This window comes from Sander vitreus, chromosome 20 (genome assembly GCF_031162955.1).
Source record: "Sander vitreus isolate 19-12246 chromosome 20, sanVit1, whole genome shotgun sequence".
Lineage (NCBI taxonomy): Eukaryota > Metazoa > Chordata > Actinopteri > Perciformes > Percidae > Sander > Sander vitreus.
The window spans coordinates 12,829,406-12,950,014 of NC_135874.1; the positions used below are offsets into that span (position 1 = coordinate 12,829,406).

Consider the following 120,609-nt stretch of genomic DNA (forward strand, 5'->3'; position numbering starts at 1 on the left):
ATTACTCAGTGAAACAACCTGGGGTAAATAACAGATTACACATTTGAAATTGAATACAACTGAACAAACGCAACCTGTGTATATACATTTTGACAGTTGCTTTTTCAGTTCTTCCTGCCTCGCAGCATTTTTCCTCCTACCCTTAACGCCTCCCTAAAGCTAAATCTCTCCCTCCATCTTTCTTGGCAGTGTTTCCTGCAGTTCTCTGTCCTTCCAGCCTCATCAAGTCTCTATCCGGATGTTACTTCTGATCCTCCGTACCAGAGCCAGGATGATGAAATTCCAACCTGTCATTTACATAACCGGTCACCTCGCTAACAGCCAGGATAATACTGCCACGGCCTATTCTGCTCATCCAACTGAGTAACCCATACACACACACACACACAAATTCACCATTACCATTAGGCCTGTCTGTGTGTACTAATGTATACAACAAGCACTTTTTGTTTTACTGACAGTGAAATGTTAAAACATATGGTATAGTAAATGTATTCATTCACTAATGCCCTCATCCATTTTATGTTTCTTCATGCTCACAGACACAACACAATTATGATTTAATGTAATGTACACACTGGAATATAATAGTAATCCATAAAATGCAGAGTAAAGCCTGCACTTATCTCTGGAATGTAATGGCCCAGGATGGAATAGTGTAGCTTGGGTCTATAATTAGCATTTTTTCTATAGGCAGGGTAAATGCAGGAAGTCAGATTTTAAATTGAATACCTTTTAAGAAAGACCTCATCACCACTATAACCGCTAACATCAGAGACACACTTTAACTTACTTAATTAACTTTATTTACTATACATTGGTTGTAAGAAGGCACATTTTGGACCACTGCATCAGTGCAACATAATTTAGATCGACTGGTTGGGAACACACCACAAGAGAATGAATGAAGTGACTAACCCAATACAAGAGTTATTACAGTGAGTAATATCAGCAATACACAAAAGCTAGAAACATCTTGGTCCCCTTAACACATTTTTTGTTCTTAGGCTACTATATATCGATTTGTTATGTTATGATCTTTTTATAGTATATATGTATGTGATAGTATAGTATGCCATTAAAAAAATCATAATATAGTATGTCATGAAAAGTGGCATAGAAAGTCATACTTTGGCATGCCATAAAACATTTGATAATATTGTATGCCATAAAAATGTCCTAATTAGGTCATAGTATAGGATGCCATGAACATTTCATAAAAAAATGTCATAGTATATAATGAAAATGCCATAAAGAATGTTGGGTGTGACATTCTGTTATGGTATTCCATGCTCTAGATTCTTTATGAATTTCTTATGACATACTGTGATATTCTTTATGATTTTTCGTTACATTTTTATGACAATAAACTAACTTTTTATGACATTTTATGGCATACTGTACTGTGACATTTTTGTATGGCCATACTATGGCTTTTTTTGACAAACTAAACTGTGACTTTTTATGGCATACTATACTATACATTTTAAGGCATTCTATGCTATGACTTTTTGTGGCATATACTATGACTTTTAATGCCATTTTTAGACATACTATACTATGACTTATTTTATGACTTTTTAATGAATATTTTATGACATTCCTTACCATGACTTTTTACGTGACTTTTTTTTATATCATAGTATATATAATATGGCATTGTTATGAGTAAGTAAGTAAGAAAACATGTTATGGAAGAGATCCATTATTTTACAGAGGGTTCTGTTTGGGTACAATTAACAGTATTTGCCAAATGATCTTGTTATCCACCAAACGATAAACATAGTGCTAAAAAAAATTTCAGAATTGAGCTGATGTCCTTTGTCCTAAATCATTAATTTGCAAGTCAGACTTTGATGAGTCAGACTGTTCTGCTCTCATGTAAACATCCCTTTTTTGGGGCATGTACAAGTTTAACATGTTCATGTGCATGTTTTATGCAATTATTATTCAGAAATAACTACATGTCAGAGTTCGACAAAATTTCCGTTTGATGCTCATACCATTTCGAATGGCTACCGATCGCTGTTTTTGTTGGAGCCTCATATGGGAAACATACTGCCAATAACTGTCAAGAGTAGAATATTGTTCAATAAAAAGGTTGAATTCTTCGTTCATATCCTCCCGTGTTGTGGTTTTTTGCTGTAGTTGTGTTCAATTGTTGCCAGTTTATGACTCATGCCCCTATTTCCATTCCTCAAATGCAGGTACAAATACAGTTCTCTCTGATACAGTGCAGCGACAGATCAATCCTTTCTCCTAGGATATATAGACCAAAGTTCCACATACCCCTTCTACAGAGTTCCTTGGAAAACATCTAGTTTCAACAATGTCTAACTTTGAGAATACACAGAATGAAAAGCATAACAGTGTGGGCTTTGACGCACGTGCATCTAAATAAAACCTGTCACACAATTCTTCTCCAGTCTACTGTGCTTTTAGTTTTAATTTATTACATTTTATTCATCTTTCCTTAATCAGGGTGGTGTCTAAGGTTGTTTCAAGTGTACTTACAGTTCACGTGTCACATGACTTACAGCTAACCATAAATACTACAAGTAAACAGTACCATCTTTTTGAAATAATTTCTAAAATATTTCCTCTACAGTAAATTTTTACTCTATAATAATTGTTGGATTTTGTGAAAAGTAATGGTAATGTTGATTTGCATACTACATATGACTAAATGTTTAAAAGGAAACCTGAAACAACCTTAGACACGGTCCTGTTTAAGGCAAGATAGCAAGATGTTTGGTGAATAAAGCACAGTGGACTGGAGAAGAATTGTGGAATGTATTTTCTTCAGATAGATTCACATGCAGCTCCATCTCAAATTAGAGAGAGGATCTGATCTTAATCCTCAAATGCAGGTACAAATCCAAAGCTTGATAAAAGGCCAGAGGATGCAACTGGGACTCCGCGATCTGAATGTTGCAGATGTTGTCGATGTCTGTGTCACATGGCTCTATTTAAAAAAATCATAAGCTATTTCCGCTGGGGAAATGCAGTCATTAGTTGTGTAGAATTATGTATCTGACTATATATAAAAGTCATAGTAGTATCTCATCAAAAATGTCATAAAAAGTCATAGTATAGTATGTAATAAAAAAAGTCATTCAAAGTCAATAGTATGGTTGGTCACAAAAATGTCATAATATAGTATATTGTAAAAATGTCATAAAAAACGTCATAGTAAAAAGTAATGGTAAAAAGTATAATATAGTATGTATAAAAAGGTAAAAATAAGTCATTAAGTGTCATGAAAAATTTCATGGTACAGTATGTCATAAAAAGTCATAAAAATGCCAAAGTATTATAGTATCTCATAAAAATGTCATAAAATGTAACAGCATAGAATATAAAAAAGTAATAGTCATGAAAATGTCATAAAAAAAACATACTATTGTGTGTCAGTGCATTTCCTGCAGAAAATGCTTGTGAATGCTGAAAAGCTAAATTGCTAAAGCTAACCTGGAATGCTGGCATATTTGCGTAAGAAGAAGGTGAAGTAGTGAGAATATTTGGAAAAGTGGGAATGGATTTAATTAGTAAGAAGTTCACTAAGTTGAATAATACCAAAAATGTATTGAACAAAAGTGGAATATTTTAATTTTTTTTTTTTTTTTTTAAAGTCATAGTTTGGCATGTCGAGTAGGTATGTCAAAAAAGAAGAAAAAAATCATCACTTCATCATCACACAAGTCATACTATAGTTTACCAAAAAAAGTCATGGTATAGCATGTCGAAAAAAGTGATGAAAAAGTAATAATATATATAGTTATAGTATAGAATGTCGAAAAACGTCTTAGTATAGCATGTCAAAAAAAGTAATAGTATAATATGTCGAAAAAAGTGCTAAAAAAAGTAATAGTATAGTATGTTGAAAAAAGTCATAGTATAGAGTAGGTATAAAAAAAGTTATAAAAAAGTCTTTGTATAGCATGTCCAAAAAAGTCATAGTATGAGGTATGTCGAAAAAAGAAACAGTATAGTATGTCAAAACAAATTATTAAAAAAGTCACATTATAGCATGTCCAAAAAAGTTACAGTATACTATGTCAAAAAAAGTCATAGTACAGTGTGTCAAAAAAAGTCAAAAAAGTCATAGTATAGTATGTTGAAAAAAGTCATAGTATAGAGTAGGTATAAAAAAAAGTGATAAAAAGTCTTTGTATAGCATGTCCAAAAAAGTCATAGTATGAGGTATGTCGAAAAAAAGTACTAAAAACGTCATAGTATAGTATATCAAAAAAGTGATACAAAAGACATAGTATAGTATGTTTAAAGAAGTCATAGTATAGTATGTTGAAAAAAGTCATAAAAAGTCATAGTATAGTATGTTGAAAAAAAGTATGTAAATGTCATAGTAATTGTACATTGTAATTGAAACATTTTTAAAAATCACTAGCTTGCTATGCTAACGCTAACACTAACGCTAAAGTTAACATTAATGTTAGCTACATTGCTTATTTGCACAACAGTCCCGCATTTCTCTGCCTTGAATGGTATCCATGCATGTCTACAGTGTTAACTAAACTCCATTAGCTGCTTTGGAGACATCGATATGTGCTTTACACTGTCCTGTATCACACAGGGACACCGGAGGAAACCCAGCAGCTGATCCACTTTCTGAAAACGAGCAGAAGTTTCTGCGTTCATGTTGTAGCCATTCATTATTGTATTTATACTGTATTATTGTAATCATGTGTAATTCATTCCTGTTCATGCACCTGTACATTGTTGTTGGTTATGATACAGGACACTAATGAAAGAAATGGGGTATGAGGGAAAGGTTACTGGCCAACAGGCATCAGAATGGGGTCTGGAATTTCAGAATAGCTGTAGTTTTTTGTTTGTTTGTGGTCTTGTGTGTCTTTTTTTAGTTTTATACATTTGAGTGCCTTTTTTATATGTGTGTGACATGTAATAAAGACAGCTTTTTGTTAACAAAGAAAGTGTTTCTGAACATCAATGACATTCAAAACAGTGATAACTGAAACAGATATACAACACACCATGCAGTGTGTATACAAATATTTATTGCAAACAGACCTAAGTATGTATAATGATGTAACCAAGTGGCGTCCCATTTCATAGGGGTATGTTTTCACCCCTACCCCTTACCCTTCGTTTTTCGAGGGCCAAGGGCTAAGGGGTAGGGGTAATATGTCGACAAAAGTGATTAAAAAGTCATAGTGTAGCATGTCCAAAAAAGTCACAGTGCAGTATGTCGAAAGAAGCGATAAAAAAGTCATAGTATAGTATGTTGAAAGAAGCGATAAAGGGGTATAGGGTAGTTGTCGAAAAAAGTGATAAAAAAGTCATGGTATAGCATGATTAAAAAAGTTACAGTATAGTCTGTCGAAAAAAGTCATAGTATAGTATGTCAACAAAAGTGACAAAAAAGTCATAGTATAGTACCAGTATGTTGAAAAAAGCAATAGTATAGTATATCGAAAAAAGTCATAGGATGATAGTATGTCGAAAAAAGTGATAAAAAAGTGATATTCTAGGATGTCGAAAAAAAGTGATAAAAAAGTCATAGAATAGCATGTATAAAAAAATTATATTATAGCATGTCCAAAAAATGGTTACAAAAAGTCATAGTATAGTATGTCGAAAAAAGTATTAAAAAAGTCATAGGATAATATGTCGAAAAAAGTCATAGTATAGTATGTCCAAAAAAGTTACAGTATAGTATGTCCAAAAAAGTGATTTAAAAGTCATAGTCATATGTCGAAAAAAATCACAGTATACAATGCCGAAAAAAAGTGATAAGAAGTCATAGTATGGTATGTCGAAAAAAGTGATAAAAAAGTCATGGTATAGCATGTACAAAAAAGTTACAGTATAGTATGTCGAAAAAAGTTATTTAAAAGTCATAGTGTAGTATGTCAACAAAAGTGATAAAAAAAGTCATAGTACAGTACCGGTATGTTGAAAAAAGCAATAGTATAGTATGTTGAAAAAAGAGAAAAAAAAGTAATTTTATAGTATGTCAAAAAAAGTAATAGGATAGTATGTCGAAAAAAGTGATTAAAAAAAAGTCATATTCTAGTATGTCGAAAGAAGTCATAGTATAGCATGTCGAAAAAAGTCATAGTCATAGTATAGTATGACTGAAAAAAAGTGATAAAATAGTCATAGTATAGTATGTCGAAAGAAGAGATGAAAAAGTCATGGTATAGCATGTCCAAAAAAGTCACAATGCAGTATGTCGAAAAAAGTCATAGTAAAGACATTGTATAGTATGTCAAAAAAGTGATAAAAAAAAGTGATAGTATAGTATGTCAAAAAAAGTGATAATATAGTATGTCGAAAAAAGTGATAAATAGTCAAAGTATAGAATGTGGAAAAAAGTCATAGTATAGTATTTCGAAAAAAGTGATAAAAAAGTCATGGTATAGCATGATCAAAAAAGTTACAGTATAGTCTGTCGAAAAAAGTGATAGTATAGTATGTCGAAAAAAGTGATAAAAAAGTCATAGGGTAGTATGTCGAAAAAAAGTCACTGTATACTATGTCGAAAAAAGTCATAAATAGTCAAAGTATAGAATGTGGAAAAAACTCATAGTACAGTATTTCGAAAAAAGTGATAAAAAAGTCACAGTATAGCATGTCCAAAAAAGTTACAGTATAGTATGTCAAAAAAAGTCATTTAAAAGTCATAGTATAACATATCGAAAAAAGTCACAGTATACAATGTTGAAAAAAAGTGATAAAAAGTCATAGTATAGTATGTCGAAAAAGTAAAAAAAAAAGTCATAGTATAGTACCGGTATGTTGAAAAAAGCAATAGTATAGTATATCGAAAAAAGTGATAAAAAAGTGATATTCTAGTATGTCGAAAAAAAGTGATAAAAAAGTCATGGTATAGCATGTACAAAAAAGTTACAGTATAGTCTGTCGAACAAAGTGATTTAAAAAGTCATAGTGTAGTAAGTCAACAAAAGTGTTAAAAAAAGTCATCGTATAGTACCGGTATGTTGAAAAAAGCATTAGTATAGTATGTCGAAAAAAGAGACAAAAAGTCATGTGATAGTAGGTCGAAAAAAAGTTATAAAAAAGTAATTTTATAGTATGTCGAAAAAAGTAATAGGATAGTATGTCGAAAAAAGTGATTAAAAAAAGTCATATTCTAGTATGTCAAAAGAAGTCATAGTATAGCATGTCGAAAAAAGTCATAGTCATAGTATGTTGAAAAAAAAGTGATAAAATAGTCATAGTATAGTATGTCGAAAGAAGAGATGAAAAAGTCATGGTATAGTATGTCCAAAAAAGTCAAAGTATAGTATGTCGAAAAAAGTGATAAAAAGTCATAGGGTAGTATGTCGAAAAAATGTGATGAAAAAGTCATAGTATAGTATTTCGAAAAAAGTCACAGTATACCATGCCAAAAAATGTGATAAAAAGTCATAGTGTAGTATGTCGAAAAAAGTCACTGTATACTATGTGGAAAAAAGTGATAAATAGTCAAAGTATAGAATGTGGAAAAAAGTCATAGTATAATATTTCGAAAAAAGTGATAAAAAAGTCACAGTATAGCATGTCCAACAAAGTTACAGTATAGTATGTCATCAAAAATGATTTAAAAGTCATAGTATAACATATCAAAAAAAGTCACAGTATATAATGTCAAAAAAAAGTGATAGAAAGTCATAGTATAGTATGTCGAAAAAGTAAAAAAAAAAAGTCATAGTATAGTATGTCGAAAAAGTCATAGTATAGTATGTCGAAAAAAGTGATTTAAAAGTCATAGTATAACATATCAAAAAAAGTCACAGTATATAATGTAAAAAAAAAGTGATAGAAAGTCATAGTATAGTATGTCGAAAAAGTTAAAAAAAAAGTCATAGTATAGTATGTCGAAAAAGTCATAGTATAGTATGTCAACAAAAGTGACAAAAAAGTCATAGTATAGTACCGGTATGTTGAAAAAAGCAATAGTATAGTATATCGAAAAAAGTCATAGGATGATAGTATGTCGAAAAAAGTGATAAAAAAGTGATATTCTAGTATGTCGAAAAAAGTGATAAAAAAGTCATTGGATAGCATGTATAAAAAAGTTATATTATAGCATGTCAAAAAAAGTATTAAAAAAGTCATAGGATAATATGTCGAAAAAAGTCATAGTATAGTGTCAAAAAAAGTTACAGTATAGTATGTCCAAAAAAGTGATTTAAAAGTCATAGTCATATGTCGAAAAAAGTCACAGTATACAATGCCGAAAAAAAGTGATAAGAAGTTATAGTATAGTATGTCGAAAAAAGTGATAAAAAAGTCATAGTATAGCATGTCTAAAAAATTGTTAAAAAGGTCATAGTATAGTATGTCAGAAAAAAAGGTACAAAGTCATAGTATAGTATGTCGATAAAAATGTAAAAATAAAGTTACAGTATAGTATGTCCAAAAAAGTGATTTAAAAGTCATAGTCATATGTCGAAAAAAGTCACAGTATACAATGCCGAAAAAAAGTGATAAGAAGTTATAGTATAGTATGTCGAAAAAAGTGATAAAAAAGTCATAGTGTAGTATGTCAACAAAAGTGTTAAAAAAAGTCATAGTATAGTACCGGTATGTTGAAAAAAGCATTAGTATAGTATGTCGAAAAAAGTGGTAAAAAAGTCATAGTATAGTATGTCGACAAAACTGATAAAAAGTCATAGTATAGCATGTCTAAAAAATTGTTAAAAAAGTCATAGTATAGTATGTCGGAAAAAAAGGTACAAAGTCATAGTATAGTATGTCGAAAAAAATGTAAAAAGTAATAGTATAGTATGTCAAAAAAAAGTCATAGTGATGTAAAAGTCACAGTATAGTATGTCGACAAAAGTGAAAAAAAGTCATAGTATAGCATGTCCAAAAACGTCACAGTGCAGTATGTCGAAAAAAATCATAGTAAAGTCATTGTATAGTATGTCTAAAAAGTGATAAAAAAAGTGATAGTATAGTATGTTGAAAAAAGTGATTTAAAAGTCATAATATAACATATTGAAAAAAGTCACAGTATACAATGTCGAAAAAAAAAGATAAAAAGTCATAGTATAGTATGTCGAAAAAGTTTTAAAAAAAAGTCATAGTATAGTATGTCGAAAAAGTAAAAAAAAAAAGTCATAGTATAGTATGTCGAAAAAAGTGATTTAAAAGTCATAGTATAGTATGTCAACAAAAGTGACAAAACAGTCATAGTATAGTACCGGTATGTTGAAAAAAGTCATAGGATGATAGTATGTCGAAAAAAGTGATAAAAAAGTGATATTCTAGTATGTCGAAAAAAAGTGATAAAAAAGTCACAGGATAGCATGTGTAAAAAAGTTATATTATAGCATGTTCAAAAAATGGTTAAAAAAAGTTATAGTATAGTATGTCGAAAAAAGTCATAGTATAGTGTCGAAAAAACTATTAAAAAAGTCATAGTATAGTATGTCGAAAAAAGTCATACTATAGTATGTCGAAAAAAGTATTTAGTCATAGGATAATAAGTCATAGGATAATATGTTGAAAAAAGTCATAGTATAGTATGTCCAAAAAAGTTACAGTATAGTATGTCCAAAAAAGTGATTTAAAAGTCATAGTCATATGTCGAAAAAAGTCACTGTATACAATGCCGAAAAAAAGTGATAAGAAGTCATAGTATAGTATGTCGAAAAAAGTGATAAAAAAGTCATAGGATAGTATGTAAAAAAAAGTCATAGTATAGTATGTCGAAAAAAGTGATAAAAAAGTCATAGGATAGTATGTAAAAAAAAAGTCATAGTATAGTATGTCGAAAAAAAAGTGATAAAAAAGTCACATTATAGTATGTCAAAAAAAGTCATAGTATAGTGTGTCGAAAAATGTGATAAAAAAGTCATAGGATAGTATGTCGAAAAATGTGATAAAAAAAGTCATAGGATATTATGTCGAAAAAAAGTGATAAAGAAGCTTTGTTTTTCGTCTTTTTGAATTCTTCACTTTTGTCAATTAGGTCTTGAAACTAATAGCACCTTATAAGATTCAAACACACAACCTTCTGTCTTCCAATCATTTTCTTATCACTCTACACTATCTGACCTGGCCTTGCTTTTGTTTCCTATTTGTCTCTTTCACTTAGTATATTGGACCTAAAACTTACTAATACATATATGATTTCAACATGTAACCTTGTGTCTTGCAATGATTCTCTTATGACCCTATGCTATCTGACTTGGCAAAAATGTTTAGGGTTGTGGCATATTTGTCGCTTTTACTTAGTATTTTGGACCTCAAAACTTACTGAAACATATAAGATTTGAACACTCAAACTTCTGCACTGCAATCATCCTCTTACCACCCTAAGCTATCTGACCTGACATATACTTTGAGGTTTTTTTGCATATTTGTCTCTTTAACTTCTCTCTCTTCTCTTTAACTGGACCTCAAAATTTGCTGAAATAAATAAGATTCTAACACTGAATCTTCTGTGTTCCAGTCAGACTCTTATCATCCTAAGTTATCTGACCAGACACAAAGTTGTTTTCGTAAAAAAGTAGTAGTACCATATATCAAAAAAAGTCATAGTACAGCATGTTGAAAAAGTGATAAAAAAGTCATAGGATAGTATGTCGAAAAAAGTCATTGTATAATATGTCAAAAAAGTGATATAAAAGACATATGTATGTCGAAAAATGTCATAGTATAGTATGTCGACAAAGTGATAGGATAGGATCTTCATTCCTGTAAAGTAGGTCTTGAAATTAATAGCACCTTATAAGTTTCAAACACTCAACCTTCTGTCTTCCAATCATTCTCTTACCACCCTATGTTATCTGACGTCACTAAAAGTTTTAGGGTTGTGAAATATTTGTCGGTTTCACTTAGTATGTTGGCCCTCAAAACTTACTGAAACATATAAGATTTGAACCTTCTGTCCTCTAATCATTCTTTAATCAGCCTAAGCTATCTGACCCAACAGAAAGCCTTAGGTTTTTTGCATATTTGTCTCTTTAACTTGGTATATTGGTTCTCAAAAATGACAGGAACATACAGGATTTGAACACTGAACCTTCTGTCTTTCAATGATTCTCTTATTACTCTAAGCTATCAGACCTTAAACAAAAGATTATGTTTTTGGAATATATGTCTGCTTCGCTTAGAATAGTGGGTCTCAAAACTTGCTAACACATGAATGATTTAAATACATTTACACACTTAAACTTCTGTATTGCAATAATTCTCTCATCACCCTAAGCTATCTGACCTGACACAAACGTTTAGGGTTTTGGCACATCTGTCACTTTCACTTAGTATAGTATGTCGAAAAAGTTTTTAAAAAGTCATATTACAGTATGTCGAAAAAAGTCATAAAAAAGTCATAGTATAGTATGTCGAAAAAAGTGACAAAAAAGTCATAGGATAGTATGTCGAAAAAAGTGATAAAAAAGTCATAGGATAGTATACTGAAAAAAGTCATAGTATAGTATGTCGAAAAAAGTGATAAAAAAAAGTCATAGTATAGTATGCCTAAAAAAGTTAAACGTCATATTATAGTATGTCGAAAAAGTTTAAAAAAAGTCATAGTATAGCATGTCGAAAAAAGTGATAAAAAAGTCATGGTATAGTATGTCGACAAAAGTTTTCAAAGTCATAGTATAGTATGTCGAAAAAAGTTATAAAAAAAGTCATATTATAGTATGTCAAAAAAGTCATAAAAAAGTCATAGGATAGTATGTCGAAAAAAGTCATGAAAAAGTCATAGGATAGTATATCGAAAAACGTTATTGTATATTATGTCAAAAAAGTGAAAAAAAAGTCATAGGATAGTATGTAAAAAAAAAAGTGATAAAAAAATTCATAGTATAGTATGTTGAAAAAAGTGATAAAAAAGTCATATTATAGTATGTCAAAAAAGTGATTTAAGTCATATTATAGTATGTCGAAAAAAGTGATAAAAAATTAATATAGTATGTCGAAAAAAGTCATAGTATATATGTCGAAAAAGTGATAAAAAAGTCATAGGATAGTATGTTGAAAAAAGTAATTGTATAATATGTCAAAAAAGTGACAAAAAAGTCATAGTGTAGTATATTGAAAAAAGTCATAGTATAGTATGTAAAAAAAAAGTGATAAAAAAAGTCATATTATAGTATGTCAAAAAAGTCATAAAAAAGTCATAGGATAGTATGTCGAAAAAAGTCATAGTATAGTATGTCGAAAAAAGTGATAAAAAAAGTCATAGTATAGTATGCCTAAAAAAGTTTAATTATAGTATGTCGAAAAAGTTTAAAAAAAGTCATAGTATAGTATGTCGAAAAAAGTGATAAAAAAGTCATATTATAGTATGTCAAAAAAGTCATAAAAAAGTCATAGGATAGTATGTCGAAAAAAGTCATAAAAAAGTCATAGGATAGTATATCGAAAAAAGTCATAGTATAGTATGCCTAAAAAAGTTTAATTATAGTATGTCGAAAAAGTTTTAAAAAAGTAATAGTAATCAAGTAAAAATGATTAAAACACATTGAGGATTTGAACACTCAACCTTCTGTATTGCAATTATTGACTTAACACCATAAGCTATCTGACCTTACAAAAATGTTTAGGCTTTTAGCACATTTGTCGCTTTCACAAAAACGTCATAGCATAGTATGTCAAAAAAAGTGATAAGAAAGTCATACTATTGTATGTAGAAAAAAAGCTATAAAAAAGGCATAGTATAGTTATTAAAAATGCCATAAAAAGTCATACCAAATGTCATATAAAAAGTCCTAGTATATTATGTCATAAAAACGTCATAATATGTCATAAAAATGTCGCAGTATGTCATAAAAACGTCATTGTATGTCATAAATTTTCATTGAAAAAGTCATTGTATGGCCATACAATGTCCTAAAATAGTATGTCATAAAAAAATTCATAAAGTCACAGTATAGTAATACATAAAAAGTAATAAAATAACTTTTAGTATAGTATGTCACAAAAAAAGTAATAATTTAATAGCTATGTCTAGCTATGTCATTAAAGTCATAGTATAGTATGTTATAAAAAAAATTGATAAAAGGTCATAACATAGTATGTCATAAAATAAGGCATAACATAGTATGTTTGGAAATGTCAAAAACGTCACAGTATATGTTAGATAAATCAGTCATAAAAACCCTAGTATGTCATAACAAAGTAATAATATAAGTCATGGCATACTATGTCACAAAAAAGTCATAAAAATGTCAGTATAGTATTTCACAAAAAAGTCATGAAAATGTCATAAAAACATCATAGCATAGATAAGTATGTCAAGTTTGAAAGCATCATGGTCTGTAATCTCTGAAAATAAAATATAATGGAGGATGTTCTAACTTTCTATTACCCTAGATATTCAGATCTGCCTGTCTAAAACCCATCTGCATGGGTAATGCCTTTCGTTATGTGAGCAAAAATAGCTTAGTGTAACCTAACAAATCCTGGCTTGAAATAATGAGCACTTGGAAGTGGCATATAATTCCAGTAATTCTACCCTTTTCCATCTGAACACAGGCTTATGTATATTGTCCATTCAATCAGCTGAGAAGCGGCTCTGATGGACAAGCAAATGACTTAAATGTATGTGCTTATGATAAAGCTTTTTCAATTTTCTTCATAGCATCTTGTTACGTCAATAAGCAGTTTTCTGCTGATCAGGCTGTAGGCTGCTCCAAGGGGACCCTAATACTTCTAGGAACATATTTACAGATCTGACTTGAAACACTTCATGTTAGCCAGCAGAATCCCAAAGAGAGACTGTAGCATATTTAGAATATTCTCTCCAGTCAGACAAGAAACAACATTTTAGTAATTTTGTCCATTTATTCTAATAATTATGCCTATTTACAAAACCTGATAGTCAAAAGGAAATCTATCATTTGATAATTACTAGTCTTGTACATTGTACCTCTGTGCTCAAGTAAATTGCAGTTTCAATACGTTTTAATAAGTGGCAGCAAATGTAATCATTAATTCTTTAACTGTGCAGCAGAAAGCAAAATCCTTTTTTAGAAGCAATGCTAATACTTGAGAAAGGATTTGGGACAACTAACTTCCAATCCAGCTGATTTTCAATTAAATTTGGATTTTCTTGTCTTCTCTTCTGTCAGATATTATTTGAATTTAGGCATTGTAATTATGCAAATAGCTGTTGCAAAGCAAATTGACTCCAAACCTGCTGTTACTGTTATGCATATAACATTTGCACACAAGTAAAATCATTCATAAAGTAGAATATACAGCTCTCAATCAACAAAAAAGTGTGAATAAAGGTAACATACACCTGATTAAAGTAAAACAAAAAGTGCTGTACTTATTCCACTACAACATTAATACATACCATATCCCACATTACATAAACACACCAAAATATTAAAACATTCAAAGGATAATAAACATCAGTAAAAGTTTTATTGGACCTGTGCTTGGCCAGGATTTGAGTTAGTAAAGGGCTGTGAGAGCTGTAATTGCAATTGGAAGTAGTTTCCAGTTCTCCAAAAGGTTATTTGTTTGGGTTTAAGGGTTAAAATCTCTTGTATGAAACGTTGTGTTACCTTAAATGTAATTCTAGGGGCCCGAAAATAAATACAAGAAGATTAATTGCCAACCACAGGTTCAAACAAGATAGATGTGATTATAATGTATATTCAGTGTTAGGGTCAACATTTCAGTTACAATTACATTCATTCTGCAAGTGGGCCCAGAGATCTTTGGGAAACATAGTTTTCTTTTTTATTCATAGACAAACTCAAAGGTGCAGTTGCACAACAGTGCACAAGTTGTTGATTTCTTCTGTCCAGATAATAATGCTGAGGTCCATGATGGTCATGAGGTCGGCTTTTTACAATCGTCTTCATCATAATCATAATAATAATAATAATCATTATCACCGCCAATGCACAAACATTGCATAAGGCATATGAAAAGAACTATATAGGCCGGCTGTATTTTTAATTATAACTATAGCAATATACATAGGACCATGAATACATGTTTAAGGCCTACTAGACCCTGATGTTCTGCACAAGCGTTCTGCTAGCAACTGGCATGGCTGAATATTGTTTGGTATAGATGTGCACAGAGACGGCAAGCAGTACTTCCCTTGGCCATGTGGAATGTTTAGTTAATCAACATTCAATAATAAGATCATCATGGCTATCAGACGCTAACGTCAACAGTGACATTAAATCTGTAACATTTTCTTTGCTTAAAGAGGCACTCCAGCCATTTTGTACTGTCCTTCTACACAGTTTGGTGACTCCCAAGGGATTAAATGTAGGATCCAGAAATGCTGGGTACTTAACATAATACTAATGGATACCATCTTTCATTAGTCCTGCGTGCCTCCTTAATGATCCACTTCTTTCAAACCCCCTGTTTTTTTTAATCAAGCCAAGATGCCCAAGCTAAGATAACTCTGATGACATCATGATGACATCATCAGGGTTATTTTGTTCAGACATCCCCTCCTGAGGACCCCACAGAAAATATTTTACAACAGGCCAGGTGGTACTCTCCATGACGAGTGAACTGTCCTTCATGTGTAAAATTTGGGGGAATGCCCCTTTAACTCTGCTCCCAATATACATAGACAAACTTATCATTTAAGCCCTTATAGTCAACATTAGAAAAAAACCAAAGCTAATCAGTGTCTTCATTCCTAAATTACTAAACTCACGCATTTAGTCTTCACATTTAATTTCACATTCATCACCTTTTTTCTTCTCACTTTGCCTGCTCTCATCATCAATGCATTTTCCTGCCACCCTCAAATTGACAGAGACAAAGAGACATTTCTAATGCATCTTAAATGATGAAGTAACATGTCCTAATCATGCACATCTTTGCACCTAGATCAATTAGAATTGTAATATCTAAGTGCACATGATGACTTTTTGGAAACCAAAGCAATTATGCAGTCAAACCATGTGCCATGTGTTCTTCAGTGAGGCCATTTATGATAGGAGAGCAAACAAAGCACCATCAGGGATTATGCACTTTTTCTAAAAAGTATCACATATTGATGGATACTAACATGCACTTACATCCCTGTACCTGCTTTTTCTCAACAAGTGCTGCACTGAGATTAAATGCCTCTCTGCCATAATCTTTGAATGCAAAAAATAGATATCCCTGGTGTATTGGCTGTGCTTTCCACACGCACGCACGCACGCACGCACGCATGCAGCAAACACACACACACACACACACACACACACACACACACACACACAGCTGAAGCAGGGGATGAGAAGAATTAGGCCAAAAAAAGGGGTGTGATCTATATGTAGAAATCAGGTCATTCTCTGCATATGGGACAAATATACTGCTGTGCATGTAAAGGATCACAACATAATTACTGATTCATCTATCAAATTAACAAAACAAACCATTTGGCTTTGACTTGACATTCAAACCCTGAACTATGACATATTGTCTAACTTCCCTATATGCACAAAAAAGCTGATTATGATACCAGTAAAGCTATTATTGTGCACACCAAACACTATACTTGTGTCATTCAAAGGACAAAACTGCAACTCTAAATAGCTTGCCATTGTCATACACAACACCAAAACACAATCAGCTAACAGTGATGGCCTATCTTAGCATTTCTTGCCAATGCATGCATGGTTTAACTTTAACTGCAACCCCTAATCATAGAATAAATTAGCAGGTTGCTAATTGCTAACTGCTTTAATTAATAATATGTTTGACTATATAGCCAGTTCTAATTTACTTTAAATAAATGCAGCATAAATACTAGTTTCAAAATCCTTCTGGAGACCTCTACAGCTATCTAGTATTGTTGTAGTTACAGTGCTCTGCTGGATACATTCTGTAGGTTTGTGGAAGCGGATTTAGGATTGAGAGATGAGTGGTTGCTAGGTGACTGAATAAAAAGAGGCCACAGGTGGAATTGTCCCAGCTTGAACTGCTCTCCTGCTCTCTTGCTTTTTCTTTGATTATGCTGCCAAAAGCAAGGGTTGTGGTAGTGGAAGAGTGGTCACAGAGAAGCCATGGCACATTTTCTGTCTCGGCCATCTGAATTCCACACTTTGTGCATTTTCTCTTTTCTATTTTCTGCTTCTTTACTGCATCCTTGGTTTATGTAACAGTGCAGCAATCCCTTTCATAGCTTCACCTCTGATTCTCTTTCACCGCACTTCACTTCTCTCAAGACATGCTGGAGAGGAAGATTGTTCCATGCTTTCTCCTGTCTCTTCGTCTCTTTTTCTGTCACTTGTACCCCTTTCTCCTCTTTGAAAAGGTTAACATGACATAATCCTTATGGGCTTTTCATTGATTGCTGCATAAGTCAATATACATACAACAAAGCTCTTGTTACCTCGCAGGCTTGTCTGAACCACTCCTCTACTACATCACCTGAAAAATGACTCATCCGCTTACATATCAATACACAATCTCTCCTACGCAACACCACACCAAACTGCAAGCAGCAAAGCATCTTTGAAAACAATGAAGACATAATGACATCCTGTTCACATTGCACTGGTACTGATTTGATTGTTTTGCTAGCCAAAGAATTTTCCCAGAAATGCACTGAACAGCAAGCTCCTTACTAGCATTTGTGATTAATTTAGGCACTCTAAAGATCTGGAGGACCAGCCTCAGGATACAAGAGTAGAGAAACTGGAGAGCAGCCGTGTCAATGAGTGATAGCTAAAGAATGAAGCTCTATCCAACTGTTTATGTAAAGCACATTTCCTAAGCGATGTTGGAAATGCAAGTCTCTGATGACCTATTTGAACTTCACAGGCCAGGGGAGGCACGTGCGGAGTCCCAGCATGGAGGAGAAGACGATGGTGGGTCGATGTTTCTTAAACCTTAGGCCTTTCTTCAGCCGTTGGCTGTTCTCTACCACGTACAGCTCCCCCTGTTGGGCTGCACTAGATATCCGCGACACCACTTCCCCGTGAACCACCACCTCCTGCTCTGAGCGCACAAACACCTCCCTGAGCTCCTCCAGCCGTCGCTCCATCTCTCTGATGACGCGTTGACGCTCCTCCACCTCCAGGAGGCGCCGTCGAGCTGCTTCAAACTCCATGCTGGAGCTGGGGGTGACGAGCTTGGAGGAGGGTGCCGTGGCAGAGGTGGACGGGGGTTCAGAACCGGTTAGCAGAGCCCCTGTCACCCTCCGGAAGTCTCCCATTGAAATGGAGCGCCTGGTGCCTGGAGAGGCCAGTGCCAAAAGTGCAGAGGCAGATGTAGAAGGTGGCATGGCTAATGGAGGAAGAGGGTGAGAAGATGATGATGGAGAAGGTGAATCCGGTGGGTGGATATCAGGATGTGGGTCCTTGTTTTTAATAGCTGCAGCCATGTACTCTTCATGGGTGTCTGCATTTCTTTGTCGTCTCTTCATGGCCACTGCTCTTCCTGTGTTGCTGCTGTCCTTGTTGTCGCTGTTGATGTTGTTCTCGCCTTCCTGTGTCAAAGCAGAGAGCAGCAGAGCAAAGAGTGCGGAGATGTGCAGTGATGGAGCCTGGGAACTGCTCCATTCATTAATAAGAGATCTGAATCGGGCTAGTGCCGTCTCTGCATCTAAGTGGTTGTGCTGGGGAGGAGCCTCCTGGCAGCCCATTGGCTGCTGAACTCATGAGCATGTCAGCTGATGATTGGGCAGCCGGTCTGTTTGCTGCTGATGCTGGCAGGCTGTCGTGTCCTCTGCTTGAGTGTTTTGCTTCATCGTCGTCATCTGGAGCTCTGCTTCGATCAGCTCTGCTCAGTCAAGCGAGGCAGAGTGAGGCAAGACATGCAGGTCTCTCTCCTCTTTGCTGATGCTGTTTAGCTCTGCTGCCATTCCTCCTACCAGCTGGTCTCATTTCCCTCTTTCTCCCTTTCTTCTGCTCGGATGGTTGCCCCTAGCAACACTGTACGACATCAGATGGCAAAAGCAGGAGGGAGGGGTGATGCTCCAATTTCTCTCTTCCCTTTATCACCTTGCTGCTCAGCGTTATCGCCCTTTCCCGGTACTCATTCCCTCCCTCTTGTGACCGATTTTGCAGCTCACTGCCTTCCCGCAAACAATATCTTCCCCTTTAAGTCACATATAAGTAACACTGGTGCATACAGACATATATATTTCCAAAAACATACAAAAAAACAGCAGGGCACACACATGCACATTTAGATTTTCTCTAGTAACAAAAACACTATACAATAGGTTGCTGTTGACATTTATGCTCATATTTTTGCACTCAAATGGCAAGCGATGAAGACTCGCTGTTGCTAAGAAACTGTAATTGCAGCAAATCTGGTGGCTTACGGAAAAAAAAGATTGTATTGAAATGTCGTAAATTTGATTAGTTACGTTGGATTCATACTATTCTCTGGCACAACACACAAAGTGCACTTAAGTGCCAAAAAATTATACCGGGCTGCAAATATTGTCGTGTGTAGCCAGCTGTATGTTTGTCATCCTGCCCTGTGCTCTTGAATATAATCATTTAAACAGATGAAGTGAGCATCAAATTACATAAACGCCTTTGCAAAGGTGCCCAAATTAAATGTTCTTTTAAAGCCGTTTTTAAGTGGAAAAAAACAAAGGGTGAAGTGAAAACACAATCTCTACACTCAGAGTTCTGTGATCACAGGAGTCCATTTTTTCGGAGCACTTAACCCAAATTAAAGCCATTGTGATGTGTGTAATCCTGAATCTAAATATGTTGCTCTGGTACCCGTTCTGTGGCCTAATGAAGGTCATCACATTGTTACAGCAGTGCTGCAACATGAAAAACTGAAACCTGAACTCATGTTTCACATCTAAATTGTCGCAGCAATAATAACAAGTTTCCACTTCATAAATTCAGATAACAAGTAGTTACGTCATTGCTATATAATACCTTGATTTTTTTTCTTCTTTTATTGTCTGCTTGCTGTAATATCCACTCCATTGGCTAAGCTAAGCTGACCCTCTCCATCATCGAAAATATTGACTGGTTTTGTGGCTGCATTGCAGAAGTGATAAGAGAATGAAGTAAGACACTGAATATTTTCCCTCAAATACAGTACACACACACAGGCACACTCATATACACAACTATACACAACGTAATGTTTTAAATAACTCCTTCAGCTAGCGTGAATCAAAACAATAAAGCTTTTAGCAGGTCAGACCTTGTGCTTGGCACTCACACAAAGCAAATCTGAGTGTTTACTTAGCTCTTTGCTTTTATCTCAGGATTGGCATTGCATTAGCAGCAGCAGTGATGGCTCTCCCCCTGCTTTTAGCTTTACTGATCTACTGATCTCCACAGAGAAGAGAGAGAAAGGCAGATAAATACAAAGAAAGAGAAGCAAAAGAAAGTAAAAGGGAAAGTTGTATTTCATGTGTCTATAGAAGGAATACTGTACATACAGGAAACCCTAAAGATGTTCTTCAGGTCTTTATTCTACTGTAATATTCAACAAAGCCAGAAAATAAGGATGAGTGTCATAAAGAGGATCTGGGGAGTGTGCTGCTGCAGAGCAGCATGAGACAAAGGTAAAATATAAATTTAAATAATAATAAAGCATGTTGAGATATTTTAAAATATCAAAAAGTTCATGAAGAAGCTTTGATTTTGCATAGTATCAAGCAGTGTACACGAAAGACTGGATATGTTGAATACTACTTTAAGAGACACACAAATTATAGCCTATGTTTAAAATATCCACTGATGTTTGAGGGTAACGTGGTGCAGCCTAGGTGTACTTGCATGTGTTGCACACTTTACTTTAGATGTATACAGTTGTGCAATAAATGTGCCTGCTTGAGGAAGTAAAGATTTAGACAAGATGCTTCAGTTCAAGTTTTTTTTTTTTTTTAACATGATGCCCATTTTTGGAAGATTGTAGTGATTGCGCAACATCCCACAGTTAAAAACCACTTACTGTAAACTAATCCCACATAGGGCCTATAGAGCTGCATACACAGATTGCCATCATAATTGGAAAACATCTTGAGCTGCAGGCCTGCCTGCAAACGCAAAAATACTTTACCATTACAAAGTCAAACACATTTACTTGGACACATTCTTCTACATTTACAAGCACGCAGCAGACAAACAAACACACACACACACACGTGTCTAAATACCTAATCCTTTCAAAATACAATTATCTCCCACTCCTTTTCCTTCCATTCCTCTCTTGTCTCTTTATTGCTAAAATTGTAATGAAAGCCTGATCTTAATCTCTCATACCCCACACTCTGTTCCAGATTACTTTAATCTGTGTGTGTAGTGTGTGCGTCCGTGGAGGAGTGAGAGCATCTGTGTTCCTTTACCTTGCTTTTGGTTAAAATGACTGATTCAGTATTTAGAGTTTCCCTCAGATGTTCAACTTTAGCATCAGTGTGTGTGTGTGTGTGTGTGTGTGTGTGTGTGTGTGTGTGTGTGTGTGTATATATATACATGTGTGTCTAACATCAATGTAAATACTGCACAGACTGCTTGATTTAGAGGATAATAAAAAGAGCAAAGCTTTTAAAAAAACAAACACGTTTTGTCACCTCTGGGACTTTATAGCAGCAAGGTTGGGTAACCTTTATCTGCCGCAGCAGCTATTATTATATACATTGCATGCACCAGGTCATATATCCCATGCATCTAGTAACTAGATGACAGGTACACAAGAACCCCTCCCCGCCCATTGTCATTTGTCAGTTGTATGGAGAAAAGCTAGCATTGTGTTTGTGTGCAGGGTTAGAATGAAGTTTTGTGTTACCATGCAAATGATACTTTATCTTTGATAGAGAGGAAAAGTGAGATTAAGTGTCTTAGGGAAAGTCTGTCTTAGGTGATTGTGCTTGCATACAGTCAGGTCCATAAATATTGGGACATCGACACAATTCTAATCTTTTTGGCTCTATACACCACCACAATGGAGTTGAAATGAAATGAACAAGATGTGCTTTAACTGCAGACTTTCAGCTTTAATTTGAGGGTATTTACATCCAAATCAGGTGAACGGTGTAGGAATTACAACAGTTTGTATATGTGCCTCCCACTTTTTAAGGGACCAAAAGTAATGGGACAATTGGCTGCTCAGCTGTTCCATGGCCAGGTGTGTGTTATTCCCTCATTATCCCATTTACAAGGAGCAGATAAAAGGTCCAGAGTTCATTTCAAGTGTGCTATTTGCATTTGGAATCTGTTGCTGTCAACTCTCAATATGAGATCCAAAGAGCTGTCACTATCAGTGAAGCAAGCCATCATTAGGCTGCTGGAAAACAACTGTGGTGGATGACCGAAGAATACTTTACCTGGTGAAGAAAACACCCTTCACAACAGTTGGCCAGATCAAGAACACTCTCCAGGAGGTAGGTGTATGTGTGTCAAAGTCAACAATCAAGAGAAGACTTCACCAGAGTGAATACAGAGGGTTCACTACAAGATGTAAACCATTGGTGAGCCTCAAAAACAGGAAGGCCAGATTAGAGTTTGCCAAACAACATCTAAAAAAGCCTTCATATTTCTGGAACAACATCCTATGGACAGATGAGACAAAGATCAACTTGTACCAGAGTGATGGGAAGAGAAGAGTATGGAGAAGGAAAGGAACTGCTCATGATCCAAAGCATACCACCTCATCAGTGAAGTATGGTGGTGGTAGTGTCATGGCGTGGGCATGTATGGCTGCCAATGGAACTGGTTCTCTTGTATTTATTGATGATGTGACTGCTGACAAAAGCAGCAGGATGAATTCTGAAGTGTTTCGAGCAATATTATCTGCTCATATTCAGCCAAATGCTTCAGAACTCATTGGACGGCGCTTCACAGTGCAGATGGACAATGACCCGAAGCATACTGCGAAAGCAACCAAAGAATTTTTTAAGGGAAAGAAGTGGAATGTTATGCAATGGCCAAGTCAATCGCCTGACCTGAATCCGATTGAGCATGCATTTCACTTGCTGAAGACAAAACTGAAGGGAAAATGCCCCAAGAACAAGCAGGAACTGAAGACAGTTGCAGTAGAGGCCTGGCAGAGCATCACCAGGGATGAAACCCAGCGTCTGGTGATGTCTATGCGTTCCAGACTTCAGGCTGTAATTGATTGCAAAGGATTTGCAACCAAGTATTAAAAAGTGAAAGTTTGATTTATGATTGTTAATCTGTCCCATTACTTTTGGTCCCTTAAAAAGTGGGAGGCACATATACAAACTGTTGTAATTCCTACACCGTTCACCTGATTTAGATGTAAATACCCTCAAATTAAAGCTGAAAGTCTGCAGTTAAAGCACATCTTGTTTGTTTCATTTCAACTCCATTGTGGTGGTGTATAGAGCCAAAAAGATTAGAATTGTGTTGATGTCCCAATATTTATGGACCTGACTGTATGCAATTTAACAGAACCACAGGGGATGATATGAGCGGCACATCACAACTATAACTCACATCAGCCAGAGAAAAACAGACGTATTAAAATATTCAGCCCTGGGCAGTATCATGTTACAGCTCAGATCAGACAAGAATCTGCATCCACTCTTTCATATACACTCACACCCTTCTTACAAAAACAAAAGAAAATGTAGCTTCTGTTTGAGCAGAGCAGCTTCAGCCGACAACTGCAGTAAACCGAGGAGACGGGCCCTAGATAAAAACTGCACTCCTTTCTTCTCTCCCGAGACAGGAGACAAATGATGTTGTTGATGCTAGTTTTCCACTGTTCTGTAATCAATATCAGTAGCTTAGCGCTGCTGCTGCAGGCTGAGTCTGAGTGTGCGAGCGTGCGTGCAAAGAGCAGGAAGTCATTAATTTTAGTGTGAATTACTGGTATACCGTGACGTCAAAATACAGAGAGCAAAACTCAATGGGCACATGAATGTGTGTCAGTATATAAATCATTTAAGACAGCATTTCTCTTGGACATGATCATGTACAATAGATCTTTCCAGCATAAATCTTATATTTATGAGAATACAGGCGAGTGAGAAAGACCAGCAGCCCCAAAGCAGGACCAGCAGTTACCGTGTGACTATTGTGTGAGTGTTGCTGTGCATACAGAGTATGTGGTGATACTACAAATTAATACTGTAAAGCAGAGTTCGCTGCAATGGTTCATGGCGTTACAGTGTTTGCATAGTGGAGGAAGGAAAGAGCACGAGGAGGAGGAGGATGAGATGGAATAAGAGGACATTAAAATGCTAAAGGCAAGAAGAGACAGAGAGAGACGCTGAAGCAAAAAGTAATTTACATACAGATACTGTAAGCTGTCTTCAATGTGCATGTATAAACATAAGTCAATTTGCATTTAACATGACAGATTGTGCAATAGTTATTTGAAGCCATCATTTACAGAGGAAATATGTACATGTTTTATTCAATCTGTATGTTACCACACGGGTAACGCAGTAGTTAAATAAAGAGTAAAGAAGAGTCGTATCAGTCATGGTCAGTACTGAGTGCTTTGACTGAAAAGCATTTAACTAGGCGAGCCAGGATTAAGTTTTACATCAAAACAAGTTTGCACTTTATCTCCCTCCAGTGACCAGCTGTGGAAACACACCAAGCTGTGAGCCCACAGAAGGCAGAAGCTGAGGTGTCAGATAAACAGGTTAATAATAGGTTGTAACATGTAATAAAAGATATTATAAATATAATAGCATGTAATGCCCTACATTTAGGACTTATACATGTCCAGAGTCCGGAAACATCACTGCAGACCCTTGACAACCTGAACACAACCTGCTCCAACTTCTCCCATCTGGTAGGTGTTACAGAGCACTGTATGCAAAGAAAAGACACAAGAACAGTTTCTTTCCACAGGTCATTACTTTGATGGACACTTAACATCAGTCACACGTCAGTAACAATTCCCATGCAATAACCCTGTAACACTAAACATCCTGTACCTGTAAAGAATACACTTTATAGTTTAAAGTAGGTAGGATTGTGAAGATCCAGGACTTAGCCAAAAAATGTTAACATTGACAAGGGCGCGGTAAGGGGGGTGCTGAGGGTGCTGCAGCAGCATGGGGCTATCTCCACATAGCACCCTCTTGAGTGGAGCATAATTAAATAAACACCATTGTAGAATAATGATAAGTAACAGCAGCAACAAGAAGTTTTACGTCATGCATTAATCCAGAATTGTATTTCTAAATGACTAAATCTTAGCCTCTGCTGGGAAGATGGCTGCTGGGAATTGTGAAAGTGTGTATATTAAACCACTTTAAAGCACAAATAAAACAGAACAAAAGAGACAGTTTGTCGTAGCAACTGAATTTTAATATTTGTAAGATATAAAATTCTTCAATGTTATCATACAATAACATCTTACCATAAATTTAGTCAAACAAGGGAGAGTTTTGCCACCAAACAAGAATAAGAATACAACTTTGATCCCTTTTGAGGTAAGACAGCTGGTTCATAGATTTTTTTAGCCATACACACAGGTCTTCCCTTCTACACATGCAGAGGCTGTTTGGTTTGTTCATGTGTTATCCATGTAAGACATTCTGCCTCACCTGTAGGTCCAGGCACTGAGCTGAAAGCAGGACCTATCCGGTGAAGCTACTTACAATGAGACACGTTTACTCTTCTTAAGGATGTCTTGGATTGAGCGTCAATAAAATGAAAACATGTTATATAATCAACAGAATGATTCACATATCATGCATGAAAGAGTTCAACACACAACTGCTGAAGGTCTATGTGATATTAGCAACCAGTGATTTGATGGTTTTTAAGGGGGGAGAGAGGCTGTGTTGGGAGTGCTCAAATAAAGATACAGTCAGCTTTTCTTCTCTTTCACATCCCAGAACAGAAGGAGAGACCTGTACGGCATTAAGTCCATAGACTGTGATGTGCTCAGCATGTCTTCACTATTTTTTAAATCACCACTTTCTTTGGACAAAATGAAAAAAACAAAAACAATCAACAACAAAAGCAGCCAACACAGGAAACAGCATTCAATATGCATTATCCAAGAAACACAGTGGAGAAAAAGAAATTGAAAAACCAAGAAAACAAAGCAAATATATAGAATTCTAACATGCCACATTGTTCCTTGGGCAAGTTTTCTTTCACAGAAAGCCACCTATTTACTAGTTTTTGTAGTAATAAAAATAATAGACATCTCAAATGGTTGCCAGCAGGTTGACCAAGCAGAGAAAAGGGAGCATAGAAAAACAAGGAAGCCACATGACATCATCACATCACCGGACCATGCACATGACCCTGCATCCCGCCAATACAGTACACGCACACACAGCAAGTCATGCCACACACACACACACACACACACACACACACACAAAATAGATTGACATTAACCAAGACATCAGCATTTTACATTTCCCAGAATCCACATATTCTGGCTGTACCAAAGCCAAAGAGGCATTTATGGCAGAAATGTTTAATATTCATGTTAACAATGCTCTTTCAAAAACAATTAACAGCAGTTGGACAGTAATGTGATTTTGTGCTGTCGGCAATAAAACAGTCAGACAGACAGGCGTGCAGCAAGCTGAATGACAACCAATCACAGCAGTGATGAGGAGAAAACTTTCATTGTCACAATTGAAAACATGGCTGAATCGACTCTGTGGCCACACACAGACAGACATACAGACACACGCACACAATACATCTGCCAGAAACCTGCAGACATTTTTTTTGCCCTCATCGCCCCCATCTATCTTCAAGATTTTTTGCTAGTCCAAGGAGACTGGCAAACAGCAGCTGACGAGCCCATACAAGGAGGATGATAGCAAGAGCAGGACAACTGACCACAGTCAGTGTTCCTTGGCTGGTAGAGGCGGGTGGACACTTGAGTCCCCGTGCTAACTGGGTGGTTGGAGTCAGGAGGTGCAGTTTTGGTCAGTCTCCAGTGAGCAGATTGGTGGATTTGAGTCTCTACAGGGAGGTGGAGGGAAGCTTTTTAACGCGCCTTTGAGCTAGGAAGGAGCTCTCGATGGGCTTGAGCTCTGGAGTTGGTTGGGAGTTCTTCAGGGCAGAGTAGGTAGCTGCCATCGCACCCTGTATATAAACAGCAGCATGGTGATTGCAGCTCATATAACCAACTATCCAAAATGTGGGTATAAAAAATGAAAGCCATTTAGCCGTAATTACAGTCATTTTAAGATCTGTTACCTTGACCAGTTTGGGGTCCTGGTGTGGGAGCTGGCTGTTGGGTAGTTTGTCTCTCTGAACAATCCAGGGATGTTTGAGGACCTGCTTAGCAGTCAGTCTCTGATGGGGGTCCACATGAAGCATCTTGGACACAAGGTCCTAGAAGGAGCACACATTAAATATGAAATTGTGACAGAAGGAGACTGGAGTTATCTCTGAGGAACATGAGCAAAGGAGCTGTCAGTCAGATTTGCAGCTCTACCTTGGCCGCCTCGGACACAGTGTCCCAGTTGCCTCCAGTCAGACTGAAGTGACCATTGCCTATCCGGTTCAGGATCTCATTTGGGGTGTCCTCAGGTCCGTTGGCAAATGGAGTAAAACTGGTGGAAGAAAAGGAGAAAGATGACAGAGTGAGTATGATGAGCAGTGAGAAAGACAAATCTGTTCAAGAAAAAGTGTTGGTATTTACCCGGCCATCATGGTGTACAGTAAGACTCCCAGACTCCAGATGTCACATCCTTCATCATAGCCCTGACGCTTCAACACCTATAATGACACACATTTAATGTATAACACTGTAAAGTTTCAATTCAACATCATTCAAGGTACGAGAGTGAAAAGTGACTCTGCTCACCTCAGGAGCTACAAAGTTAGCAGTGTAGCACGGGGTCATCAGCAGGCCGTTGTTGGCACGCAATTGCTTAGCGAAGCCAAAGTCACAGATCCTGATAGACTCTGGATTCCCCGACTCGTCAACATAGAGGATGTTGCTGGGCTTAAGGTCTCTGTGCACCACCTGGAGGATGAAAGAAAATAGAATGAAGTAAATCGACAGTACAGAGGATTAATGCAGGTAACTGTAGCACGACAAAGTAAAGCAACAGAAAACTGAAGACTGTATGATAAGATAATAAGGCTCATCAGGTTGTTTTTACTGATTTTAACAGTTCGATTCTTATTGTTTTTTAAAAGGGGAAGATTGGTTTCAGCGGATTTTCATGCAGTTTTTATTCGTCCCAAGAAGACACTGGCACTATTAATACTTTTTAGTCTGCCTCACCCCCTGTGAGTGCAGGTACTCTACAGTCTTGGTGATGGTGTGAAGCACAGCGCTGGCCTCTCTCTCCGAAAAGAACTTCTGTTTGAGGATCCGATCCAGCAGCTCTCCTCCACGCATCAGCTCCGTCACCATGAACACCTGCTTACCGTTGTCGTACACCTGAGACAGAAACACACACATTATCATATCACCAACGGTGACGTTTCGGCACACTTAACGCCCAAGGAAATTAATAGTGTGTTTTTATACTCACATCCTTCAGTGTGATGATGTTGGGGTGCTGTCCATATCTAAGTAGAATCTCAATCTCCTCAGAGGGGTCTGTACTGGTCTTATCAATCATCTGTCAATCACAATATATTGATAATAATGTAGTTATATATGTTAATAAGGTACAGCCGTGACTGTTGTTTGATGTTTTATTGTGGCTGCAGTTTCTGGTGTGTGACTTTTTCTTAATATACTGTATGTGTGTGTGTTCATACCTTGACAGCGTATTCTGTGTTGGTGGCTTTGTGGATACATCGTTTACAGACAGAGAAAGAGCCCATGCCGATGTCTTCCTTCAATATGTAGCCATCACTGAACAGCAGGTTCTTCCCGTGTAATTGCTGCAGAGGAAGAAGAGCGGGGGTAAGCAGAGGTGTGGAGGACTGAGAGCTGATGAGGTAGAGAGATGTCGGTGGTTTTCTGGAAAGAGCGGATTCTCCGTCTCTCTCGTTGTAAAACTGTCTCTCCCAATCTAGCACAGCGTTAATTAATGCTCCTGTCAGGCATGAAACAGGAACTGAAGCCATGTACCTCTGTTAAGCCATTTCATTCCCTTCTTCTCTCTGTCTGCCTTACACACACCTTGCAGATATGTCACCCCCCCCCCCCTCTTTTTTTAAATAGCTGATTTGTGTGATGAATCCAACACAGTAAAAGTAAAGAAATCACTAGATTTAAGGCTGTGTTGTATAAATGAAGAAAAACATGGTGAAGCCACTACTTATTCTGACCTGGACTACTGGGTGCGGAGGGGGCTTGGCTGGCTCCACTGAACCTTCCTCCTGCAACAGAGTCGACGCAATAAAGCTGAAGCCTCGGAAAAGCTGGTGAGCTCCGGCACTGGGGGGCACGCCGGGGGAGTCTGGAAGATAATGAGGAAAGTATTGAATTAAGGGAGATGTATGCTTTGAAAGTAATGTTTGAGATGTCCGTGTTCAAATATGCCATTGCAATAAACCATGCTTTCAAGCTTATGTCTTTTTTATGAGCACTGCTTTAATATAATGGTATTGCATCTTAATAGTGCTGTAATCACAATTGGGTCTCCTTTAAACAAAAAAAAAAAACATCCTGTGTTGATTTTGTTTTTTAAGCTGAAAAGGTAAACATACGAACATAATACTTCCACTAAACTGCTTTCAGAGAGGGAAAAGACATGGAGTCAAATAATAGGCAACATGCAGCTCTGACCTTTAGGGGTGCGGGAGGTGAACTCAGAGTCAAAGTAGAATGTGTCGTCCGGACGCGCCACTGCCGGTCTGAACGGAGGTTTTAATTCTCTTCTGAAGAGTTTCTAAAACGGAATAAAGGACTTTTAATCACACCATAGTAGAGTTGAAGGTTTTCCTCCCACAAAGATGTATGGTTATTCTAAATGAAAATCCTCTGTGTGTTTTATTCTGTGCACATCTCAAAATATCCTTGACCATCAGACACTCACATTCCAGTCTATGGTGGAGAAGAAACCATGCCGTTTGAGCTCTTCTGCACCATCAGCACCAGATCCTGTAAAGAAACATCAACGTCTCAACCAACGACACATGTATGAAGAAACAGATAATATGAAAGTAACATTCATAAGTTGATACTAACCCAGTCTGTTGACAGGGTTCCTCTTGAACAAAGCCCTGAGCATAGACTGGGCCTCCGCACTCAGGAACTGAGGCATTCCCAGACGCGCCCTGCGGGGAGAAACAGACGGCACGCAGCTCAAATTATTTCACCAGATATGAAAAGAGGCATTTCAAATAGCATCACCATGTGTGACAACTGGCTTCTGTGTTGGGTTACTCTTCAACCTTAAAAATACTCACTTCAGAATCAGGTTCATAGTTTCTTTGCGGTCCTTCCCTTGAAATGGCAGCGCTCCGGTCAACATCTCAAACTGGGAGTCAGAACATACTAATGTAATCTACATGTATATGTGCATACATAAGTACAGTAGAATATTTATGTTAAAGGGCTCTGTATAATATAGAAACAAACTTATTTACATTATGGCTTGAAATGATTATAAATGCACCTGCTTACCATTAGTACTCCAAATGACCACCAGTCGGCACTGTGGTCGTGTCCCTGCCTGTTCACAACCTCCGGTGCCATGTACTCCACAGTACCACAGAAGGAATACGCTTTCTTCTCATGATCAATGGCTTCTTTACACAAACCAAAATCTGGAAAACACATCACAAGACACATTCAGCACATTACTACACAGCATCAGAGTGTATCACCCTACTGTAGTGTGCTGGCTGTTATTCTGAATAATTTACATATAATCTAATATGACTGACAGCACTTTAAAAAATGTTTAACTGTCAATATACTGAAGTTAATGAAATATAATAAACACTTTTTTACAGCACTTTATCTTGTCTGCATTTGTCTCTTAGTGTGAGATGTTATATTGCCGCTCTATAATCTTCTACAGTCACCTTTGGTTCAATGGTGGCAGGACCCGAGGGTAAATTAACGGCGGTGATAATGGATGGCGATAGAGAAAGATAAAGTGTAATAATTAACTAAGGGAACATGTACAGGCCCATATGCAGATAGCTGGAGTCAGCTAGATAAGGCTGTCACCCCACTGTGAGTAATGAAGGTCAACAAGGTAGAGGAGGGGAAAGGGCATTCGTTTGTGTGGGTGTGTGTGTCTGACAGAGAGAGACTGGTTATGAAGGACGGAGCAGGAGACTCACCTGTAAGTTTGATATGTCCCTCCTCATCCAGGAGAATGCTACAAAGAAAACATTGTCAAATGTTAGAATAATGAATCTCTTTTTTTACTCATTAAGACACATTCTGGTGGAGTCTGTAATATAGTAATAACCTTCACAACTTAAAAGCTACTTGACTTTTGATAACTAGCAGCACTGTATGGAAAGTGCATGCCACAAGCATGGGGAAACTGCAGAAAGATTTGAGGAATGTATATTAGTAATTGATGGCAGTAATGTACAATAAAAAGTCAAGCACTAATGAAAAAGGAGAAGAAGACCAAAAGCTTATGTAAACAATGCAGGGTTCAAAATTTCAAAAGGCTTTGCAAATGTTTAATGAGGCAGGTTTGTATTCATAATGTTTGTTGGGCCTAAGGGACACACAATGCATTTTGGTGAGGAATGATAATTATCAGTGTTTAAAGTGCAAATTTAAAACTCCACTGGGTACCTTTACAGTGCAATGCAGTAGAATGACTCCTCATATGATAGAAAGGTTTTGTTTTAATTCCAAACACTGAATAAAAACCGCATGGCTGTTTGTCCAGGTTCTTGGCTATTGCATGATTTATTAGATCACCCCAAATAAAAGCCTCGTCCATGAGCACTGCAGCAGGGATAACAGCTTTTTCATTAAGACTACAAGAATGTATGCATGTTTTTGTGTATCTCCAGACCTATTTCCATAGCGCTGTGTCAGCACCAGCGCATGGTCTGGCTACACTAATTATCTATTATGGGCTGGGGAAAAACAAACACTCTGGCTTGTTTCTATTTTCTTTAAACCAATCAAAACTGTCTTGGGTGGTGCTAAGCCCTAGACTGGGTAAACCCAGCTTGATCTGCCGGCGATTTGATTTCGCCCTGCAGCTCAGGCTGGAAACCTGTACGTTTATCTATCTTGCTTCCGTTACAATTTTGCGGGGACCAATCACAAACTGGCTTATCCACCTGGCGCGCTATTGGCGGGTTTAACACAGTGACAATAGAGAAGCGACCAATCAGCTTCTTGTTTACATTCAACATAGCGGCCACCATGCGGCCACCGAAGCGCAGCAACCCGTTGATGTCACTGCTACGTCGCCCGGATCGTCTGATTGGTTGAAGGACTATCCAATTGCGTACAGAGTCATATGAACTATGCCCGTTGATCATGCCTCTTGTGCAGTAGAAAATACAGAGCAGACTCCCCAGACTAATGTTTAATCTTAAAAGATTGAGCATGGTCTGGTGATAGCCAGACTAGCTAAGCCCCGGATGCAGCAGCAGTGCACTTCATTTCATTTCATTTATTATACAGGAAAATTTAAAAGCAACAATTAAGTTACAATAAACGGGCCTGACTCAGTTTAAAACATAACATGAACACAATTTTGGCACATTTATACAGGACATTATTATTGACTAGACAGATACAAACAAATAAAACATTAAATACGGAAAAACAAGACTAAAAACAATACATGAACAATCATTGTGCGCAAATATGACTATCAAGAAGAAGTAGTTTATATGACTTTTTGAAATATGTGATGGATGATAATGTTGGGGAATGTCATTCCAAATTTTGGTGTAAATATAGAAAAAGGATTTCTGACCGTAGTTGTTTTTGTATGGGGGAACTGGAATGAGTGCCTGTGAAACTGACCTAGTGAAGCGTAGTGGTCTCATATTGTGTGTTGGAAGAAGAACTGTAAGTGTTGGTAAAGAGCTATTTTGAATCTGAAAATAAAATGCAATAGCATGGCGGTTTACGTAGTTCTGGTAAGTCAAAGCATTTGTGCGTGTGAGCGCACTGCAATGATGAGACCACTTTGGAAGATTACTGTAGTATAGTCGTGCTATTGGTTCAGTAATGTCTTTAGTGGTAAGAGACCAGATTGGAAGACAGTAGGACATTGAAAACACAAATGGCATGTAGGTAGGTTTCAGAAACCGAAAAGGAAAGATATGATCTAATCTTGTTATACACAGAGTTTCTGATTCAACTTTTTTGTTAGTTGTTACTTGAAAAACAGATAGCTGAGATAGCAGTAAGGGAGGGAGGCTTTATCCCAGCAATGTACACCCATCTTTGTGTTGTTTCAAAGTTGAGGATTTATAAAATGAGATTTGACCTTACAAATGTAAAACTGAGCCAAGTTTGAGGAATTTTCTTACTTATGGCCAGCGCAGTCTCAAAATAATTAAGTGAAAGGTCATTAATGCGTTTGTTCAACAAAGGACTCTAGCTTGTATCCAGATGCTTTTAGATCCAAGAAGCATAGTTCATCAAATATGCATTTGTCCATTTATGTTTTGTGCTCTTACTTTTCAGGTTTGAGGTCCCTGTAAATGATGCCCAGGCCATGGAGGTGGTCCAATCCTAATGCCAGCTCTGCTAGATAAAACTTCACATCTTCCTCTGTGAACATCACCTGGGAGGCATGAGACATGGAAACAGAAAGAATGAAACAATGAGACAGAATAGCGTCACAAGAGCGAGACAATGGAGAAAAAGATACATATTTGTCATCAAGTGAGATAAGTGACTTGACTTTTTGGCTAGCAAAGCAATAAATCCAGTGAATCACTCCCACCTCTTTGGAGAGTCGAGTGAAGAGATCGCCTCCTCTGAGAAAGTCCAGGATCAAGTACAACTTCCCTTCAGTCTGGAATGCTACACACACACACACACACACACAGACAGACACACACAGACACACACAGACACACACAGACACACACAGACACACACAGACACACACCTAATTCAATGGTAAATCAGGAAACATGACTGTGGAAAGTTTCTGGAATTCAAAGCAATAAAATACAGGAATGATATCAGTAGATCCAATAAAACTTGTTTGGGAAGTAAAGGTTAATAAATACATCTTCAGGCTGACTCACCATAGTGCAGTTTGACAACAAATGGGTGGTTGACGTCTGCCAGGATGTCTCTCTCCATCTTTGTTCTCACACGGTCTCTCACTGAAGGACGAATAATAGCCCAGAGTTTAGTGTGCATGTATAAAACTTCAATATTGAAAAGTAGGCTGACAAAGCCCAGTCAGCCTAAAAAGATGGGGTTTCTAGTTGGCTGCACAATAAAGGATCATTATTTTGCTGATTTATAATTGTAGAAGCTGTCGGGCCATGCAGAGTTTCAGTGTGCTCTGACTGAATAGTGAGTAAAGTGAAACCAGTAGTATATTACTATACTAAAACATGCTTAATGCTCATGTCAACAAAAACTGAATTTGAAAATGAAATCTGTACATCTGCACACTTAGAAGTAACCACATCATTTTGGGGGACTGTGAACAAATCGGAACCACTGATTGTCTCAAGAGAACAAGACCACCCGTTTGCAAAAGTAGAAAAAAAACCTGCAAGCTGTGGTCGTTTTACTCCCGTTTCCTTACATACTTCGACTCTATGTATGAGTTACAGGAAAAGATACACCCTTTTATATGAAACGGAGGGTACTGCCACTTCAAAACATAGAATGAAATCACCACAAAAACCAAAGAAAGCTTTTTGAAACAACCCTACATGAACTTCTGAACTAAGAAAGGTGCAGCTCTAAAACAATGAATACAGGGTTGCAACAAATTACTTTTTTCATCATCAATGTCAGAAAATAGTTAAACTTACTCATCATAATTTCCTGGAGCCTGAGGTAAAATTGAAAAAATAATTTCATCTGACTGCTTAAAAGTATTTCATTTACACAGAACAGTGAATGGTAGCAAGTCCTCACATTTGAGAAGCTGGTACAAGCGACTGATTATCAAACTTGTTATAGATTAATTTCCTGACTTTCAGCACTACAGTAAATAATTACATGAGGGAGCATCCCCTTTACAACAGGATGTGTCAGATCAGCTGAAAGCAACTCTCCTGCACCTGGTGGTGTGCTCTACCAGAGCTTTACAAAGTTAACAGCTGGGGTCAGGATATTCAAACCTTTTCGGCCAGCCTTTAAAAATGTCCTACTGTGATGACACCATTCAAGCACATCACAGTACTGTACCTTTGAGTGTGGCCTTCTTGAGGACCTTCATGGCATAGAGCTGGTTGGCATCGGGATGGGTCACCTTTCGCACCAGGAACACCTGAAATAAGCCCAACAAAAACACCACAAACCCTGTTATATCAGATCAGGGATTGAGAGTCTGAGAGAGAAAAGAGCAATGTCAGACAAAGGAAGCAACAGAGACAGTGGTTACCTTGCCAAAGGATCCCTGTCCCAACACTTTGAGCAGTTCAAACTGAGAGGCATCAGCCTTCTCTGAGCCCTCCTTGACCACATGGGTAATGTTGATCTCCTTGATATCTCCATCTTCCTGAAGAGTGCAAAGCAGAGGGCAAAAGTATAATAAACCAGTCAGTCAACAATGAGCATAGTGTGTTTGTAAGGATTGTGTGAAGGGCAGAAGATGTCAGATTGTTTGCTGTGCAAAAAGTAAAATTTGTTTCACAGGAGTGTCATTTGCAATAAATGACAGTATATCAAAATACAACGCCTCAAAAAGAGGAAGTGCAGTCAAAAGTTAGATATATGCGTAAGAATGAGTGATAAGACCCAGTGGTTCTCGCCAATGTGTTTTTTTAAAGTAGTTTCTAGAAATGATGATTACTGCAACATCAAGCATGTGACAGTAAACCATCAGTGCACATTTCAACCAATGCAATGTAAAATGCCTCCAGTGGTTCGCTTTTGTTATGTTAAGTTGTACAACCAAAAAATACTTTTAAGACAACTTCTTGGGTTCTTTACAGGGTGGAGAGCTGGCATTGCTGACAACTCTACTACATGAACAAACTGCTGACCTGGTGTCAACCTCACCCACAACTCATCAACACCCTTCAGTAAAGCATCAAAAACAACAACAAGTCTTTCTAGAGACTGGCTTCTCAGTTTCACATTCTGTGACTACGACAAGGCACAGTGTTAGTTACTTGCAGGGAGCAGTTTAAATTCAACTGAGCTGTTCGGGAAACTTTTTTTTTTTTTTTTTTCCCCATCTAAACTGGAGGTTCACAGTTACTTGCATTTTAAAATGTGGGACTAGAAAGTAGGACCTCTTGCCTGTCTGCAGACACCACCAGATACAATGCACACCTTCATTATGCACGGCAAATAATAAACAAAACGTAGTCAGTAGTTGTGTACAGCATTTATCAAGTAAAAATACTACATATTTGCTTTGCTGCCGATTGTTGTTTAAGTGAAACTTGTGATGGGCATTTGTCATTGGTTTTGATATTTTATTAAATTACTGCTAAACAATTACAGCTACTCAATTAGTTGACAACTTTTGATTTAACAAGCAATAAATGGCAAACATTCTCTGGGTCCAGCGTCTCTGTGAACATTTGTCTATTTTTTATATGATTGTTAATAGACTATCTTTTTGTTTTGGACTGTTGATTGGACAAAATGAGCAATGTGAAACATCATTTTGGGTTCTGGGAACTTGTGATAGGCATAGGCCCTGTTTTCTGACATTTTAAAAGGTATAATTGATTAATTCACTGGAAAAAAATATTATTCAATACTGAAAATAATTATTAGTTGCCACCCTAAACTAAATAATGTGTCTATAATTCACAAAAAACAAAGAAGAAGTAGTGATGAAGTTTCAACTATAAACAGCCAACACCACAGGCCACTAGCCTGGGACTTTATTTGACAACAGGAAACCAGAGTTGGTTGAACATGCAGGCTCTCAGCTGCACCTGGTTTCTAAACAACCACATATAACAGCGAGCCTCTTCTGCACTTTGCAGCGTTTATAAATCCCATTTCTCTCTGCTTGTTCATTTTAAAAAACGACTGTGCTTAACGACAACATAGCGTCACTAACCGCTCTCTGGAGACTACTCAGTTAATCAAAATGCCAACATAAAGAGGTATCACGTTACCGTCCAGTGGTTCCTAGGCGCAGGTAAAGTGTCAGTGCTGTTGCCAGTTGCAGCTGTTGATCTGCAGTTGTTACCGTGCGCAGGGCTGCCAGCCAAGGCTTTGTTTTTTTTGGACAGGTAGAGGGTCAGCAAGCGGCTCAGGGTGAACTTTCTCTTGTCCTTTTCCATCTCAGCATTGCATAAACTTCTGCTTCATCATCCGACCCATGTCCATAATCCGATAAACACTGTGCTACCACACATAAATCATCTTAAACTTCACCTTATCTCACCACAAGCTCACTTCAGACTTTGAGCACTCATGTCAGAATTAGTTCTGTGGACATCAAGTAAATATGGAAAAATCTCTCAGCCTCGTCCCTTTATCTATTCTCTCTGCAGGGGCCTTCTGCTAGAATTTTTATTAACTCTTCATCTTCTCTTCCATTATCTCTGCTGTCCCCCCCCCCCTGCGTTGCTCTGATTAGCCCTGTGTGTCCTCAGTGACTGACTGCAGCTGAAGTGAACTGGAACCAAAGCGAGCAGGAAGGAAGAGCCTGCTCTTATTCTCACAATCCTGCACCCAACAAGTCCCACACACACAAAAACACACCTGCGGCTAAGAGAGATAGACACCGTGTTCAACTCAGAGAGAGAGAGAGAGAGAGAGAGAGAGAGAGAGAGAGAGAGAGAGAGAGAGAGAGAGAGAGAGAGAGAGAGAGAGAGAGAGAGAGAGAGAGAGAGACTGAAATTGGAAAAAATACAAAGGAAAAAGAGAGGTGGAAATAGTGACAAAAAAAGTGTTATTCTGCTGCCCAGATTGAAAATCATACAGGACGGGCGAAGGAGGGCAGAGAGGATGAGGTGTCCCCTCTTAGTGCTAAGGCCTGCAGATGACAGAGATTTTGAGTCTGTGGAAAGGCATGTCCCTCTCTTTCCTCTCATAATAGTCTATTCCTGCTTATCCTGTCTCTTAGAACAGCTCTCTCCGGTCCTTAAGTGCCCTCGCTCTTTTTCTTTCCTCCATCCCTCACTTTATTGCTCATTGTGCAGTAAATCCCTCTTCAACAAGAGAGAATAGGTTGTAACACACCCATGTAAATACAGCGCATGAGTCAACTTCTCTCTTGACCAAACAGTAGCGAGCTGTCAGCTGACCTACGTTTCACAAACGTCTGATTACACAGCATCGTAGTCCATACTCGGAAAAAAGGTTGATTTGAACAATCTTGCAATTGGTGAATTGAAGTTCCAGAGGGCAGAGAGACAAAAGTGCAAAAGTGTGTGATCCTGAAGTGGATAAAATGCAGAGATGTTACTGTAAGCAACAGCCTGACTGTGTTTGCAAAGGGGGAGCTGCAGATTGCTCAGATATAAAGCAGCTGTACAGTAGAAGTGGTCAGAGCTTACCTGGACTTTAATATTGGCAAAGTCCCTCTGTATCCAGGTGATATGAGACTCGTTCTGGGAGGGGAGGATGGTGTGTTGGAAGTTAACATCGGTTACAGAGAACATACTTGCATTAAGTAAATTGCAGTACAAAAAGGAAATACAGATGTACTGGCCATGAATGGATAAGTATCCTTGCAGGTGCAACAAAACACACAGGTCACAAAACACACTCACACATAGAAAGGGTAAGAAAATGACAGGTTGGTTGCCACACTAGTGACAGGAAACTTCTCTTCCCTCCTAGTTCTCACTTCCTCTTTTCGTGAACTGATCTTGCTTCCTTCCTGCTCAATGATTTAAACATGTTTCTGCTAACAGCGGGGAGCTCGGTTTCCCAGTATAACTGCTGCTCAGAAACATTTAGAATTTTACCAAACTTATCTGACTGATCGCGCATGAAGGTGCTGGCAATATCTAGAATGTAAAGTATTCAGAAATGAGCGTGTGCAGACACTCATTTGGGTGTCTTCTGTTTCAGCCTTTCACCAAGGCAAATTCCTGCTTTCTGATTCTGATTTAATGAGGTCATTTGAACATAGTGCACATGGTCTCTAGACCATGTAAAACTAAAATGGTGCACTTATTGTTTAAGAATTTAATGGCCTTGGCACATCAAGATGCTGAACCATTTCAATTTAATTGTGTTGTTGACTATTTAGTGCAACAATGCACAGGCTGAACACATGCTGTAGCATGCTGAAACAGAAAAGCGTGTTCCTGCATTAGCACTGCGCTGAAAATCGATTGCACACGAAGTTTGAGTTTCAATGAACCAGCAAAATTAACCATTTACGAGGTGCTTTAGGGTGAGAGGAGGTGGAGGATAAACACGTCTTCCTGCATTTCCTTGCACTTCAAGCTGAGAAGATGGCAGCTCATCATCACATCCACCCTCAACAAAAGGAAGCCCCTACCTCTCTTCCTAAAATACCACACAGCTGCCTGAGGCTTCAGGCAAGTCCCCAGCCCCAACACAACCATGACCCTGGCACCACCTACACTCACTTCACGTCGACAGACAAACAAACACGTATAAAACGGCCACTTGCCTCTTGTGTGCGAGTTTTGGTGCGGAATAGGAGCCTCCACATGTCCAGATATTTCCATGTCACTAGTGTCAGTGAATCTCTGACACTCACGGTCTTACAAATACACAGCCTCTGTGTCAGCGTTAGCTAACACTTTCTGTATGCAATACCACAATGACAACACACACACACAAAAAATAGGAAGTGAAGTTATAAAAATGGATATGAGCAGCAGACTGACTTGCTGAGGATAGAGTGGGAGAAAATAGTTGCAGAGCTGCAGGAAGTGGCTCTTAGGAAGCATTTTCTGATTGGGAGAAAAAAAAGAGCAAATGCAGGGAGTGGTAGGGTGACAAAGGAAGAGACAAGAGAGAAAAGACACTGTTGAAGGAGCACAGAGCAAGTCTACTCAACTGCTTACACACTTCGATGCGAGGTTGAAGAAAACAGAGAATCACTTTGCATAATTAAGCACTCAGTATGATTACAAAAGCCTCTGTTGGCAACCACAGAGTTCTCAGAGATGGGAGAAAATTGATAGCATGCTAATGCATGCATGCCAAGAATCAGAGAGATTTTTAAGAAAATTACAATACTGTTTGAACTTTGTATTTTCCTTTGGATTCTCACATGGCTAAACTAAACGCATCGGATGTAATTAGAGTCAGCACTTGCACGTTCAGTAACGTGTTTCTTTCTGACAGCTACAAAGAAAATGTACCTTGTGTCAGAGACAGAAGTGGTGTAATGGTCTTTGATAAACACAAGGGGCCAGTGCAGGTCTACAGCCAGGCCAGCACTCCAAAGAGAGTGCCATGAGAGAGGCGCTTTAGCTAAGTAAGGGCATGTTCACATTGTTAGCTCATGCCTCCTCCAGATCGTAATGCTGGATCTGACAATAATTACAGCAAGGGAGACAAAAAGTGGGGTCGAGGGGGAGCTATGGATTGGTGACAGAGGCTTGCCTGCTGTTAGAAACTGTCCAATCACAATAGCAAAGGGAACACAGGTTTAAGCCCTGCAACAGCCATGCCTTGTCAAAAAGTAGAGAAGAAGCCCATACAGGCAGTGAGTGAGTTGAAAAACACAAGACAATTGGAGTATTTGTCTCACTGTAGCCTCATCTCTGTCCTGGAAAATGGAGCAGCACCTGCATGTTTTCAAATGCATGACAGCTCTGACTGTTGGAACGGAGAGGAGAAAAAGTGAGAAAGTCTAGAGTGGGAGACAGCATAAATGACTAGAGTACATGAAGGGAGACAGAGTAGTCTAAACATCCATCCAACCGACCGAGGTTCAGTCTCATTACTATGAAAACAAATATCCTGCACTAGACCTTGTCTGCCTAAACACACACACAGTACTCTGCAGTACTACCTTGACTATGACTAAAATACTGAAGGCTGCACTTTCTAATAAAAACACCCCTTATAAAACATGTATAAGTTATATCTGCCAAATATATTGATTAGTCTTTTAATGTACATATGTAAAATGTCAAAAATGCCCATCACAATTTCTCAAAACCCAAAATGATGTTTTCACATTGCTTGTTTTGTCTAACACATGATAGAGAATAACAGTTGATAATAGCCAATAATCTTTGTCAGTTAGGTAAAGGCAGAAACAGCTAGCTTTATGAACAAAAGTAGGAATTTCTAGTTTGGAGTTAGCGTGATTGTCCATACAGTTGTATCTTTGTGTCCAGACAGGAATGTCTCCCTCTTTAGTGTTTTGATCAGTCTGACTCTGTCCTCTCTCCCCCTTCATCAACTTGGAAGGCAGGCACCAGAGAGGGCTGCTATATTTTGGAGGGCAGGGCTGACTCATTCATTCAGCTAGTTTCTTTCCCATTCATTATCTTTTTTTTTTTCCTCTGATGAACATGCTGTTCCTACGACACACCTTCTTTCCACTTCGCCCAACAGCCTCTCCATTTGCTCACCTTCATTCTGTCTGTTCCCCTGTCCCATTCATTCTCTCACTTACTCGGTTTGCACTCTAGCATCACCTGCTGTCACAGCCAAGACTGACAGGCCGGTCAAAAAAGGGGAGAGGTGGATGGAGGGAGGGAAGCAGTGGGAAGAGGCTGTGCTGCGGATGGACATTCACCCAGTCCCAGTGCAATCCTCAGACATTCGATCACGGTGCTCAAATAGTAGCTTAGCTTAGGCAGGCAGGATGAGAACAGATTTAAAGAACATTATAAAAAAAGAGATACATGGAAACAAAATATAAAGTTCAGGTTCAGGCTGGCTAAGAACAAAGAACTAGCCGCCTGGCAAAGACTTAGTCGTAATCCTTCCCTACTTATAACGTATCTCTGTCCACTAGTGCTTTTATCCTGCAGAAAGATGAGAGGCAAGCTTCATCTAGAGTACATTATTTTTAAATAGTAGACTAAGAAACAGATTGTGTGTGTCGTAAGTATGAGCAATACTTGACATTCATGACATGAGATGACAGTTTTTGTGGAATCAGTTCTCCCTTTAGCACAATAACATAACAGAAAAACAGATATGTACTTTAGATATAGAAGAAAATAATGAAAAGGTCATTAGGTTTGGTGAGTGGTTTATGACTAGTCACAGGATGTCTGTCGCTGTTAACATGTTTTGATCCTTGACCACTTGGTGGAGGGTAACACTGGGGTTAATTCCCATCCTTACAGACAGACAGACAGACAGACAACAACCAGAATCATCTAAATCAAAAACCACTTGATCACAAAAAAACATAGAAACTACTACAATACCGGCCCAGCCTCGCAATACACTGCACCAAATAGCATCATTGAATGACACCGGCAAATGTTTAGTAAGCAAGTAGTCTCGACTGGCATAGATGCTCGTTTTATATCAAATGCTATAAGTTAAATGTGGATGTTACAGGATTAGCACAAATGCTACAGGAAATCCTGTGTTGGCATCTGTACTATTAATATCCCCAGCAAAGATAGCAGTAAGATGATAGGCAGTTCAGCGCTCGGCCAGATGACATGAGGCCATAATGGCCTTGTGCAATATCCACAGATGGTCAATAAATAAAATAAAGAGGGACAGAAATGGCAGGAGCGAGTAAGAGAGAACAAAAGAGAGGGATAGAGAGAGATAAGTGGGAGCGATAGATGAGACAGAGGAAGAGAAGAAAGAGTGAGTGCTGGTAATATGAACAACGAGGTCATCGGAGTTAAAGCTAAGCTGGCTGACTGCAATGAAAATGTGTTCACCATGCATAGAATACAGAGCAACACCTGCATATACACACACAGAGTACAACCCATAACCACACAAACAATGGCAATTGTGGCAACAATCGCATGAGCAATTTTCTTTTTCATCATTCATTTTTAATTTCTCTTACAGCATGTAACTGTTCCCACTCTACAGTTCAAACTCTTCACACCAGCCAGAGCAGCCTAAAATAGCAACTTCATATCCCAGTCAATACTTACTGCTTCCTCCCTCTAGTAGTTCTCATCTTTCCTTAAATATCAACCTAACATCTTGCCAAAAGATGCACACTCAAAACACACACGGGCATAAATCAAAACACTGGCGTAGGCATCCTTCCTGAACCTGTCTTAAACACTTTTCATAACCATGGGCCTTGATTGACAACACACCCAACTCTTTTAATATATGAACTACTCCACTGCCTGCAACTCTTGAGACGAAAACCTTTGTTGGAAATATTTAACCAGCCGGGCAGTGCCACCCAGGCAGCCACACCTTCATTCTTTTCCATTGAGGACAGATAAGTGCCAACTAACCGTTCCGGTTGGCCAGAATGTCACAGTATATTCAGTGCTGTAAAAGTTGTTTTTGTGACAAACGGATGGATTTTAGGGTGTAGGATGGATTTTAATTGAGAAAATCATGGAACTTATGGATGGTCCTCCTCTTAATTTATTTTAAAAAAGCACATTGTGTTAGTTTTTGCTCTGAGTAACATTCAAATTCATTTGGAGTCTGGTTTCTGGCCACCTGATGAATCTAAGTCCAATATCCACTCTCTTGCTGGCTCGGTTATTGGTCTCCACTAACTCCAGAGGGAAATATCTGGCTCTTTAGTTGCTAAATGCTCCACTATGTTCACCAGCTAGTCGTTAACTTTGTCTGTCTGATGTCTGGTGCTAGGCATGTAACTTAAAAACGGGATTAATCAAAGCTTTTTATTTGAAAACAGCTGCCTGCTGTGGCTGGACAAGGTGCGGCTTCAACTAATAAAAACTAAATGCAATGTAATAAAATGCAGAAAAGACAAAAGAAGCTCCAGGTTGGGGCTTAATTGAGTTTAGAATTAAAAGAGTGAATGAAGACGACTTTCAAACTTGCCAAAGCTGCTGGAAATATGACAGATGGGGCCAGCACACATGAAAAGGCTGGTGAAAACTTGGAACCCTGCCATAGCAATGTCAGACTATGCTAAATCAGTGTAAATAAAAATCTTCCTGAAGAGTAAATTAATTGAAGAAGTTGACATTCAGGTCAGTATTACACAGAGATGCCAAAAAAAAAAAAAAAATCATTGTCAAATGTGGGGGGTAGACAGATCTGTGTTTTTATCAACTCATTTGTAACCAAAATATGTTGTTAATGTAATTTTGCATTTCCTGTACTGCATACGACACTGCTGCCACGGCAACAAAGGTCAAAGGGTATAATGCTCCTGGGGAAACTGCTGAGAAAGAGAAACAGCTGAGACAGAGAGGAAACAAAAGGAGAAAAAAACAAAAGCAGACAGAAAACACAAATGTAATAACCTGGAAAGATAAAACAATCCAATGGAAATATAAAAACAAATGCAGCAAAGGTTTTATTAAATCAAGAAGGGCAGAGCAGAGGTAATAAACACCAATCACATCCATATTAATGAGAACTATAAAGGATGATAGGAACTGGTTGGAACATTTTCCTTAAGCGAGCGGGAGAAGCGTGAAACTATGGCAACTGTGTCTGTCTCCATATCCCAGCATCCTCTTTGTAAAACGAGAGTTATATGAGAAACAAGGCCATAAACACGGGACACATTTTAGATGATGATACCAGGTAAAATTTGCCAGCCTCCATCTTCACAAAGAGAGCACTTTTGTGACTTTATACTCTACTTCAACATGCAATCTGATCCCAGATTCCTCTCCAAACCATCCATGCTGCATGAGAATGAATTTGTCTACAGTCACTTTATATTGTGATGGCCTTTAAAAGGTTGGCAATGTAGCTTGTGACTCTAATATCAGAGACCTTTCAGAATACACAGACTTATCTATAAGACAACACACACACGTTGATTAATGGGGCTGACTCTCTGACAGAGTAGCCCTGTGTAATCACTACTGAGACAGAGAGATAGAGAGAGAGAGAGAGAGGTGTGTTTTAAGCCAAACTGATGTATGAATGAAAATCCCTCATGATTGTATTTTGTGTGTATATGTTATCATAAACCTTTTTCCTCCTGGCGGCACAATTCACAATGGGGACTTAGCGACGGCAAGGACACAGTAACCATGACAACTAGGCCCATAGCAGCCATGAATGGATGGAGGAGGGGATGAAGTGAATAGATAGATGTATCAAAAGTCTGAGGGGCAACTGGTTCAAGTATAGTAGGTCTGTTCGATGATCAAACACCAATTTGTGGACTGACCTGCTTGTTGACACCTGGTTGTATTTTATGAGTTTTTCATTCAAATATTTTCATGAGTCTGGCCTAACACACTCTTACACACAGAATATGGCACTGTGAAACATTCTAAAAAAATAAATAAATAAATACAGGTTTCATACCAACATCTTATTTCTGTAATTTGATCAATCCAACTGGATATTGTACTAGGATATTGTACTCACCTAGTTAAGTGTGGAGATCTGGGTAAACAGATACGTAAACATTTTTAATAAGGAGCCTCTAAATTAGTTTTTTAGACACTTGTGACCCAGATACATATTGAGTGGAGCATTGAAAAATAAAGTTGTCAGTGCTCTCTGGTAGACACTATGTAATGCCGTCCTCATTTCTAAACTTGCTTATGTCAGGTCGGGCTCTACAGGGAATATGTCGTTCCAACAGAAGAAGAATCACGATCGGACAATCACGCAGGTTTTTAACAAATCCTCAGGTTAGCCAAACTTCTAGTGAAAAAAAGCTGAATAATGTATTACTTTATGAACAACAAGATGCTGATTTTGAAATCAAGTAGGTCATCAGTAGATGAGGTAATCAGTACATCGTCCCCCAATTAGTTATTCAATCTGCATTTTTTCATTTTCAGAGAGTGAGATTTTCTTTGGAGGAGATAGATGATATTCAAAATCACATTGGTCTTTACTTGTTAAATAAAAATAAAATCCAAACATCAGTATTAAAGCCACAAGAACAGTGTGGATATAAAACAGTCAATGGAACAATGGCTGTGATTAATAAATTAAACGGTTGGCTTGTTTAAGACAGTGGGATTGTCTCACTGCTCGTGTTTCTAGCCAATGTTATCATTACTGATAGGAATTATGACCAAAACTATTAAAAAAAATATATATACATGACTTGAATAAACCCAAATCTTCCTTTAATGATCGCTTGTAGCACAATTAATCTTTTGAGATGTTCTGAAAAACTCTTGATGGAGAGATAAGATAGTTTAACAGCATCCCATGAGAACAGAGAGCAGTTAGGTGAACTATAAAGCTGATGGGCAAGAGGAGGGAGGAACAGAGGTTATATTGTGTAAAATAGAATCCAAAGATTTAGAGCCCACTTCAAGCACAGAGGCAGGCTGTGTGTGTGTGTGTGTGTGTGTGTGTGTGTGTGTGTGTGTGTACCAACACACCAAGCCACCTAAAATGCTGCTGCTATTAACATTAGTTTCTGTTGCTGATAAACTCAGACAACAGGACTGACAGGTGCTTTCATCAATCGCTACCAACCCCACAACACACTACAAACTGCACTGAAACATCACTAACCATCACTGATTTACTTCCTCCAAGCACTAACACGCACGCACGCACACCTCCTGGGCCTGCAGAGGCAATCACAACAAGATCTATTAGCTACTGCAAAGAATAAGGAGCCAATTTAATTTGCGTTAAAACCTTTCTAGAGAGGCTCAAATAACTTGTGGCATAAACACAACTCTATGACTCACACACTTGATAAGACGTGAATGATGGTGTGTGTGTGTGTGTGTGTGTGTGTGTGTGTGCGCACTTTTTGCTTGCATGTGCCTGCATGTGGATAAGCATAGGTAATAGATTTGTTTTTTATTGTAACCAGAAGATTGTATGACAGAGCAAAGTCCGTCCGTCTTGCATAATGAAGCTGTTTTTCCATTCCACACTCTTGTTAACTGACTAACTTGCCATGTAGGACTAGGAACATCAAGAGTTGTTTATGCATAACTGATGAACCAAACGCATATCAGACTATTCACTGAAAGCTATTGATTCGCTGAACGCCATTCAATCAGGAATCACTGTGGTCAAACATCTTTTTTGCTATACGTTTGACCTTGCTGAAAAAAATAACATTCAGGATGCGACAAAAGGCTGAGTTAATTTAAGGCTGTCCTCGCCTTTGAGTGACTATACTTCACAGAAAGGCAGAAAAGCTTTGCTCAAAAACTTTGCAAGAACAAAAGCCAACAGGATGGAACGGGGCAGGACAGCCAAGGACACCTGCTCAACAAATCGTTAAATAACCAGGCTTTATCTGGACTACAAGACATGATGATGTATTAGACTATAAGGAGCAGTGCTGAGCAGTATGATGGAAGATAAGAGGGGAGAGGAAGAGAAGAAGAGGGTGCTGTACTGGATTGTAGAGAGTAAAATTATTAAGGGGCAGTGAGAAGGAGACCATGTAAGAGGGCATCTTCAAGCCTCAGTGCCTTTTCTCATTTAGAGATAAGATTTAGGAGGAGTGTGTGTGTGTATGTGCGTATGTGTGTGCGTCATCAGGGTTCCCTCCCTGTCCTGATCTACGGTGCTGCTGGAACACCAGAGTCCACTTTGACAAAATCCAGAGGCTGTTTCCACTTGTTTTATCGTCTGATCAAACACAAATTATAGGCAATAACTGGCAGGTCTGGTTGTTCCTCGTGAGCCTGCTCGCAAAATAATCAAATGAGCCAGGCATCGCTACCTTTAAAACTGACAAAAACAATCCCATTATCATGTGTGATGTAAGTAGATGAGAAACATAGACAGGGAAAATAATGCCAAAACCAATTGAGAGTATGGAAAAGAAAAGAGACACTAACGATGGACATATTTAGAGCAGGTGTCGACCCCCACATCGGTAGCCTCGTAATGTCAAGTCTTCATGATCAGATCGTGGACATGATGTAATTGAAATGACAAGGGGCTGCTATTGCCATATATAAAAGCAAGCTGTTATGTTACAGTAATTTCATAATCTACAAAGCTATAAATAATTAAATAAATAAATAAAGAGAAATATATGGCTGCAACTAAGTTTAAGATTATTCTGTTGATTTGCTTGATTAATAATTTTATGTATAGTGAAAAATGCCCATCGCAACTTCCAAGAGCCCAAGGTGAAGTATTAAAATTTTATTCAACCAACAGTCCAAAACCCAAATAAATTCACTTTACTACTATCATTAAGGCAAAGAAAAGCAGCAACCATTTGGCATTTTTTACTCAAGCTATTCATCCATTATGAAAATACTGTAGGTGCAGATTAATTTGATGTCAAACAACTAATCCTTTCATGTCTTGTTAATACACATAAACACCAATATTACCAAAAGGAGTGAATTGTTTTGTTTAAGGACAGATACAAATGTATTTAAAATCATACAGAGTAGGAGAAAGAAATCTACAAAACATTTATTAAAAATAGTAAAGCAACCAAATATGTATCAACAAAAGGAATAGGAACATGTATGCACGATATACAGGAACAAAACATGTATTTTCTACTATAGACTACAGAATACAGTTCAAATGTTATAAACGACTTTGTTAGGATTCTTCATGCAAAGTGAAAATTGCAGTTTTTCACGCTATACTAACAAGGTTTTGTTTAGCAACATTCATGCAACGATGAAGGAATGTATTTTTAATTCTTAAGTGCTAATGAACACACATTCTTCATCAACACTTGATAATCTCTCAAAACTAATGGAAAAACATTTTTATAAAATAAACATCTGGGTTTCCACCACCTTTCAGTAAACAAAATACAAATATAGTCTGATGACTGAGTGGACAATCATGTAGCCACTAAATCACAATCACAAAGAAAAAATAGTGGGTCATAGGGGGACTGCAAAGAGCAATACACTCCGTCAACTCCAGCACATAATGCTGCTCAACAGTCATTTCAGAGGATTGGTAACTGTCTGAGTCATGTTAGAACCAAGTTGACATTTTTCTTTTCCTAGCTGCGGCAGCCTGTTCAATCAAACTCACATTTTTTTGGGGGACACACACACACACACACACACACACACACACACACACACACACACACACACACACTAGAGGATGTGGCTCTCTTGTGCAGCACAGACATTTGCAGAACATTTCTGACTGTCAAAGCTCGTCGATACACAGAGACAGCACTCATATCAGCTGATCTTTGAACATGTTTCATGAGCTGAACTTGGCAGTTTTGTGGTATCACTATCAGCTTTAACAACTGACATTCTTAGCCTAACAAGATTATCATCGCAGCTTTTCACTCTAAATCACTATTAGAGTGTGTTCTAGTGCTCATGTTTCTAACTAAATGTATGTAATTAATATGCCAACAGATGCAGTTTATTTGCTCTCCACTCAAGCAGAAAGTGACACACAAGTGTGATTATGACTTGCTATGACAGTAATTTCCCTCTTCGGTAGTGCCTCTTTCTTGTATCTATCCACTTCTCATAAGTTTCTCATAAGATCATCAATTAGTTTCAATGCTGATTTTGTCACAACTCTTGAAAGAAACTACCTTCTTTAAAGAAAGATGTGGGTTTATTTTTGTGGTTTACTTCAGAGCTGCTTCCATAAGACAACCCAAAAGTTAAATAGGTAAACATCAATGCCCTTAAAATAAAACTTATCACACTGCAGTATTTACATCTGATTTTAATTAGTCATGGAGCGAAACATTTTAACTCTTGTAAGCTAGGTAGCAGCTGGAAAATGCAAGCCCTCCGATGACACATCCATATCATGCTATTGCTTCCAAATCATTTCACAAAAACCTCAGTTATAACTACAACTAAAATAAGTGGATTTGTTTTTGCAAGAGCCAATATCTTTTCCATGGTGTCATAAATCAAATGCCATTTAAGGTTGGTCTTAAATGGCAAACATTTAAGACCAACAATTGTGATTTCAATTAGGCTGTGCAAGCTCGCCCATGGGTGTGACTTTTATGAACTCTCGGCTCATTACTGTGATAGCTAACTAGCTAATCACACACACAGGAAATGAAAATAGTGTCGAGATATGAAGGGGAATAATGCATGCTACCAACAGAGGAAAAGGAGACAAAGAAAAAATAGTGGGTCATAGGGGGACTGCAAAGAGCAATACACTCTGTCAACTCAGTCATTTCAGAGGATTAGTAACTGTCTGAGTCATGTTAGAATGAAGTTGACATTTTTATTTTCCTAGCTGCGGCAGCCTTTGCAACATTTTAGGGTTTATTTTTGCAACGGGAAGAATGAACTGAGGACATGGCATATTTGAATCCATGCACATTTTTTTTATAAGTTCAACTGAGTTTAGGAAACCCATGCACCTAGTGACACATACACACTGCCACAGACACACATAAAACATCCATAGTGTATGCACTGACTAGACTATAATACATTAAGTGCATGTTAGGCTACATCCTGAAGCCCAACGTGATATAGTTAGTCACAGCTCTATTCTCTTAACATTCAACCCCTCTCTCACATTAGCCCCTCCCTCTAACCCTGCAGTGGAATGTGAAGTGTTTAGCTCCGTCAAGCTCCAAGGAATGTCCAAACCTTGTTAATACAGGCCTGTGCTCATTGGGGATCACAGCCAAGCAGATGCCGGCATAATGCATTACACCCCTGGCAAGATTTCTCACTCTTTTGCAAGATGGTGGTTGGTTTTTCTAAGAAGGGTTTGACACTTTACAGCTCTGAAAATGTTTGATGATGCTGTGCAGAGCAGGAAGGCAAGACACAACACAGCACAGGATTGAGCTGGAAGTACAGCTCAACAGCCGTCCTCTGTCCTGATCATCATTCCTTTCATAAAGTTTTATTGTATTTATTTAACCTTTAATACGCTTGGAAAGATCCTCTGGGCATGCGTGCCCTTTTTCAGCAATATCCTGTTGTAAGGTTATTCAGTTATGCACATTCACACCTCAGAGCCACCTTGTGCAGACCCATATATTTTATTCATGATCACCTACTGGACAACTAAAATGATTAGAGGTTGAGTCACTCGCACGTGGATGTTTCACAGTTTTGAGGAAAGAGGAAGGGGATTGAAAAGGAGATGTTGAGAAAGAGCTGAAGTCATATTTGCAGACCAAATATTTAAACTCTGAACTTAAATCTAGATATTTTGAAGTAAACCAATCCAAGATCACAGGTCTGGTGATATCATCATAGTATTTGGAAACAATTAGCGGCATTCATTGGAACTTGGCCAACAGGAGCAGCAGATGGTTGAGGAGTATTACCACATTCAGATAGTGTCAGATGATTTATTCAACACCAGAACAGTGATGAATGTGTCCCATTCTGCAATCTTCAGCTATCTGGCCCTCCACATAGGTCGACAAAAACACAGAAGATTTGATGCAACACAACATCCTGGTGAGAATATGAGCTTCAGTAGGAGCTCGGGACAAAAGCACACCTCCACAGTAAACTGCCCTATGCACAGCCTTCACATAAATCATACTATTATTCAGCGAAACCCAAAGGGGTCAAGGAAGTGGAGCGATTTAAAAATGATAGGATGCATCTCATCAAGAGGTAAAATGCAAACAGGCCCTGCAGGGATGCGAGCCAAGAGAAAAAGGAGGAAGCTGGAGGATTAGAGTAAGAGAAAAGCAACTGAGAAGGTAGAAAAGAACCAATTCTGCTTCTCTTTCTTCTGCCCTCAGGCCATTTCAGGAGAGTTCAGTGAATTTACCAGATTGAAAGCCCTCAAGGAGCAATACTTGCTGTATGCCTACTAAGGAGATTGCTCTCTATAACAGATACATACAGAGAGGAGACAAGCAGAAAGTGCATGAGGAGACCTCCCTTTAAGAAGACATTCTGGGAAATAAGCTTATTGCCTTTCTTGCTGAGAGAGAGAGAGAGAGAGAGAGAGAGAGAGAGAGAGAGAGAGAGAGAGAATACCACAAATAAAAAGCTAGCAGTCGGTGAGCTTAGCTTAGCATAAAGACTGGAAAAGGGGAAACAGCTAGCCTGGTTCTGTCCAAAGATAAGATAACACAAAAACCAAAGCGTAAAAGCAATGTTGTGGCTTTACGGTGAGTTATTTATTGGATGGGCTAGCCGTTTGTCCCCATTTCCAGCCTTTATGCTAAGCTAGGCTAACCCTCTGCTGGCTGTGGCTTCATATTCATTGTACAGATATAAGAGTGGTATCAATCTTCACATCCAACTCTTGGACAGAAAGTTAATGTTTTGCTTTACAAAATATACAATATATACAGGAACCATTTAAAGTTGAATGAGGGGTGGGAAAATTAACAAGCTTTGGCCTCGTCCCGCTCCTTTTCGGACAGACTGAACATATTTGTAACACTTCATAGATATTGTTTTTCCTTTTGGTGTGTTGCTACCCACTTATTGTGTTTTTATATTTTATGGTTATTTTTTGTTCGAAATACAGTCTGATAACGTATTCCTCTATGGAATATGTGTGTGTATTTAGAGAGCGAAGGTGGGGGAAGGTGGGTAATGCCACATGAATCAAATGCAAGGTCATGTTTGTACAAGAAAGCAAGGGAAGTTGCTATGCCAACAACATGCATGTGCACACAGAGAGGCTTATGGTTGCACAAACTGATGCCGCGAGGCTATGCAGAATGACTCGCCAGCCCTGCAGCGCGCTACGGTAGCCCAGAGGTCAAAAAGCTCATCGTGTAAGCTACAATCCCTGCCTTCACACTCTCGCCACTGGTAAATATTTAATCAGTTCTGGAAACACCAAGGCCTCCTTCTGATTAACACACATGAACAGAAAGGCAAAGATGAACTGCCATGTGAAAGCCTGCGGTTCATGATCTGAGGATGTATACAGTAAAGATTAGCAAGAGGTACAGTATATTCGATCACAATTCACAGAGAGCAACATGAGTGCATCTGCTTCACACGCATTTTTCCCCAAGAGACCCAGAGTGGGTGTCTGAAGTGCTGAATTATTTTGCAACTTCCTCCTTTTTAGTTTCCTGGCATGTAAAGTCTTTCTTCAGTCACAATCTCTGAACTGTTTGACTGTGTTTGTATGCACTGACGGACTGACGGGGGAACTATGCAGGAGTGTTCTACCAATCACTCTCCTCTCTCTGTACACTTCTACTGCAGTCCTCCTTTGCCGTTTGCTCCCCCATCCATTCCCTCTCCTCTCATGCTCTTGACAATTCCCTCACTCCCGTCTCCCCCTCCGCTGTGTCCTCTCTTCACTCGGTCCGTAAAGCACAAATACCACTCGCTCAGCACCTAGCCGCAGTAAAAGTCATTATCTACATTAGGGAGTACAAAAAATGTCAGACACCAATGGTAAAGGCATTAACTCGTCCTGCTTTTTGCCCTCAGGTTTGGTAGGTGGGAGTTCATACTGAAGTGGGAATCACAGCAGCAGAAATAAGATAGACAAAAGCACACACAGAAAAAAAAAAAAGCAAAACTGCATACTATTATTGACCGCATACAGAGTTTCTGTCAACATTTAGTAAATGTAGCATGCAGGGGCATTTTCAGTGACGTTCAACTAAAGATCTGTTTGTACAGTGTTCGTGAAACAAGCATTTTGATATACTTTGGGAAATTACAAGGGTTTTGCTTCACAATTTTTGGACATTCTATAGACGATTAACAAGAAAATAAACATTGACATTGAAAATTATCGTTCTTGCAGCACTACTCACTCCAATTGTCCATTTGGCTGTTTTGAAGCTATCAATTGCATCTTCATAAGCAGAACGGATTTGCCCAACTATCATGGAATTTTAAAGGACCTAAAAATTATATATTATGTTTTATACTTAACCCAATCATGCATCCTAAACAAGGCCACTTCAAAGACAAAAAAGCGTAAAAGTTGATGTTTAATTACATTTACCATGTAGACTTGAAAGGTAACTAAGTAGTGTGTAGTATCCTTTTTAATCAATAGTTAGAACTTGTAGTTCTTGCAGAACAACATAAACAAGAACGAAACATTTCCTTACCACTTCAGCAACATAATCCATATCATCCATTGTTGTATGTAGCATCATATCGTCTTGTTTGGTCCTTCAACATTATGCTTATAGTGACACCATAATGGGTCTAGTGGCTGCCTTGTGCTCCCCCCTTATGTCTTTAACAACTACAAAAGCTATGTTCTCAGTGTGTCCTCCATTTACAGTAACATTACATCCGTAATCATCCCTTTATAATCCCGCTTTTCCTTTTGCCGGGATGGCTGTCAGCTGCTTTGACGTGTAATGACAACCAATTCTCCTCACACTGCTGAAGTATTTTAAGTTCTTGAGGTCTGGCAATAATGCAATGTTGTACTTAAAGATGTAATAAAAAGTCTATTATCTGTAACAATATGTAGTAATAAAGGTCAGAAACGTTTATCCTGACTGCTTAAAAAGGACAATTCCGGCGCAAAATGAACCTAGGGGTTAATACGTGTACCGAGTCGACCGTTCTCTGGGACATGTTTTGATGGTAATCGAATGTGTCTCTAGCTTGAAACAAGCTAGCGCGAACCGCTGATTAGCTTAACGCTAGGCTTTCGGGGCACTAGTAGAGTAAAAATAAATCGCTATTTTATACCTTGTTTGCTTGTTTCAAGCTAGAGACACATTCGATTACCATCAAAACATATCCCAGAGAACAGTCGACTCGGTACACGTGTTATTAACCCCTAGGTTTATTTTGCGCTTTGTCCTTTAATAGTGACTGTTAATCAAGTGAATTTAATATCAACTGAGATTTATGATGCACGATTGGGTAAAGTTTGAAAAAAGGTAAATATCATTTGAATTTGCCCAGAAAATGTATTTTCTCAATCAACTTTACTGTAATTGCTAAGGGCCAATATGGGCACACAATTCTCTCCCAAAGTTTGAACTGTTTCAGTTGTTTTACATGTGAGATTTCTGTATTTGTTTATTTGTGTGTCACTGGTTTGAAGTGGGCAGGGCTCAGTTAGAAAAAAGGGGATGTCACATCCAAACAGGATTTAGAAACATTTGAATCAAAATCTGATGACAGTTGGTGGGTTGTTTGCCGATACTCCCACTCCATTGTCAATCATATCGGATCCAAGCACACCCACACAGTCCTGATGAAGTCTCAGTTTATGAGGGTTATATTTTTAACGAATCAAGACTAAGGACGTTTCTTTTCTTCCAAGTGGCTGGTTGTCTCTGCCACACACACACCCACACCCACACAGATATACACAATGATTTAATTTAGACCAAGTGATTCAGCTTCACTAACAAAGCAAAACTCAGACTGTCTATTAGTAAAGTGTTGTGTAATGTATTTGGTTAGGTAAATTACAGCAAGGCTGAATAAATTACCTCCTGCTGGCCTCATCAGGTCTGTGGTTTGTCAGTCAGATTTGTTGATCTGGAGATGTAGTAGACGAGGAATAATGTCTCTCCGCCTCCTCTGACTTTCTTTTAGCTGGCCTCTTCCTTTTATCAGCTCTATAGATGTAAACGATGTGCTTCCTTGAATGAGCAAACTTGTTTTCCAACTGATGGTGTGCAGTATGATGTATTAGGATTTGCAGAGGGCCATTAATTTAAAGCGGCAAATCTTCACATTAAAGAAGGTGAAACCAGAAAATTATTGTTGGTTTTGCTTGAGAAACATATTATTTGATTAAACGTGAAATGTATTTATATAGCGCCTTTTGTAAAATAATTGCAATACAAGGTGCAAGGAGATTATGAAAATGAATACAGATGTAGCTGTTATTTATAAGCCCACCTGTAAAACAGCAGCAGCAACCAGATCATACAAAATCATTGCAAGGGGTCCAAAGGCTAGGCTGACGCATTTTTACTTTTACAGCTGAACTCTTACACTCTTTTTAAAAAAAAGTCCTTCCTGTAGCACTTCTCACTTGAAAACTGGCGCTGTCATATCCATTGTTTCAGCTTTCTGAACAAATCATTCTCCCAGGTATTCTCCAGGGCAATGAGGTTGATGTGATTTGTTGCTAGAAATAGGTCAATTTCCACACAGAGCAGATCACTGTAAGCCTGGCTTATTGCCAGGGAGTAAATTGCTGGGTAATATCATCCCCCTGCGACGAGACAGATCAGATGAGTACCCTCTCAGGTGACTGTGCTCTGCTGTCTGATCGTCCCATCAATACACCAGAGGTCATTTGCTGTTAACAGCTACTGTTCTGTCACACCAGAATCTAAGTTCTTTTTAAAGTTTTTTATGCCTTTTAAACTGCACTAAAGGATGAGAGCTGCAAAAAAGCCAAAGAAATGTGCAATAAAACCAGAGATGGCTGTTATAGTCTTTTCACTTCTAGTGCTGAGTGTACCAGTTCTTTCTTCGTTTCTTTGGGTTTTGACAAAACAAGCAGTTCAGAGAAAACATGCTCTCTGGAGCTTTGGTTTCCAAACTTTTTGTTTTGTGATCCCTTCTTATGAAGCAATATGTACTTGCAACCCAAGAGTTACTTTCCCCTCTCAGATTGTTTTATCAGAATCATTTTTATAAGCTTCAAGGTGTGAAACTATACAGTATTTCACAAGGAAGAAGCCAAGATGAGAGAAAAGTCTAAACAATAACCCCTTAGATTGAATTGACAATCTCTTGTGTGGCTAACAACCCTCAGGATAGAAACCATTGGACTAAAGACTCAAATTAATTGATGAAAAAAAAAGACAGACTAATGAATAATGAAAATCAGTTACAGCCCTACTCAGCACAATAGAACTTGCTTTCTACCTGACTTCCTCTGTCCTAAAACAGACAATAAAGGCTAAAGGAAAAAAAAAGAAACTCACTGGGTTAAAACACTGTCAACAGTAGGATGCCAAGGTGCCTTACCTTCTGCTTCAGGTTAATGGCTCAGAAAAAGCATGAGAGAGACAAAAGCGCCGCTATTAGCAGAGTAATATGCTCTTGTGTATTCACCCATTTTTACAGCATGTGAAAGCCAGAGAGAAGTGTCTGGACAGAGAAGATGGCTCATTAGTGGTGTCGAGGTCTTCTCCAGGGGCAGAGGACTGACTCAACTTTACCGCCCTCAAAACCCCACACACACACACACACAAAGTCCTACCATACTCTAGGGACAATCACTTTACTGTATTAAAGCGTATCTCAGGTTTAAACTTTAGTTCAGCCAGCAAGGGCAGACACTGTCCCCCTCCTCAGTCTCAATCGTTACCTTTATCCCCTCCCTCCCCCTCCGTTCTCCCCATTAGGTCTGCTGGAGCCAGGTAACTCCCATGGCTGGAGTAGATAACAGCAGCCATTATCAAATTCCCAGCATTTAAACAGCAGCTCGGCATCGATCGCCGTAGCACCTGGTTACAACTGCCCTGCCTGCATCGGTGCCAGAATGGTCTAGGGACAAGGTCTACCCCCATCCACAACAGCCATGATCTGAAGCCTCAGTGTGACATATTTTTTATACCGACTTATTTTCACCATATGCACATCCAACATCATATTATGCCATCTCACGCCATCGATCCTTTTGGTTGAGGTCAATGAGCTACCTCTCCTGTAGAATCACAGGCAGACAATCCCTAAACCCATTTGGAGGTCGTCCTAATTAACAAGATTACATAACTGATCAGATTACTGAAATACTCCCCAATCAATTAGCACAACATGTTATGCACATAATTACAGGACTACCCAGGCCTGAGCAATAATTAAATATAAATCGACTTTTAGCAGAGTCATATTCTGATGATATGATTAGGGATGTACCAATCCAATACGCTTGTATCAGCGCCTATACTGACCTTATTATGTGGATCGGGTATCTGCCATGATGTGACCAATCCAGTTTCTTTTTTCAGTCACATTTAGTCATGACAAGCAGCTAACTGTAGTGACACAGACAATCTCTGGCATCATGTTGAAGCCCAGGCCGTTTCTTCCTATTAGAGATTTTTTTTTTTTTTTTTTTGAGGATTTATAAAAAGGGATTTTTCAAAAACTGCCCTTATATTTGACATCACTCTTTGGCTGAAGAGTTGGAACACATCACATCTGCATTTATCTGTCCTCTGCTACATGGCTGGAGAGTAATAGTCTACAGGAGGAAACAGGATCACGTTTCAGAGCGGGACAATAAAGCGGAGAGGCCAGCCAGGAGGCAGGAAAGGGCTGACTCGATGCTTCTCAGTGTGTGTGTGTGTGTGTGTGTGTGTTTCTGTACGTGAAAGCTTGCGTGTATTTGCCTCTGTAGAATATACTGACAGGACACATGAGGACATGCAGAATGTTTAACACTATGGCCCTATTACATTAACCCAGACACATCACTATACACAAAGTAGCTTGACTGTCGCTCGATCAGCCCCACGCAGACAGTATTCAACACATTAAACTCTGGCTAGCTAATGCCCTGTGAGGGCTGTCAATGCAATTGCTAAATGAATAAATCAATGCAGAGTCACACATTTGCGCAGACACGGAGTGAGAGCATGGCAGCTTTCTGTATGTGTGTATGTTTGGGTGTTCCAGAGATGCCATGTACCTTGACAGCAGGCGTGACTCCATCCTCAGCAATGCTCTGCCCATTCTGTCAAGAAAGCAGATGTGAGAAACAGTTAGTGTGATAGTGAGCGCATATATTATACTGTGTGTGTGTGTGTGTGTGTGTGTGTGTGTGTGTGTGTGTGTGTGTGTGTGTGTGTAAAACCAGACAAAGAAAGAGAGGGAGAGAGAGAGAATATTTGCAAGACTGTGTGGGTGGCAACAGTCCACTGTATCCAGCACTTCGCTCCTCAGCTGGCAAACCTAACAATCTAGGGCTGACACACAAATGCACATCCTTCATCCGTTCCCCAGTAGGTAAGTCTGGCAGAAAAGGGTAATCATTGTTATTTGCAAAACAATGGCTCGCTGAAGGCTATTTGGAAAATCAACATACAGCAGAAGTGGGTGGCTAACTTTGAACATACAGTTGGATTTCAGTCAGATTACAGGATTAGATGTGTGTATCATTCTGTTGCACACGAAGGTAGAAAGGAGAATGATAAGAAGGAGGTTAGAGGTTATTATGCGAGACACCTGTGATATCATTTTTAAAAAGCAGGGGCCATTAGGATCACTTGTCATTGGCCATGTAAAGTCTACACAGGAACAAAAAACACAACCTCAGTAAGATAGGTTGTCTAGCTGACTCGTAGCATTTATACATTCAGGATCCCAGAACTTCATATTTTGGACAATAGGAGAGTTTTATTTTTAACTTTGTACTCTGGACCATAAGCTGTTTACCCCAAGAGTTTGCTTTCTGAGTGAAAACTGTTTTCTAACTCAGGTGAGGTGCAGAGAAGCAAGTCCTAGGTCCATATTGGAAGTCGAATGCAGTTATTGGTTGAGTGTGTCAAATTATGAGTAATAAAATATATATTATCAGACATGGTGTTAAGTTAGATGATTTGCATATAATTTGATGGATCCCAATTTTGTTTGTTTTGCATTTAGAAAATTGAAACACAAATTCAGAGGACTCACTTTCATGGTGCAAGATGATGAACAACGTAACCTGTTGCAAGGAAACAGTTTATCACTGTCTGCCGTTAGTGGGACTAGTAATACAATTATAAGTGTCTTATATCTTCCATTCTTATAACATATGTTTTCTAGAACTTTAGAAACAATAGAGAAATGTCAAAATCAATCAACCTTTAGTCCCTGGTATGGGTCAAGCTCCAAAAACACAGGATCCTACACTTCCCATAATGCAACTTCTTTTGAGTCTTTCATCAGTCCCTTCCTGTTCTAAATGTCCATGCCTTTCAAACTTCGATCCTCCAGTAATGCAAACATTTTCTGGTAAAAATATGTAGTAATCAAGCCGAAGCCAAGGTTACAAAAGACTGTAATTTTGTCAGACTTGACAAAGTTCCTTCAGAGCCACAAAAGCCTACAATACAATTGTTTTCACAGGCCGACTACTCCCTGTGGACAGTACATTGACCATAACATGTTGGGGAGGATGGGTGGATTGGGCTTTTAGTGATGTACAGTGGTATACCTCTGAAACATGTGAAAATAAATCTATGATAATAACTGACCCCTTCCAATGATCAAAGAAACACTCCCGGGTCAAGTATTTTGGCCAAGTGTGAGAATACCCTAAATGACTACACCCCCGCTTTTCCGCTTTTTGCTTTGTTTTTCCATTACAGAGGAAACTGAGGTTGTACACTTCCTCCATGCCCTCTTCCCTCTTCCTTTATACAAAATACAACAACAAGTAGTGGCTTTAGCAATCAAACACTAAACAGAAAGGGTATACAGTGCGAGACGTAAAAGGATGCACCGGCAGGGACAAGAAAGCTTTGCTAAGCTCTTGGATAATAAAGAAAAAAAAACCTTCTGAACAGAAAGAACACAGACTCTGGAACTAATTTATATTGCTGTAAAGCCTCACAATACATTCTGTGCGGAGAGATTGGATGCGTTTGGCAACTGGATATACTTCCTTGTTTCCTGCTTTCTAGCAACAACCAACAGTTATAAGATGGATGGGTGCTACAACCCGGGCATTTTTACAAACCAAAAGTTCATCTGGTTGGACTTTAAACATCATCTCAAGGGAGGCAATTTAATTTAGCCAAACTGTGCCAGTCATAAAAGCTGTAATGTGAGGTGGCAGGAGAAATGGAAACCATTAAGCAGCCAAGTGCAGTTCGAAGTCAAACACAGATGTGTTTTAGTAGTCGTAATCTCAAAAGGAAACCAAGAGGAAGTGCAGTGTGTGTTGTTTGTTAAGATGGGCTTTGTAGACAAATCTAATCTCAAAGTGAAATCGTCTCACTTTTCCTTCCTTTTATCCCATCAGTTAGATGTGTGTGGTGGGCTTTGTTTAAGCCAGTATGGTGAAGACCAGTGGTGGGAATCCTAAGTGAGTGAGTGCAACTGTCTGTGTTCAACAATGCCTCCCCTAATGTTGCACGTTGCTGCTCAACACATTTCAACCTCATTAGCTTTGCATGGCTGATCCAAGTGGCCCAGTTAATGGTGCTTTCCCTCCCCTGGGCTTCCCACACACACCTAAAATGCTGCTGCTATTAACATCAGTTTCTGTTTTTCTGATGATAAACTCAGACAACAGCACGCACGCACACACACACACAAGTAAACATATAGGTAAAACGATACAAGATGCACACAAGTTCACTTAAGATATTTACAGGCCACATGTAGCCAACCAAACCTATTAAGCCTGCCAGAGCAATAACTTAATTTCTCACAGGACTCCTATATGATAAGGCAAAGTAAACAAGCTCAGAGCGCTCATGCTGTGTGTTTGATAGATAAATCTGCGCTAACATCGTGATTAGAGCAGCGCTGCCCTGTAACTAGGCAACTAAGAAATACAGTAACCATTCTTTTGTCTGTTCCTGTAATCCTCATAATCTTACCTGCCAGTGAGTATTGACAGCAGGTCACATTACTAATGTCCTCTTTTGGTCAATTCCAGAAAATGGAAATAACTATTTCCAGCCTCTTCTTAATGTTCGCTAAAAGGCTTCTCCCTAACATAGGTCACCATACAGTCTTGGCTTCACTGACAGGTTCACTTTTAAACTCTGAAAGTTAAAAGAAATGAGGACTCACTTTCTCAGAATAACTATCAAGCAAAAGGGTTTGTTATCACATGCCGACCCAGCCCTGCTCAGGTGTTCAACAGGTCACACCCAGATTAGCTGCAGATAAGCCTACGCACATGAACGCACACAGTAAGCAAAGCACGAATGTGAACTGAACTTCAGTATGCACGCACTTACTCAACATACACAAGTGTGCCTCTGCTGACCACGCCTGGCTTGCAAACGGGGCACACATTCCGTACGTTAACCCTACTTTCTCCTCTACATGGCCCGTTACGTAATAACTGAAGAAACATCTCTCTCTCTCCACCATCTAGGCTTGTTCAATCCTGCTCTTCACATCTCAGCTTTTTAGTTTGCACTTGTCTTAACTTTCTAAAATAATGAAGAAATATAATTCCACTCATTCTTAGACGTGAGGAGGGTATACAAAATTTATGCATGTGTCAATGGATTTATGACTTTAAGGGCCCTATTTTAACGAACTAAGCGCACAGCGTGAAGCGTATGGCGCAGGTGCGTTTAGGGTGTGTCCAAATCCACTTCTGCTAGTTTGACGGCGAAAAAAAAGGGTCTGTGCGCCGGGCGCATGGTTCAAAAGGGTTGTACTTAGTTCTCTTAATTCATAGGCGTTTTGGGCGTAACATGCAATAAACCAATCAGAGTGTCATCTCCCATTTCCTTTAAAAGCCAGGCGTGTTTGTATCTTGGTGCATTGCTATTTTGATGGCGGATTTGCACCGTAATATTTATATTTGTAATCTTCTGCATGTTTGTGTGCTGCTGCGCTTCATTCAGCATATAGTGTGTGCACTGTGTATAAGCCTAGGCACATTTTACTAATTTGCTGTTAAAATAACAATGAAATGCTGCATTATTGACTTTAGACCAGGTTTTTGTTGGTCAGTGGCGCGATCGGTCTTAAACTAGCAAAGATACTTGCGTCGGGCTTTGTGCTGCACTGTGCTGCACCGGGTGCAAGATAGAGCCCTAAGCCTCAATTGGTGGACTCGGGTCCAGATGCGGACCGAAATACAATTTTATCCAGAATAGGAACTCAATTTCAGATAGAAGTTCAGGACGTTAAAGTAAATGGCCAGTTCAGTTTGAAGCGAAGAAAAGAAAAGGGAGGCTGACGGTGAAAATAATGCATTTAAGAATGAGTACAAAGATTGAGAAAAGAAAACTGAAGTGAAACAATAGCCATTGTGAAGAGTGGCCACAAAACAAACAATTTTGAACAAAACACAGGTTGGTACCACAAAACTAAACCAGCTAAATGTGTCTTTTGAAAACAAGCAGAAAAAACTGTCAAACCAAAGATGCCGCCAAAGCGGGAAAAATAATCAACATTTTTAACTAAAAGCAAAAAAAAGCAGCAAGGAACTAAGGGCTTAGTTACAAAACAAAAAGGTCACTTCTTCCATAAATACAGACATGTTTGTGCTTTTGTAAACATCATTCTTGAGTTGTCGGTCTGTCTAAACTACTGGCCAGACTTTTGACAAAAGGGTGTGGCATGGGCCAAGGAAGAACCCTGAAATTTTGGAGCAAATCCAAATCCCAGCATGGATACACCAATTATTTTTCACTTAACATTGCGAAATAGGGCATTTGTGCTGCATTCAAATGGTGTCAGAATAAATCGGAAAAATGTGTTACCGACATTAACATTGTTAGATGGGGCATGTCTTGGGGGGCATGTCTTGGTGGAGGTATGTGCTCTCAGAGTGCCCTTCTAGTTTCAGTTTCAAGATCCCCTGCTTGTGAATCAATGAAATAAGAATGATTCTTTAACAGGAGTCAAAAGGCTTAAAGGACACTGACAGAAGCATGATTTGGGTCTTTTGGAGGACCTTCACTAACATAGTAATGAGAGTGGCCAATGCAGGTGGCAGTGACTCAATTGAGACATGAAGGGGATGATTTGTTGAACTGCTGGTATCAGAGATGATTCACAGAGAAGTTATTGGTGATGAATAAAAGGGCTCACTCAAACAAATATTTTTGAATAGCTCATTGCACATTTCTTGAGTGTTTGCTTTGACACAGCTTTGAGCACAAAAGCCAGTAAATGTGATTTCCATTCATGACACCTTCCAAACACAAACACTCACATAATGAGGGATGGGAGCAGACTTCTCATCTGCTGCCATATCATAGCAAGTCACTTTGTGTGATTTGTGCAGATGAGAATGGTGTCTTTATGATATCCTTCCATCCTTTATTTTCCAAATCAGCCAAAAAATGTGTCTCTCTGTATCTGTCCCATCTGTCTATGACTAGCAGACCCTTTGCCATGCCTCCCGTTTGACTCTTCCAACATGTTCACTGGCATGGCCTCCAGTTTCACTCGCTCTTTCTGCTCAATCAATCTGAGCCCTGAGCTGTCTCGCTCTGCCATCAGGAACCAAAGTGTGCAGCTGGCTGGTAGGTTGGTGGGGACAGTGATGAATGGCACAGATCCCACTCTGACTGGCAGTGAGTGACTGGTGCGATCAAATAAATTACAGATACTGTATTTTGGGAGGCCAATGCAGACATGAGAGAACAAAAATAATTTCTCCTTACAATATATATAGGCTGATATTTACACACATACTGTATTTTTAGCAATGTTCTCACAAATTTGTTTGTGAGCGACTTGTGACTATTACACGTACCAAAGGGAGGGTAGTTTTTTACAGTATTAAACTTAACACTGTAACTCACAGGCTCAGCACCACCATCTGTTCAGCTGTGATGATATGCTACTCAGCCAACTCATGTGCCGCAGAATCCTGTAAATAGTGGAGTCTGCGGGACAAACTAAGTCACCGTTTCTAAAAAAAGTGCTTCTTTCTGCAATATTTGCAGATGGTTGGAAATGGTCTTCCATTCATCGTAAGCACCACTGCACCATTATTTTTCAAGACTCATTACCTTGTCTTTCATGAGTTAGGCCTCAAGTTTAATTAGCTAAATCAGTTCGTAAGAATAACTTTTTACTAAATTTCTGGCAAATAATCATACTGATCACTCGTAAGGCTGATTGAGGACACGGTGTAATATGGTGAACAGAGCTATTCGTCAGTGAGATCAGACACACAAAACATGTTCACATCTAATAGGCTCGCTTCACCTGCTTAATTGTCTGACGCATTTATAAAAGGCTTTTCTTTCAGCTAGATGACTACAGATATTATATTGCAAACAGGGAAAACAGTAAGTGATTTATTTTTAAAACCAGTGTAGCCTAATGTGACACCGGTTGCTTCCACGCTACCCATTCCACTCATTACCATAATGTGATAGTTGCATATACAGTAAGCAAGTAGTCTGTTCAAGAGGCAATTGAAGAGTTCATGAATAATGATGCTACATCAGAATAATGGGGGTCTGGATACATTAGAGCCACAAATCTCTCCCTCTTTGAGAAAAATTGTAAAACATAAAATCTTTATAAGAGTCGATGCTCAACAGTTTCATCCTCTACCTGCAGTGTAGTATTCAGACACTTCCAACAAGACAGTTCAATTAAAACTCTTCAGAGAAAACACACAAACTAATACTGTATAGCATGAGACTGGTGGCACAAGTGTGGGTGTAGATTAAACTGTAAAGCATTAGCAACAATAAGAAAAAGGAAAAAATAGACCAATTCGGCAGCCTACATTATAGAACTCAAACTTTACATTGTACATTATTGAATTATAAATGTACTACTTACTTTAGAGTTTGTCTACCTTTTTTGTGATGCCATGTGATGTGTGAGAAGACTTTACACTAGAGAATTCCCTGGAAACCACTTGTGAGAGCAGTGACAGACAGTGAGGATGAGACAGTACATTTCCTTCAGATTACAGACTGGTCTTCTCTCTGGTGCTGAGCTTTGAAATAGAGTTGCTCAAGAGCTTCAGGAATACAAGAAAGTGAATTATTTCTAAACTGAGCTCTGAAAGCTCCCTTTGGGACCAATTGAAAACTCTCACATGAATAGGTCATAATGAAACACGTTCCTATTGGTTAAGACTGCCAATCATACCATAGCCCTGCATGATTGTCTCCAAAGAGCTGTGTAGGATGTAAGTGGCAAATGTTGACTTGCCACGATTAAAAATTCATACTTTATTTACACTGGACATACATTATGAATTATGTATTAGGTCTATTCACCGCCAGCTTTGCATGTAGGCTATAGTCTAACATAACTTTCTAGAAAGTGGTGACTGAACACCTTGAATTGAGGGCTAATGTGTGTTCACACCTTGTACGCCATTTTACCTTAACCAAACAAAGTCAATTGAATAAAAACTGGTTAAACAATGCATGCAAAATAGCGTCGACATATTTCACCTCTCATTACCTCCGTTTCCAGCTGCAATAGTTCCATAGTGGGCCATGGCTCTGCGATCTGAGCAAGAGGCATGTTCTCAGGATTTTTAGTTTCCCTCTCAGCTGCTCAAGAACGAATTCGGTCTCCCTAGATCTTGTCGGTGCCGCTTGTGTCAAGTGCACTTCACCGAGAAGCTCCTTACTCAGGTCCAAAGTCCAGGTGGAGTAGATTTATCAGCACTTTGCTCTCTGCTGCTCAGGGAAGAAGACGCTGCAAGCACAACCAAGAGCTTTACAAACAATTGTAATCCCTTGATTTGACTCCGGCTGCTGCCCACTTGTGTGTATTGTTGAAAGTAATAATCCAGCTGAAACACCCATAAACACCAAACAAACCCTCTTGTCCTTTTAGGTACGCGCAGTGGCTTGTCGTGATTTGGGTTTGGCAAGCGGGAGAGCTGAGGAGAGCCCAACAGTGGGATCCTCTAACAGGGCTGGGAGTTAATGCCACCTGAAGGAATTAGCCAGAGTCCGTGCTGTCTTTGCAATCGACGCCGTATCAGATCTTATCGGCTTCCTCCCTGTGTAGCCTACTTGTGATTTCTCCCTGTTCCCAACCGTGTGCGACGCGCGTAGACACCTCAGTGTGGATCTGTAGTACTAAACAGGCTCCAGCTCGAGCTGTTATTGGCCGACTCCTGCAGGATTTTATCCAGCCCCCTTTTCTACTTGTTCCGCCCAGGTCTGACCGTGCCATCATCTGGCGGAGAGATGAACTGCAAATACGTAATGCAGACTGGAGCCTGCTATTTATGAACGGCATGCTTTCTTTGATGCTTGTGGTGCAGCAGGTGCATCAGAGGAGTAGGCCCTCTGCGTTCAAAGGAAAACCTCTCAATCAGTTAATAAATGGAAATGAACGGCAGCCAAAGAGAGCTATGTGGCTGAATCAATGTGTAGGCCTACTGTAAACTGACAAAAGATGGATTTGTAGGGCAAAGCAGAGTGTGCTACTGACTTTTCATGTCAGCTTTTTACAAAACTACAATGTTTTGAATTCTATGAGAATATTTTTAGTGCACATTGCCTGTAGTCCCACATCACTTTCTTCCTCTAGGTCTAAAAACAACACACAGTATGTTGCAAAGAGTTACATAACTTAGATTACACAATGAATACAATGTAAAGACTCGAAGAGGCTGGAATTTGGGTCGTGACCATTGCTGTTTGATTCTGTCCGGACATTACATTGATGAAGCACGCTTTTCATTGACAACAGCTCTTGTAATGGTCCTTGAAATCTTCAGTGATGTAATACTTCACATCCACCCTGCAACACTTTTATGCTTCATTCACTGCCGAGTGGATTTTGCTCTTGGCTAGCTTTGGTTACTATTGGCAACTGAAGAGCATCAAACAGCCTCGCTGTGGATGGATCGGACACATTTTTGATTCAAATTTAAGATCATGAAGGCATGGCATTTCATGGGGGGGGAAAAATTTAAAATGAATTGGTATGATGTGGTCTTTTGATGGGTATGTTATGGGTACAAATATGCAAAATGCTGCTGCGACATTGATGAAGCCATTTAAATCATGTCAACCTACCAGTCTGAGATTTGTGACAGGTTAGATCTAAACATGTCCTATCTTATGTAATTGCATATAATGTTCTTGACACATCTGCGGCTTTTGGACTTCGCATCCAAGCTGATAACATGCAACACCTTGTCTTTTCACTACATAAAAAACTGCCACATTCATTCATTCATGCCTGAAGGTTTACTGCAGTCTTAACCTATTCATACATTAATTTTTGTAGATGATTTGCTAATATTTCTGCACATATAACATGCTTACATGATCCATTATTCTGAAGTGTTGCAACATATATTAGTATATTAAAACCTGTTTGTTGGCACCTTTTCCTCCACATTTCCACACACCAGGGAAGGAGAAGGAAGTCAATAGACAGCTCATTTATTTTCTGACAAATCCATACCACCAAAGGGGGGTCTGAAGGTAAGATTACAACACAGAGGAGAAGGGTTATCCATCACACTCAATTGTATGTAATATTCAAAGTCACTGCCCTCCCCAAGCTTAAATTAACCAATTTATCTTGATGATGGATAAGCAGCTGCTAAGGGCACACTCATGACACCTCATAATGCTATATTGATGGTATTTAGTGAAGCTGTGCAACCACTGCTGTTTTTTTTAATAATCTCATCCTCTTTCCTCTCATTTTCCCCCTTTTCCATTATGTACAAGACAACTGCCACTCACATTTCTTACTATTTACAGCTCCTCCTGTATGATATGAAGTATTTCATATGTACAGTTTGATCCTTTGGTGAAAGTGAAGGGTGTATTAAAGACAATTCATGGGAATTGATAAAAGAAGATGAGCCAGAAGGGTGAAAAGTCTTCTGAAGAGGCCTGGGATGGGGAGGGTGAGCTCTTTTTTAACAATGATGCTTTCCAAAAATCAATACATTGTAAGGTGAGGGTCTAGTGGCCAGACAGAAACGGACAACCTATCAGAAAGTCCATTGATCTTGATTGACATGTTGTGGCTGTTGGATAGATGTGAAGTACATTGCTATTCTGACTGCAGGGAATCTCTTGTCTTGTGACATCACAGGTGACAGCAATGACTCAGAGGTATCTCCTGTCCAGAATCAGAGACTGCAGGGATACCCTAACCCCCACCTTCGGCTAGACAAGAAGCATCATGGGTAATATGAGTCAGTCCAGCTTGCCATGCATGTGCAAGGAGCGAAACTCCACCCTGAATTGTTGGTGTATTGACGCAGGAACAAAGTGTTCGGAGCTGTGACTGAATAGATGGCAGATTTGGTGCCCAAACGACAGACTGCAAACTGATGCAGAAATTTGACACTGCTGTTTAACCTCATTTTCAGTTTGAGATGAAACCAAAGAGGTGGAGGAGACGGAGCGCGATGTGTAGTATGCAGAAGGAGAAACAGTGCATCATACAATGTGTGTGTATGTAGCACTACACAGTGCAATTAAAATGGAAATACATGCATACTCCAGTTGTGAAGTGGTAGCTGGTTCTGAGCATCTCAAAGTTCATCTGTTCATTTATTACTGCTGTTTTTCTCTGATTTCATTTCTTTTCTTTTACCTTATTTAGCCTTTGTCACACTGCCATATACGTGTATATATTTCTTTTTTATCTACCTATGTTCATTTGTGCAGCTTTGTTTCTTTATTTATGTTCTGTGAATTTTGTGTTTGCTTTGTCTGTATTTCCTTTATTTCTTCTTCTGATTTTATTCCACTATTTGTTTTCTGCTTTTCAACTGTGATATATACTAGTAATAGTAGGGTTTCCTTACTCACTGCACTTACTTAATTGGGTGAAAGAAAGTTAATTTACATAAAAGGTATACTCCTTGAATGTCTGTCACCTGTGGGACCATCTTTATGGTAATGCCTTTGAAGTACACACCAAATTTTAAAGAGAGATCACAGTGTATCTGTTTTTGTGTGTATGTTGGAATTACCTTAAATATAGCAGAACATCTTCAATAACAAGTTTTACATAATTATTTCTGTTTTACTTTCCCTTTCCTATCCTCCATTATAATGATGAGTAAGCCTGAATAGCATCTAAGAGATTAAAATAGAGTTCATGCACCAAGCAAAATGTTTAGTTAATCCAAGGGATTAATTTGTTGATTCTACACAGGCAATTGACTCCACTTAAAGACAAACGCATCCCAGCATTAAAGCACAACACTAAATATACCCCATCTACAGTGCAGTTAAATACAGCATTTAAAGACTGATGGGAATATTATTTTTAGTTACAACAATACTCAATACAGTAAATGTAATCCTACTGCACTTTTTATTTCAGTATAAATGTAATACTCTGGGTGTGTCAGGTTTCTGTACCAGTGCTTTTAGACCTTTTATAATAAGTCCTTCTTAGCCTTGCTCATGTCTGCAGTGCAAGAATCAACGCCAAAGGGCTGCAGCATAGAACAATTTAATTAGCTGCTCAATGGTGGAGCAAGGGTAATTATCCCACTCTGCTGATATGAGTAGGTGGCATTATAATGGTTCAAAGTTGTCTCTGTGCCATACAGAGATGATGAACAGATAGCGTTATTGTGCTTCAAACATCAGTGGAAATATCATTTGTGCCATAAATGGCTGTGTGGTTGCAGATGGACTGGGAGGGGAATATTGACTGGTAATGGAAACAAAGAGAAAGGGAGAGAGGCTAGTTCTACACAATTCTCCATTGTTGGTTGTTAATCACAATCTTGTTTCCTTTTGTTGTCAACACGCTGCTCTTCTAGTAACAGCTTCCGATGCATAACAGAGCCTGCTGACTACATCTTATGACTGTAGTAATGGGTGTGCTGTCACACAAAAACAGCAAGTTGAGGCTTGAATTTGTATCTCTGGTATTTGGGCTTGGCAAAAAGGTGGGCCAAGGTCTAAATAGAGAACCACCTCTAAGACCAAGTTCAGCACAAACAAGCTACAGTAACACATCATTGAGTTATTGAATTTCAGATGAGAGATGGAACAAGCCATTGTAAACGTTTTGGAACATTCAAAGTTAATAAGTACATGAGCAGACTGTTTTTTGTTGTTGTTCAGGCTGGAAAATAAGAGAGAAAAAGAGCAGCCTAAACTTATATAAATAATGTCCACAAACGTGCTGCTATCACTGGAATAAAACCACTGCAGTAAACTGGACACAAGCATGCTGTAGTGATGGAGTAGAATGGGCTAGAATTTTTGCAAACTGTTGGTTTTCCATTATAAGACCAGCCTTTATTTGTCAGACTAGTGGACCGATGTCTTACATTCAAGTTATTATCCTTTCAGCAGAGAGCATCTTGACTCAACAGAAGATCAATAGTTAATCAATCAGAATTCAAAATAACCAAAACCCTTTTCCACAACTCAGCATTTTCTGTTTAGATTGTTACTTTGAAATACACTTATCCATGACTGTTGGTGAATGATGTAAAGCATATACAGTATCAAACAGCAATGTTTTATTATGCTTTAAGTCAAACCATGTAAGCAACTATAAACTAGGAGGCTATCTCACATGAAGCATTCTTCTCCAAAGACAAATTGCAAGACTAGATTTTTGTATGCAGCCCAACAGATGTTCTCTAAATATTTGAAAATATTGGCATAACGCAATATATACCACAAACATGGGGACATCGTGCCTTTTTTCTTTCTTTCTGGCTCACATAAATGTGACTTTTCCCCTTCCTCTGTCCCTTTCTCTTGGTTCAAAGAGAATAACAGCAGGGGGTGCCAGATATCGGCGGGCAGCTCTTTCGTATACAGCCTTTTCATCAGGCGTTGCCCTTTACTTGAATGGAAACATTCAACTGCAGATTTGTTGGGATGTTGTGTGATTTATACTATGAGGAACTAACAATCATTTCCCAGCACTGCTTCAAAAGTGTTGAAAAGTAGCCTTTTGATTAACTACACACATTAGATGGACACTGTTGTTATGACTCACCGTCATTTTTAAGATTAAAAACATAATATTCAATTTTATGGAAGTAATCATTCAACATAATAACAACTTTGAACCACAAAGCCAGTGATTACTTGGCTTTTTCTGTGTGTGTGTGTGGGTGTGTGTGTGTGTGTTTTATGGGTAAATTATTCATGAATAAATTCCTTCAGTAGCATGCTTTTGATATAATCATTAATACTTTATATAATTCAGCAAAGCAGAAATGTTCTCATGTTGTCAAAACATTGGACATTAATAAAATATTGATCGGTTCAGGCACTAGTGTTTTGTTTTTTGTTTTTTTAATATTAGAGCCCAAATGTCAACACAGTTCAAACATTTCCGGACAATTCCCAGGAGAGCAGCCTAGCCAGTGGACTAGGAAAAGAGGATTATGTCTGCTGGTTTGGAAAACAAGTTATTTATCCCCTTAAGTCTTGTGACAATCATGCACTTGAAGGGAAACTAAAAAGTTGCATCAGAAAGTGTGTGTATTTCTTTGTAGGGGATCGTAATTGTGTCCTATATGTTTTAATAGCTTTACATATAATATATATTTTTTGTCCTATAAATAAGTTGCATTATAATGCAATCAAATGCAGCCTCACACTTGAGAATGACCACAGGGTTGATGAGGACTTTTCACTAAATTAGCATTATTACAGGGTTATTGTACTGTATTACACTATACAGGTACAGGTGTTGCTGTTATTATGTCCACCACTTGCCTCCACAGTCCACACCCTGCTGTGAAATTATCATAGGCCCTACGCCTTTTCCGTGCGCATGACGCGATTGTACATGAAAGTAAAACTATGAGGGAAGTTATGAAGACTTAAAGCTACAACACATTTCACACTACTATTCCTCCAGGTAAGGAGGGGGTGGGGGTTGGGAGGGAGGGGTCTTTGCTCCTTTGAGCCTGACTGTTCCGCACTATTTGCTAACAGTAGGGGGACTCTTACCTGTACCTGTGAGGGGGAGTGCCATTCGTCATCGTCCGACTCCGAATAAGGATCAACTTTTCTTTCTTCAGGCAGCCCATAGAGGTAGAAGTCAGCCAGGACGGCTTGAATCTGAACGAGCGACTGCAGCAGGACTCCGAGCATGGAGCCTATAACGTCGTGGAGCGAGGAGAGAGTTGGCGAGTGGCTCAAAGGTGAGGAACATATTGCGAGTTGTTTCTTTTTTTTTCACTCCTTGATCGCCTCACTGGTACTTTGGCTCGGACGATAAAGTCAGAAATAGAATCGTCACGCAAATCCTCTTGGAAGTGAAAGGTGGAGGTGGAATGAGGAAGTGGCCTCTGCTGAGAGAGAGAAGCCACAGCAGTGTTGTTCTGACCACTGTCAACAACGCAGGTGGTTTTTATCAGAAACAGTGTACATGGTTGTCTGTTTTCTTCTAGGGCATGGTGCGTTCACTGGGCTGAATGAGTTATTCAGTAGCCCATATTCATATTCAGAGAGTATACCCCCCACTCCACTGTAAAGTGTATGAAGTAATGCTCGGTTATGCTGTTGTACAGGGAAAATGCAAGTATTACTGGTACAAAAATATCGGCCTGCAGTAAAGGTTAGCAATTACCAGTACTAGAAAGTAATTAGGCCTACATTTATTTAATTAAAGTACCGTTTTTGAGGTTTTAATTTTATGCTACACTTTGCATAAATATTGTACTTTTTTACAGCTATAATTACAGATTCAGTTTTTACATAATTGCAGATTAAGATTTTACATGATCAGTGTATAATATAAGATCCATTGTTACAGAATAAAATATCAGTACTAGTTTCAAATAACAGTAGGCCATACCCATTGGATCAACTACAACATTAAAGCACCACTTACATATTTCTACATCAATAATAATGATCCAATAATATAATAATGAACTGACAGGGACCATTCTGCATAATGAGTATTTTTACTTCTGATACTTTACTACTAAGCACATTATGTTGCTAATACTTGTACTTAAGTAAAATGGTAAATGTAGGATGTGTACTGTACAATGACAGAAATAGTGTAGTATTGCCATTTTTAATTAAGTAAATTATTTGAATACTCCCTCCACCACTGGCTTTTCATGTAATAACACTTATAAGACATTGTCTACAGCACTTGGGCTTTTATTTTGAAGTTGTCATTATATCAAAAACTAGAAAGAAAATGTAGTTTATTAACTATTTTGCAAGTAAATTCTATAAATCACTTGTTTCACAGACACATTTTTACTTAAGTCTTTTTTTCCATGCTTCATACTTAACTTAATACCAGCAGCTACTGATCTTCTGCCTCAGTTAGTCCATGCTCCCTCTGCATGTCTCTGCCTGTACACACATGTGACTTTATGACTATGGGGTTTCCATTTATACTTGTGCACTGCATGTTGTAAACCCCTAAGTGTATGTGCTTCTGTGTCCTGTTTCCAGGCCTGGATGCCCCCCTGCATCAGTACCCGGTCTCAGAGTGGCATTTGTCGGGTCTCGATCTGCTCCAGCTGACCTCTCAGGACCTGGAAAAGTTGGGAGTAAATAAGATCGGACACCAGGAGCTCATACTGGAGGCTGTGGAGAAACTCTGCTCTCTGGTGAGGGACAATCATGTGTTTGTGTACAGTATGTGTCCATAGCAGTGCTCTGTGTATCCAAGGCTGTGCCTTGTGTGTTGTGCGCGAGGAGAGCTGTTCCTCTGGATGTTTACTGAGCAGTCCTCTTCTTGTCTTGCTGTGGTGTTGTGTATGTTCTGATATTAAAGCACAGATGTGGGTTTTTTTCACCATCACACTGTTTTTAGATCATGCTCTTGTTTGCACAGTGGAACCAGCAGTTGTTGGACAATCTTTTGCAAATCCAGCCAGAATACACAACTGGTCTTATTGCCATAAAAGTCCTGTTTCGTGCACTCGGAGCCTTTAGCAACATGCAGCAAGTTTGAGTTCAGTGCTTCACTTTCTCCCCACAAATCCCCCTAGTCGAGCATATCATAGTAAAATAGTTACTTTATTGTTCTAGCTAACATCAAAGGACTTCTCATGCTTCAACTGCAACCAAAGCAGATTTAGAATTAAAAAAGCTTGCGCTGAATACTTTACATGCAAATTTTTGGGAAAGTTTGTAGTCGGCTAAAAAAACACCTTCACCTCCTTTTTGATTCTCTATCTTTTTTTCTTCTTTTGCTGCCTAATTAATTTTCCTCCCTGTCCAATTTTGAGAGGGAGTTTAAGGATACTTAAATGGCCATGTTGGTGTGTGTGTGTGTGTGTGTGTGTGTGTGTGTGTGGGGGAGTTGTTGGTATGTTTCCAGCCTGGCCTTTGTTTCATTGGAAGGACTAAAATTGAGCAGGAAAGTATCAGGCAAGGTTGCAGCTCTGGTGCTGTAACACCCTGTGAACTTAGGCTGAGGCTAAAGCTGTAGGCTGCTCAAACCGCTTGTTGTCAAATTGTTGATGTAACTCTAATACTGATAGTCATTAACAGTTTAACCTAAGGTCTGTATGAATGAGTGTGTGGATAAAGTCTCCCCGTAGCACATAAGTGCGCTTGTGTGAAATTGTTTAACTTAAGACAAGATTGAAAACCCATATACAGACAGATGTACTGTTTAAATCTTGTGTATATGTGTGTGTGTATGCCTCTCAGCCTCCTCTCTGTGTTGATGCACTGTGAAGTGCTAACAGTGTGCTCATTCATAATAACAACCATCAGACGCTCACATGGAACAGACCAAACACATTCAAGTTCACAGTTACATAATTAACAACTACATTAATAATGTTGGCGAGGCCATGAAACATTCATAGGCCCTCGATATCGGTCGATTGTTCTGGCTGGTTGATGTGTAACAATAAAGCCTGACAGGTCCAAACCTCTTGACCAATGTTGAGTGGGTCACACTAATAACCTGCTTCTTCTGCAGAGGTTGTGAAGAGTCACGTCTCCCACCGCTAGGCAGAAAACTGTGATGACAGGTGTTCGGTATGAGAGAGAAGCTCTGTGTTGTTCTGTTTACGTTATATGTAATGTGATTTTATAGCTTTGGTTAATGTGTATTGTATTATATATTATACTGAGATTTTGCCTTCCCTCATCAATATATATGTGGTGGACAAAATATTAGAACCCCCTCACTATAATGCGACAAAACTGCAGCCTGTTTTTGAAAATTGAGCCAAAGAATCCACTTCATGATTACATTATAGGGTATGTACTAAACTGTTTATAATGTGGTATATTTCCTTCTAATATCTCTGGGTGTATTAGGCTGCTGTGGGCAGTGTTGCATATCAATTGTTTTGTGGCAATGTTGTATTTGTCTTACCTTGATTTATCAGATTTTGGCTGAACAGACATTACTGTATGTTTTCTGCTTAGTTTCTCAATAGATTTCACAAAAAGTTACTATATATCATTATATATATATATATATATATATATATATATATATATATATATATATATATTGACATGCTGATATAAAATTACATATACTGTGATAGAGGATTTTATCCAAATGTCTACCTCCATGTCACTTATATAGCTCGATAGCAGAAACTTTTATCACCTATCAGCATTGGTAGTAAATGTCGAACTTTGATGTCTGACCATTGGACCAGCAGTTACTTATTTCAACATGCACAATTTTTACATTCCTCAAAAAAGAACAAAATCATCTCAGAAGAGGAAACAACACCAACAGTGGTCCAGAATGCTTTACACCATGAAACACAGTATTTCACTCAGCTTCCACTCTGTAGTAACAAGAAAAAAGTGCTCTCTTGCTCTTAATTTAATATACATTTCAGTCCCTACCTGGTTGCAGAACCCATATGTTGAAATGACATTCTGTGTGAAGTGTTTTTTAAGCAGTTTTGAGACATTCTATGACATTCAAAAATGGACAGTAGAGATGTGATAGGAAATGAGGGGAGAGAGAGAGAGGGCGATTGACACGACACACTATAGGTCCCCAACCAGAATGAACCGGGTATGTTGCAATCACAGTATATGAAATGCGTCTTAAACACTGGAACCCTGCATTCTGTGAAGTGTTGGAAGAGGGAAAGTAATGCATTAAACATCACAGATTATGTATAACATTGTGGGGTTTTTCAGGAGTCGAATAGACCTTTAACCCATCACTATTGTGTTTATTTGGTGTGTGTGTGTGGGTTTTCCAGACTTATGGTATAGGTGGTGAGAACCTGCGCAGTTTGACAGAGAAGCTGCGTGCCGTTGCCCACACCCTCCAGATGGGCATCCAGGGCCGCTGGCGCCTCAACAGCTACGATGGACACAGCGCCAGCAAGCTGCCTGCTGGTGTTCTGCAGATTGTAGTGGAGCTCATCGCCTCTGCCAAAGGACTCTTCTCTTTACTCAACAGGTCCGTAAAGAGGAAGTTATCTAACCGTTATATATACAGTACTCGAAATTCTATTTTATTCTGCAGTTATTTTTTACTCAGAAAATGTTCTCTGCTATCTCTTATACAATTAGTAGTGGCTGCAGATTTTGTTGCTGTAGGTTTTATGTAAAAAGGATGACTGTGGATTCAAATCATTTAAAGGCATAGTCTTGGTCTGGGATATTTTTTGGTGTATGCATGAACGGGCTGTTTACCTGTTGTCCCCTATTTAGAAACCTGATACCTATTCCTTAAATGTTTCTTCCTCTCTTTGTGTGACTTTCTAAGATCCTTAATTTTTCTTTGTTCCTTTTAATTACCAGTGTGAAATTAAATCATTGCACTTGCTTGCAGTAAATCATCCCAGTCTCTACCCAGATTTATTGGAAATATAATCCCTGTTTTGCCAGGTATCAGTTTTCCCAGCTCAGTGGACACACTGCCAGCAAGAACATATTCACCTACTGCAGAGAGCTAGGAGGCATTGTCCACAAGGTTGGTCCATTTATGGTTTTAAGCAGTTAAGTGCATACAAATCATGTGTTACTCATAATTATATGTTATACTTATAAAACATGTATGTGTTATATTTGTCCATTTGTCCATCAAATGGCTGATTTTTGCAGCAAAATTTAAAAAAAAATGTGTCTCTTTTTATGCAAACTGAATGGCTGGTTTATTACACTTCACTGCTCATGAAAACATGAGGTGTTTTATCTTAAGAGGAACAACACATAAATAACCGTGTTTCTAATGGTATTGTCAAGCACACTAAACTTTCAAAGAGGAACTACAACCTGTTGTGTGATTTCTTTTTTAAATCAACCCTTAAAAAGCAGCAAGAAAAACAGAAGCACAAACTGACTCCCTGCTCCTTGGCTTAGCTTGAGTAATGAATTCTTTATCTTTACATTCCTGGCATATTTGGAGGCAGCTGTACCTTGAAGAAGCTTAGGGTAAAAGGATTACCAAAGAGGAGGGCTGGATTCTGTTTGTGTTTACTCCTTCAGGGTAGTATGACATGTGTGAAAGAAATAGGAAGAGAAGGAATATTCATAACTGGATAAGGGTAGAAAGTGTTCACAGGTAGTAGAAGGGACAGGCCTGGATTTGTTGGAGTGCCTAGGGGAGGGAGGGGGCGGAGGGAGGGAGGGTCAGAGTGGAAGTAAAGGAGAAGGCAGAGAAAGAAGGAGGAGACTGAAAGAGGGATTGCACCGACTGTTAAATGACTCCTAGTGGAGTGCCCGTCACGTTGAATGAACAGCAGAGAGCGACTATTAACTCGAAAGAACACTGTAGTGACATTAGAGATAAAAGGGAAGAAGACAGAAGTAAAGCAGAGAAGAAGACAAAAAGAAGAGGGAGCTGCAGAGATAGAAACAGAATAAGAGATAATTAGAGATAGGTAAGGAGGCAGTCAGAGGTGCTGAGAAGCTGTGGGTATTTAGAGGAGTTTATGTATAGCCCTCTATAGCCAGCTTTGGACGCCTTCCCAGCACGACAGGTACAGTTCTCACCTCTTTGATTAGATAATTCCCCACAAGGTGATGCTTCCTTTGCCACTTTTGCACTTTGCTAGACTGCTTAAAATGGCACAAGCCTACATGTATACACACTATTAAGTGTATTTTTTTGCTTGTTGGTTATAATTTAAAGTTGAAAAGCATTGTGTAGACTTTAAGGGATTGATAATACTGTAATGTGAGAGATCATTTGAGATCTACAGTATACTCACCACACAAGGTTGGTCTGAACTAGATTTAGCCTGTGATAAATAAGAGTTGCAGTCTTTGTGTTGGTGTACAGTTACAGCACCTTTATTATTATAGAAGAGAAGGAAGGAAGTATGAATTTAAAGAGTTATTGAGCTTGTTGACTCTGATCGGATGTTTTTGTCACTACTGAGTGAATCAGATTTGGGCCTGCTGACTGTTGTTTTCATTCATCAATTGTCGGCCTGGCACTTAGAGAGTGATTAATAAGTTGAAACCCTCAGTTGCTTTTGTCGTCGGTCCCTCTCAGAGGTCGATCATCGTTTGGTAATGTCTGGCTATTGTTTGCTCAATTCCTGTTTTTGAACTTTGGTGCACACGTGTGTCTGTGTGTAGAAATGATTGTCCTCAAAGAAGTATTGTAGCGAGAACATTCTGTCCAGTGACTTCTGGGTCATGTAAATTCATACAAGTTTTAAATGACACGACAGTAGCTAATTCCATTCAAAAATCACATTGGAAACGGATAGGGTCATTTTATATCTATAAAACATGTGTATTACCTGTTCTGGCAGGTGCTGTGTACTTACCTTGGCAAGTGAGCTACAGTAAAAGGTCAGTTTTGGAAAGCTGAAAAGCCCTCACACCTGTTTAACAGACAAGAGAAAAAGTTCATATCATGTCAGTTCCGCTGCCATCAAAGCATTATAAACCTGCAGCTACAGGCTTTGCAGAAGAACACTTGTAGCGTGTACTATACAACTGTATCATGTGTGTGTCCTTAATCTATCAGCAGTGTACACATCATGCACACACATACAGACTAGCATGGTCACGGCTTCTTAAAATGTGCTCCTGGCGAATGGAGGCTGGTGTCATTCCCCACCTGTGACGTTTTTTGACGTTGTGTCAGGAGGCCGTGGCCGTGTATGATGTTCTTTTCTGGGGAACTGCTTCCACAGAAGCTAAACCACATCTTTCATACAAAAGAAAGGACTGTTATTTCCTGTGCTGTGTGTGTTCTTGCACCCTGAGGCTGATCAAGGTCAGTAGTCAGCTGGTGTTTTTTGGATCCCACAGTGGAGTTGTCAAGTCATAGTTTCGCAGAACTCACACCCTCAGTCTGCTTTGAACCACCGGAGCAGCAAGCAAAGTCCAGGAGAGAGAGACAGGGAGAAAAAAAGAAGGCTCTGTGAACTGTGAACTTGGATATGAGAGCAAAAAAAAAAAAGAATTTCGAAGCATTACATGAAGGTATGTGAGTTTAATTTTGATTCTATAAAAAGAAAAGGAGAACATTTCTGCACAATCTAACTGAAAGTGTCTTTGACATAAGAACCTTTACCTGAAAATATACAATAATACAAGTGATTTTACTTTATTTTTAAACATTTGAAGGACTGGGAGCTACTGAGACAAATCTGTGACTGTTTCTTAGTTGAAAAGGTGACATTTTGATTATATATTGCAGTGATTCCCAGTCAGGGGTTCTTGTCTGCAGTTGCCAGGGGGTATGTGAAAAGACTGGAGAGTAGCTCAACTAATTTGAGAAAATAGAAATTATGATTTGGTTAAAAGAATATACTGAACACTACATGTTGCAATTATGTAAGTGTGTGTGAAAACTAGTTAGCAATCGAGAACAGTAGTTTAAACAGGTAGCCAAACATAATGACTTAACAGTTCATTGATTAGCTAAATGTAATGACGAAACGGTTATAATAATTAGCTAAAAGTAACGTTAATGAATAAATGATTCAAAACATTGAGTAGTAGTAGCCTAATAGGCTAGTATCAGTATGATTGCTGACCAAAACGGACCTTAACATTGACAGTTCCATTGTAAAATGAACAGTGTCCACTTTTATACTATTTACATAAGTGTTTTGCAATTGGAACATAGAATGGGAATCGAAGACGGGGTATGTGAGTTCATCCAACAGTACCTTAGACCAAAAAGGTTGGGAACCACAGATTTAATGCTTTTCTTTGATCGGAATGATATCATAATATAATAAAAAACTGATCTATTGTTGCTTTATAAGCAATAATCAACCTCTCTGCTGTTGGAGGACTTGTTTAAAGCTTAGGATGGGGGAAATAATGAGAGGCATGAAAATAGAAGGCAGATAATTTCAAGGGGACTGTACTAAAAAATGAACCATGCAAATTAAAAGAGGCCTCACCTATGTGAGCTGTCAGAAGTGAATGACTTTATCGTAAGAGAACTCCAATGTTGAGAGGAGTGGTAAAAGGCAAAGAAAAGAACATGGACAGGGTTGTAAGATTGTGATGGACAGATGAGGAGCAGGTGTAAAAGAGCTCTAACCTAGTGATGTCTGCCAGTCTTTTTATAGCAAGTCTGTGACCTGTTGGCAAATATTAAATATCCACTGGTGCAAGTCCAACTATGTAAACATAACATGCTGGGGCTTGACTTGACACGGCTTTTGAATTATTACAAAAAACACTTGAATCTGTTCAATTGTGTCGAATCAGCCGTCTGTGTTATTGCACCTTTGTGTAGATAGTTTCAGCCTTTTGGTACATGTGTGTACATGCATGCCTCTGTGCATTCTTGTTTTCAGCTTTTTTTTTTTTTTTTTTTTAGCTTGTCTTTGTTTCCTGGACAACTATAGAGAGAGAACAGCTTTCAGGCACAGAACGCTGCTGCAAAGTTACGGTAGCTTACCGCCTGATCAAGCCACACACCGGCCTTCACAACACAACACAACACAACACAACACAACACGAGACCTTTCTTATCAGGTGAAGTAGATGCATGTTACAGTGCAGCAGAAGGCAAATAAATTGAAAGTTTTCACCTTTTATGACAATGCAGCTGTCTCTTTTTCTCCTCAGTGTTTCTATTATGATAACTGGAATCTTAGTTCAGCACATTCTGTATGGGATTATCTGCCATTTATTGACAGTCTGCAGTAAAATTGTGGCTAATATATAACTACCGTTGCTACAATGAAGTGGTTTACCGTTGCTACAATGAAGTGGATTAAAAGGTCAATCTTGAATGTCAGTCTGTGTTTGAGCTGTTGTTTGGGCACAGAGCTGCTCAAAAAGGTCCATATAATGAAATTATTGTTTTTTTCTTCTTTTTTTTAAATCTTGGACCATTTGTTCTGCTTTAGTTGATGGAGAACTGAAAGTGGTTTATCTCTACAGAAACTGTACTGTCTGATGGGACAGTTATACATCTTGTGTTGCAAAACCTGAGGGGTTCATTTAAAAACAGTAGCTTTTCAATTTTTTCAAGTGATGTATTTTAGTTAATATCTTACTGAGAGGAGAAATGAGTAGAAGGGAGTGTGATGAACATGCTGGAGGCTCCTCTTTTCACGTCTTCATCTCCTCTCCTCTTGTGTCTCTGGCTCAGCAATATAACACACTGTGACCTAAATACGAAGGCCTCATATGTCATAGGTGTTATATGCTTTTTATCCATGTGTGTGCAAATAAATTGTAACTGTATTTGAACTTTAAAATGTATGTATATACAAGATATTTCTTTTATACTTTAAGATGTTTTTGGGCACTCTTGACTTTTGTTTAGTAGCATCAATTAATCAGAAAGTGATTTGCATGTATTTGTGGTTGTAAGCATATGTTTCAGGGCAGAAGTGTAGCTGACACCCACCTCACACACATTAATGTGTCATTTCCTGTTAAAAGGAAATGCATAAACAGGTTGTAGGCTACTGTTGTGGGGAAGCCTCCAGTGGTATGGCTCCAAGTACTACTTGGATATTGCTGTATTTTAACCTTTTGTCTAAAAAGCAACGGTGAGATGCTGTAAAGAAAGAGGTGTTACTAATAAAGTGAAAGCAGAAGTGATGGTGTGTGGTAGGAGGTGGCAACCAGATTTAAACCTGAGTTGCTATTACCATTACTACCACTAATACCCTAGATCATAATTAGGCTACAGGTGGATCAAGTCATATGTTTCTGTCCTGAGTTTAAACCACTGTTTCAGCGTTTGTAACACCATTAACAGTGAATGCATGAAAGTAAATATGAAATATCTCACCAACTATTGGAAGGATTGCCATGAGATCTTCTATGGACATTCACAGTCCCCAGAGGAATAATTCCTCTGACTTTAATGATCCTCTGACTTTTCTTTAGCGGCACTACAAGGTTTACATTTGCCGTTATAAATTAAATGTGTTAACAACTACTGTATTGAATGGATTACTATAACATTTGGTACAACTAATGTTCCTTTCAGGATGAACTGTAATAACGTTGGTGATGTTTTATTTGGTGTATAACCAAATGCCTCAGCTGTACTTTGTGTTTAGTGCTAAGTAGCAAATGTTAGCATGCTAACACACTGAACCAAGATGGTGAACACAGTAAACATTATATCATGTTAGCATAGTCATAGTGAGCATGTTAGGATGCTAATGTTAGCATTTAGCTCAACGCTGCAGGTTCACAGAGCTGCTAGCATGGCTGCACACCGTTCTCGTGACTGCCTTGTTTCTTATGGTATTATGTGGCATAAACTCCTCTTAGTGGCTAAAATTAACCATATCCATCATATCCATAATATGTTGTAGCTCCTCCGTAATTTAGAATTTTAAATATCTGTCTGTTTATGCTGTGAATGAAGCCTTTACTACAATAGCTAACTAACTAACTTAGTCACTGTTGCATATAGCTAGCGTGCCATGACAAGACTACTTTGCTCAAGTGGGGATCGAGATAAAGATCTGAACATCTTTAGGTGTTTACACAACCTTTAGTGGTTTGTTGTGGTGTAAATCAATATATTGCAGGTTCTGCATCTCTAAAGTATCCACACTTAAATGCCCAAGGGGAATAACCACACACCCCCCACACCCCCACCCTCAATCTCTCCCTGTCGTACCCCTCCCTGCAGCCTTGTGTCACAGCCTTAAGCAGCCCAGAAATCCAACCTGGTTCACTGTTGATCCCTTGTTACATTTCACAGGGATTAGTTTCCCTAGTACTTTATGTAACTCATCACATCGTCATGGCGTTGCAAATTAGTTTAGGGAGTAATGGTACCGGCATTGGTCTATCATCAGTGAATATTGTCGTTGTAAAAACTCAGGAGCAGCTTGACTCTGGATACATGAAGAAGGTTCGGGAGACTTTGATGATTTACAGAGAAGCCTTTAATGAAATCTCGATCGAGGAGAATTAGGATTAAGCAGTACAGTTTAACCACAATGTTGTGTCATGTAGTGTAATCCCAACTCTAAAGAACATGTTGGGCTTTAACCTGAATGAGGCCTGGGGTACCACTGTCTCAATTTACACAGCAGGATTTTGTAACCTGGAAATTATACCACATACGCTGTGTAAACATCTACCCTCTTCTCTTTTAACCTCTCTTTATCCCCTCAATTCAAAGCCTGCCCTTCATTTCTCCAGCTCCCGGGCAAAGTCAAAGTAATGCCTGTTGGTGCATTATCAACACCTTCCTCCCTACCAGAGATTAAGCAGTTTGTGACATTGACCACTGACTTCCTGTGGTGTACACGCATGTGCTTGTGGGGGATTAGTGTGAGCCCTCAGGTTAAGTGGATATTACACACCACAAAATCGATTGCCCACTTGCTGTACTGCAAATTTCATTGAAGAAGTGGTATGTTTTATGTTTTTTTTTTTCCATTTATACAAGAGTAGATTCTGCTGGGATAAAATACCAGTAAAAGCTCTGGAGTGATGCCTCTCTTGTCTCTGGATACCTTCGGTCTTTCACTTGACTCATGCTGTGAAAAGGAAATAGGACACACGTTTTGAGTCAGATTGTCCCATTTCCACAAATCAATTACAGCATTATAAAGGCTGCTGTGGTGTCATTGTGGTACACTGCTTAGATGGAACTCATGTTATGTCATGTTATGTTGTTTCACTCATCCAACAGGATACCAGTGTCTATGAAAAAGAAAAGGACATCATATCTGTCGTAAGTATTTGTATATTGTTGCCTACTTTACTATAAGTAATTTTAGTTTTTTTTTGTGTTTTTTTTAAGGATTGATTGAGATATTCTTGATAGTAAATGGTGGTTTGTTTCATTCTCTAGTGCCGTCAGTTGGTGTCTGTGTGTGATGAGATACTAAATTCCAGCCCTGAGACACTTCTTACCCACACTGCTCAGCTTGAGAGTTTCGACCTAGTGCCTGTGTCACCTGGTGTTCAGCTGGTAAAGCCTTCTTGTTCTTAATAACTCCCTTTGTCTTTATCAAATGTAGAACTGTATAAATGTACAAATTCTATTTACTATATTAAATACTAACACTTTTAGCATACATTAACTGCACCAAATATAAGAAAGTTACCACGCTGAATGTAGATTTAACTCTTTGACACAAGTCCTACAGAATTTAAAATCTGAGGTTTTCCAAATATGGTCTGGGGACCAGTTGTCCAACCAAAGGAATGATTTGTTTTGTTTCACTGTATAAGAAGTATAGCTGAAGCAATTCATTGAATAATTAATCAATCAACAGTGTAGTAGTTGGGAACTATTTTGGTAATCAATTTATATATTGCTCAAGAAACATTGTTGAATATTACCTAGTCTCAGCCTTTCAACTGGAAAGACTCTCATCTCTGACAGTGAATATGTTTATGTTAATATCTTTTGGACTGTTATTCGGACATTACATTACCTTAGACTTTGGAAAATCATCACAATTTGGGCAATTCATTTTTTACTTTTTTCATTAATCAAGAAAATATTAATGAGATTATTCAATAATGAAAGTTGTAATAAATCGTTGGCTCACTATTATTATCTCCATCCGTGTACAATTCTTCCAATAAGATTAACATGAAAATGTTTTAGAAACTGTAAACCAACACTAAGATTTAGTGTTAATTAGGCTACATGACTTTTCACTCCATCAGCTCATTTTTAAACTCTTCTTCCAGTAAGAGTTCTGCTTCTTTTTTTTTACTTTCCTGGTCACCCCTAATCGATTTTTTCTGTTTGTCTCCTCTGTGCAGCATCTTACCATCTCATTATTACCATCATTATAAAACCTCTCTCACCGTTCTATTGCCTCTTATTTTCTTTCGCTCTTTCATTTTCAGTATTAATTTTCTGCTTTCATCACTGCCTGCAGTTTTCCATCATTTGGTTCCACTCATCACTTCCTTCATCTAACTCAAGGTTATTCCTGTACCCTGTTCTATTCTTTTTACTCCTCCAAAAACTTCTACCGTGTCTAGTTGTTCATACATAACTTTGTTTCTGCCGCTTTTCTTCTCTTAATGCCTTATACTTCAGTCAGTACATTCAGTACAACAATAATAGCCATCTTCTTTGCTTGTTATTATCCACAGAATAAATTGTCCTTTTTGTTTATTTCTAAGTATACATTTGTCCAATTCCCTTCCCTCCTTGTGTACTCAGCCCATTAGGTAAAAGTCTCTCGTAGCAGTCCAATTTTTTTGTGCTCGCTCACTCGGCCATCCTAATCATCTCTGTGTTGTCTTAAAAGCGGATTTTCTAGCTTCACTTCTATCACCTCTGACACTGAAGTCAAGCATACATTTTGTCTGTGTCCATTGACGCATAATTGTGCATCTCTGGGTGGCTGCAGGTGTGTAAAAGGAGTGGGTTTTAGCTAAACTGTTGGGAGTAATTTCACAATTTTTCCATAGTAGAACAGGATAATTTCAACAAATGTGCTTAACAACTAGCAACAAAACCTAATTAACCTCAGCTGACAGAGAAATTGATTGAAAAAAAACGAGGTCTGCCGTCGATATTAGTGTGTTTACATGCACAGCAGTAACTGGGTATTAAGTGAATAACGGGGAAGAATGGGAAGATTGATGGGAGTAACTACGTCCGGTACAGTAGGTGGCGCTCTGCCAATGTACAACTGGTCATAATAAACCATAGACTAAATGTAAACGCACTGACTGAATGATTGAAAGTAATGGGAACTTAAGACAGACAGAGAAGCATTAGGCCAGAACAATTATAATTACTGAATGTACAAACTGAGGTACACTTGCTTTATTCATAAAGTAAATGTCAATCTAAAAGTAAAAGCGTTTTATTTCATCTTTCTCCAATTTAAATGTATTCCAGTCACAAAAGGAGACGGTGGAGATTAAGTCAGTATGAGAATAGTTTTTGAACATTAAACATGTTCGAGTAGAAACCTAAAATACAAGTATATACAATAAAAAATTGAAAAAAAAAGTATGAATGAACATAATATGGGATCTTTAATGTAGAGTATTTGTCAAGAATTATAACTTATTCTATGAAGACACTTTATATTATTACCACTTTTTACTACATTGTCATTTACTATCTGTTTTGTCTTATTGTAACAGACGGGGGTAGGTTAAAATTGCTCTCGTTAAAAAAAATGTGCAGCCGACAATGCCACCTAGGTTTTTGATAAGTTTAAGTTTTGATGAAATTATTCCTAAATTAAAACATTAAAAGCCAGGTTCTTAAAACCAGAGGTGAGCAAAACTTTGCCAACTTTTACTCAAAAATGCCCGAGGGTGTCACATTATCTGAAAATCGACCTAGTCTACTACAAAATAAAAGCATGCAACATTAACACAATAAACAAACCATGCAAAAGACTAGTAAAAATAAGAGCACTGTAAAACACAATTAAAAACAAAAAATTTCCTCCCTTGACCTGCTCACATTATATCTGCTTTAAACTATTTATACATGTGTAGATACTCCTGAATAAATGGGGGCGGGGGGGGTATGCTGAACCACAGATTCAGCTTTGTGTAAGATGTTATAACTCCATGACATTTTGAGGTTTACATTTGAATTGAATGACTGTAGAATTGTATTGTACTTCTTCATCATATTGTATTTTGTTGAATTGTATAGCTACAGCTTTTGAAAGGACCTGGATATTTTTAGCAAATAAGTTGATATATTATATAATATGATATATTTATGAGTGATGGGAGGAAATGGTTTCTTAGGCTCTTTTTGGTGTGCTCTTTTCAGTTCAAAGTTTGAATCCATTCATGTTTCTGTTGCCATGTAATACGCATTGATTATGTGATCTGTGCTTTCTGGGGTGTGATTAGTTGGCTCTCCCCACGTCCATTATGACTCAAAATAATCTATCAAGGCCGGCTGAGGGGTAATTACAGGCTGAACCATCAATACATCTGGAGACAGACATCAATATCTCCCCGCAGACTCCATCAGCGATGACAGTAACATGATAGGGCAATGTTTACATGTCCATTATGGTGAATAATTTTGACTCAGTGATGTGTAAAATTAGCTTTCTCTATATTGCTAATATGTAGGTTATCAGTCTGAAATGTATCTCTTTCTTCTTCTTTCTTTTTTTCTTAGGGGATTGAGATAACGTCCACCGGCTCCATTAACCACTATGTGACGGGAACTGCTGCTGAGGTCAGACTCTCTTATTTACTTGATCACTGATGACCCACAAATCCACACAGGGTTAACCATCTCTGTGCTCTTAACCAATCCTCTTAGGAGCAGCGTGACTCAAACCTTTACTCCTTTCGAACTCCAGACCATGAGGTTAACTTGAACTACAGTTTGTGTCTTCGCAAGAGCCCCGTGAAAAAAAGCTGGTGGGATTACATCCAAAAGAGTCTCACATTGTTTCATTTCTGAACCGGCTTTGTCTTGTTAAAAAGTGCGCTGACAAGTGTAAGCGGTAACACGCTGTGACTCTGTGGCTCAGGTCTGTCACATATTTCTGCAGGAGATAACACTTAAACACTCGTTTCCATGTTTTCTATTGAAACGTTTGGATCTGCTATTGCACTTGTCTGTCAGGATTTCTCCTCTAGAAGGAACTTTAAGTATATTTTCAGTTGTGAAGCGCAAAACTAAAATAGAAGAATGATCAGTTTTACATCTATGTTTGTGACAATACAATTTGATTACAATCATGTTTGTTTTCTACTATGAATTCTGCTCTGCACACTTGAAGTATAACATTTTGATTTTGATTAATTTATTAAGGAAGCATGAGCTCTGGAATAAGCCGAAATCCCCTTGGAAGTTATTTTGTGTGACATTATTTTTAGCTGTTGGCTTATCTTTCTTTAACTTACTTCTTTGAAATGGAAAACAATCTGAGCCCTTGTGCTACAAATACACTGTATTTAAAAATATACTCTTGAGGCTGCTTGGGCCAAATGCTGCTGACTGCAAACTGAATGTAAACAAAGAAACATCTTACAGTACATGACACATCGTGGCTTACAATATTTATGTATGCGTATTAGTTACACACAAAAGTCCCATGTGTTATATTTATAATTTACGAGTTGTTTGTCGGTTTTACTCTTAATAAGGTTACAGCTTCTTCTTTAAATTGGAGATAAACTGACGAGTTATCAGACTAGTTACTTCTGAGTGATTTGATAGTCGCTTGTAAACTGGATGAACCCAGTAAAATAAAATCATCCCATAGAATGAGCAGAGATACATGATTTTCTGAGAAAGCCGAAGATCTGTTGGATAAAAGTGGGCTTGTAAAATAAGCTCTGAGCGATGGAAAGATGGAGGAGTGTCAGCCACGATAAGGAGGGCTTGTGAAATGAGTGCGAGGGCAGCTCTCCTGTGGGACAGAAAGATGGAGATGTTTTTGATACATTATGTCAACAGCAAAGTACTCTTGACTCCCCTGCTACTGCAGTTACATCACTAACTGCTAAGAAGAGACGTGACCACTGACATACACACACACACACACACATATATACACACACGCACAGTACAGCCTGTGTGCATGATCTTTCTTCTGCCTCAGCCTCACTGGCTTCCAGAGAAAGTACCCATACAATTATAAAATCAACCTGGGGTACTATTACTGCAAGGTGTCCACAAAGTCATTGTGCCATTTCACTGGTTCCCCTTTGGATTTCCTCGGGACAACATTAGACGTGGGTGATATGATGATACCTCAAGACAATATACGTTTTATTAATTATTTGCCATACCAAGTTAGCTATTCCTTTTATGTAACTGCCACATCACAAGAATAACTGTTACAGGTATTGTTCATTTTTGGAAATGTGCTATATAGCTCTATAGTCTGTTGTCTGTAGTCACAAATCAGTTATGTGATATGACAAAAAATAATATATGTCAAAATTGCCATAATATACTGTGTTTAACAGGAGTTGATAAACAAGCCATTATACCTAAAAAAAAATGAAAAAACTTCTACATCCACAAAACATGTCAAAACGTACAGTACTACAAAAAACACTAAATCTCTACCAGATCATTTATTGCATGTCACAGTGGATAAGAGCACAAAAAAAGTAAAGTAAAACAAAAATGACCAAAAGTTATTTAGTATGAGTTCTTATTTGTGTTGTTTTTCTCTTCTTTTTTTGCAGCCTTCAAATGATGCCTATGTAAAGATATTGGCTGGTGATGAAGTGATTCAAGTCAACGACCAGATAGTGGTGAGAGTTACAAAATATACAGTGTGTGTGCAAGCCTGCGTATATGTTGCACTGCTCCATAGCACTGAATATGTGGGATTCTTTCAGTCTTAGGCTTTATGTCTTAGCTCCAAAGTAACTGAGATAAACCTCCGTACAGTTACTGTTCCTGCAAAGTGTCTGAAACAATAACCTTCAAAGAGAAATAATCATCTGTTTTGCTGCATCAGGTGGGCTGGAGCAGAGCTAACCTTGTAAAAAAGCTGCGGGAGAGTCCCAACGGAGTGACTTTGGTCCTGAAGAAGATTCCCGAGTCAGTGCGACGCAGAAACCCAGTCCAGCTCTCCTCCACACAGGTCAGGGAAGTCCTCCTCCACTCACCTCATCACTCCATCAACTATACCAACTTCTCAAGTAGAAATTGAAAAGTCTGGACACTGTATGTACCTTTCTGTTTAAAAAGGAAACTGTGCTCAGTTGCAAACCAGCAAATGTGGTATGGCTATATGAATGGATAATGACCATTTACCAACACTTTAGTCCATGATGAAGTGTCTTCAAAACTAGATTGTCCTGGTCCTGTTCAGAAGGAGATTCTAGCAAAAACAAAACATTTTGCACAAAAAATATCTAAAAATATTGATTGGAAGAATAGCAGAATGTTCAGTATGTGTTTGCGCTATCCATTACTTTCTAATCTCTTGATATTTAATGAACATTTGTGTGCATCATTACATCATTTGCTGTCTCATCCATGTGTCACACACAGTATATTCACCTCCAACCCCCATTTGACAGAACATTAGGAAAAACTGCATATCATCACAGTATACCAGCATGCACAATTACTCACAATTACCACTTCAACCTGTCTTAGGAACGATATTATTCTTGTTACTCATACTATGCTTTAGAAGCACGTGGGCTTGAAAAATGTGTTTGGAAAATGTGTAATTGTTTGTGAAGCCATTAGACGAAACACCAAGTCAACTGTGTTATTGTTGCATACAATTAAAATGTTCTACCACTTAGTTCATGTTTAGCATAATTACACCCAGGGCTGAAACATCAAATCATCCTACAGAAACTGGATTATTTATGTCAGAGGAACCTGAAGCGTCCCTGGTATGAGAATCCCCTTTTCGATTTCCATTTAACATCTCCTGGGATCCATTTCCATAAACACTTAGGGCCCTATCTTGCACCCAGCGCAATTGACTTTGTACACCGACGCATGTATCATTCCTATTTTGCGTTCGTCCAATCAGCTGCCGGTTTTCATTTTTTTGGGTGACAATACAGATTAGCGCCGCCTGCTGTTATGGAGACGTATTACGTCTCGTCGCTTTGGTGTGTTCTGAGGCACTTTTTTGACCAACTCGGGGAGACTGATCAGTCCAACTGCCTTTTCTGCCAACGGTCGGCCGTCTGGTTGGTGTGTAACAGCCTTTAGATTTGCGTCGGGCGCAAGAGTCATTTATCCCGCCGGTATAATAGCAACAGCGCCCGAGATCCGCCCACAAAGCTACTTGCATTTGGCGTTTGATTCTTGCGTTTCAGATCGTTAAAATAGGGCCCTTAGTCTCAGTAGTCACTATGGCGACTGTTGTTTATCTTTGAACTACACACTGAATTACATACTGAATCTGAGACAAGCGCACACACATTTCACATTTCACACCCCCTTGTGACTATTACCATGTTAATCTCTGATCTAGCTGCATCCGTAGGGGGAGAAAATGCACATAAAAAGATGTTAATCAGCTGTGCTTTTAGCGAGAGCTTCACAGACTGTGTGTGTATGTGTGTGTTTGTGTCTGTGTTGTTGTCTCATCTCCTAAGCCACAGAAAGAGCATATGAAGCTCCGCTAACCCCTAAATACACACACAGTTTAGTGTGCACATTCACATAGTTGATTTCTTTTCAGAAGGAGGAAGAGGAGAAAGAAGAGAGGTCCAAGGAGGAGGAAGAGGACAAGGAGGGGAATCCGAGACACTCCATATTAGAGAGGGTAACAGCCTCTGTCAGGTCCCTGTCTTTTAGGTGAGAGCATGCTTAAGCTTTCCCTCTATTAATTAGCTATTCCTTTGAATAATTCTAGGAGCACAGGTCATTGTGGATATTGGATTTTAATTTGATTTTTACAAACCTGAACCTTCCCTTTATGAGAATCTCCTCTTCCCTGTCTTTTAGGTGAGAGCATTAATGATCTCTTATTCTAAATTAGCTCTATCTGAAATGAGCTGTAATTAGTTGTCTTTTTAGGTGCTCAGCCGAAGAAAGCCATGGCATAGAGCTGAATGATTCAAGCGACCAAAATACATTAATGTACCATACTTAAAATATGAAATGTGTGTAAAGTAAAGGTACCTTGAGGAATTTATCACGTAGTAGCATTATAGGGCAATGCTTTATATTTTGTGCACACGCATACGGGTGAGATGATGTTTATCGGTGTCTTCCAGGCAGCGCTGCACTGGGATTAGGCAATGGTTAGGGTTAGGGTTAGGGTTAAGGTTAGGCTTAGGTGCCTTAAAGTCAACGGCCGCAGTGCTGTCTGGAAGGAGACGTTGGGGGCTTAAAACACCATTGAGCTGAGATGATACACATTCCTTCCAATGGTTTCACTCTATTCCACTATCCAACAGATGGCAGTAATGTGCCAAGAAATGTAGCAATGCACCAGCAAAATGGAGGGAAGAAGACTGATAGCAAACAATAAAATGTCAAATGTTTTATGAGGAAGGAAATGCACTCAGCATTTTTGATAGGCTTCATTGATACATACAAAACCTTTTGTTTGAGAAGTCTTGAATGTAAACAGAATTGTATGTGTTTTGAAGAAAACTCCAAAGGGTACCTGTAATTGTAAAACACCATACATAATCAGAATGTGCTAAATGAAAAGTGAATGAAAGAAGTCCTTAGAAGCAACTCATCTCACCGTACCTGAGTCTCTCTTCTCAAATACAGTGTTTTAATTTGTAATATAACCAATACAAAGCAATCTTTTTTAGAAGTGTTATAACTCTACAGTCAAGTTTGGTTCACTAAACTACTAAGGGTTTACTCAGTAGAGCTGAAACTCCCACAAACCCTTTTGACCTTTTTAATCTGCCAGGACCCGGTAAGTTTGCGATGAGGACACACTGCAAATGTCATAAATTCCACCACGTAAACCCACAACCTACAGCTGACTGGAAATGAGAGAATTGGAAGAGATGAGCAAAAAAAAAAAATACATGAGGGAGTTTTGGAGAGATGAAGAAAGACACAATCAAGGGGGAGGGAAAAAAAAGAACAAATGGAGAAGGGAGGAAAAAGAGTGATGGAGAGGCAAAAAGAGTAAGTGAGAGCTGATGGAGAGCAGATGAACTCAGACAAATGGAGGGAGTAGGCGGGGATGGTGCATTAAAGTTGTAAATAATCCTGTCACATTGTGACACATTACTAACTCCAGTCTAAAGGAAAGAAAAACAAGTAGACACTTTAGACTACTGGCAAACAGCATATAGTCATATTTCAGCTTTTTAAAAGACAATAAAGGTAATGTATACTGTTTTAACTCACCAGTACAGCTGCATCTCAAATCTCAGACATTACAGCCTCTCAGAAGCACCTGAATGCACCATCAGTGAGTTGTTTTGATCTATTTCTATGTGTTTCCCACTGCAGGAAAGCCGTTCACAGTGAAGAGGTACATCAGCAGCCTATGGGACATGAGGAATCAGAGTTGTCCTCTGACAGGGAGCTGATAGGGAGTCCATCTCTCACTTCATATCAAAGCCAACGGGGGAGGCAGTCACTGCTGTCAGCCTCAGGTAAGAAACACAGGTGGAAGCTCGGGCCTTCGGCACCAAGAGAGCATCTTGTTTCAGTTGTTGAAGCAGGATATTGGACCAAACATAATGCAGAGAGGGTTTCGCAGAGACAGGTGTTCTTTGTTAAAGAGATATGAAAGAATTACTACCGCATAAGCCCTCGAAATATATATATATATATATAAAATTAACCAGCTCCGACTGGGGGATCCCGAGGCGTTCCCAGGCCAGGTTGGAGATATAATCCCTCCACCTAGTCCTGGGTCTTCCCCCGAGGCCTCCTCCCAGCTGGACGTGCCTGGAACACCTCCCTAGGGAGGCGCCCAGGGGGGCATCCTTACCAGATGCCCGAACCACCTCAACTGGCTCCTTTCGACGCGAAGGAGCAGCGGCTCTACTCCGAGCTCCTCACGGATGACTGAGCTTCTCACCCTATCTCTAAGGGAGATGCCAGCCACCCTCCTGAGGAAACCCATTTCGGCCGCTTGTACCCTGGATCTTGTTCTTTCGGTCATGACCCAGCCTTCATGACCATAGGTGAGGGTAGGAACGAAAAACTGACCGGTAGATTGAGAGCTTTGCCTTCTGGCTCAGCTCTCTTTTCGTCACAACGGTGCGATAAATTGAATGTAATACCGCACCCGCTGCGCCGATTCTCCGACCAATCTCCCGCTCCATTGTCCCCTCACTCGCGAACAAGACCCCAAGGTACTTGAACTCCTTCACTTGGGGTAAGGACTCATTCCCTACCTGGAGAAGGCACTCCATCGGTTTCCTGCTGAGAACCATGGCCTCCGATTTAGAGGTGCTGATCCTCATCCCAGCCGCTTCACACTCGGCTGCGAACCGATCCAGTGAGTGCTGAAGGTCACAGGCCGATGATGCCATCAGGACCACATCATCTGCAAAAAGCAGCGATGAGATCCCCAGCCCACCGAACTGCAACCCCTCTCCACCCCGACTACGCCTCGATATCCTGTCCATAAATACTACAAACAGGATTGGTGACAAAGCGCAGCCCTGGCGGAGGCCAACTCTCACCTGAAACGAGTCTGACTTACTGCCGAGAACCCGGACACAGCTCTCGCTTTGGTCGTACAGAGATTGGATGGCCCATACTCCCGCAGCACCTCCCACAGTATCTCCCGGGGGACCCGGTCATACGCCTTCTCCAGAGCCACAAAACACATGTAGACCGGTTGGGCATACTCCCAGGCTCCCTCCAGGATCCTTGCGAGAGTAAAGATCTGGTCCGTTGTTCCACGACCAGGACGGAATCCGCAATGTGCCTCTTCAACCTGAGGTTCGACTATCGACTGAACCCTCCTTTCCAGCACCTTGGATTAGACTTTACCGGGGAGGCTGAGAAGTGTGATACCCTTGTAATTGGCACACACCCTCTGGTCCCCCTTTTTGAAAAGGGGAACGACCACCCCGGTCTGCCACTCCTTAGGCACCGTCCCAGACTTCCATGCAATGTTGAAGAGGCGTGTCAACCAAGACAACCCCTCCACACCCAGAGCTTTAAGCAGTTCTGGACGGATCTCATCAATCCCTGGGGCTTTGCCACTGTGGAGTTGATTAACTACCTCAGCAACTTCCACCAGGGAAATTGATGACAATCCCCCATCATCCTCCAGCTCTGCCTCTACCATAGATGGCGTATTAGTCGGATTTAGGAGTTCCTCAAAATGCTCCTTCCACCGCCCTATTACCTCCTCAGTTGAGGTCAACAGTGTCCCATCCTTACTGTACACAGCTTGCACAGAAGCACCTTGGTGCTGACCGAAAGTCCTTCTCCATGTCTTCTCCGAACTTCTCCCACACTCGCTGCTTTGCCTCTTTCACGGCAGAGGCTGCAGCCCTTCAGGCCCTTTGGTACCTTGCAACTGCCTCCGGAGTCCTCTGGGATAACATATCCCGGAAAGACTTCTTCTTCAGTGCGACAGCTTCCCTGACCACCGGTGTCCACCACGGTGTTCGTGGGTTACCGCCCCTTGAGGCACCTAAGACCCTAAGACCACAGCTTCAGCAATGGAAACTTTGAACATTGTCCACTCGGGTTCAATGCCCCCAGCCTCCACAGGGATGCACGAAAAGCTCCGCCGGAGGTGTGAGTTGAAAGTCTGTCGGACAAGAGCCTCCTCCAGACGTTCCCAATTTACCCGCACTACCCGTTTGGGCTTACCAGGTCTGTCCAGAGTCTTCCCCCACCCCCTGACCCAACTCACCACCAGATGGTGATCGGTTGACAGCTCCGCCCCTCTCTTCACCCGAGTGTCCAAAACATACGGCCTCAGATCAGATGAAACGATTATAAAATCGATCATTGACCTTTGGCCTAGGGTGCGCTGGTACCAAGTACACTTATGAGCATCCCTATTTTCGAACATGGTGTTCGTTATAGACAATACATGACTAGCACAGAAGTCCAACAACAAACAACCACTCTGGTTTAGATCAGGGAGGCCGTGCCTCCCAATCACGCCTCTCCATGTGTCTCCATCATCGCCCACGTGCGCGTTGAAGTCCCCCAGCAGAACTATGGAGTACGACTGGAGCCCGCATGCAGGACTCCACTCAAGGTCTCCAAGAAGGCTGAATACTCCGAACTCTTGCATATGCACAAACAACAGTCAGAGTTTTCCCCCCCACAACCCTGCAGGCGTAGGGAGGCGGCCCTCTCGTCCACCGGGTAAACTCCAACGTAACGGCGCTCAGCCGGGGGCTTGTGAGTATCCCCACACCTGCCTGGCGCCTCACTCCCTGGGCAACTCCGGAGAAGAAAAGAGTCCAACCCCTATCCAGGAGTATGGTTCCAGAACCGAGACTGTGCGTAGGGGTAAGCCCCACCAGATCTAACCGGTAGCGCTCCACCTCCCGCACAAGTTCCGGCTCCTTCCCCCACAGAGAGGTGACATTCCACATCCCCAGAGCCAGCGTCTGCTGCCCGGGTCTGGTCCGTCGAGACCCCTGACCATCACTGCCACCAGTATGGCAGCGCACCTGACCCCAGCGGTTCCTCTCACAGGTGGTGGGCCCATGGGATGGAGAGATGGATGCCACGTAGCTTTTTCGGGCTGTGCCCGGCCGTGCTCCGTGGCAAACCTGTCCGACCAGACGCTCGCTGACGAGCCCTCCATCTGGGCCTGGCTCCAGACGGGGGCCCCGGGCTTCCTCCGGGCAGGGTCACTCCATCTCTTCCTCGGTCACTCATAGGGTTTTTGAACCATTCTTTGTCTGGCCCCTCACCTGAGACCACTTTGCCTTGGGAGACCCTACCAGGAGCACAAAGCTCCAGACAACACAGCCCTCAGATTCATAGGGACACACAAACCTCTCCACTACGATAAGGTGATGGTTCCCGGATAGGTGGCTACAATAAGGCAATTTGAAATAGACCTATCGCCCTGGGATCTTACTGTCAGCAGTGTAGACTGTATAAAAGAGTATTACATGTAGATCATTGACTGGTGACTCAAATTAATGAGAATTATGATGGTGTGTTGAATAGTTTTAGTGTCACTTAACTGTCAACACAAATACTAGAATTTTCACTTCTGGTATATGCAGGTAATCACATTCATGTGTGTTTCTCAGGGGAGTTTGAGAGTTTGGAAAGTTCAAGACTCTCCCCCGGACTAAGACACGACCAGTCTCCGTCACCCAGAAGTCATTCTCCCTTTGGATTTGGGTCATTCAGAAGTCCTTCACCTCAGGGAGTGGACCAGGACACAACTAGCATAAGTTCCTGCCCTGAAATGGTGGGACACAGGGTGAGCGAGAAACTGCCAGACATATTAAACAGTTTGAACTTTTTGAACCCCACTGTTGATGTTGTTCAAACTCCATTTGAATTTAACACAGAATAAACTTTATTGGCTTCTCTTTTCAGGGCAATAAGGAGACACAGAAGAGCTCTACAAAAGGTAAATGGTTATACTTTAATACTACATGAATATAAGCAAATACTCCACTGCAAAGCTGTAGTCAAGAGCATCTTCATCAAGTCAAAGGCAATACCAAAACCAGGTCGTATAGAATTGACGATAGGATCCATAGGGGTTCGGACCAAATCAAGATTAAAACAAAAGCAAATTAAGCACATGTTTAAGAGAAGAATAGGGGATTGCATGTCCAATGTTAGTAGAAAATGTGTTTGTTGATCTCCATCGTTTCTTCTTCTCCTTCCCATCCTTTCTTCTTCTCAGGAATGTCGACAGCTATGAGTCGCCGCCGTGTGTCCTGCCGCGAGCTGGGTCGACCCGACTCCGACGGTTGGCTGTGGAAGAAGAGAAAGGAGAGCAGCGTCTTCCTTGCCCAGAAGTGGCAGCGCTTCTGGTTCGTCCTCAAGGGGCCTTCCCTTTATTGGTACACCAGCCCACAGGTGGGAATAAAACTATGACAATAGTTACTCTCTCCAGAACCAAATAAATGATAAGAACTGGTGAAACACACAAAGATAATGTTACATGTATTATGGTTTAGGCAATGGTATTCTTATGTTTTATTTATCGTAGACAATTTCCAAAAATTAGAAATAAATAAGTAAATAAATAAAATAAAATAAATAAAGTGAAAACATATACAAAATAAATAAATAAATAAAATGTATTGATCGCTCTCTTCTTTCAAAACATTTTAAGCAAGACAGGGGTCCATCTCTTCAAAGGTTTGTCCCTCTGTTCTGTCCACCACTGAAATGTTGGAACAGTGGGCTTCAGCCAATTTACAGTGATACCCTTAATGGCTGCAGCAAGAAGGATTTGCAGAAGGTATATATCATCCCTTCGATCAAAACCGTCAGGGGTGGCTCCCAACAAAGCAACCATCCGATCCATAGGGATTTCTATGTTAAAAATATTGGCCAATGCTGAATAGATATCATCCCAGTATTTCTTAAGTTTCCCACAAGACCAAAAGGTGTGGACAAAGTTTGAGTCGGTTTCTCCACAGTTCCTCCAGCAGCAACTTGTTGCTGAAGAACTATACTTTCCTGTTATGTGTGGTGTTCTAAAGTATCTTGCTACCATTTTCCATTTGAATTCTCTCCAAGTCAATAGTATTGACTATTTGAATACTGATTTAACTTATTTTCCTTGAGCCAGTCTTATAACATTATTGAATTGTGTGTTTGTATGTGATTTCTTTCTGCAGGATGAGAAGGCAGAGGGTTTTGTCAATATAACCAGCTACAACATAGAGAGTGCTGGAGAGCACAAGCGAAAATAGTAAGTATGAATAAATTGATCATATTCACAGGCTTTTTAACTGTTTATACAGGAATATGTGAGGATCTGTAGTTTGTTGATATTATGAAAGATACGATGCAGTAATCAAAAAGTATTTTAATCTTTTAGACGCCGCTGGGTAGTTTAAAACAAAAGCTTTATTGTCCCCGTGCACAGTGGATGATCTGTTTTGGCTTTATGCAACAATCTGTAGTCATGTACGTGATGCAGGGAAATAAAAAACTATTTTCTCTATTTTTAAAAGCAACTGAAAGAAAAAGCGCCTGTTGTAACTGAATCTCATTTGAGCATGTCATAGAATCTCAAAAGAGATGAGGAATGAGAATTTCTGTAGCATGCATATATTTGTTCACGTCGTCTTGACTTTTATTTTAATTTCTCTCATGTTTATGCCTCCCTCTCTCTTTGTTCTCTCTCCCTACAAGCGTGTTTAAAATGTGCCACCCGCGATTTCACAACTTCTTCTTTGCGGCAGAAAATGTCAGTGACATGAGCAAGTAAGTTTGATCGATTATAATCTAAGACCTTGTTCAGGCTGTCTGTCTTCTCTTTCTTTCTTTTTTCAGATGAGCAGATGAGCCAAGTCTGTTTGATAATGCAAGTTTAGCCTCCTTGTCCCACATTTCTTTCATAAATGTTCAGCTCTAAAATGCATCTGCATAACGGTAAACTCATTCATATTTTGCAAACAGTGAGAGGTGTTACATACTTTAACACGTGCTGGTCTGCACTGCCCCCTACAGTTGGCTTTTCGGGATCTTGTTTTAGTGCTGTTTGAAGTAATGATCACTTTTGTTGAAATGTAAAGCTGTGGTAGGATAATCTTAAACATTACTGAAACAGAAATTGCATTTGCTTTGCCTATGTTGATAAATCTTGTCTCTTTTCTCCAGGTGGATTAACTGTCTGATCCCAGCCATACAGAAGCACAAGAAGCTCCACACAGGCCCAGATAACGAAGAAGGTGGGCAAACATTCTCCTTATATTGTTTAACTTGTATTTTTGTAATTTTAACCATTAAAAGTTATGCGATTAAAAATGCATTTAGTGGTTTCACTTACCCAAAATGTCTTGCAATATTTTTGGTGCATATATATTCTATTTTATTTGACTTGCGATTTTAGGTTTCATAAATAAAACTGATGCATCATGAGGTGTCCTGGTGCTGGCGCCAAAATGATGGATGGATAAAGATTGTAGTGTTTCCTCTTCCGAGTCCGTTGTGTTCAACATCACTCATACCATGGCCATTTATAAGAGAGGAACATATATCAAAGTCATCTTTTAAAACATTGCAGTCTTATTAATTCATGGTTATGAATTAATAACATAGGACGAAGCATAATTACTGTTGCTATGGTTACCTGCAGTTTATTAAGTGATTTTAGTCCAGCCAGCCAATTAAAAAGGATCAGCAACGGTATCTGTATACCTGATCTTTTAGTATACTGTGATATGATGTATAATGGTGATATCATTAATTTAACACCTGTGTTTATTTGTGAACAGAATGTTACAGTGAGACTGAGTCAGAAAGCGAGAGATCACCTTCACCCCGCAGAAGAAACAAGGTCGCCACAGTAAGAGAGTTTACACGTGCATAAACACACAACACACACCATTTGGAGTACCATTCAGATTATTATGTGTCTCATTGTGTGCCTCAGAAAGTGCAGTCCCACACTCTGCCTCGCCCCAAGGAGAAGAAAAGGGTGCCATTATCAAATACTGTGACAGGGGGCAGCAAAGCAACAGGTATGTGCTGTATAGGCTAACTGTCTCAGCTCTTTGCTGCTTTCTTATTTTCTCTCTCTGAATGAGTTATCTCTTTAAGCTGTGAAGACAGCGTCCCTCTGATAGTGGGAAATTCATCATGTTGTTTTCTTGAGTGCACCCTATGGATGTTTTGACAAATGATGTTGTCAGCCAAACCCCACTTCTCTTTTTATGCATTTAATTCTATCTTTTCTTCACATATCTCCCTCCATCTTTATTTGCTCTTCTCTGTCTGTGTCTGCATCCCTGTGAGAAGGAGGACCGGTGGATGAGATGGGCATGATGTTAAACAACATAAAGGAAGGAGGGGTCTCTCTGATTGGCCAAGATCAGCCGTTTACACACGACCACTTCAGGAAATCGTTCATTCGACGCAACAAGAACCCCATCATCAATGAGAAGGCGCACACGCTCCGGGCCCTGCAGAGCACTCTTAAGGTAAGCAGAAAAGTCCTGATGACATACTGACACAGGTCAACCACTTAAACATCAAGTAGTTACCATACAGATACAATTAATTTAGCAGTTAGAAATCACTGTGAGTGTGTGACTTGTGATTTTCTTTCTTTTGACTGGAGGACAAGGAAATAAGAATTAACCAATATTAAATAACTGTCATGTACAGCACGTTTGTTCTTCTCAGACAGTCAGAATCAGGAAGTTTTATATTTGAGTATATCTGCATGGTCATTGAAACCCTTTTCTCTCTACAGGCCAAAGAGTTGGAGATGCTGCAGATCAACAAAATCTTAGAGGACTCTGATCTGTCAGCTTCAAAGTATCGTCAGTGGAAGAAGCAAAACGAGGAACTAGTTCAAGAAATCGAGAAACTGGCCACACTCAAGACATCTAAAGGAGTGGACGACGCGTCAGCGCAGGACAAGCCCGCTAAGGAGGTTGCCTTGGAAACTGTCGCTAAGAAAACAGCCATCTCAGAGACAGAAGGCGCATACAGACTGAGCCTTAGCGACGGGGAGCAGTTAGTGGACGCGGAGCCATCTGATGTTCTCCTGGAGATCCCACCAGGTTCTCCAGGCAACAGTCCATTGTTAGAACTCTCTCTGGGGTCGCTCCAGGATTCAATAAATAAACAGCTGAGTGAAATGGCGGAGACCGGCGAAGCCGTCGAGAACTACTTCTACATTTAAGAGAACGGTGAAACAGTTGCTCTGTTTACTAGGGTCATGCAAATGGAAGACGTCGGTGGTGCATGTCACCATGTCCTCTGCTGACATTCAACAGAAAAGATTAGATCAAATTGCCATATAATCAGCACTTTAATCAAATATGTCAGTGAAATGCATCAGTGTAGATTTAGACCTAGAGTTGGTCACAACAAACAAATATGACAAGTTTACAACAGAGAAACGAACAATTTGCCAAGTGTCTATCACAGTTCAGTCTGTATTTATGCAATTCTAAGGCCGTCTCGTTCTTCTAATAATAGAAAGTAGAACTTTTCTTAGAATTCAATGAGAATTTGTAATATAAGTCATGCCTCTTGTAATGTGATATGTAAATACAGTTTACTATAAATACTCTATGTATTTGTTTAATGACATTACCTTAATACAAGGTATACATTTGAAATATTTTGCACTGAAAATGTGCTTCAGAAACACTGTTGTAGCCCCTTGTTGGTCAAGGTGATGTCCTTTATTTGTAATTTTTTTATCCTTCTTGCCCCTGTGGAGAACACTGCGTACTTAACCACATATAGAGCTGTATGACAGTTCTGGCCCTGTGTCCCTTTATTGCCCAAGGCTGCCATGGATGCAGCAAGACAAGTGAAGACCTCTCAAATGCTGAGACCCTTTCACTGTAATGTAACATTGATCGGCTTAATAAAAAGGGATCGTGATGATCACTGAAATGTGTTGTGAAGTTCCTGTTGTGGTTAAAGGTCAGGATGACTGAATAGGGAAATGACTGACAGACCTTGATAAAGCAGATATAAGATTATTTGTTTTTATGTTTTTTATTTTTTTATTTATTTGTGTGTTTTCCTATACATGTGCTTTAGACTCAAGATTATAAAATGCATGTCTTTATATGTGTATGTCCACAGCTGTTTTGTGCATAAATTTGAGCATGTCAAGCTTTTCTTTGCATCTTGCTCTTTGTGTTGCTTCAACCTCATGGCTTGGCTGTTTGCTCTGATATGCATTGTCAGCTGTGAGACCTTATACAGACAGGTGTGTGTGTGCCCTTCCAAATCATGTCCAACCAATTGAATTTATCACAGGTGGACTCCAATCAAGTGGTAGAAACACCCAAAGATGGTCAAGAGAAACAGAAGGCACCTAAGCTAAATGTCAAGTGTCTTTTAAATACATTTGCAAAAAAAATAAAAATCCTGTTTTTGCTTTGTCATTATAGAATATTGAGTGTAGATTGATGACTTTAAAAGATCTTAGCATAAGGCTTCACCAAAACAAAATGTGAAAAAGTGCCAAAATACTTTCTGAATGAAATGTATAGTTTTACAGCACAGTGTATTTATCGGTGCAGGTATGAGTAGAATCACGCACAAAAAAACACAGAATTTCAATGACATACTTGTTCTACTAAAGTGCAAAGTTAACTGGCAAATTACATTTCATTGTATGAGTCAATCCATTTTCCAAATGTCTTTTTATTCCAATGCATGACTCCACTAATTGCCTAGATTTACTGTTCTTTGTTTTGTCAACAATGGCACATTAGTAACTCAGATTGGTGCCAACTTCACTATATTGACCTCCTGGGATTAATAAAATATGTAATTTACTGTTAGTCACTCGCTGAATGCCGTTCTCATCAGGTCATGATCTGGTTACATAACAGGGCACTTTCTGATAATTCAATGAAGTGACATTGTCTGCTGTGTGTTGGCTGAGATGATTTAAAAAAAAGAAGAGAAGCTTTTTTTCTATTGAAATCTACGCCATCTGCTTTTACTCCCAATGGCACGTAAAACAGTAGTACTAGGATGCAGCACGCAGTGATACACTGTTGAAATGTTTTATTAAATGCAGAATGCACCACCAAGTATGAACACATTGTAACAAGTTAACACCAACAAATAATTTACAAAGAACAAACACCCTGTGGTACAGCCTCCTCACTTAAACACTTGTTGTCTCCTCATTGTTATCATGTCAATAAAATCACATTCATTAGATGAAGGCTCCTTAGTAAAGGTATTATACAAAGATTTACCCTGACAGGCTCAAAAATTGTAATCTCACGTCTAAAATTGGTCTTTTAATTGCTTGCTTTGACTGAATTGAGAAATATTAAAAGCAGATTGCAATTACTTTTGGAGAAAAATTTGTCAAGATTGTTGTCTCCATTCCAAAGAACATATTTGCTAAGAAAACAGTATTTTCCTGTTTTTTTCATGTAAGAACCAATTGTTCTTATATTCAAAGCCTCACCATTATCTAAGCAACTTATAATTTATCACAAATATTTCACATTTCACAGTTTTGTTCTGACACAAAACAGTGTCATGTTTCTTGCTAACAGTACAATGGCATGGCTACAATGTCAAAGGCAGCACAAAGAGATACTTCAGCCATGTTTCACTACATGTTGCAGTTAAAGGCAGCAGGAACTTGAGCTCTTTTCAAACATGATGAACTTCTGTAGCAATCAAACTCTCATTGTATGATTCATCACTTTGTATTCTACACCCCAAAATTATGTTTCTGTCTATGTCAAGAGGTAGTTACATCCATCATGTTCATACCTGACATTTGAGTCAATTAATCAGGTAGTGGTAATGTCCTGTGGTTCAGTCATTTATGAATTTACTTATTTTATTAGTTGGCAGATTAATTAGCTAATGAGTTGGAAGTGACTTTAATATGTCCTTAAGGGTCCAGATTTGTTCATCTTTACCCATGTTGTCTAAGTATTTTAAGTGTTAGGTTTACATTCTAACAGCTGACTTCATATACATCCGTGTCTGACTTGATGGGGATCTCAGGACATGAACGGCAGGCAGGGCAGACAGGTAGCCCTGGGCATGACGGGCAGGACGGGCAGGTCGGGTATCTTGGTCGTTTGAAGCTGAACATCAGAGCACTGCCTCCCAGAACCTGTAAACATGCACCCAGCCACCCAAAGTAGAGCGAGCCGGCTGGACGCAGGCTGAGTTGGGGGAACCTGGGGTTATTGATACCCTGACTTGGATCTGCCATCCCAAGTCTTGCAAGGTTGTGGGTGTACACGCCGAGTGCAGTCAGGCTTAGCAGCCCGGCCATCACCACCAGGAGTCCACCTGTAGCTGCCACACCTCTCAGAGGGATGTCTGTCCAACACCGGACCCCGATACACGCCAGAACAATGCCGGTGCTGCACAGGAACAACGAGGTCAGGATCAAACCTTGTGCCAGGCGAACCCTTGGGTCTCTCTGATATGGACCTGCCACAGGCCAGCACTGCTTCAGCTCTGAGTGCTCCACCTGCAGGCAGCTCTCCCAAAGTCCATCAGAGCGTAGAAGGAGCAGCGCCTCCACTGACCCGGACTTGACCCCCATCCCTTGACCTTTCACTCCTAACCGAAGAAGTGACCCCGAGCCTGCCATCCCCAGACGTGTCTGTCCCTCTCTCCACTGAGGAGTGATGGCGGCAGTGAAGACAAGGACCAATCCCAAAGGGGCAAAGACAATCCCCATCACCATGGAGGATGGAGTGTGCATCATAAGTGGTGCAACCCTGGCTATTTACGGAAACTCTTAAGATATATAACTAATTAGAAAACCTGTCCTCAATGTGCTTTTAGAGTAACTGAGAGTATTTTCCAAAAGAAAGCTAGCTGCTTGTAAATGTCAAATGTCAGTGTCGTGGGACCCCTCAGAACAGTGTGGATCTGTTCAAAAAGGATAAGACAACTCCATTGTGATGATGATGAAGATACAATCTCTTCTGTTGTTTCTCAAGTGTTCACATAGAATGTAATCAAGTCACAAATGTCCTCTCTGACCAGACACTGCCGATAGTCTGTAAACAAACAGAGAATGTTAAACTTTCCTTCACATGAAGGTATAATTCTGCTTTAGCAAAAGCAAAGAGAGTCAGTACAATGATCAGAACAATAAAAGTGCAACTGCCGTAATAAAATGAAAGTTCATCCATTACCTATTTGTCAGAAATCTCCTCTCTTTCAGCTGCAGAGTCTTTATTGTCACTGTCTTAATGAAAGAGAAAGATTCAGTCAGAGAGTGGCGTAGTGCACGTCATGTCGAAGTGATGGAGGAGATAGACGTAGATAGAGATATGAGAAATAGCAGAGGTATGAAGTGGTGCAGAGACGAGTGCTCCAGCAGCCGGAGAAAACAGAAGGAGATTTGGCTTCATTGCTCCAGCGCTGGACAGGAAAAGACTGAATGGCCAGCCTGTCTGTTTCTGTTGCTAGGATACGATAACCTGGCCAATCTCAACATGACAGTGTGTATGTGTGTGGATTTATTCATCACAAGACCTAGTTAGACCCGATTGCCTTGAGTACACAAATGTGTGTGTGTGTGTGTGTATGTGTGTGTGTGTGTGTGTGTGTGTGTGTGTGTGTGTGTGTGTGTGTGTGTGTGTGTGTGTGTGTGTGTGTGTGTGTGTGTGTGTGTGTGTGTGTGTGTGTGTGTGTGTGGGGTGGGGGGTCAGCTGTGACCTTGGAAGAATTCAGTCAGGTTAGTAATTGTGTCAGGCCAGTGTCTGAATGCAGGGTGAGTCCATCTACAGTGTCTCAGTCAGATAAGAAAGAAAGAAAGAAACAATGCCCTCACAAAACAACTTGAAGGTGTGTGTGACTGACGAATGCAGACAAACACACACACACACACACTCACACACACACACACACACACACACACACACACACACACACACACACACACACACACACACACACACACACACACACACAACTCACAAACACAAGCAGTAAAACCAACCTTTCTTCATTTTCCTCAGCAGGTATATCAGACATTTCAGATTTTTTTTTACCCAACTTTCCTTTTGAATAAAAAATAAATATGATGATGACATATATAAGACCAATTATTGACTGTGTCTGACTTTCTCTAAAACATAATATGTACTACTTGCATTAAATTAAAGTTAAATTAAAAATTAAACTCAAATGAAATAGCTTCACATGGTAGAATTACCCCTGTCTAATATATATGAAGTTCTGCCTTGAATAATGTAATAAAATGTAATGTAACCTTTTACCCACTGAAGGGCAGATTTACAAACTGTTGAGTTGTAATGACTGGAATATTTGACACTGAAGGATTGTGTCCTTTCTACATAAAAAAGGCAACTAAAGTCACTTCTTTGTAGCAAAACAAACAGTAAGTAGGAGTAACACATTTGTAAAAACGTACTTACAGCATACAGTATTGGCACAAAACTTGGATTTAGTGTATGAACTCCTTAAAGTTCTCTAAAAGCATATCTGTAACATATTGGCAATGCATACAATAAATAATCTAACTCATTTGCAAACCTATGTTGTTAACAGAACACAGGTTCTGTGTATGGATGGGGTGGGAAATGTGTAAGCCAAATATCAGCTTGTTTTTGTTTTGCTGCACCATGGAGAGGATGTTCAGCCTACATGAATTATACTTGTAAATTCAATCTAATTACAAATGGCAAATGCCAATGGAGGGTTGATGACATTTAGACTGACCAATCCCCTTGAAGGTAGCAAGTATTAATCTAGACAATAAAGATTTGCTGAACTATACCTGGATACACAATAACAGAATATATTGGAATACACAAAGGATTAAATAGAATAGAAAAGAAACACACACCTGTCGTCAACTGTCATCTTTGTCTAGAGTTATATGACAGCATTGTAATTAAAATATTATTTCCTGTTCTGCTACTTGATTTTAATGACTTTACAGGAGAGAGAGAGAGAGAGAGAGAGAATATGACAAACATAAGAATGGAACACCTGACCCAGCTGCCAGGACATCAACAGCTTCTCTGTTATCACTGCGTAGAATAATTATTTTCCTAAATGATCATTTAAATGCAGTGACTTCACCAGATTTGATTTGTTTTGTTTGCAGAGATGGCACGTAGAGGGACGGTATGAAAACATCTGCAGAGAGGCACAACATTGAACAGGCTTGTCACGAATGGAAAATGATGAACATACTGTCGGGTTATTAATAGCCCAAACACTTTCTTTAATGCAGGCACATTTCGAGCAAATGCAAACACACACACACACACACACACACACACACACACACACACACACATACACACACACACACACACACAGGCGCAGTCCATATACACAGTTACTTACCATTCAAGAGGGGTTGTTGGTATCTCACTGCAGATCGCTGGCTGCCTCCCTGCTCCAATCTGAATGGCTAACATGTTTCTCTCTCAGGCAGCAGATGGTGCAACCACCTCTTCATTATTCTTGCTCTCTCTTCCTTCTCATTTATCCTTGCTTCAGCAGTCTCTCCACCCGTCTCTGCCTCTATTTGTCCTTGTGTCTGTCCCTGATTTTGTCTGCTTGCTTTGCTGCTTCCCCGGTTGTCTACCTCTCTGTCTCAATTTCTGTGTGTGTCTCTTTGACTTGCTGAAGGATGTCTGTATTATATCGAGGACAGGAGTGCCTCCCTGCTTTTCCCTGCCAGTGTCACCAAATAGGGAAAGCGTTTCTGAATATGCCAACACTTGTGTACTGCCTATTTTTGGAGCATACAGAGCTGCGAGAAAAAAACCGAGAACACAATTTGTTTTTTGTTTGTGTGTTCATATGACCCCCCCTTCCTTAGCACACACTAAGCCATACATGAAACAAAATGAGACCAAACCTCTCTCACGCAGATGGGATTCATGCTTTTGTTTGATCTGATAGAACTATCAACTATTTCTATATTTCCAATATGCACTCCACATTAAAAGACTGATTATAATTGTGCATGCGCACAGGAAGCATCTCTAATCCTTATCTTTTGTTTGTTCCAGTGATAATTGATCCTTGCTGCGAATGGCTAGCTTTTCAATCAGATCTGTATGTGTAATGAAACAGCCACAAGACCTATTATGCATTTGCTTTATTTTCTTACAAAAAGGCAAGACGTGATTAATACAACCATAATTAATTATATTAATTACCATGGTATAATAATGAAATATTACAGGGATACATGCTTGTTTTGAAATGACGCATAACGTACTGCGGGGGGGGAATCCTACAACCTTTTACACACACACACATACACACGCATACTATGAAAGTCCTCTATGAAAGGGGGGGCGGGGGGGGGTTTGAACTGTTTCCAGGAAAATTCTGTGGTTACACCATACAGGCAGGAAATGTCCACAACTTTGGACTAAATAATGGCCAATACCAACTATTGTGTGGTTATATGGGTGGAAATGTCTGACTTTAGGTTCTGAATTAAACCCAGCATTGGGCCATTTTACTCGTGAAAGTAACAGGAACCTAAGGAAGATACTTATGGTAGGTATAAAACATCAATAGTAGGTTGTGGGTGAAAAAAAAAAGCACCGTTAGCTTTTGTAGAAGAAATGATGGATGCATTAAAAGCAGCAAGAATAGCAACCTCTGAAAATGCTGAAAATACACTGTACACAAATTATGTACAGCGTTCAAAAAACCGTATTGAAATACATAGCAATTTGTGGAAAATGGCTTGCGACATGCACATGGGTAGTTTATAAAACACTGTTGTATTAAAATCTATTTACATTATATATGTACAGGATGTTCATCATAATTGCTCTTACGTTACAATATTAAATTCAAATAACAAAAACATGGGGCGAGGGGTATTTACAACACAGAAAATTGTTTTCGTTTTCAACTGAAATTGGAAAAAACTTGAGGTCTCTTCAGCCCAGTTCTCTTATTGGTTTCGGCAGTCCACAGCTTACATAGTCTTTGACTGAGCAGTGCTATTAGAGAGTGTTTCAACTGGCAGCTGTATTTTGTTACATCCTTCAATGGAGCAGGCTGACTGGATGCTGGCTCTCATACTTCAATGAGGGTGACCTGGAACTGACTGCCGACGACCTCGGACATCTCAATGAGGAAGGCCGACTGGTTGGTGTAGTGTTCGATGATGTTGTCGTCCATGTTGACAAAGATCCTAAAGAAAAGATTAAAACATTTTTTTTTTTTTAAATGTCAGCGATCTTGAGGTAAATCTATCAGTGGTGCACAGAAAGTGGGCAAAATCAGATATATAAATAAAAACATATTCTTCTTTAAAACTAGGACATGCAAACTGGCTCATCTAACCCTACTCTTATCTCAAGTGTGACATAAGCAGCAGGTCGCCAGCGTTCTTGTCATGGTTAAACGCATCATGTAATTTGTTGGGAGGAAGCTTCTCGGGCGAAAAACACAGTGGTGCTATATCTCCTGTGCCAGTAGGGGTAGTAAATCAGGTCATTCTCTCCAGTCTCCCCAACACTAACACTATCCTTTAAGTCTGTAAGGCTTTAATGCACGAACTAAGCAGCGGCTCATGCATTTTGCCTGCAGGGACAGGGTTGATTGAAGACAAGAGCAAAAGAGGAGGGAGGGAATTGCGGGCAGAATGTAACCCAACCTGTTAGCTTAGCTGCTCCCCCTGAAGTGATAGCTGCCAGCAGCAAGCAGGAAGCAGCAGGAAAATCACCCAAAGGTGTTTCAGTCTCTGTTCTAAGAAATGCCTTCTGATATCCTTCGTTATTTTACAGGCGGTGACCCAGACTATTATCAGTTTGACAGCTACTGACTACGTGAGATACAGTCGATGCATTATTCGGGAATTCCGCTAATGAGATGTGCCCTAGCGATGATAATGACTTTATAAGTAGATCTTGTGAATCATCAGTCATCAAGAAAGGGGGTGTCCTTTTCATTACCACTGGAGTGCCACTTTTTGTCCTCATAACTTTTGAGGAAATTAAAAACATTGAAGTTACCTTTTTCTAATTAATCCAAAGTGCCCGAATTCAGAGCAAGAGAAGTGCAGCTCTTACAAACTCATCCAACCATCTCAATGTTTAGCTGATAGAAATGCAACACGTGTAAAAAAATAAAATAAAATAAGATCCCAACTTGATGGACAACCTTTAAGCAACTAACTGGAAGCACTCAACTTGATCAAACTAGATATTTCTTTCAACACCGAAAATGTTCCTGATGTTCCGATGAGGTTATGAAAGCATATACAAAGTACAACAATCACCCGCCCATGACTCATCTGCAGGACTTTTGAAATCTTTTCATCCTCCCCTAGTCATCTGTCTCTTTTGGAGAAGCTGCAATTAACACATTCCAGGAGACTGTGCCAACTAACTTACCTACCCAGTCTGTCGACGTGAGCTTCCTTATAGGAAGATAAGATTAAAACCACAAACTAAGCACTGGATTCATGCACATCATCTGTGTCAAATCAAATTCTTTAATCCAACTAAGACATAACAAAGAAACAATAAGATACTCACCCTCTCTTGCATTTTTTGTAGATTTTTCCAATAGTGTCTTTTTGAATACCGTACTTGTTTGACACCTGAGGAAGGAAACGAATATGAGACGACAGTTAGCATGATCTCACGTTGAAAAAAAGATACTTGAGATAGCGTACGGTAAAGTGAGTACGATGTGAGCATGATGTGTGTTGGTTGGAAGGCAACAACAAAAACGAGGTGGAGGTTTATCGGCACCTCAGAAATCCGGTCAGATAATTTTGGAATGTGTTTGAAGTCAGAGTTTGTTACTTACAGCTTCCCGTAGGCCTGACAGTGTTGGCGTGCTGAGCATGAGCGCATCAAACACCTCTTCGGCGCATGTCCTCACATACAGCATAACTATTGGAAAGCGAGAAAAGGAATAAAACATTTAGCATAAAAGACAAGGAAAGCTCACTGGCTCATTATTATTATTATTTATTTCTATGTACCTCTTTGTGGGTCTTCTTTGCAGGCTTTTTTGTTGGTTGGAGAGCTAATCTGGTCTCTCTCTGGATACAATCTCTTCCTAGAACTCCTAGGAAAACAGAACAGACATTCACATTAGACTTAAAAAGCTACTATGTGTTTATTCAAGAGCGAAAAAACTGGTTGTGATGGACAACTGTTGATGTCGCCTTGTGTTTACTATGCTTACCTTTCGATCTCGTCCATGGGAGTGGCCTAGAGAGACAAAGAGGAGACCACAGATCTGATTAGACACCACTCCACTGATAAAAGCATTGCTTACAGTCACCTTTCCCATCATTGTCTGTGCGTAATACCTTCAAAAAGGAATGTTATTATTTTAACTGCATTTCCCATAACCTCAAACAGAACCACATAAACGTGGACACTGATGGAGACACAGAGATAGGACCATCCTACTGTACGCTTTATCGTACTGGCCAATCAAAGATGCCGTAGCCATTCCTAACAGACTGCGGGCATTGCATCGTTATTTTGTAATCGCTGGTTTATATTTTTCTTCAGTTTTACTCACTATAAATCAGCGAAGTTGTATCTAAATTAAATCTATAGGTTTCCCTCTACACACACACACTCTAATACATTACATATCCCTATAGTGTAGTATATACAGTCCCACAGTGTGGGAAAACTGGCCTGTCTGAACAGCACTCCCGCCTCACTGTTTTTGCAAGTGTGTGTGTGTGTGTGTGTTTCGTGTGTAAACACCCGTAGCTTAATCTCAGTGTCAGCAGCTGTAGCGGTTTGTACTTGTGCCTGGTTTCGACTCCGAAAAGCTCATCCAATCTCAAGTCTGTGTTTCGCCTCACTTTCACTGACACCATCCCCTCCCCTTCCCAGCCCACTTTTCCCACTAAATACTTTCCCACAGTTTGTTCCTGTATCTCGCGTGCCTGTGCGACTGCCTGCAGGGATACAGGGGTCGGGAACATGATTCACTCAAGATAGGAAACAAGGAGAGGAGAGGATAAAGTTAAAGGGGGACCTACCATGCGCTGTAAGCTTGAGAAGTGTGTTTCTGGAATGAAGAGAACTGGCTGAGTGATGTGGTCATCCAGGGTTTGGAAGAAGGTACATTCACTTCCCACTGAGCTGCTCACTAAAGACTTGTTGGCTGAAAAACAAAAGCAGCAAGTTAGAATACACTCTAAGACTGTGTTTGTATACTGTATGTATATCGGAGGATGACATTATCTTTAAGATGGGCTGTCTGCAACACTCACTGTTAGCATTGGTCTTTTCCCTCCTTTTGCTTTTCTTCCTCTCCTCATCACGCATCTTCCTCTCTGCACCCTGAGGACACACAATCACATGATTACAATAATGACTTTGACTCCACAAATCCCAGATGTTTTTGGTTTTTTTGCGTAAGAAAAGGCGAATTAAGTGAAATGACACAAGCGACGTACCTTATCGCAGAAAATCTTGACCTGGCAAGCAGCTCTGTGTAGGAGCTGGTTGGTTCCTGAGCTGAAGTCGTAAGTGTCGATCTGGAGGTTGAGAGGCAGGCCTTTCACTCCCTTCTGAGCGGAGAAGTCTGTGCTCAGGGAGTTGATGCCAATGTACACCTGTGGGAATAGGAGTAGGTATTTTAAGTTTGCGTCATGTTTTCTGACCACTTACATCCTTCTCCATGTCAACCCTTAATTGCATGTGTGTACGGTAGAGACATGATGTATACCAAGGGGGAAAAAAAGGGAGAATCTAGGACCTCTAGCTGCTCTCTCTGTCTTTTCCGTCATGAAAAAGAGACCCCTAATATATTTAACTGTTTTTCTTTGTTTTTAATTATTAAAGCAAAGTTTTTTTAGTCCTCTCTATCCACACATTTTCTGATAATTTCCCTTCTTACTGCTTCTCTCCACCTGCAACAGGTTTGGTGGCCCCACCCAAGCACCTTTGGGCCACAGAGAAGCTCGAATAAGCTCTCGCCTGCTGTGGTGACAGGAGCCTCAGGGCCAAACACATTTCTTGGATTCCTCCCCTCCCTCCTCATTCACTCCTTCTCTTCTCTGCCACCCTTTACTAGCTTTCGTCTCTTTTCTTCTAAATCTTCCACCTGTTCTGTTCCTTCACTCTTCAAAGAACTGGCCTAACGGAGACAGGTTATATAAAAGCATGTATCCATGCTTCTGTGTATGTGTGTTTACCTTGGCCTCTTCATTGGGGTTCCAAACAAAGGAGAGCGCATTGAAGGCCACCTCCTCTATGTTGCTAATGCCGCTGAACACTTCTTTGTAGTCCGCTATAAAAGACAAAAAATATAAAAACATTTTTAATCTTCTTTTCTAAAAAATAAATAAAATCTTTTCAGGTGTCTCATTAGGTAAAAATGGTGGGGTGATTTTTTTTTTTTTAAGTAACAAAAAGTGAGGAAATGTTTCACATGGTGTATGTTTGTTTACAGGTGTACAGTGACTTTGTAGTTTCAGTTGTGATGAACATACCAATGTCAATGACCCTCTGCTTGGCGGTTGGCTGACGTGCGTGCCAGTGATTCCAAAAGCGGAGCTGCATTTCTGGGCTTTTGTCATTCTCAAACACAGCCATCACAACTGTCTGAATAGGAGAAAGAAAGGTGACAAAAAAACAGATAATCAGGTAAGTTTGTCAAGCTGTGTAATTGTATCAACTGCCTACATTTACAAGATACTTTAAAAGCCTTCATGTTTCATTTATCACTCCAAATCCCCCTTTTCTCCCCAGATTGTCAATAGTTATTTGCAGTGAGCGGGCGTGCGTTTGTGTATATTCTTATCCTCTAATTCGCTTGACAAAGAAAAGATTTGTTGCCTATGTTTTAAAACCACACAACACCTCCCCCTCCCCCTCCACTCCTCTTTTTTTTCACTCCACTTGGGAGCTGAGCTGGGCTCCGTTGCACTCTGGCCTCATCACACCACCGTAGGAATAAATTGTACAGGGCAAGACACTGTTGTTTTAATGGTACCACCCCAGTGCACAGGGTGTCAGCAGGGAATTAGTCACAGAGCAGCTGCCTCCAAGGGAGGGACAGATATTTAGGAAGGGTTGGCTTAGTGGCACGCAAAGAATTTATGTAATCATGGGCCCTGTGAAAAAAGCCTGAAGAAGAACAATACTCAACATTTTTTAATGTTAAAAACCAAACAAAAACAACTTAACCATGACTCACCTTGACTTTAGTGGCAGTGAGGCAAGCACTGCTGTCCACTCCCTGGAGAGTGATGGGGTAAAACTGGCCCTTGTTCAGGTAGACCATGGGCAGCTCACTGGACTTGTAAGAAGAAGCCAGAGGAGCTCCAAGGGAAAATTGGAACTCACTCCTGAATGTCTCTGATGGGGAGCCAGTGTAGGAGCCCGAGTAGACCGGGCTGGACTGGTTTTCAGGGAAGGCACCACTGTAGGAAATAGTCTGAAATTCACAAAAGGACATTTGTTAATAAAAGGAACGAGGGAGAGGCCTGGAGAGGGAAATTCCAAATAGGAGACACAGGAAACAGCGGTCAACTTTTTAATATTGACGCTAAACCTACCTCAGGGCTGTGGTCGGGGAAAGCACCAGTCTCTGGCCACTTCTGCAGCAGGGAATCAAAGATGATATTGAGCTCCTGCTTGTCGTAAGTGTCTGCCACAACACTGGTCAGGGTGGCGTAAGTGTCTGAGGTGGTGGGAACAGAGATGGGCATGGAGGCAATCTGCTTGGATCCCAAAACATCTTGGGGGTGGCTTAAGGGAACATCAGAAAGGATCTTCATGACGTTGGCGGACGCCTCCAATGAAACATGCTCATTGGTGTTGGTTAGAGTCCTGGCAGGGTTGGGAAAAAGAGGAAGTAGACGATTAATTACAAACAGGAAAGCATGACTGTAAAACTCCACCCAGGTACCACGAGAGCAAGGAAACAAAACAACTTTAAAGTGACTGTATTGTGCATTACAGACGCTTGCAGGCAGCCTGTGTAAACGTATAACACATCTTGTGTCCAAATTCACTCAACACACACAGAGATACTGCAAGGTGAACTCGCAGAAAGACACGGTTTGAGTCTGGGTGGGTACTATTTGTCTGTTAATCCATCTTGTGTTTGAGTTTCTCTGTTCAAAATGTTTGAGGGGACAACACTGTGCCCCAACAATGGCTATTTCTCACCCTCCTAACAAGGAGTAGGAATGGAGAGCTCAGTGAGGACAGGGAGGGGGGGGGGGGGGACGACAACCGTCTGTCTGCCTGTTGTGAAATTCTTTAAGCAATGCAGAGATGATGATAGAGAGAGGATAGATGGATGGAAGGACTGGAGAGGTAGACAATAATCCCCCTGACTATGTTTGACTTGGGGATTACTCACTCACCTGTTTATGGTCTCCCAAAGACCTGCCTTTCTCTTTCTGTTTTAACACTCTCTCTAATGCGTTTTATTCAGTTACAACAGAGGATGGAAATGATGGAGTAATCATTCAGCTACTGCTCGAAATGAGTGTTCATTTAATCATGTAACATATGCTAAAGACAGATTTTACAGCAACTGTTTGGTGAACTTGTGTCTTACCTCTCTGTAATGCAGATGTTGCCAGTGCGGTTGCAGGTAATCTTCTGCTCTTTCTGGCTCTGGAAAAATAAAAATAAGTGAAAAAAAGTGTAAAAGTGAGAAAATTTGAATTAATCTTGGGGTTAACATAGAGTTAGGTTTGCTTGATTCTACATTATTTACCTTGCACTGCTCATAAAGCATGGTTAAGGCTGCCAGGTCGTCTCCTGGGTGGAGTCTGGTTTTGGTGTGGTTCTGCTCGGGGACAGGGCTCTCCAGGTAAGGCCAGGAGTCCATGACGTAGTTATTGTTACGGTTATAATTGAAGTTCTCGCTTTGAAAGACCAGTCCCAGAGTCCTGCACAGAGAAGAAATGAATTAAGAGTAATTGATTAGATTGACCGCTTGACTGACGAATCAAAATATACTGTACACAGAAAAAAAAACGGTAAAAATGTGGACTGATCTATTGGCCCAAAGGGAAATAAATGCATTCAAGTAATTGAAATGCTTATTTGACACAAAAGGGTTTGACAGAGTGAATGTAAGCTGGAGTTTAACAGCAGCAGCCTTGGGGCACTGCACGTACTTTCCCCTGAGCATTGAGGGTTTCGATTGCAAAACCACAGAGCTGAGTAACATCCCTAAAAACATGTAGTGTCATAAAGGTTTAAAAAGCCAAGGGCCACCCATAAACACCCCATGCATCACTTTCCCCCCCAACACACACACACACCTATAGTGTTTTGTGGTCAAAAAAAAAAAAAAAAAAATACATTCTTGAATCCTGTATGAACTCTCTTATTTGCATAGACCTAAAAAATGATGACACAATTTTCTTACACCCACAAAGGGGTTCCATATCACTAAAAATAAAAAGGGGGTGAGGGGGGATTCAGAGGATTGGATTTGTTTGTAAATACTCGCAGTAACATTGGATTGTAAATATCCTGCCTACCAGGATAATCCCCCTTTGGAGTTTGTCTGAAGTAGCTAATGAACAAATAGCTGCAGTTTACTCTAGATAAACAGCTAATTAAATGTGCTGACAGCAGGGAAAGACCACAGGTGTTCAAAACCACAACAGAACCACAGCTTAAAGAGAAATCCAGTTATTTCTCACAAGGATTAACGGAAGAGTGCTCAATATAGGAAGAGTGCTCAATATAGCACTTTAACACCGCACCTGAAAAACTAGAAATATTGTATTTGAGCATGGAACTGCTGTACATTACATATACTAAAACTGACCTCATACACCTGCTCTTAGATGCACCAGTCTCTCCCTCTCACACCCAGCAGCCTCAGTAAACTCCATTAGTTACTCTTCATTTCCCCCTAAAACCAGCCGAGTGCGGATATTTTTACACAGACACAGAGGAGGGGTTGGGGGGGCTCGTGTCTAGGGTTTCGCCATTATGTAATTCAATACATTACATGTTGTCATTGCCCTCTGTCTGTGTCCAACACCTCAAGAGGAGATTCTTATTTCCCGTTCTCCTTTTGTGCTCTGTGGCCCCTTGGTTAGTGACAACACAAGCCGAAACAGACCCACTACAACCACAGACCCAACTGTGTGTGTGTGTGTGTGTGTGTGTGTGTGTGTGTGTGTGTGTGTGTGTGTGTGTGTGTGTGTTCAAACTATCCATATCAATTTCCACTACAAAACACCCGTTTCTTAAAACAGGGATCTTTCACATGTGGGTCTCATTGCAAATATGAAGAGGGGGAGAACAGAAACTCTGTTTTACTGCATTACACAAAGTTTATATGAAAATGTTTTATCTTTGGAAAATGAAGATCCCAATAAAGCCCACATATTAAGCAACAATATGAAAATAATATCCACACAAAACTTACTCAGTCTCTTTGGTCATGTCTTCAATCCAAGTCAGCAGGAATAGGTTCCTTTAATTTCAACTCTTCGCTGTTTGTGAAGCTACTCTCTCTCTGAGTCAGTAAGTCTATCAGTGTAGCAGAGAAGAGCAGTGACACACAGATGAGTCAAGTGTTGTGATTCCCTCTGAACGGGCCAAGATTTATTTCATCCAAGCCGAGAGTTTCCCTCTCCTCTCTGATTGGCTGAGAGGAGTGAAACAGGTGTCTGATAGGACAGGTGTAGAATCATTAACTCTTCCCTGGCTGGAGAGAAACTGGCTATACATGTGCATGAGTGTGTGCAGCCAAGAGAGCACTTTGCAAGACAATAAAAGGCAGGAGTGTTTCGAATCTCATTATCATACCCAATAAAAGAGTGAGATTGGGGATCCCAGAGGTGTGAAAACGTTGGTAATGACCTGGAACTCAGCTTTAACATGTTAATACTTTTTCAGTATCATTTTTAACTCTCTACCCCCCCCCCTTTATTTCCATGTCATACACAGGTTTTGGTTTCTTTCTTTTCTGGAGATCAAAGATGCAAAAATGAGAGCCTAAGAGGTGGGCTTAAGGGAAGCCTGTTAATAAATGTTTAAATGTTTTTCAACCAAATTAAAGTGGAAAAGTTACGTTATGTTGTGCATTTAGAATTCAAACTGAAAACATAATTAACACCTATTGTATTGAGTTATTTCTTAAATGTAGAATTATGCAGATGTTGTCAATTCTTTAACTGTATTGTAAAGTTTGGCTTTTTAATCAATACGTTTGAATTTACACAATAACACAGCAAGATACAGTATGCACACACAAGATTTACTCTCCAATTTCATTAATACAAATAATTAAAGTCTAATTAAAACCACTTTAACTGTGTTTTACTTGTAATTTATTGATGCTGAAACCTATTCTTAAGTAAAAGCAATAGCAATATCACAATTTACAAATGCTGCATTCACAAAAGTAGAGGTATGATCAGAGGTTTATTTATTATGATGTATACTATATTATTGGGTTGTTATTGTTATTGATGCATTTATATGTATAGTAACTAGCAATTTAATCTTGCAATTGGTCCAGCTGGAGCACATTTTAACTACTTAATATGGTGTTTATATGGTTCTATAACAATAATTTTATATTATGATGATGTTTTGGTGTAAAAAAGTAGTAGAGTTGAAAGTACATTATGTATTTAATATATCACATTTAATTCATAAAACAAGCCTTGGAAATGAGTGGAGACAGATTTTAAGTCTACATGACTATAAGATGAAATGTTGACTTTCGCAATGACTTCACAGTAAACACATACACGCAGGCACGCACGCACACAGGCACGCACGCATGCACACACTCAAACACACACACACACACACACACACACACACACACACACACACACACACACACACACACACACACACACACACCTCCCAGGAGGTAAAGCCAAAGCTCACAACTCCTGCTATCACAGAATCCAAAAGCAGTGAGGCTTGTAAGGTCTTCATGTCAGTCAGGGATATTATCTTCCACCCACACATTGGTGCACACTTACACACACACACACACACACACACACACACACACACACACACACACACACACACACAGAGTAATGTGCATTTGTATATTTGTGTGCCGCTGTCTATTTGTTCATTTGTGTGTGCGCGTGTGTGTGTGTGTGTGTGTGTGTGTGTGTGTGTGTGTGTGTGTGAGCACTTCATGCGGCTGGCACATGAGGGAATCTGGCATGGTAACACACAAGGGTGCGTGCTGTGCAGCCTGCCCACACACTCACACACACCCTCATAAATATAACACACACATAAACACAAAGCACAGGAGCAAGTTGCCATCGAATAGGAAGAGTAAGAGAAAGAAGCAAGACTTTCTGTATAGGGCACACCTTCATTACTCCACAGTATATGTCCTTAAAGTGCATCTACACAATTCAAATTAATTAAAGTAATTCAAGCTCCATCATTTACTGCACTTTCCAAATGTGGTTGACTTGAATGTACTTGTTTACCTACCTCATTTTGTACATATATGCTTTACCAGATATCGTAGTATAAAAACTGTAGGAGAATAAGTTATAAAAGAGGGAGAAAAGAAGTGAAAGAGGATGGATGTAGTAACATGAACCAGGATGAACCTCTCTTTCACTTTTCACCCACTCGTTGAGGGTGTGAACGCTTTGCCTGTGGTTTCTTTCTCTCTCACACCATCTTTCTTATATGTTCTCTATCTGTCGCTCATTAGTGCTGAGAGATTAACACACGTTAAATGTTAAACACTTTTATTCTCACTTCAGTCTCTTTGTTTCTATCTCTGCACTTCAACCACAGGAAAAATCCCAGAAGGCCCTCATGCACACAACTAACTAACCAACCAACCAACCAACCAAATGTCGTATGTTACTATGTTCTTAGAAACAAAATAAACTCTGCTCTAAAATTTGCAATGAAGTACAAGCAGCAAC

At 39.5% G+C, this 120,609-nt stretch overlaps 4 protein-coding genes across 13 annotated transcripts; 1 reads left to right on the forward strand and 3 right to left on the reverse strand.

The window, feature by feature from the left end:
- Window positions 1-25,183: 25,183 nt before the first annotated feature.
- Window positions 25,184-72,463, reverse strand: rps6ka1 (ribosomal protein S6 kinase a, polypeptide 1). Of its 5 annotated transcripts, none has more exons than XM_078277124.1 (22): window positions 72,320-72,463; window positions 58,411-58,455; window positions 35,312-35,428; window positions 35,116-35,197; window positions 33,990-34,070; window positions 33,680-33,759; window positions 33,411-33,517; window positions 31,080-31,117; window positions 30,412-30,554; window positions 30,195-30,265; window positions 29,974-30,062; window positions 29,822-29,886; window positions 29,572-29,674; window positions 29,112-29,242; window positions 28,596-28,721; window positions 28,364-28,453; window positions 28,111-28,269; window positions 27,685-27,846; window positions 27,520-27,596; window positions 27,313-27,430; window positions 27,072-27,209; window positions 25,184-26,957 (listed from the first exon to the last, which is right to left on the reverse strand). In XM_078277124.1, exons 1-22 carry the CDS (start codon window positions 72,461-72,463, stop codon window positions 26,835-26,837), a joined length of 2,289 nt encoding a protein of 762 aa, XP_078133250.1. In that variant the 3' UTR covers window positions 25,184-26,834. The 5 variants fall into 5 exon arrangements, with proteins under 5 accessions (XP_078133250.1, XP_078133252.1, XP_078133253.1 ...); XM_078277126.1 differs by lacking the exon at window positions 72,320-72,463 and adding an exon at window positions 65,847-66,468; XM_078277127.1 differs by lacking the exons at window positions 58,411-58,455; window positions 72,320-72,463 and adding exons at window positions 38,400-38,453; window positions 39,491-39,602.
- cnksr1 (connector enhancer of kinase suppressor of Ras 1) lies at window positions 72,423-102,865 on the forward strand. Of its 5 annotated transcripts, none has more exons than XM_078277119.1 (21): window positions 72,423-72,513; window positions 73,790-73,947; window positions 76,537-76,739; window positions 77,171-77,255; window positions 84,387-84,428; window positions 84,549-84,668; window positions 87,831-87,890; window positions 89,864-89,932; window positions 90,142-90,267; window positions 91,840-91,955; window positions 93,588-93,733; window positions 97,334-97,509; window positions 97,629-97,662; window positions 97,945-98,120; window positions 98,891-98,964; window positions 99,411-99,482; window positions 99,879-99,949; window positions 100,496-100,566; window positions 100,654-100,741; window positions 101,016-101,200; window positions 101,476-102,865. In XM_078277119.1, exons 1-21 carry the CDS (start codon window positions 72,462-72,464, stop codon window positions 101,908-101,910), a joined length of 2,559 nt encoding a protein of 852 aa, XP_078133245.1. In that variant the 5' UTR covers window positions 72,423-72,461; the 3' UTR covers window positions 101,911-102,865. The 5 variants fall into 5 exon arrangements, with proteins under 5 accessions (XP_078133245.1, XP_078133246.1, XP_078133248.1 ...); XM_078277120.1 differs by having other exon boundaries at window positions 101,019-101,200; XM_078277122.1 differs by having other exon boundaries at window positions 100,496-100,557.
- An 886-nt stretch (window positions 102,866-103,751) lies between these two features.
- cldn23l (claudin 23-like) lies at window positions 103,752-108,381 on the reverse strand. 2 transcript variants are annotated; one of them, XM_078277131.1, is made up of 3 exons: window positions 108,078-108,381; window positions 105,890-105,938; window positions 103,752-105,751 (listed from the first exon to the last, which is right to left on the reverse strand). In XM_078277131.1, exon 3 carries the CDS (start codon window positions 105,451-105,453, stop codon window positions 104,686-104,688), a length of 768 nt encoding a protein of 255 aa, XP_078133257.1. In that variant the 5' UTR covers window positions 105,454-105,751; window positions 105,890-105,938; window positions 108,078-108,381; the 3' UTR covers window positions 103,752-104,685. The 2 variants fall into 2 exon arrangements, with proteins under 2 accessions (XP_078133257.1, XP_078133256.1); XM_078277130.1 differs by having other exon boundaries at window positions 105,890-105,942.
- Window positions 108,382-108,825: 444 nt separating this feature from the next.
- Window positions 108,826-118,276, reverse strand: grhl3 (grainyhead-like transcription factor 3). The gene is made up of 15 exons (XM_078277418.1): window positions 118,107-118,276; window positions 116,430-116,604; window positions 116,268-116,326; window positions 115,255-115,528; window positions 114,894-115,133; window positions 114,187-114,298; window positions 113,890-113,984; window positions 113,149-113,307; window positions 112,963-113,032; window positions 112,729-112,853; window positions 111,909-111,934; window positions 111,703-111,788; window positions 111,525-111,610; window positions 111,248-111,312; window positions 108,826-109,899 (listed from the first exon to the last, which is right to left on the reverse strand). The coding sequence occupies exons 1-15, from the start codon at window positions 118,121-118,123 to the stop codon at window positions 109,782-109,784; spliced, it is 1,707 nt and encodes a 568-aa protein (XP_078133544.1). The 5' UTR covers window positions 118,124-118,276; the 3' UTR covers window positions 108,826-109,781.
- Window positions 118,277-120,609: the final 2,333 nt, after the last annotated feature.

Excerpts from the sequence above, each read along its gene's own strand:
- cnksr1 (XM_078277119.1), top strand. The coding sequence starts at position 72,462 with ATGGAGCCTATAACGTCGTGGAGCGAGGAGAGAGTTGGCGAGTGGCTC. Across the intron at positions 87,891-89,863 it reads TGACGGGAACTGCTGCTGAG|CCTTCAAATGATGCCTATGT; the intron begins GTCAGACTCTCT and ends CTTTTTTTGCAG. Across the intron at positions 100,567-100,653 it reads GAAGAAACAAGGTCGCCACA|AAAGTGCAGTCCCACACTCT; the intron begins GTAAGAGAGTTT and ends TGTGTGCCTCAG.
- rps6ka1 (XM_078277124.1), bottom strand. The coding sequence starts at position 72,463 with ATGCTCGGAGTCCTGCTGCAGTCGCTCGTTCAGATTCAAGCCGTCCTG. Across the intron at positions 27,847-28,110 it reads AGTACCTGCACTCACAGGGG|GTGGTGCACAGAGACCTTAA; the intron begins GTGAGGCAGACT and ends TTCATCCTCCAG. Across the intron at positions 27,431-27,519 it reads CTGTACACCATGATGGCCGG|TTTTACTCCATTTGCCAACG; the intron begins GTAAATACCAAC and ends TTCTTCCACCAG.
- cldn23l (XM_078277131.1), bottom strand. The coding sequence starts at position 105,453 with ATGATGCACACTCCATCCTCCATGGTGATGGGGATTGTCTTTGCCCCT.
- grhl3 (XM_078277418.1), bottom strand. Across the intron at positions 111,789-111,908 it reads CCCATGGACGAGATCGAAAG|GAGTTCTAGGAAGAGATTGT; the intron begins GTAAGCATAGTA and ends CTGTTTTCCTAG. Across the intron at positions 109,900-111,247 it reads TACAAAAAATGCAAGAGAGG|GATCTTTGTCAACATGGACG; the intron begins GTGAGTATCTTA and ends TCTTTTCTTTAG.